Raw genomic sequence first — 141622 nt, 5'->3', positions numbered from 1 at the left:
CATTTATTAATATCACTGACCATATTCCACCAAGCAGAAGACTTTTCTTACTGAAATTGTCCCGCAAAGTGGCATTTCATAAACAGAAAAGCACCTGGAATAAAAGGGAAATGGAGGCACATCCCAAACTTCTCCAAAACTCTTCCTGAGGGACCTCCCAGCGTGGCACCATTTTTCCATTTATGCAGCACATGGAGGGCTCCCCTGACTCAGAGGGATTTCAGGAGGATTATTTGGAATCCAATTCCCTGGGACATCCAGCCAGCCAGGAATGGGGCAGAGCTCTGTGGAGGCCCCTCACTGCACCTGGAAAAAGTGGCAAAACCAAAGCTCATTCTGCCCGGGCATCAATTTCCTCTTTGTTCTCTTCCTAGACATTTCTCCTGTCAAATAAAGAATATTCTGTGCATTCATCTCACAGGTGATTTAGGACATTTTTGGGAGCATCATTTTCTCCGCGCTACAATTTGGTGTTTCTTTGTTATCTTTTCTTCCATGTCAGATAATTTTGTTTGTGTTTTGTGCATCTTTTATGTGGCTGGGGAGGTGTTGGAGGAGCTTCTCTGCTGAGGAAGGGCTGAGGGAGCTGGGGCTGCCCCCTGAGAGGGGCAGCAGTGATGGGCACAAATCCTCTCAGTGGTGTCCAGCGACAGCACCAGGGGCACGAACTGAAACATGGCATGTTCCAGCTGAAAATGAGGAAAAATCCCTTTATTTAGAGGTAGCCTTGGAAGGAGCGGAGCCACCTCAGAGCCCTCGTGCTGCAGGAAGGGATGGACTGGGACCAGGGGATTCCAGCCCCATCCAGTCTGGAATTCTGTGCCATGTGCACATTTCACACTCCATTCTCACTGATGCTGTCATTAGTGCTGTTATTTGACAGATATTTTCTTCTTCTTTAACCCTTTTGCCCTGAACATGGACTATAAAAAGAAGCTTTGTCATTTTCCCTGTCCTTTTTTTTTCCATGTAAAGTTGTTCTGAGAAGCAAAATCATTGTTATTATGACTAAATGTCCTTGCTCTTTTTGTGTTAAAAAAAATAAAATCTTTAACAATAGCAGGGAGGGTGGAAAGAGGGCAAAATTACATTACTCGGCAAAGTGGCTTTGGTATTTTAACACACTGATTTTCCAGGAGAAAAGCTTTGGGGATCATATCAAATGAATTTTGCCATCAGAGTAAGAGATTTGTCTTCAGATGGGGAAAATAAATTTTAATTTGACAGAGGGCTTCAAGGGACTGTGACAGAACCACAGAACTCATTTTGCTGGCAGGGATGATCAGGAATTGCAGAAAAACACATTTCTGCACAAGAACACTGCTGTTCCTAGCCAGGAGTCGGTGAAGTGACATTTTCCCGCTGGTGAAGCTCTGGATCATTATTCCTGGTTGGAATGCCCTGTTCAAACATGGGGAGCAGTAACAGGAGAGTCCTTTTACACAGGAATGAATATTAGAAGGCACCAAAACTTTTTGGCACCACCAAGAAGTGGTTTGGAGGTGGTTTGCGTTTGCCCCCGCCCCCAGGGGTGGGTTTGGAGGTGGGCAGAGGAGAAGGGAGTCTCCCCCTTTCCCAGGGTCTTGCTGGAAATGAAGGACACTTCTCTGGGCTGCTGCTGCCCTGGGGACAGGGACAGGTCCCCTCCCTGTTTCAGTAAGTGCTGACAGTTCCAGAAACCTGGGATGGAAATTCCCCTTCCCGCTGGGTCCATCCCTCTCTAGAACTGATGTTTTCTTTGCTGCTTTCCCCCAGTTTCAGTTTTCCCCATCTCTCCCTTTTCCCTGCATTTTTGAGTGCTTTGAAGCTGACTGAGTTCATTTTGTGCTTCTGCTCCCAACTCATTTGGAGAGGGAATGAGAAGAGCGTGGGTTCATTTGCTGAATCTTTTTAACAAAGTTCTCTTTGCTTTGAGGAGTTGGGAGTGATAAATCACAGCCTCCATCATTGTGGGTTCTGACAGCAACATGGAAATATTTTTAAACAAAGGAATCAAAAATTATATCTTTATCTAATGAATAAATCACCCTTGGTGCAGAAATAGTCCAGACAGGGCTGCAGCATGGCAATGCAGGCATATTTACAGTACCTGGGCCAGAGAACCGCAGCCTGATTCCTAAATCCTTAAGCCACAGCTGGATCCCTGAATCCTTAAATCACAGCCTGATCAGTGAATCTTTGAATCACAGCCTGGTCCTTAAATCCTTAATTTCCAACCTGATCACCAAATCCTTAAATCACAGCCTGATCCATGAATCCTTAAACTCTAACTTGATTACCAAAGCCTTAAATCACAGTCTCATCCTTAAATCTCAGCCTGATCAGTGAATCTTTCAATCACAGCCCGATCACCAAATTCTGAAATCCCAGCCTGATCCCTGAATTTGTAAATCCCAACCTGATCCCTGAATGCTCATCTCTAGCACCCCAGAGCAGGGATGAAAGAACAGCAAATATTTCACACTCAGCAGCATCGCTGGGACTTCCTGGGCTTTGCTGCATCTGGGCTGGGCCAGTTTGGGACTATGGAGATCTCTGACACTTCCAGTTGAAACTTCCAGGATGAAGTTGGCTCCAGGGTTGGGAGGGCCATCCTATCCCATCCCATCCCATCCCATCCCATCCCATCCCATCCTATCCCATCCCATCCCATCCCATCCCATCCCATCCCATCCCATCCCATCCCATCCCATCCCATCCCATCCCATCCCATCCCATCCCATCCCATCCCATCCCATCCCATCCCTCCCTGCTGATGCCTTGAGAGGCTGCCTAGAACAGAGGCTAGACGTTATCAAAGGAATAAAGTAGGGATTTATTGAAAGGCCTTCAAAGGACACTCCTTGGGCAGTACAAGAGCTTGGCTGAGGCTACACCCAAGATGGACAGTGGGTCACAAGTTTTCACACTTCTGTAAGTTTTGGTTCATTTCCATATTGGGGTTTATTGTCCAGTTACTGTCCCATCCTCCCAGTTTGGTCTCCTCAATTCACTGTTGTTTGCACTTTTTGGGCCTGAAGCTGCTGGGTCTCAGGCTGGAAAAGGATTGTTTTGTCTGACCTAAACTGTGAAGGGAACTTGCTAACACTTTATATGAAGTTCAGAGTTATATACTAATGCAGAGCAGAGTCTGGGAAATATGAAAGCTAAAATGGAAGGCATCACAGGGTGTCCTAGGGTGACGTTATGGTGTTTGCATCCCCAGTCGTGTGTTCTGTGTGTGTTTGATATTCTGTTCTGTGCTTTCAGAACCGACTCAGAAAGTGAAGGTTTGTTTTGTCTTGTTATCAGCCGGCTCACCTCCCCCATGGTCTGTTGTCTAGAAGAGGCTGGTGCTGCCTGGCTTGCTTTGCTTTGCTTTGCTTTGCTTGCTTGCTCTTGCTTCTGCTTTTGCCTTTGCTTCTGCTTGTTAGTTAGTTTAGCTCAGCAGTCCAATTCTTTCCCTGGACTGTTTCTTTTCCCTTTCCCTTTCCTGAATACCATCCAACCTGCTCTGGACAGGACCTGGGAACCCTGAGGAGCACCCAGAGCCTGCGCTCTGTGATCTGCAGCAGCCATCCCCAGTGCCCAGAGCAATCCCCAGCGCCCAGACCCGGCGGCCACTCCCAGGAAAGACTTTCTGGATTTGTCATCTCTGCAGAGTGGTGAAAGAGTTTTGTTGTCATCTGGTGTTGTTCATTGCTGGGGAGTGCTTTGTTTGTTAAATAAACAGGTTCTTTTCCACTTCTCTCTGATAAAATTCTTCCCAAACCAGGTGGGAGGGGAGGGGGCGTGGGGGTTTGTTTTCTGGGGGCTCCTTCCAGAAATTTTCTCCCAAATTTGCCCTAAACTAGGACACAGGGACACCTCCCACTATCCCAGTTCAGCCTGGCCTTGGGCACTGCCAGGGATCCAGGGGCAGCCCCAGCTGCTCTGGGAATTCCAGCCCAGCCCCTGCCCACCCTGCCAGGGAACAATTCCCAATTCCCAATCTCCCACCCAGCCCTGCCCTCTGGCAGTGGGAGCCATTCCCTGGGTCCTGTCCCTCCAAGCCTTGTCCATGATTCCCACCAGCTCAGCCCAGCCTGGGAGCAGCAGGGGCTCGTCCCAGGGGAGGAGGAATTCCCCATTCCTGAGGAATGGGAAGAGCCAGGAGGAGCTGCTGTGATCTGCTCCATGGGGAGGTGCAGCCCCAGGGAGAGGAGCCACCGTGGTCCCGTTCCACGCTCGCCAGGAGCGAAGCAGGTGGAGAACAGGGATGGCCAGGGCTGAGGGAGAGCTGAGAGCAGAGGGAGAGGCACCAGCCCTGCTCTGGGGAGATCATCCAGAGCCTGGTGTCTCCTCAGCCAGGGTGAAAGGGACAGCTCTGGATCAGTGTGTGCCCCATTATCCCATTGAATTCCTGTGTGGAAACCTGTGGAACATGAAGTGAGAGTTCAGGAGACCTGACAAGCCTCCAGAATGTATGCTGGGCAATAATTAGCTAATTAACAGTCTCCTGCTTGGCTGCAGGGGAATGTGCTATCCATTCCCAGCAGAGTGGGGAGTACTGAGCTGGTAATGGATCCCAAACTCTTCCCCCCACTGTCAGGCACAGGTGAGTGAGGGGAGCTGGCTGAGAGCTGAGAGCTTGTCTTGGACCCTAGAGGCAACCTGAGAGCTCTTCTCAAGCCAGAAAGAGTCTGTGATTCTCTGAATGAGGCTGTCAGGCAGCATTAAAGGGCTTTTTTGTCCATGTCCAAGCATCTGGGGCTAGGTTGGACGGGTCTTGGAGCAGCCTGGGACAGTGGAAGGTGTCCCTGGCCTGGGTGTGCTTGAGGGTCCCTTCCAACCCAAACCATCTTGGGATTCCCTGATTCCCTGGCAGCAGCCAAGATCCTTTGGATGTGATTATCTGTGTGCATTGTGGGGTCTGTAACCACTGATCAGTGTTCCCCTATAAATCAGAAAACCATGGATCATCCCAGAACTGCCCCCTGCAGTATCAATGACAGTGAATTGGTGCCCCCATCCCTCCCCTCACGTTCGTCACTGCTCTGGCACAGTGACACTGGTGACAAAGCCATCAGTCACTACTGCTGCTCCCCACCTCCCCCGGGCCTTCCAGCAATGCCTCAGGAATGATTAATTAAAGAGAAAAACAAAAGACAGTAACTTAATTCAGAGACACAAAGCTTTAGCAATGGAGCCTTGTTATTTGTCTATTTTTTAATGTAGTTCTTGCATAAACTCTTCATTTTCATACGAATGCAGCAGGGAAACATCCCCGTGTGTGCCACTGGGACTGGGATAATTAATGGATCTAATGCAAAAGTTTAAGGTTCATTAGGTTTGGAATTCCAGCAGGTTTTTAATCAAGCATGTTCCAGCAAATCATTAAAAGCTAAACACAATTTGTAAAATCCTGTAGTGCTGGGAGCTGGCTGCGGGCAGGCACGGTGGCACCTCTGCCACCTGTCACATCAGGCAGGACAGCGACAGGTGACACAACCCGATGTGTCCTTGGCCCGGAGCAGAGGGATCGGGGAAGGGCCGGGTTCTGATAATGGTGACAATTAAGGGACAGCCAAGTCAAAGTCAGTGGTGGCAGGGTGATGTCCCCTCCCTGCCACTAGCATGTCACTCATCACGAGGTGTTAATTATGGTACAACGGCCTGTGGCAGCTCTGCCGTGCTGGGAGATTCCCGGAATTCCCGGTCCCAGCAGGATGGAGAGGCTGAGCAGGGACTGCTGTCCCCAGCCACACCCTGGGAATGAGGCACCGAGGGTCCCCAGTGACCCCTCGGACACAGCACGGTGCCACCGGCGAGGCCAGCATGTCCCAGGCTGAAGGCTTTGGGCCATTCCTCATTTATACATGCCTGGGATTATGGTGTTATGTGTAGTAAATATAATTCACACCATTTCTAGTATGATACACGTGATATTGAATATTTGTTGGAGTATACATGTTTGTCTCCGGACATTGAATTGTTCTACCTCCTCACCAAGAAAAGAAATCTCATCAAACTATGGGACTCTGAATAGAAGGAAGGACTGATTGCCAAAAATCCTGGCCTCAGGCAGAATTCTCCCTATAAAAACAATTTGTACCAGAATGGTGGTGTGTGGGCACAGAGGAAAACCTCTGCTGAGGCTGACTTCTCTGTTGCACACCTAGCGCTGACCCCAGGCTTGGATCTGTTCTTTCCTTGTGGCTGGCTAGATAGAATTTGAATTGCAAAATAAATATTTTATTTTTTCATTTTAATTTGGCTTTTATTTATTTATTTATTTTTTCATTTATAACATGGGTGTTCTCGGTTCAGTCAGAGAGAAAAGAGAGTTTCTAACCAGGTTAGGGCCTGGGAAAGAGTTGCAAAGGAATGTAAATAATTCTCTATCTCTCTTCTTGTTCACATTTTTTATAGATATGTTCTGCCACAGTGCGTCATTCACTGCACACCAATGGTGTGCGATGTTTTTACTTTGAGACCTATGAAATTAGTCTGCATGATGCTCTCTGTAAAAGAGTGATGTATTTGAAATAAAGTAGCTAGTGTTCACATCATCTAGCCTTCTGAACTGGAGTTCTTTCGTACCCTGCTGCCTCAACAGCGTCATCGGATCCCAAAGAAAACGGCTCTGGGAGCAGCTGTGCCAGCCCCATGTGGCACTGAGGAGGACTCTGAAGGGGGTTAGGGACAGGATGCAAACCCACAGCTCCTAAAGGATCCTAAAGACACAAACAGTGAGGAATTCTGTCTCCCAAAAAAACCCACAGGCATGTGGGAAACCTTCAGCACAGCCCTGATGAACCAGACTCCCACTCCCCTCACAATTTCAGTTACCCCTCCCTGTGTTCTCTGCACTGTATTCCTTAAGCTTCCTTTAAGATTGCTAGGTTTTCTTCTCAGTTTTATTGTCCTTTTTGTCTTTTTTTTAAATGAAGAGATGCTTGGCCAGTGTCGGATTAGGCCTGTCAGGAAAATTAATCCACAAACACCAGAGCTTTATGTCCAAGAGGAGACAGAGGAGTCCTTTTACTTTATTTGAATCAAGGCAGAGGCCATGGGGCAATCCCCTGGGGTCTCTCCAGTTTTCAGAGGATGCAGCTTCTCTTTTATCCCAGTTTCCAGGACGCATTTTCCTTCTACCTTCCCTATTGCCTGAGGCACTTGAGAGGTTCAGACTTCCTGGAACACCTGATACCAAAGATTTCCCTCTAATGTATAATTCTCCTTTTTAATTTTTAATTCTTATGGAATTTAGGGTTTTCCCCATTATTTCTTTCATCTTTCAATATCCAGTTTCATTTACCAGCCAGCCTACAGTTTGTTTGTAAAGGCAAATATCTTTTTCCATTCATCAATCAGTGGAATCCCCCACATTGTTTCTCTTATCTCTCAGTGCTGGTTTTATCTACCAGCAGACCCACAGCTTGTTTGTAAAGAAAAATATGCCATTCCTCTCAGGCCCTTTTCTGACCTAGAGATGGGGCAACTGTGAGGTGCCATATTTCTCTAAAAGCAATCCTTTAAAACTTATTTCTAGTTCTATTGCTCTCTCAACAATATCTGTCCTATTCCATAACATTTCTAAATCAATATTTCTTATCTCAAAATTTATATACAAATACATAGTATACAAACCTTCTATCAAACTGAAAAAATTCTCTACAAATCTATTTTCCCAAGGCAGCAGGAATTCCCAAGTTCCAGCAGCTCCAGCTGCATTCCAGGTAATGATCGAGGACACAGCATGGCTGAGAGCTCAGCTGGGCAAGAACCCAAGCCATGGACACTGTGAGAGTCAATCAGTTCTGGGGTCATTAATGAACTCCCAGCTCCCCATTCCCAGAGCAAGAGGCAGCTCCAGCCCTCAGCCTTGGTTTGAACAGCCAGGTGTCTGCTGAGGAGGACAGGAGCCTCCCCTGACATGGGAAATGCAAACCCTCTCCCTCTGAATTATTGTAATTCTGAAATTAAGGGGCTCTCAAGCAAAGATATGGGAATAGGAATAACAGTTCTTTACTAGGAAAATTAAAAATACCAATGCAATGGTACAACCAAAGCTGTGTCAGGGTCAGAGCAGCCCTGTCCCCTGTGGGTCAGGGAGTGGCTCAGCCCCATCCCAGGGGGGCTCAGCCCTCCTGCAGTGCCAGCTGTGCTTCTGCTGGAGCAGGATCTGCACAAGGGGGGAGTTTTCCTTGGAGCTCCAGGGCTGGGGGAGATGGGCCTGGGCTCCTCTGGGAATGCAGGGGAAGGAAGCTGCTCCTCTGGGAATGCAGGGGGAAGAAAGCTGCTCCTCTGGGAATGCAGGGGGAAGGAAGCTGCTCCTCTGGGAATGCAGGGGAAGAAAGCTGCTCCTCTGGGAATGCAGGGGGCAGAGGCTGCTGTGCTGTTCCCAGGTCAGATTGGATCCAGGTAGGAATGCTTGGCTCCTCCCCTGGGCGCAGCATCTCCCCATGGATGATGGAATTTTCTCAGCCATGCAGGGACACTCAGTGGCCATGGACAGCAGAGATCTCCTGGAGGGAGGATTGGCTGTGGGAGAGAGAAAGAAAAGTGCCCCAAGAGCAGCAGAGCCCTGCCCCAGCTCTGACAGGTGGGGTAGAACTCACACTTATCTTACAACCCAGGACACCTCAGACACTGCTCTATGTGTTTTGGGATCCCAAATGCTGGAAAGGAGGCTGTCCTTCCTGTCAGAAGGGAAGTGCTGCAGGAGATTGGTTTGGGGCCTCTAGGATTTAAAGGAGAGGCAAAGGCAGAGATGCTGTCCTGGGAGGGAGCCCTGAGCTGGCCCTGGATCCTTGGAAACGCCCAAAGCCAGGCTGGCACCGCCTGGGGTAGTGGGAGGTGTGCCATGGCAGGGGGAATGGGGTGAGTTTGAATTTCCCTTTCTTCCTTCAGCAAGCTGTGAGGATTCACCTGGTGCCCTCCAGAGCTGGCTTTTATCCTGCACCCTCCCAGTCCCAGCCCTGCTGGGATCCCTCAGGCAGCCCTGGCTGTCAGGTGTCTACTTGCACTCAGAGAAGTTTGGCAACAACATCTGATCTTTATTTTATCAATTTGCTTTGTTCTTCCCTGTCTCCTGCGGATGTTGTCATCCATCTGCTGGAACCTGGGGCCAGAGCTCAAGTGCAATCCCAAATCTGATTGCTCCAGTCCCTTCTGGTGTTGAACTTTCTGGAACAATTCACCCGGCATGACAGAAAACCTCTTCCTGTGCCAAACTAATGCTGCACAGCAATATTTGGGTTTGTAAACCAGGAATTATAAGAGGTGGGGGATGCTCAACAGCAATATTTGGGTTTATATCAGCTGGATAGCAACAGGGTGTCTTCATTGCCCACGTCGAGCATTTCATCTGCCCACGGAAGAAGAAAAAAAGAGATTAAAAAGGAACTTTTTTGCAAGCTCTGCTTAGAAGGAAAAGGCTTTTTTCCTCATTGCTCCCCTGCTTCTAAACCTATCCCTCTCTAAAGCTCTGTGTGGCCCTGACACCCTCCTGGAGGAGCCTTTTAAATTGTGTTTCTTTCATGTCCCACTCTGAACCAAATATCTCTGGCCTTGTTTCTGAATTCTGTTGAGAATTCCCAAGGATTTATTGTGTCAGGTGATCACCCAGATGACACTGAGTTTATTACTGCTTTGAAGACCTTTTATTTATTAATTTCAAGTTCAAAACATCACAAAATGGGTTGAATCCCTATTCTAGAAGGGCCTGAACAAATCCCACTCTGCTTTTTGGGTTTGCAACTCTCCATGGAAGGCCCTGCCTCTGGTTCCTCCTGACTGCAAAGTGAGGATGCTTTGGATGGCTCTGTGTTTTCCAGGAGCCAGGGATTTGCTCCACCACTTGTTGGAAATGGGGCAGGGCACAGTGACTTTTAAGGGCTGTGACTTTTCCAGTCATGCTCATTCCATCACTGTGATTATTCCACAGTGTTTGGAGTGTTAAAACCCAACTTTACACATTTTTGGAGCTTCTGAAAATGGTCTGGAATCCAAATCTGTAATAAAAGTAGATCTTCTGCCCCAGAAGGTCATGGCCCCAGCCATTTTCACAGCTCCTTCTTTATTTTCCCTTGGTTTAGGTCGCACTCAAGTCTCAGCTTTGTCCCGAGTGCCATCACAAATATCATTAAAGTCCCCTCCCTGAGTCACATTCCACATCCACCCTCCTCCTCTCCACAGCACCTTCTCAAAATGTGAATATCAGCAGTGATTTCGGGGTACTTTCACTGTTTCTGACACTGTGTTGAGCATCTGCTCTTTGATGTGCTCTTCAGCACCGGGGAAATTTAACTTTAACAGTCTCTGTAGCATTTCCAATTACTTTTGATTATGAAATAGGGGGAAATTCAGTGAACTTTGACAATCTGCTTTTGATGGGTTTCATGACTTTTATATTTCTGTACGATGGGAGATTTGTGGGAGGAAAAGATCTGATTCTTGATGGGGCACGGCTCAGGCAGCAGGAATTACGCATTTTGTCCTGACACGATGGTTGTTCCCCCTCTAATTGCATAGAATCAACCTCACTAATGATAAAACACTTTCTTCTCCTCTGACACGGAGCACACACAACCCCGGAAGTTTTGCTGTCATCTCAAAAACAGAGATGAAAACTCACAGTGTCGGGAGCAGGGAAGGGAAAGATTCATCAGTCTGAGGGTTATTCCTCTGCTGTCCTGCAGGTCAAGGGGAAAAATCAGAATTAGGCAGAATAAAGCCCTAAAGGAGCCCCATTAAAAGTGTCTGACCAAGGAGCTCCTGGGCATGTGGGGCTGTTTGTGCCCTGGGAATGTGGCTGGAGCTGCTCTGCTGGGGCAGTGAGGGGACAGATGCCAGCCACGGGGACAGGAACAGTCCCCAAGCCAGGACCAGCCAGGGGCACACAGGGAGCTCATTTTGGCACAAATGGGCCTTCCCTCAGTGACTGCTTACAGTCATTTTCCATTTCTCTTTCTCCCAGAGGGAGAACGGGACCACAGAGCTCTTCCAGAGGCCCCAAGGGGGATGTGCTATGTCAGGATGCCTTGAAATCATCCCATGGCCAGGACAGGGATTCAAATGTGCTGCTCTGACTGTCAGGACAGGCTGAAGTCACCCCACAGTCAGGATAGAGCTCTAAGTGTGCTCTTCTGACTGTAGGATGGGCTGAAAAGACACCACAGCCAGGATAGAGATCAAAATGTGCTGGGTGCTCTGGCTGTCAGGACAGACTGAAACCCCCCCACAGCCAGGCCAGACCTTGAAGGGAGTTGGCCCTACACAGACAGGGATGTTCCAGCACCCCCAAACTCCTGCAGGAGCTCCTTGTGCCCAGCAGTCCAGCCCAAAAAGCAGGATAATCTAGGGAAAGCAACAGGAATCCCTCGCTCCTGGCCTGTCAGGGCACCACGGTGTGCACAGAGCAAACCCCAGAGCAAAGGCCCATGGAAGAACCCCCCTGGGACGTGTGAGAAGCCACGGAGCTCCTGGCCCCAGCAGCAAATCCTTCATTGCAGAGGTCACTCCCTGAGAGGCTGGACCTGCTCCCAGGTGTGACTGCAGCTGGATGCAGTGTCTCTGTCACCTGCTGGACACGGAGGCTTACACCCATTTCCCAGGTCTAGGTTTGAATCTAAAGCTCTCCAGATTCTGGAGGAAGGAAGATTGGGAAGGAAGATCCTGGCTCCCTTCACAATTCACCCCCAAACTCCATATCTCACTCCCTTTAGGGTCCTTCAGTTGGCTCCCCTACTTAAACAAACACAGACTGAGCATTGTTGTCCTGCAGAGGTCTGGAGCTGCTGTGTAAAATAGGAATTGTCATGTGCAATGGCACATGTCTGATGCAATTCAAATGCTTTTCACCCTCCTGGGCATAATTACTGGGAAGAATGAAAAAAATGTTCCTTGGAACTGTGGCACAATTCACACCCCAAGCCCCTCCTGGTGCAAATGAAAGTAATTTCATTACTGTTCCAGCGCTGATCAGCACGGAGCAATCAAATATCCATCAGCCAAAGCTTGGGTGATCCAGGAGATGACTCCAGAGTGACACTGCCTCAGTAATGAGTCCCTGTGTGGCACGAAGGAGTTGGAGTTATTGAATGCCAGGAACTGGCAGTTTGTACCCTCTCAAAGGCACTGCAGTCCCGTGTCCTGTGTCACCGAGTGCCACTGGCTGGCACAGGAGCCGGGCTCAGCTCAGTTTGTTCCTGGTTCTGTCAGGTCCCTGGGGGCCTATGGGCTCAGGATGTGCCAGGCAGGAGCTGCAGTGATTTACTGCAGCCTGGCCAGGACCCTGGCTGGGGACAGGGCCCGTGGTGTCACATTAATGCTGCCACTGTGGAGCTGTGAGCCCAGGCGCTGCCAGGGCTGGTCCCAGCTGGGGCAGAGATGTCCTTTCATGTGCATCACAGGCACCGGCTGATTTCCTCAGGGGCTGGCAGCTCTAAGGGGTGGTTTGATGGTCAAAGGACCAATCTGACACCAAATCAGGAAACATCTGCCCACAGGCGTTTGCTGCTCGTTATTTTCTCAGCAGCTCGGCCAGTTAGCTGCTCTGAGTCACTCGGGTGAGGGAGGGTAAAACCGAAGGCTGCTGGAAAAGATCTGATCAGTGACACCAAGATTGCAGCCTGAGGACACAAAACGTGCCCCAGGGCAGGCTGGGACCTGGTGTCACTCTCATTTGGCCCTTTGCGCCACCTCACCCCCTGTCCTGTGCTGCTCAGAGACATCCCCTTCATCCCTGAGCCCTTCCCAGGTGGCCCTGAATCCTCCAGGTGACTCCCCAGGGTGAATCCCCAGTGAATCCACAGGGTCAATCCCCAGGGTGAATACAGGGTCAATCCCCAGGTGAATCCCCAGGGTCAATCCCCAGGTGAATCCCCAGGGTCAATCCCAGGGTGAATCCCCAGGGTCAATCCCCAGGTGAATCCCCAGGGTCAATCCCAGGGTCAATCCCCAGGTGAATCCTCAGGGTCAATCCCAAGGTCAATCCCAGGGTGAATCTCCAGGGTCAATGCCCAGGGTCAGTCCCAGGGTGAGTCCCCAGTGTTTTGGTGCCCTCCCCTCGGGGTCTGAGGGGCTCTGCAGGGCCAGCAGAGTGGGGTACAGGCAGCCAAGGAGCAGCTTCTGCCACCACTGCATTGCCAAAAGGGGGATTTTGTCACTCACAACAATTCCCTGTTCATATTCCCACTCGCATTTGTTTGTTCAGTTCCTCCTGTACCTGTTCTGTTGGTTATTCTGATGTGATTTTTCCTACTTTTCCTTCCAGAAGTCCTGGGAGCTGCTGTGTGTCCCACAGAGCTGTCACCTGCTGTCCCTGGCAGCTCAGTGTCCAGGCAGTGACACCTGAGCTCAGCCTCATCGCCTCCTCCCGGCACCCCCGGTGCAGATCCAGGCATGAATCACTTGGGAATGCCTGAGCTCCCAGCTGCCCATGAGTGTGAGAATCAGAAAAACAGAAACCTAACTGAAAACTTTAATCTACAGCCTTAGAAGAAACTTAGATTGATGTAAAAAATAAAATACACAGGCATTAAACAAAAAAATCCTAAACTTATATTTCTATTGTTATAATAATATACCTCTAGTAAGTGAGAAACTGTGTTGGAAAGATGGTGAAGGGTTTAGAGTAATGTAATAATATAAAAAAAGCTCAGAGTTTAAAAGTTATAGCAAAGGCATACATGTGCCTGTGAGACAGAAGCTTATCAGGCAAAAGTATCCACAGTTCAGCAAAAATAAGTAAAACTACTAAGTTAGAAAAACAAAATAAACCTTGTAACATCTATTCATTGAGTTAAAAAGTTATATATTACCTTATAATGAAGAGACCTGTAACTACTTTGTAGTATAACCAACTACCTACTCCTCTAAAATCCCACAAGCTCTAAGACTAATATTTGCCTGAACAATAAATAATTCTTAAACTGACAATAATCCTATCCCTTCATTAAAAACAACACCAGTGATGCATGAGGGCAGCTGATGCACACGTGGAGCTGGCAGCACACGGCTGGAGTGGCCCAGGGAAGGGATGAACATTTATGGAAGTGCTGCCATTGTTCTGATCCTTGTCTTGTCTCCGTGTGGTGTCACTGATAACCCATCCTAGCAGGATGCTCCAGGTGTGCTTGGACACAACATTAAATGTAAGATCCTCAGGTCTCTCCAAATTCTGTCACCCCAAAGGGCTGAGGAACTTCATTGAACAACCTGTCCTTAATACCAGTGGTTTATTTCTCACTCACTTCCCTCCTTGCTCTTAAAAATCTCTTTAGTGATTTAAAACTCAGGACCATTTTTCTCTTCTTATCAGGATTTTCACTTTAACCTCTCTGCTGTTCCCCTCTGAAGCAGATCAGAGCTTATCAAAGCTTGGATCTCCTCTCTGCGAGGCTGGGTCTGTATTTACAACCAATGGGCCCAAACTGACAGCTGAAAATGCTGTTTTTTCTGAGCTCATAAACCAGTCCTGAGAGCTGCTGGGGGGAATTCAGAATCCTGGGTGTCCCAGCACACCCAGGGGACACAGAGGAACACAGGGAGAGGTGGCCCAGCACAGGTTTTTTTGTGCTATCCCAGAGCACCCATTGCAAACTCTGTTTTTAGAGTAGGACTGGAGCAGAAATCCCAGAAACTTCCACTGGGATTTATCTCCCTGTGTTTTCTATTTAGAAACTTGAGGTGAAGCTTTACTTGAGTTGCAGGATTTTGACAAAATTCCCAGTGGGGGCAGTTTCACATCATTTCTGTGAGGTGTTGCCACAGCTGAGGGGTCAGTCCTGGATAACTGGGAAAGGGAAAACCCCAGGTGTGGAACACCTGAAACCCTCAGCAAGGCAGAGTGAGGGCAATTCTCAGTGCACAAAAGGGCCTTGGCTGCCCCAGAGCAAAGCCAGCCCAGGAAATGCTGTGCCCAGCACGAGTGAAGGACTCGGGGTGCAGTCCCCTTCTGCACATCCACGATTTCTGCAGGAATTGCTGCTGCTCCCTCACTGCCCCAGAGCCTGCAGCTCCCAGCACTCCCAGGCTGCCCCAGAGCCCAGCTGGGATGTGCCGGGATGCTGCTGGCTGGGGTTGTCTCCACCTGGCAGCTCCCACCTGGGCTGGCCCACTTGCTGTTGTTTCAGCTCCACTTGGCAGCTTTGCTCCTCTTCCAGGGGTCCTCAGCTCTGGAGCTCCCAACGCGGATGGAAATGAGGAAGATTTACATCATTCCAGGCCTACAATCAATTTTCAGAGGTGATTTGTGGTTCCCCCATAGCTGCACCTGTCTGACAAATCTGGGGTTAACTACATCTCTTTCCAGGCTCACATCCTTCTCCTGGTGCAGAGGGCTCTGCCGGCCTCTGGTTCACAGCACAAATCATTATTTTCGGCTGCTTTGTCATTTTTTAGCTTGATGTCTAAAGAGTTTTGATAGCCCCTGCAAAGTTGCCATTACAGCAGGCTGCCCATGAATCCATTCACCAGCTCTGTGCATCCAGGGAATTTTGCTGACATCTTTGGATGATTGGCACTGCAGAGCTGCCTTTGGAAATGAGACAAGTGAAGCTGATTTTCAGGCTCGGCTGGAAAATCTACATCCTGAGTAGGAATTTTTTATTTTTTTTTTGCTTGTTTCAGTGTTTTAACATCTCACAATTAACATGGAAAATTTATTTTGAAGAGCTTTTGTCTGGGAGACAGATCAAACAGGAGCAGACACCTCCTAAGCACTGCAGGAGCAGCCTCTGTGGAGGATTCAAGGATGAAGAGTAAGAAAAGGTCAGGTTTACGCTGGGCTGCAATCAGTGCAAGTGTTCCCTTGAAGACTGGATTTTTAAAGGTCCTTTGGCATCTAATGATGTCAAATTATTTCACAGAGGCCTGTGCTGTGTTTGAAGGCATGTCCAGCCTGTTACAAACCAAATGGCTCAGAAATGTGCCCTTGTGAGCAGCTCCAGCAGCTCAGGGAGGCTGCCCCAGGCAGCTGCTGATGCTCAGGAATCCTGGGCCAGGACAGGTCCAGCTCCCTGAGCAGAGTGGTGCTGATGGATTCCTCCTTTTCCTCCTGTAATGTGGGAGCTTTGCTTCCAAACTGCAGTGTGTGAGCACAGCCAGGCTCCCGCACAGGGACAGAGCACAGGGGTTCCAGAGCTGAATGATCCCACCTGGATTCGCCTCCCAAACTGGCAGCTCCTCCCATCAGTCCTGAGGCTTTGTTCCCCACTTTTACCCCTTCCAGCCTCTCCTTTTCAATCTCTGGGCTTTGCCCTGTGGCTGGTATAGGAGGAACTGCCTGGATCTTCACATAATAAATAATTTTCAGAGATGAGGAGCTCAGATTTGATTGCATTTGAGGCACACCAGCCTGAAAATGGGTATAAAATCCCACTCTGGTTAGGGTGGGAGGGAGCTTAAAGCTCATCCATTCCACCCCTGCCATGGGCAGGGACACCCTCTACTGTCCCGGAGTTCTCCAAGCCCCATCCAGCCTGGCCTAGGACACTGCCAGGAATGGGCAAACTGGGCAAATTGGTGTGCCAAGGCTGGCAGGAACACCTGCAGGCCACACCCTGCCCAAAGACAGGGCATGCTCACTTTTGGAAGGTTGAGAACAAAGCACTAAAATCCAGTCAAATAAAAGGATCCATGCAGAAATAAATCCCTCCTGACACCCAACCTGACCCTCCCCTGGCCCGGCTTGAGGCCGGCTCCCTTGTCCTGTCCCTGATTTCCTGGGAATAGAGGCCAAGCCCCACTTGGCTAAGACACCTTGGGGTGGTCGGGTTCCTGTTCCTGAGAGCCACGTCCAGCCCGTGTCACTGTCCCTGAGCCCAGCCCCATGGCAGCAGTTACACAAAGGAGCTGTGCTCTCATTCTCTCCTTCCAGGGTGATCCATGGCAGGATCAAAGCTGACAGGCTTCCTCTGTGTCCTGCCAGGCTCAGCTCCCCTGCACGAGCAGGGCTTGTGCCGTGATTAGAGATGAAAGGTGATTGTTTCACCTCCTCCCACCTCAGCTCCCTCCCTGCTCACAGAATTCATCTCTCTGCATCTTTTCCCATGACCAGGTATTTTCTCCCAAGGAGGAATCCCCATCTCTCCTCAAGAACCAGAACCTTTTAAGAGCAAAAAGAGGTGAAGTTCTCCCCAAACCCCCATTATCCCTTGGTTTGGGTGTCACCATCACCCCAGCCTGGACTGGGGCCGATTCCTCTGATTTTGCTCCAGGGCTGAGTGGAGTTGTGGGGAAGAGCAAACCAAATGTGATAAACTGTGTTCTTAATTAATTTACATCCAATTAGCAGTAATTAACTGCTGCCTACAGTATCACCCCATGTAATTATGTATCACAATAAATAATTCCAGGCTGCTGGGGGAAGGCAGGGCAGGGAAAATACTCCAGTTCTAGTGGGATGGTCCTCAAAACATCCTAAGAACAGCTTCCAGTGTGGATCCAACCCCTCCCTGTGCCTCTTTTCCCCAGAAAGGAATGTTTGCACCCAATCCTTCCTCATGCTGACATCCTCAGGTTGGGATTGCAGCACTGGGGAGAGTCAGGGTGACCACCAGCCCCTGTGAGGACTCCCAGTTTGGGATTCCTGTTTTTCTCTGCTCTTTTGAGAAGCGTGGAGCTTTTTCCCACTGCAGGTCAAGACAAGCTGAGGTGGAGAACTGAAGACAGAAGAATTAATACTTTAAAGTATATTTTTTAATGTGGCAGCAAAGGTGTACTGCAATTTTCCATGCTGGAGATGCACAATGGACAGGAGGTCCAAGGTGAGGTCAGGGGGTTCCAGTCCGGGGGGGTGTTAGGACAATACAAACATGACAAAAAAAACCCACAAATAAGAGGGGGAAAGGCTCTTTTTAGGAGCAGGAGAGAAGGAAAGCAAACAGAGTCTGAGGCTGGCTCCCCACCAAGCTCCATCCCTTTGCTGTGGTTGCTCCTCCCTGTTCCACTGAGCAGATTCAGTGTGACACTCAGAGGCTGCTCGTGGAAAATGGGCAGATTTTTGTCAGGTTGTATAAATGGATTAGCCCAAGTGACACCATGTGGGAGGCAGAACCATCTGAAGAGGAACAAAATCACCTCTCCCTTACAAGGTCTGGATTTCACCTTCCATCCCAATGCCAATTGGAAGTGGCACTGCGGGTAATGGACTTGGTGAGATGTTAAATGGAAAAGCACAGGCGAGATAAATAATCTGTGAGTGCTGCTGGTGTCAGTGCAGCAGGACAAGCCAAGGGCTGGGGGAGGCTGCACGACTGCTCTGTGTGCAGAGGTTAAAAAAAGTGCTTGTAAATAACCCCAAAATGCGAGATGGAGTCGTACTTCAAGTGCCAGCTGAAGGTGTTTTAGTGTTGGAAAGGTAAAACCGGGCAGATTTGGCCACAGAATTCCTCTGTGGCTGCTGAACTGATGCTGAAAGGCTGGGATCTGATCCCAAGTCGGATGGAGTGGGACACAGGAGGAACCAGGGGGAGCTTTATTCCCACAGAGCCCATTCCTCATGCCCTTTCAGGCCACGATGCACTCCTGCTTCTCTGGAGAAAGTGAGACCAAATCCCATGGGCCTCTGAGCCCCTGTGGCCTGCCTGGGATGGGAATTTGGGATGGCCCTTGCCAGGAGCAGACAGCTCCCACCACGTGTGATGATGATATCCAGGATTTTCCTGCTGTCTCCAAGCCACATCTCCAGGGTCAGGGAGCTCAGGCAATGCACAGGGTGGGATTCCTGTGCAAAGCCAGGAGTTGGGCTCAGTGATCCTTGTGGATCCCTTCCAGCTCAGGATATGCCACAATTCTGGGAGTTTTCCACTCCCAGCCCCAGCAATTCCCAGTTATCCCAGTTCACCAAGAGGTGAAGGAGACAGCCTCAGTCTGGCCATGCCCTGTGACCCTCTGCCTTTGGGGACAGGGCAGGGACTCCACCAGCAGCTCCAGGCGTTTGCCCAGCAGAGCTTCCCTCCACAGGAATAATGTCATTATTCAGAATAATTCTTACTCCAAATGCTCAGCCTGTCCTTTCTGTGAACACCCCTCGGAAAGGGGGAAATGCTCTTTATGATGTTTTTATATCCCAGTGTCCTGAAGAGGAAAGTGTTCATAGCCCAGGGTCTGCTGCAGTGAGGGCTCTGCCTCACCCAGCTCTCCTGGCCAGCCCCTCTCCCTGCCAGCATCGAGTGCTTCCCTAATTTGTGTTCAGTCAGAAATGTGGGAAATGTGGGAAATGTGGGAAATATGGCCTTGAGTGTCCCATTTTCTGTCTGTGTGAACCACAGCTCTCAAATAGCTTTAATTTCCTTTTTAAAGTAAAGCCCTCAGGAAGGAAAGGAGAGGGAGAGGGAGAGGGAGAGGGAGAGGGAGAGGGAGAGGGAGAGGGAGAGGGAGAGGGAGAGGGAGAGGGAGAGGGAGAGGGAGAGGGAGAGGGAGAGGGAGAGGGAGAGGGAGAGGGAGAGGAGAGGAGAGGAGAGGAGATCCAGAGCAGGGGCAGCAGCTGGGTTACCCACGAGTGGTGCCTGCGGTTTCTATCGAGCTCAGCCGCCTCCCCAGCCCTGCTCAGCTCCATCTCCCCTCCCCTTGCCTGGGTTATGCTCTGCCTGCTCCTTCCCTCAGCGTCCCTGCCTGCTCGGAGTGCTCAGAATTCCCTTTTCCCCGGGATTTGCCTCTCCAGGCAGGAATTCCGGAGCAGTCCTGGCAGGAGCAGTTTCCCAGGAGTGCAGGCAAAGCTGACTGCTGCCACCCCAAGGCTGCAGACATTCCCGGTCCCAGGGATTCTCTCATCCTGGCAAGTGAAGGGATGCAAAAGCACCTCCCAGCCCTCATCTCCACAGCAGGACAAGGCCACAGAACATTCCTTCCAAAATCCAGGGGCAGCTCCTGCTGAGGCCTGTCCCAGCTCCTGGAATGCCCGTCCTGTTACAGGATCTTTAGGGGTTGATTCCTTCACCACTCATCTTTTGACTCCACAGAGGAGCTCAGTGCCAGGCCTGAGGTGGGAATTCAGTGCCCCAAATGCTTTGGGAAATGTGGCCCTGAATATCCCATTTCCTGCCTGTATGAGCTACGGTTCTCAAATACCTTTAATTTCCTTTTTAAAATGTTTGTTTCTACAGCAGCAGACACTCCTTTTCCTCATTAGCTCCTTCCCATGGCTTTAGATCATGGGGGATTATCACCAGGGTGCCATGTCTGGGAATATCCTGCCCCTCCAGGCTCCAGGGGAGGTTTTCCTGTGGCAACAAGGGGCTGGTAACCCCATCCAGGCTGCAGAGAGGGGCCAGATCCCCTCAGGAATAAATCACTGGAGCTCTGGGAGCTCAGCAGAGCTCCACCACCACCACCAAGGGCCAGGGGATCAGCCCAGCACTGCAGGAGCTGCAGGCAAACCCAGATGTGGGATTTGCTCTTCCCCAGCTCCTGAGCTCTGCAGTGCCCGTGCTCCCTGGAGCCAAGGGGAGGCTTTAAATCCATAATCCTTTGTGTAAAGCCTCTGCTGGAGAGACATTTGTCCTCTAACAGCATCATCAGCTGCTCAGGAGACAGAGCCAAAGCTTTCTCACCTCGTGGTGACTGTTAGCACTGGTGGGAGTTGTTCATCTTGCCTGGCTCTCTGGCAGGTGTGAAATGAGAACGTGTGCAGGGTCCTTTTCCCGAGGTGAATTACCCCCATCCTTCAACAAAAATAACCAGAAAGGACCTTCTGAACCAGTGCCTGGCAATCACAGGAACAGGGAGCTAAAAATTCCCCTCCAGCTCAGCCTCACATCATTGCTGCCCTGAATGAAGACGAATTCTCCTGGTGTCCCAAGGCCAGGAGCTGCTCAGACTCCGGTGGGCCGTGCAGGAGGGCAGGGGAGCCTGGCTGCACTTCCCAGCTTTGCTGGGCACTGTGGAAGGACAGGATGCAGCCCCACAAAGGCTGGACCAGGGCTCTGTGCAGGGTGAATTTTCCTGCTCCCTTCCCTGGAGCCATTCCCCGGGGATGCTCCACGCCGCGGCCGCCCTCCTTCCCTGCTGGCAGGGACGGCTTCCAGAAGGGCAGGAACTGCCTGGGAGCCTGGGATTCCTGCTCCTGGCTGCCCCCGAGGATCTCCTGGCTGCAGGGGAAGGGCAGGAATGCACAGACAAGGCTGACATTTCCCCTTGGCACATCCCTGGGCCCTGTGTCATTCCTCAGGCTGGAGAGGCAGTGCTTGCTCTGCCTTCACAGCCCCAGCCCAGCAGCAGGCCCAGCGTGGGTGGCAGTGAAGGAAAGGAGTTTATTTCCCTTCTCAACCCAGAAATTCCTCCATATCCTAGGAAAGAGAGGAATCCCTGCTTGTAATGCACCAGGAATCCTTCCTGAGCAGGTTATCTGTGCCAAGCCTGGGGTCCAACACCAGCAGCACAAAACATCCTCAAGGGGAACTTCCCCCAAATTTCCTACAGCCAGCTGCTGCTGCTGATCTAAAAGGAGCAATTCCTGCCCTTCCAGCAAAGGCTGCAAACCTGTTTGCCCAAATTCCACAACACTTACTGAGGCATCTCTGTTCCTTTCTCACAAAGAAAAATCTTTGTTTTCCTCTGAAAACCTGTCACACAAAAAGAGCTGTAGCCATTGTCCAAAGAGCTCCTGATTCCTGCTTGAAGCTCCCCGGGTGATGCTGGGCAGATCCTGCAGTCCCAGTTTGGCAGAACACAAAATCCTTGCTCCTGTCCTGGAGAGTTTTGTGTTGGGGTCAAGCACAGCCCCTCTGCTGCAGTTCCCCCCTCACAGCACAGGGACAGTGGTGCCACCTCCCTGCTCCAGGAATCCTCAGCACTTCCAGATCAACCCTTCCCTAAGGATAAAGCATTCCTGCCAGCCTGGCTCCGGCTGGGATTACTTCAAATGGAAAGGTGGAACTGCAGAAATATTCCTGCCTGTCCTGGCAGCCCGATTCCAGTCCCAGGCAGAGATCAGAGGAGGTGCCTTCAAAGCTCTGGGAGCAGCGAAAACCCCAAAACACTGTGCACAGGCTTGGTCCCATTAGTGCTGGTCAAGAGTCCATTAGCCAAAATCCCAGCTGTCCTCAGGAAGGGGAGAACACGGAGCCAGCATTCCTGGAAATCAATGGGAACCACCAAACTGCTCCAGACAGATCTGGATTTGAGATTTGGGCTTGGAGCTGCCTTTGGGATTTGGGCTTGGGTGTGTCACAGCTCTGCCAGGAGCAAACCCAGCTCTGGGGAGGGGTGGCACGCTGGCCAGGCTGGGCAGATCCCTGCAGGAGCACATTCCTCTTTTCACAGGATTTGGGCTGAAGAGGGGAATGGGTCCCAGGGAACAGGGCCAGGACAAGGGGAAATGGCCTCAGGCTGGGCCAGGGCAGGCTCAGGGTGGGCAGCAGCAGGAATTTCCCCATGGAAAGGGGGTCAGGCCTTGGAACTGCCCAGGGGGGTTTGGAGTGCCCATCCCTGGAGGTGTCCAAGGAATTCCTGGATGTAGCACTCAGACCTCTGGGCTGGATCGGTCCCAGCTTGGACTTGATGATCCTGGAGCTCTTTCCCAGCTTAAATAATTTCATAATAACAAATGATTCAATAAATTATTCTGTGCCTTCCATCTCCCTCTGTTACCCAAACACCCCTGGGTGTCTCTTTGGATTTTTATCTTGTTTTCCAAACTTCCTGAACAAGGCATGGATCTGTTCCTCCAGCCCACACAGAGTTAACCTGAGCCTCCCCACACATCCCATCCCGCAGCATATGGAGAGACAATTCCAGGCCATCTGGATCATCAGCAGCCATCAGGAGCTGTGCCTGTTACACCTGTTAGGAAGCAGGATAATTAAAGGGGGGGGTGGGATTGCACTCCCAGCTTTGCTGCATTTTATCAATCCCAGCTTGTCCCTTTTGGCTGCAGGACCAAAGCCCCGCTTTGCAATTTGCGAAACAAAATCCATTTGCATCAGGCAGAAATAAAAACGGGTGAACCTTCGTAGCCTGAGCAGATGTTTTTCATTAGAAAATAATTTGTCAAAAGGTAGAGAGACTCCTACTCATAATTTTCAGAGCGTCTTCTCTCACTTTGGAGGGTAACGAGACTCAATTTAATTGCAAATCGGCTGCACGGCCATGAGAACAAGGGGAGGGAAAGCAGGGAGAACATGTGCTGGGCTTTTAATCAAAATCTGTCCCCAGATAAAGAACCTGGGTTTTGCTCTCCCTGGGACCAGAGCTGGTTTCTGATTCAACGTCAGAACTGCTGGGTACCCCCCTTAGGAGAGGGAGTGCAGAGACAGGTCAGGAGAATTTTACTGCACCCATGAGTCCATGACTGAAAAGTGGCTCTTAATACCTGAGAATCCCAGAATCCTGAATATCCTGAGTGGGAGGATCAGGAATCCAACCCCCGGCCCTGCCCAGACACCCCAACAACCCCACCCTGTGCCTGGGGTGCTGTCCAAGTCAGGTGTCTCAGGCTGGAAATGGGGGAGTGTGTTCTGTCCCATCTGTCAGAGCTGGGGCAGGGCTCTGCTGCTCTTTGGGCACTTTTCTTTCTCTCTCCCACAGCCAATCCTCCCTCCAGGAGATCTCTGCTGTCCATGGCCACTGAGTGTCCCTGCATGGCTGAGAAAATTCCATCATCCATGGGGAGATGCTGCGCCCAGGGGAGGAGCCAAGCATTCCTACCTGGATCCAATCTGACCTGGGAACAGCACAGCAGCCTTTGCCCCCTGCATTCCCAGAGGAGCAGCTTCCTTCCCCCTGCATTCCCAGAGGAGCAGCTTCCTTCCCCCTGCATTCCCAGAGGAGCAGCTTCCTTCCCCTGCATTCCCAGAGGAGCAGCTTCCTTCCCCTGCATTCCCAGAGGAGCAGCTTCCTTCCCCTGCATTCCCAGAGGAGCAGCTTCCTTCCCCTGCATTCCCAGAGGAGCAGCTTCCTTCCCCCTGCATTCCCAGAGGAGCAGCTTCCTTCCCCCTGCATTCCCAGAGGAGCAGCTTCCTTCCCCTGCATTCCCAGAGGAGCAGCTTTCTTCCCCATGCATTCCCAGAGGAGCAGCTTCCTTCCCCCTGCATTCCCAGAGGAGCCCAGGCCCATCTCCCCCAGCCCTGGAGCTCCAAGGAAAACTCCCCCCTTGTGCAGATCCTGCTCCAGCAGAAGCACAGCTGGCACTGCAGGAGGGCTGAGCCCCCCTGGGATGGGGCTGAGCCACTCCCTGACCCACAGGGGACAGGGCTGCTCTGACCCTGGCACGGCTTTGGTTGTACTATTGCATTTGTATTTTTAATTTTCCTACTAAAGAACTGTTATTTCTATTCCCATATCTTGGCCTGAGAGCTCATTAATTTCAAAATTACAATAATTCAGAGGGAGGGTGTTTGCATTTTCCATTTTTGGGGTGGCTTCTGCCTTCCTCAGCAGACACCTGGCTGTTCAAACCAAGACACCAGGCCGGGCTTTTCCCTCCTTCTGCAGCTCCTTAGCAATCAAATTCCACCAAAAGGAGCCCAAATTATGGAGCACCAGGAGGGGAGCCCAAGGGATGAGGTGGTGATGGGAAGGGCTAAGGAGCTGCTGGAGATCTCAGTGCTCCCAGAGCCTCTTGGGGTTTCTTATTTCCTGCAGCCCAAACTCTGTGAGCTGCCCTTTACAGGAGCATCAAAATAAAGAGCATTAAAATCCCCACCAATTCCTGGCTTGAGCTCTCAAAACCTCACTCTGCAGATTTTAAGGGGTGATTCTTCCTTTCCTATTCCTAAAATCAGGAGATTTCCTGTGGGGAATTCCTGGAGGGAATGCCAAGCCTCCCACAGATTTCCAGGAGACAGGATTCCTCTCCAGAGCAGGACATTTTCACAATGCAAACCAAGCACAGCCCTCATTCCAATAGGGACAGTGATTTCAGCCCCATCATAAGAAAATCCTTTGCTGTTCCCATGGAAAATTAGGGTAGTGTCATGTAAAAACCAGGCAGGTATATCTGGGAGATCCTTTCTGACCAAGGAAATGCTGAATTTATGAAGGCAAAGACACTGCTTAGACTTTCAGGGAATAATTCAATTTTCCATGAAACTTTACATGGTAATAAATTGCCCTGGCTGCTTATTGTTCAATATTTGTGTGCAATTCCTTAAATTTTCAAAGGATTTTCTTACAATTTCAGGCTTTTTTCTGCTTTCTTATATTATTTTCGGCACATGGAGATGCAGTTCAGGATATTCTGGGTATTTATTTAAGATGTGAGCTCTATTTCCAGAGCATCTGATTTGTAAATTAAAATGTCTGTTAAAGAAGAGAGACCTGAATTTTCTAAAGAAACAGATAATGGTGGCAAATAGGGGAAAATGCAGTTTTGTGCATTTCCTGAGTCTCCCCAGGTCTGTAATGATGCAAACCAATGTTTGGCTGCCTAATCAACCCAGGGAGACTTTGCAGGTCTGTAAAAATGGGGCAGAAATCCCAAGGGGAAATGATTCCTTATTGACATTCCTGAGCCTGGTTTGATGAGAGAACAGAGCTGCTTAAAGAGAAGAAATGACAAGGGGAAAAAAAAGAAAATATACCCAAACATTTCCCAGCACTGCTGAAGTTTCACTTAAATCTCTGCCCAGATGGAAATTCCAAACTTCCTGAAAATCGGAGCTATTTAAATCACCTCATTCGATATTTAACTCTTCTCCACAGGTGAGAAAATCAGCCAAAGCCTATCTGGAACAAATTGGGGCCTTCTTGGGAAGGAACATGAAGCACCAGGAGCTCATCAGGAGTCTCATGTCAGCTCTGGGAATTTGAAGAACTCCTTCCTGCAGCCTGAGCAGGCAGCTCTTCCCTCTCCAGGAAGGCTCCTGAGCCTAATTAGGGAGAGAAAGGAGTTTTGGGAGGAGAGGGGGATCCTGGCTGGGCCCCCAAGTGTCACAGCTGGGCCACTTCAGCCCCCCCACTGCATCCGTCCAGACCTCTGTCACCTCCATAACCCAGGGATTGCCCAGGTTTTCCATAAACACAGAAATAACCCCATCCAGGAGCACTGCAGGTCCTGGACAGTATTTACTGAAATCATTTCCCACCTGTTTTCCCTGGTTTTTAAATTTACCTTCTCTGCTTCCCCTTTGCTTCCTTTTCCTGTGATGCTTTCCTGCCCCTATCCTGCACAACCTCCTCCCTCCGTCTCACCAGCTGCTCTTTTTTGGAGGGGTTACTGAACATTACTGATGAATTAAAAGCAATTAATTTGCGAGACAAATGGTTTTAAGGAGCTCAAAGCACCGAGCTCTTCTCTCCTCTGGGGCATGCAGAGTGCTGCGTGCGTGTCGGGTACTGCAGGATTTTAGGCACTTTGGGTTTTTTTAAAGAATCTACAGCCAAGCACCCAGATCCCACTGGAATTCCATGGATTTGGGTTCCTGAGGCTGAGGCAATGTCAGAGCCTGGGAGTGAGGGAGCTGAGGCTCAGCCTGAGCAGCAGTGGCACACCCAGAGCAGTGTCCCCAGCCAGGGGTGATTCCTGCACATCCCCATCCCTCCCACACTCCTGCAATCCTCCCCCAGCCCCTCCTGGCCTGCCCACCCTGGCACTGAATCTCACACTCGCTGCCAGTGACATTGCTTATTGATTTTTAAAAAGCTTCTGCTTCCCCACACTCTGGCACTTTCATAGTCCAGCCCTGCAACTTCTTCATCCAGTACCAGCTTTTTATTTTATTATTTTTAGTTTTTTGGCCAGGCTCCTCATCATGCACATCCTTCTAATTTATAAGTTTGTCCTGCAAAAAAATAAAATCAGAATGAAACGGGAAGCATTTGTGGCTGGAGCTGTGGGTGTTTCTGCCTCACAACTGGCAGCACCCCCTTGAAGTTGCTGTTCAATGGGTGGGGTCTCTTTGGAGATGTGCAATAAAATTTCAGTTTTAATCAGGTTGGAACTGCAAAAGCATCTGAAGAGAGGCCTGGCCAGAGACCCCAGAGAAGTATTTTTGTTGTGGTCACACCATAATCACCCATCAGACTGGGTGGGAATGGCACTGTTTAACGGGGCGATGGAGCTTTGCTTTGCTTTGCTTTATTTCTGTGTTTATGTGAGAAGGAAAGGCTCCTTGTGTCCCTTGCAGGGACACGGGGTGAGGCAGGCCAGGGATTTGGGGCTGGGCTGGGCTTGGGTCAGTTCTGGAAGAGCTGGACCTGATCTGCCCCTTCCCACAGGGAGTGGAGACCTCAGCTGGCACCAGGGGATGGGAAACGCCCAGCCCTGCCCCTGTGGGTTCCAAATGCCCCCATCCCAGCCCTGCCCCTGTGGGTTCCAAATGCCCCCATCCCATCCCATCCCAGCCCTGCCCCTGTGGGTTACAAATGCCCCCATCCCAGCCCTGCCCCTGTGGGTTCCAATCCCCCATCCCAGCCCTGCCCCTGTGGGTTCCAAATGCCCCCATCCCAGCCCTACCCCTGTGGGTTCCAATCCCCCATCCCATCTCAGCCCTGCCCCTGTGGGTTCCAATCCCCCATCCCAGCCCTGCCCCTGTGGATTCCAATCCCCCATCCCATCCCAGCCCTGCCCCTGTGGGTTCCAATCCCCCATCCCATCCCAGCCCTGCCCCTGTGGGTTCCAATCCCCCATCACAGCCCTGCCCTGCCCCTGTGGGTTCCAATCCCCCATCCCAGCCCTGCCCCTGTGGGTTCCAATTCCCCATCCCAGCCCTGTCCCTGTGGGTGAGGAGGGCACAGGCTTGGAATTAAACTCCACATCCATGTTCAGATCAGTTCCAGGACTGGTCCTTAAGCCCAATTCCTGAATATTCAATTTGTCTGTTCTCCCTCCTTGGATTTTCTCCATGGCCACAGCCAAATTCCAAATTAAGCTAGAGTTCAGTGCCTGACGCCCAGTATGGAATGGACAAACTCCTGGCACTGCTGAGACTCTGGAGAAAGTGTCCTTTGTCCCCATGGCAAGGTTGGAACTGGAGGGGCTTTAAAATCCCAGCCCAGACTGGGATCCTGTGATTTTGTGAGGCTCTGAAATAAAAAGCTGAAATTACAATTTATCAGACAATCCAGGCTCAGAGTTCTGTTTGGCCAGACTGGCTCTGGAGTCCAGAAATCCCTCTAGTGCATCTTTCCCTAAAATTCCTGCTGGACACTCCTGAATTTATTGAACAAACAGGACAGATTCCTCTACCCAAGGAGAGAGCAGGTTCCACAGGCCCCAGGGCACTTTGGGGACACCTCCTTCAACTCCTGACTCTTCCCTTCCAACTCCAAACTTTCCTAAGCTGCTTTTCCCTCAGCAGCGAGGAAAAAGGGATTAGGATCATCTGGAGCAAGGAATGAATGCTCCCAAGGTTTTGTGGAGCAGCAGTGGCAGCAAAGCTGGATTAAAAAATTCTGGCAATTTGGATTTCAGCTCCTTTTAGATGAAGAGAACGAAATAAAAAGCAGCATCACAACAAAAGGGAGTTTCTGAGGCTGTCCTGCGGCTGCATGCTGGGAATTGGCTCATGGAAGAGCTGCCCTAAGACACTTGTGCTGTTACAATGAGCATTAATTACCGAGGGCAAAGCTGACAGGGATAGCCAGTGACAGATCCCTGCTTCCAGAGGCATCCATGTGCAGATCCACAGGGAAAGTGCCAGGCACGTGGGCAGCCAGCTGTGCTTGGGGGTGTCTCAGGTTTAGCCGACCATCAATCACAGTGTTTGAACGAAGATCAAGACACCAACCATAGACTAGCCGGCCCCTCTGTGAGGGGGGAATGAACATTTTATCTTTCTGTGTTTCTGGAAACAGATTGTTGAGGAGTTAGACTGCCTGTGTTACAAGCAGACTAACAAGGTTTTGTTACTATACTAGGGTTGGTGACTGATTTCTTAGAATTAATAATTGAGTTTATAAAGGGAATGTAATGGTAGAGAATTTATAGTATGAGATCTCGACTGTTCTGAGCCAATACCTGATTGAGGTTTTGACTGACAGCAGATAAACCCCTGAGCTGTGTTTGTTCTCCTCCCTGCAGGAGGGAAACAAATGCTGCCTCCTCCTTAAAAAAAAATGGGGAATTGTGGAAAATGTCAGTTCAGTCAGAGAGAGAAGAGAGATTTCTCCCAGGCCTAGCCTGGGAAAGTTAGGTAAAAGAATGAAAACAATTATTATCTCTCTTTCTGTTCATGTTGTTTATAGATATATTCTACCACAGTGTGCTATTCATAGCACACCAATGGTGTGAAGGGTTTTTGAGACCAATCATATTTCACCTTAGCAAGTCCCATTATAAAAGAGACACGCTACTTTGATTAGAAGTTCTTTTTCACCTTCTGTGACTGGGAGTCTTTTCATCCATCCCTGACTCAACAGTGACAGGGTGTGTGCTCTGTCCCACCTGTCAGAGCTGGGGCAGGGCTCTGCTGCTCTTGGGGCACTTTTCTTTCTCTCTCCCACAGCCAATCCTCCCTCCAGGAGATCTCTGCTGTCCATGGCCACTGAGTGTCCCTGCATGGCTGAGAAAATTCCATCATCCATGGGGAGATGCTGCGCCCAGGGGAGGAGCCAAGCATTCCTACCTGGATCCACTCTGACCTGGGAACAGCACAACAGCCTCTGCCCCCTGCATTCCCAGAGGAGCAGCTTCCTTCCCCCTGCATTCCCAGAGGAGCAGCTTCCTTCCCCTGCATTCCCAGAGGAGCAGCTTCCTTCCCCCTGCATTCCCAGAGGAGCAGCTTCCTTCCCCCTGCATTCCCAGAGGAGCCCAGGCCCATCTCCCCCAGCCCTGGAGCTCCAAGGAAAACTCCCCCCTTGTGCAGATCCTGCTCCAGCAGAAGCACAGCTGGCACTGCAGGAGGGCTGAGCCCCCCTGGGATGGGGCTGAGCCACTCCCTGACCCACAGGGGACAGGGCTGCTCGGACCCTGCCACGGCTTTGGTTGCACCATTGCATTGGTATTTTTAATTTTCCTACTAAAGAACTGTTATTTCTATTCCCATATATTTACTTGAGAGCCCCTTAATTTCAAAATTACAATAATTCAGAGTGAGGGGATTTATATTTTCCATTTTAAGGGAAGCTCCTGCCTTCCTCAGCAGACACCTGTCTGTTCAAACCAAGACAGAGGCTTTATCCATGTGCGATGGAAAGGAGATGGGATGGAGCAATCCAGGTAATCCTCCTGGCCTGGAGTATCCAGAGCCCTCAAGTCTTACTGGAGCACAAAGCTATTTTTGTGGTCATCTTGCAGCAGCTCTAAGTCCACATAGAATATACACCACTGCAACACTCATAGCACATTTCAAAAGAATACAATGATGACAAAATAGTGCCCTAAGTTTCTGTTCACTGGCAAATGGGTCAAGTGTTGCCAAATTGAACTTTAAAAAATACTTTGATGATATTATATTAAAGAGGTACTTTAAATGAAGAGAATATTGGGTCCTATCTGATTTGTTACACTGATTTGCTTTATGATAGTGGCAAAAGTCACTTAAAAGTGCATTTCCTTATTAACATGTTGGGGATAATATTACATGCTTGCAAAGGCAAATATAAGACTCTTGGATGTGACACTTTGAAAAGCAGTAAAAATGGATCGCAAATAACTTAGCAGCAGCTTAGGATGTTAAGCCACAAGATAAAGGTACCAGATGTGCTTCATCTCTTCCTTTTCTCAGCACCTAGTAACACCTGCTCCTCCTTTCCCAGCCCTTTTATGCCTTTTCCACAGGGGTTTGATGGGTTTCACTTGAATTTTCCTTGCTGCAGGCTTTGCCTGGATTTTCTGCCCACAGCAGAGGTGCAGAAGGCACATTCCCATTCCTCCACCCTCCTTTGGGGCGTTGCTGCTGTCATCCCTTCCTCTTCTCCTCCCGAAGTTACACAAACCCATTATTCCTGCTCTGCAGAGCTCTGATCCTGCCCCCAGCCCTCCTCTGCACTGTCCCTCCCCTCACTGTTCTCCTCCACTCCTGGAGATCATTCAGTGCCCCAGGCCGAACCCTGACAGAGCTGGGGTCTCCCAGAGCTGACCCCGAACCTCTTGGGTACATCCAAGTTAGACTGGACCAAAACTCTGAAATCTGGGTTAGACTGCAGTAGAGCTCTTGGGCTGTGCTAGCAGCCACTGCTCAGCTCCAAACCCAGTCTTGGAGAGCCAGAACCGTCCAGGACTGGGACCAGAGCAGAATTGCTGATAAGAGTTTGATAAGAGGCCTCCCACAAGCTGTGGCTGCTCTGCATCAGATCCTGTCCAACACCTCTGGGAAATTCTCCTTTCCCAGGCTAATCTGGTGCTTCAAACAGAGAATCTCTGGGTTGGGATGGGAATTTTGGGATTTCTCTGCTTATGGAAGCACAGCCAGAGTTCACCCAACCTCCTGGGGTCACCATTTCCCTTTTCCAGGGAAAACCCACAAATCTGGATGGAAACACCTGAGGGATTTGGCCATGCGTCAGACTGCCCTGATCAAGTATTTAGGTAAGGAATAAAGGAAAACCTGAGCTGGTTTAAATGAGCTGCAGGGACCCCTGGCACTGCTGGAAGCTCTGGGTGCTGCTGCTCTGCCCAGATTGACACAGCTGGTTCATCATTCCCAAAAAGAAAAGGAGCTCTTCAGAGATTTCAGTTCCCAAAATCTGCAAAGGAAATGTGCCCTGGAGGTGTTTGGAGCACTCAGAGAAGTGAGGAAAAGACTGGGAGAGGATGGGTTGAGTTAATGAAGGGTTTTTCCTGTTTTCACTCATCTCTGACCCCCTGATAAAAATAAAGGGCAAAGAAACAACAAACTCACAGCCCTGATTTGTTCAAATAATGGCTCTGCTTAGTATTCCAGCCCTGGCTGAGGGAGACTGTTTATTTTATTCTGGAGTTTAATTGAATCCCCACAAGGCTCTCCCTGGGCAAAATCATTGGAGAGCAGGGCTCTAAAAATAGGAAGTATGGAGACACGTTTGGGACAAGCGTAGAGAGAAGGTGACTTTTCAGAGCCACAAACCCTCCCTCGCAGCCACCCGAGCTCCAGCCTCTGCCAGTCCCCGTGAGTCAGAGCAGGATCCTCTCCGCAGTGCCGGGCAGGAGCCGGGGCCGGAGCCAGCTCCCATGGGCTGCCCTGGCTCACCAGCCCGGGCTTGGCAGCGCCGGGCCTGGGCTGAACGAGAGGAAAGCGAATTGTTCCCCACAGAGCTGGTCAGGATCAGGATCATTCTGGGGGGAAATTGTTATCATGGGGTCATAATCACTGTCATAATGTCATAACCATTGCCGTGATTATTCCACGTGAGGGAATCATTATCATGATCTCATAATCGTTATCATGGCCACATAATCATGATCTCATAACCATTGTTGTGATTATTCTATTTGAGGGAATCATTATCATAATATCATTATCATTATATCATAATCAGTATTACTCCATATGGAGAAATCAGTGCCATGATGTCATAATTGTTGTCATTATGTCAATAATCTTAGCATGATTATTCCATGTGAGGGAATCATTATCATGATGTCATAATCATTACCATGATGCCATAATCATCATGATTATTGCATGTGAGGGAATCATTGTCCAATCATATTCGTTATCAATATGTCATAATTATTATATCATAATCCTGATTATTCCATATGAAGGAATCATTGCCATGATGTCATAATTGTTGTCATGAGTCATAATCATTATCATGACATCATAATTATTATCATGATATCATAATTATTATAATGATTATCCCATGTGAGGGAATCATTGCCATGATATCATGATCATTGCCATGATTACTCCACATGGAAGATTCATTATCATGATGACACAATCATGATTGTTCCATAGGGAGGAATCATTGCAATTATTTAATAATTGTTATCATGATGTCATAGTTATTATCAGGATGTCATAACTGTTACCATGATTATTCCATGCGAGGGAATCATTATCACAATATCATAATCATTACCATGATGCCTTAATCGTTCTGATGATGATTCATTTTAATGATTATTCCATGTGAAGGAATAATTATCAAGATATCAAAACCATTGTCATGATCTCGTAATCATTATCATGACATCATAATAATTATCAAGATTTTTCCATGTGAGGGAATCATTATCATGATTTCATCATCATTATCACTATATCAAAATAATTACCATGATTATGCCATCTGGAGAATCATTATCATGACATCATAATCATTATTACACAATCACAATCCATATAATAATTATTCAATGTAGAGGAATTGTTATTATTATTACATAATAATAGTAACAATAATTAATAGATATTACTCATATCATATCAATAATTATGATATATTTATAATATTATGTTAGAATAAATATTTTATTATAATTCTAATATGTTCTCTAGTATTATAACATTAATATAATATACCTTACGAGTACTATCATGTTCATTATAATCTTATTCCCTGTGGGAGAATCATTATCACAACATCACAATCCTTATCATGGTGGGATTTCCCGTGCAGAGATCTCTCAGGGCTGGGATTTTTCCGTGGCTGTTCCCGAAATGAGCCCCTCCGTCACGGCCCTCTGCCTGCTGGAGGTGACACATTTCACACCCCCATTGGTTTGGAAGGGAATCATTCACAATTACCTGGATTCTCTCCGTTATGCAGCTGTTATTGGCAGCTGTGCATTAAAATTGGAGATTTCAATTAATAGTTCCTCACCAGTCCAGCTCTTCCAGCAGCCAGATTTCCCCCAGAGCTGACTGCTAATGCCCCTTTATCCTCCAGCTGCACGGGGGTTTAACCTCCCACAGAACCAGGGGTTTCTCTTATAAAACCCAGAAAAGCAGCAGAAAATTCAAATGCCGCTGTCCCAGCCCAGCTCCCTGGCCAGAGCTGATGGAAACCTCTGGATTCTTCTTTCCTCCACACCCGATGGAAACCTCTGAATTCTTCTTTCCTCCACACCCACAAAGTGCTGGTGTGGCTTTCCCAGAGCCTCATGCAGCTAATTCTGATTTTTGCTACCTGAATTTTCAGGCTTTACTGATCCAGTTCCCGTTCCTGGGGACATTATTTCAGGCTGCAGCCCAGGCATGACTCAGGTGAAACACCCGGTGGCCCTGGGGTGTGACACCAATGCTCACAGGTTGTTTAGGTGGGGAAAAAAAAGTCCTAAAATACTTGAGGAAACCTTGGTAATAATCCCTAGGCTGGTTCTGGACACTGGCATGGGCAGAGCCAGACCCAAACTGGCTTTGGAGGATTTTTCCCCTAATGTAGGTTTGATCCACAGCCAAGGCTGCTTTCTCCTGGGTCTCCTGCTGTGACCATCCCGGTTCATCGCGGGCTCTGAGGGGCACGAGGCTCTCCAGACCCTGAATAAAGGGAGCTCCAGCCCCACCAACGCTGCAGCCAAAGCGCTCAGGGCACCCAAAGCTCAGCTCAGCACTTGGGTCAGCCCCTGGCACTCCAGGCTGGGCTTTCCCGGGACAACAGAGGGGTCTGGGGGTTCACAGGCAGCATCTCAGCCCCAGAATGCCCAAGGGCAGGTGCCAGGCACAGGGAGGGTTTGGAACAGGCGCAGAAACAGAGGGAGAGTCACTGGTTTAGTTGGGGTGAGTTTGGTGGGATTTGAGGAGAGGGGTTTGTTTGGTTTGGCCCAGCCAAGATGGGCTGGGTTGGTTTTGTTGTCTCTTTTTAGGTTGGAAGGAAAAAGAGGAAGTTTTTGGGTGTTTTTTGCCTTTAACCTGTGTTTTTTCACAGATGTATTTCTAGTTTTTTAGTGGTTGGAAGCTTTGTATTACCTCCTTAAATGTTTCTTATGTAAAACTATGGTATTTTACTCTTCACCTCTGTGAAATACATGTTCTCTCGTGTCTCCTCAGTGCTGAGCATCTGAGGGGTTTTCCATTCCCAGTGGGAGTTCTTGCTGACACAAAGAGTGGGAAGAAAGGCTCTGTCCACCTTTCCCTTGAGGCCACCTCTGACTCCAGCCTGCAGCCCTGACGGGGCAGTGCCCGTGGTCTCCCTGCCCGCAGAGGGTGACTCGGGGCTGAGCTCAAATGTCCTGCCGAGGGTGACCCCCCCAGTGAACTGGATTGATGCCAGGGACCCCAGATGTCCCTGCGTGCCCAGCACAGGTGTCCCAGGAGCAAGAGGAGGGATGTGGGGACCCCAGACACCCCTGGGAGCAGAGCACGAGGTGACACGGGTGTCCCAGGAGCGAGAGGAGGGATGTGGGGACCCCAGACACCCCTGGGAGCAGAGCACGAGGTGACACGGGTGTCCCAGGAGTGAGGCTGAGAGGAGGGAGCTGTGCAGGACCCACTCTCGGGCAGGGTCTGAGTGGTCACAGCCACACCCGCCCAGGGCCACCAACCCCAGGGGCTGCTGTGCCCTGGGAGTGCTGTGGCCTGCTGCCATCCGGGGCTGTGCCACCACCCTCGGCTCTGCTGCCACCCAGGGCTGTGCCACCACCCTGGGCTGTGCCACCATCCAGGGCTGTGCCACCACCCAGGGCTGTGCCACCACCCGGGGCTGTGCCACCACCCAGGGCTGTGCCACCACCCGGGGCTGTGCCACCACCCTGGGCTGTGCCACCACCCAGGGCTCTGCTGCCACTCGGAGCTGTGCCACCACCGTGGGCTGTGCCACCACCATGGGCTGTGCCACCTCCAGGGCTGTGCCACCTCCAGGGCTGTGCCACCCTCAGGGCTCTGCAGAGCTGCCAGCACTCTCCATCCTCCTCCGGGAAGCTGCCAGACACAAGTGAAAAGGCAATAAATTAAACCGCTGCCCATTTCAGTCTCCTCTAATTGCTCTCCCTCGGCTGAGGTGGCGGGTGGTGATTCATCTCCCTGGCAGCAGAGCCGGGCTGCGGGAGGGATGCTGCGGATGCAGGAGGAGTATTTGGGGTGAGTGATGGCTGCTGGGGCCGTGCTGCTCCTGCCCCCGGCCGTGGGGGCTCCTGCAGCAGCACAGGGATGTCCAGCCTGAGCATCTCCAGCTCACGGGCTCGGGTCAGCGCTGGGCTGTCCCCGGGGGCTGCTGCACAGCCACCTCCAGACTGTGGGCTCAGGATTCAGCCACATTCCATCTCCTGTGCTGTACCAGGGTTAGAATTGACATGACACGAGGACCCAGCCAGGATCAAAGCTGCCCTGTGCCAGATTCTCTCTGCATTTATACCCTGGGCCTGAATAATCCCCACCTGGAGGGTGGAGAGGACAGTGGGATCTTAAAGAGGACATTCCTGTGTACAAAGCACCTGTGAGGAGCGTGGCTGGAATTAAAAATGGAGAGGAAGGAGCATGTCAGTCCATTGGGGAAAAACTGAAAGTTCTCCAGGCTGAATGGAAATGGAATAAGGGCCAGGGCAGAGAGAGACCTGGGAAGTGCTCAGGATAATCTCAGTGACTTCGTGAAGGGAGCTGCAGCCCCAGTTCAGAGAGGAACAGGCTTGGGGAAAGAGGCATCATCCACCTGCTGTGCTCTCCAAGGATCCTGCCAAGGCCTCCTGGAAAACACTCCCGGGGAAACTCAGTGGGACAAAAATACAGGTCATGGATACCTGGCTAAAGATGGGATGAGGGCTCTGCTCCTGCCCTGGGGAGCTCCTACAGCCCCCAGAGGGTTCACTGCCTTCCTGGTGTTCAGGAATCACCCTGAGCCAGGAGATCCTGCTGTCCCACCAGGCTGGCCAGGGCTGTGTCACAGCTGTGTCACACCTCTGGGCACAGCTGTGTCAAATCTCTGGCCAGGGCTGTGTCACACCTCTGGCCAGGGCTGTGTCACTCCAGGATGGGCAGGGCTGTGTCACACCTCTGGGCAGGGCTGTGTCACACCTCTGGGCACAGCTGTGTCACACCTCTGGGCAGGGCTGTGTCACATCTCTGGGCAGGGCTGTGTCAAACCTCTGGGCACAGCTGTGTCACACCTCTGGGCAGGGCTGTGTCACAGCTCTGGGCAGGGCTGTGTCACACCTCTGGGCAGGGCTGTGTCACACCTCTGGGCAGGGCTGTGTCACAGCTCTGGGCAGGACTGTGTCACTCCAGGATGGGCAGGACTGTGTCACAGCTCTGGGCAGGACTGTGTCACACCTCTGGCCAGGGCTGTGTCACACCTCTGGGCAGGGCTGTGTCACAGCTCTGGGCAGGACTGTGTCACTCCAGGATGGGCAGGACTGTGTCACAGCTCTGGGCAGGGCTGTGTCACATCTCTGGGCAGGGCTGTGTCACACCTCTGGGCAGGGCTGTGTCACAGCTCTGGGCAGGACTGTGTCACTCCAGGATGGGCAGGACTGTGTCACAGCTCTGGGCAGGACTGTGTCACACCTCTGGGCAGGACTGTGTCACTCCAGGATGGGCAGGGCTGTGTCACAGCTCTGGGCACAGCTGTGTCACACCTCTGGGCAGGGCTGTGTCACACCTCTGGGCAGGACTGTGTCACACCTCTGGGCAGGGCTGTGTCACACCTCTGGGCAGGGCTGTGTCACTCCAGGATGGGCAGGACTGTGTCACACCTCTGGGCAGGACTGTGTCACATCTCTGGGCAGGACTGTCACACCTCTGGGCACAGCTGTGTCACACCTCTGGGCAGGGCTGTGTCACAGCTCTGGGCAGGGCTGTGTCACACCTCTGGGCAGGACTGTGTCACACCTCTGGGCAGGACTGTGTCACAGCTCTGGGCAGGGCCGTGTCACACCTCTGGGCAGGGCTGTGTCACTCCAGGCTCCACTGAAGGTGACATTTATGCCCAGACAATGCCAGCCAAGCCCTGTCAGAGTGAGAACTTTCCTGATTGTGGTTGGAAGCAGCAGCACTTCCTCATCTGTCTGGGGATTGTCCTGTCCTGGCAGTGCCAGGGGAGATCCCCCTTTCCCATATGGAGAAGTGTCCCTGGAAGCTGCAGGGAGGCCCCATCATCCCCATCCTGCAGCTCGGAGCAGATGGGGAGCTCCTGCCCCCGCGCAGGGCTGCAGAGCACTGTGATAATCCAGGCCAAGGGATCGGGATAAGGGAAGAGGAGCCCCTGCTCCCTTTCCTTCTGCATCCCACAGGAAGGTGAAGGCCTGGCAAAGGATGGGGCTGGGAGCAGTGCCTGCTGCCTGCTGGAAGGGCTGGGACTGTCCATGGATGTTATTCCAGCCCCCCACATCCCTGCAGCTCAGATTCTGAGGAACTCAGGCTCAGAGTCGGTTCAGCCGAGCACAGATTGACTGGGATGCACCAGTTCCTGAACTCCATTAGTGGCTAATTACATCAGCTCCCCGCTGCAGCCTCGGGGTGACAGCGCTGGGGATGTGCAGGACAGGGAGGAGAAAGCAGGAAAGGGCCGAGGGGAAGGCTTTAATTAGCTTTATTTGTGGTGCAGCACCTGCCCCAGCCTCCAGCCTGCGCTCCCCTGGCCCGGGGCTGGGCTTGTCTGGGAGTAAATTCAGGATTTAGTGATGACCTGGGCGCTGCTGTGATGCTGATGGGGAGCACCCGGAGCACCTCCCTTCCCTGGGCATCTCCCAACAGCTCTGTGTGACCGTGTCACTCACTGCCAGGCTGTGACAGTCCCTGCCAGAGCCTCCCCTCAGTCCCATCCCTCCCTCCCATCCCTCAGTCCCCTGTCCCAGGGCTCCCAGAGTGAGAAGGGGGGAGCTCCCCGGCTGGGGATGACAGGGATTTGTTCTTCATTAGCGTGATCCTCTTACTTGGAAAATGGGTTTGTGTATTTCATCCTCGTTTCAATTAAAAAAAAAAAAAAAAAAGAAAACCAACAAGTTCTGGAAGGCTGGTTTGCAGTGAAAGAGGCAGCAGTGAATCTTGGAAATTATTCTGGAGGAGCTGCAGCCCTCCCTGGCCAGGAGGTTCCAGTGCCCCCAGCTAGCAGGGATTCACGTTCCTTGCCTGCTGGTTTTTGATCTGATAATAGCACTTCGAGGCACCCAGAAAAGCTAAAAGATTTGCTAAATTTTTTGGGGAAAAGCTGAAATACCCTTGCACTCCAGTGCCAGCCAGCAGCAGTGGAGGGAACATTCCCGAAGTGCTCCCGAGCTGGAGCTGTCCCGGTTCTGATGTTGCCTCAGGCTGGGTGGGAGCTCTGGATTTGGGATCCCGGGGAAGGAAGACACAACCCTGCTGTGCAGAGGTGCTGGGCAAGCATGGAAATGTCACCAAAAATGTCCCTCCGAGCTCGTAAGACTCCTCCAGCCCAGTGGCTTTGTGTAGCCCAGCTCATCCTCTCTGGGCTGGTTCCAAGCCCGTGTCCCCAAGCAGCACACAGCACTGAGGGTTTTGCCCAGAGGAAAACCAAAATGTGTAACTGAGTTTCTGCCTCTTGGGAACTCTGCCGAGTGGTTTTTGGCTGGGTTTCATGAACACTTTTTCCTCCAGGGCTACAAAGCCCCCCAGGGTGATGTTTGTGGCTGGAGGCTGTGGTGGGATCCTCTGGTCCCTGCCCTGCCCTGCCCTGGCAGCACCAAGAACAGCCACATCTGGCAGAGCCACGAGTGCAGCAGAGCCCTGGTTCCAGCAGCAGTTAAAAAGGGGGAGAAGAAAGGGAAAAAGCCAATTACATGTAATTGGATTCAGTAAACTGAATTATCTCCCCATTAAAGCCGGGCTTGTTTTTAGATAGTGGGACATTCAAACTATCAAAGGCATTAATTGATTCACCCCCCTTTTCAAGTGCTTTCTCAACAGTGCCTCTATTCAGGAGCTGCAACCTTTTGTTCCCGGGGGGAATGGGAATTATCCAGCCCGTGTTTATATCTTGGGAGCTCTATTCACTCCGGCTTTTTTGTCCTGGTGCTGTTTTAACTCAAAAAACCCAGCCGAGACTTCTGCATAACATAATGGAAGGTTTATTTCTCCTTTTGTGCTGCCTTCAGTGATGCTAGAAGTGTGATTTAACCGGGGAGACAGGCAGAGGGGTGTTTGGAGGCTGGTTTGGAGGCAGGCAGATCCCAGACGTGGGATGGGAGGGAAGCCAAGGAGCACCAGGAGCTCCTGGTGGTGCTGGCTTGGGCTGGAGGCTCTCCACAGCTCCAGGCTGCACCGAGGCACTTCCTCAATTCCTGTGCCCTCTGCAGCTGCAGGAAACACTGAATAAAGGCTGTTCCATGCCCAGAGAGCATCCAAAAGGATTCCTGGGCCGCTGCTGACCCCAAGGTTGTGCAGCTCGTGCAGTGCCATAAATAAACATTTCTACACTGTTGTGAGGGCATTTCCAAAACCAGGGTGCCCAGGAATTGTCCTGTGCCTCTGTCCCTGTGCAGGACTGAGGATGAGGCCCCTCACGTCCTCGTGCCTGCCAAAGTGGCTGCTGGGTGCTGGGAGAGCCTCGGGAATCAGTCAGCTCCCAGGAGTTATTTAGGCAAATTGAAAGCATTATGTCAAATTGATGGGCAGTGTTTCAGGCCCGAATGGTCCTATTGGCATTTCCCTCCTTTGTAATCAATAACTCCTAAAGGATTACAATTTAATTTTTAAAGGGTAATTCAATCAAGAATTTGAAAACAGAGGACATTCTTAAAATTAAACTTTAATCCAATTTAGTTCTTTATAAAAATTGTACTTGCAAAAGAAAGGAGAGCAATTTCCAAACTACCCCTCACCTTGGACTGAAAGGGGAAACAACTTCTGTATTCCTGGTAGGAATCTGTCCTTTTTCTTACCTTGAATTGCTCTTGCCTTTAATTCTTCAAGGAATTAATGTTTCCATTAATTCATTGAAGAAACATCTTCCCAAAATCCCAAAGACCTGGCTGAGTTTGGCACTGGTGACACCACCAGCATCCACTGATCCCTGTGAGTCTCCCCAGAGCAGAGGCTGACAGGGAAAAGCTGATTTTTTCCATGAAAATATTTCTGCTCTTTTCCATCTCCTGTTGCCTCTTTGGGCCAGTCCCAGGCAGCTCTGAAGAGGTTGAAGGAATGGATGGCACAGAAATGACACAGAAATGGCAAAGAGCAATTCTGAGATTTCCCCAATATACTTACTCAGCATTTCTCCAACAGAAATTTTCATTGTTTCTTCTCCTATTTTTCATCCCTGGTTTACCAGGCCCCAATCCTGCTGCCCTTTGGGATGAGGAACCTCTGTCCAGTCAGTGACAGCAAATCCCAAATCAAACCATGGGTGACCACAGCAGATCCCATTCTGCAGCACCACGGTGGAACTGCAGAAAGCAGAGGGTGAAAAACAATGACAAAGGGTAACAGAGGGTGACAAAGCTGCTGCAGCCCAGGAGAGCAGAAGGGGTGATCCAAACCCCACAATTCCTTTGGATTTCCTTAGGAAAACCCATTAAGGAAAGTTTCCCCTAAATAATTGTGTCTGTCAAGGATGCTCCAGGTGGAGCAGGTGACACCTGGCCCAGGCCACCAAGAATGAGAGCATGATGATGATGAAGATGAGGCTCCTGTCGTGTGTGCTCAGAGCTTCCCAAACCTGTTCCAGCAGAGCTGTCTCCATGAGAAGTTCTCCCCCTCCAGAACATCAATCTGAAAACATTTCCTCCTCAGTATTGAAGACAATGGTTTTCTGTAGAGCACTGGCTTCTCACACCATCTGGGTGTCTTGATTTGAACAGCCAGGTGTCTGCTGAGGAGGACAGGAGCCTCCCCTGAAACGGAAAATGCAAACCCCCCTCCCTGTGAATTATTATAATTCTGAAATGAAGGGGCTCTCAGGCAAAGATATGGGAGCAGGAATAGCAGTTCTTAAGTAGGAAAATTAAAAATACCAATGCAATGGTACAACCAAAGCCGTGCCAGGGTCCGAGCAGCCCTGTCCCCTGTGGGTCAGGGAGTGGCTCAGCCCCATCCCAGGGGGGCTCAGCCCTCCTGCAGTGCCAGCTGTGCTTCTGCTGGAGCAGGATCTGCACAAGGGGGGAGTTTTCCTTGGAGCTCCAGGGCTGGGGGAGATGGGCCTGGGCTCCTCTGGGAATGCAGGGGGAAGGAAGCTGCTCCTCTGGGAATGCAGGGGGAAGAAAGCTGCTCCTCTGGGAATGCAGGGGGAAGGAAGCTGCTCCTCTGGGAATGCAGGGGAAGGAAGCTGCTCCTCTGGGAATGCAGGGGGAAGAAAGCTGCTCCTCTGGGAATGCAGGGGAAGGAAGCTGCTCCTCTGGGAATGCAGGGGGCAGAGGCTGCTGTGCTGTTCCCAGGTCAGATTGGATCCAGGTAGGAATGCTTGGCTCCTCCCCTGGGTGCAGCATCTCCCCATGGATGATGGAATTTTCTCAGCCATGCAGGGACACTCAGTGGCCATGAACAGCAGAGATCTCCTGGAGGGAGGATTGGCTGTGGGAGAGAGAAAGAAAAGTGCCCAAAGAGCAGCAGAGCCCTGCCCCAGCTCTGACAGGTGGGACAGAGCACACAGCCCCGTTTCCAACCTCAGACATTGGGCCATTGGAGGGTCTGAGGGAATTTTGAGGGGAAATGCACAAGAATCCCCAAAGAGCTTGGAGGGAATGGGTCAGTGAGGGGTTTGTGGAGGTGATATCTCAGGCCTGATGAATTAATTGCTGTAATGAACCACAGAGGGAATCAAACACAAGGACCCTGCAGAAATTTTGTGAAGGATCCGAAGCTTGTGCAGCCTGAATTAAAGCAGAGCACGAGAAATGGAGGGGAGGGAGTTCTGCTCCACCAAGGGGTGAGAGGGGTCAAGAGAGGGTTTTCCATAATGAAGAAATGTAAGGAAATATCATCATATCCATAGGGGCAATAAAGCCTTGAAGCAAAATCCAAGGAGAGAGGCACAAGTTCAGGTGGAAACAGTCTGGGACAGTGAGCAGGTGATGCCCATCCCTCAGTCCTTCATTCCTGAGTATTTCCTTGCTCTCCCCTGAGCTGAGAGCTCTTCAGTAGAAGGGGTTTTGGGTGTCTGCACCTCCTCATGTGAATATATCCAGAATGGCTGTTTTAAATGTAAAAATTATTAACTAAATCATTAATTAATTAAAAATTTTGTATATATAATTATGGGAGAGGGGGTAGAGAGAGATGGGTTTGTGTTTTTTTAAAACTGTAAAGAAATGAATTTTTGTAGTTCCCTTTTTGCTTTATGTGCCTAACTCTTTTCATCTAACAAAAACACCCCCCAAACCCAGAAAAACTACTTAAATTTTTTATACATTTCTCTGTCTTGCTGATTATCTGAGTGTGCTGTCAGTTCCTGGCTGCAAACACAGTTTTGTCATAATCCCTTCAGAATAAAAACCACCAAAAAACCCCCAGGAAAGCACAATATGAATTCCAATGATTTCTCTTTTACAATTCATGGCTCAAACAAGCATTTGATTTACAGTCATGGAGACACTTGCTGCAGGCTAATTAAAACCAATGTATTGTTGGCAGATCATTTATTGAGGGAAAACAAATTGACAAAGGATAAATTAAGTTGCCACGCAATTAACTGGGAAAAAAAAATAAAAATATGCCCAGCTGAAATAGGAAATGAATCCAAACATTTATCAATATTTCAGCCAAGGCTGAATGAAGAAGTTTCAAGTTCCCTGGAGAGAAAGGGAAGAAGATGGGGATGAAATAATCTTGGAAGAATTCTGGGACTTGAAATTTGCAGGGAGGGTGGTAAAGGAAGCCAGAGGAGGGTGAGGTTCCATGAATTTGGCAGTCCAGGGATTTTGTTGGTCCAAGGACAAGAAGGAATTCCTGCCTGAGACGGGGGGAGGGGCTGGGCTGGAATTCCCAGAGCAGCTGTGGTGCCCCTGGATCCCTGGCAGTGCCCAGGCCAGGCGGAATGGGGCTTGGAGCAGGATGGGACAGTGGAGGTGTCCCTGGGGATGGCACTGGATGGGCTTTGAGGTCCCTCCCAACCCATGATCTGTGTGATCCCAAGCCATTAAAATCACAGGATAATTGACCAGGGAACCTGTCCCAGGCTCTAAATTGTCCTGGATTTGGCGCCCTTGGGTGGAGCAATTTCACTCTTGGACACCTTCCCACCAAAAATCCTCCATGTAGGATTGCTCTGGGCTGGAGAAGGAGGAGATGCCCAGGCAGGAACTCCTGTGGAACACAGGAAATCCCTTCACATGGAAGGGATTCACCTTGGACCCTCAGTGAGGTTCCCACCCTTCAGATAATCAATACTCAGTCCATCAAGGCAGAGAGGAGTCTCTCCTGTGCCACAGACCCCCAAGACACAGAGCTGTGACCTCTGGTGTTTCCATGTCACACACAGAGAGAATCTGCCATGGTGACAACTCTCCATGCACAGTGCACTCACCACCGTGCATGGACAGACCACTCATAGGGTTTCTTTTCAAGGATGCTTTGCCAAGGACCAAAGAAAAACAACAGTTCAGTTTCTCCTTTTTGGGACGACAGTCCCCCCCATTTCCCCCTGGGGCCGAGGGTCCAAGAACAGAGATCTTCTCTTCTTCTTCTCTGAAGACAGAGGGCATCACCACAAACCTCCTCAACCTTTTCTCTGCTCACACCACTCTGGTAACTCTCAGCTGCTGAAGCAGGACTCTTGGCTCACCACTGCATCCCCCTAAAATGCAGCTTCTGTTGCAGGAGAATTCGGTTCAGTCTATGGCTAACAAGAAAAGTCCAGCCAACAGCCACTCCATCATCTCCTCCCACCTAGAATGTCTCTTTCTAACATCTCAGGTCCCAGACTCTCTCCTCCTTCAAACCTAGGAGGAGTAATATTTTACAAAGCTTCCATTTCCCAAGGATGGGTTAAAAGTCCTGACTCCCCGGATGGCTGAAATCTCGGCCCAGACTTCAGCTCCCACACTGGGTACCTTCCCCCCCATACCCCCTTTCTCCTTCTCCTCAGCTGGAGAATTTCCAGGTGTCTTCAGGCACTCTGTCTCTTTCCCTCTGTGTCGGGGGGGAAGCAAAGACATCTCAGCCTTCCTCCACCCTTCCATCCGCAGGAGCCGGCCCGGTTCCAGTCCTTCACCCTGGCCTACCTCCCCAGGCCGCATGGCTTCCCGTCCCCAGCCATTCCGTGGCCGGGCAGGGGAGGTCTGCTCTGCACTCTGACCGGAGCCAAAGAGAGCGAGTTCTCCTGGGAGCTCTGCTTTTAACCCTCTGTGTTCTCAGGCGTGTCCAGCCTTCACCGGCCACTCCCGGTGCCAATATCCAAGCCTGACCACCGACTGGTTTGACTACCAGCTTCCTGAGAAAATTCTCTTCCGTGTCAAACCACAACACTGGTGAAACCTCTCGTCCCTTTGGAGGTTTGAGCTCAGCTGGTGGGATTTCCTGGGAATGGCAGCCCCGTTTTCCCTTCCAATCCTGCAGCCCTGGGAGGAATTTGTGTTCAACACCTGCTGGGAAGAGCTGCTGGTGCTCAATGAACAACCTGGATTTTCCTGGCTCCAAAAGAAGAAAATGTTCTCTGCACAAGGAGGGGACCAGCACTGGGGTTTGTCTGGGATGCACTGGTTTGGGGTGGGATGCACTGGTTTTGGGTGGGATATACTGATTTTGGGTGGGATGCACTGGTTTTGGGTGGGATGCACTGGTTTTGGGTGGGATGCACTGGTTTTGGATGGGATGCATTGGTTTTAGGTGAGTTACACTGGTTTTGGGTGGGATGCACTGGTTTTGGGTGGGTTACACTGGTTTTGGGTGGGATGCACTGGTTTTAGGTGGGTTACACTGGTTTTGGGTGGGATGCACTGGTTTGGGTGGAATATTCTCCCACCTTTCCCAGAGAGCAGAAGCTGAGCTGTGACCACCAAATCCAACCTTTCCTGCCTCGCTGAGCTGCTCTTCCCTGCTCTGCTGCTTTCCAAGGTGTGACCACGAACAAAATAACAAAACCAGCACCAGGATCCCACTGCAGCTGCAGCCACACTGCCATTCTGTGCGTAATTCTGGATCATTTGGGAAAAAAACTTCAAAAAAGGAAGAAGAAAATAAAAATAGTTTGTTTCATTAACCAGGAAAATGAGAATGTCTGAATGAGAGTGGCTTCCAAACATGGAAACACCTCGGGAAGCCACCTGGGGATGTTCTGTGCTGACCTCAGCCCTGCAGCTGGCAGAGCTTTGTCCCTGAACTCGGTGGGAATGGGAATGATGTTCCAAATGGCGGAATCACAGCCAGCAGAGCCCCTCTGCATCAGCAGCCCAGCTCTGGAATCATTTGGGTGGGAATTCGAGGAGTTCCATGGGAGCACCAAACCCATTCCTGCTTTCAGCTGCAAATGGGAAGAAAATTCAGGGAAACAGTAAAAATATGTGAGTGCAAGGAGAGTGTGAAGGGAGATGGAGTTCTCTGAGATTCTGTCTAAAAATTCATCCAGGAGCTGACCTGAGAGCAAAGCCCTGAGCCCCCCTCGCACGTTCAAGGGGAGGTTTGGAGTTTTCTCCCCACCTGGGACATGATACCCCCAAATCTCAGCACCCCCATGGGATCTGCACATGGAGAGCGTGGAGTTTGCTCTGCCTCTGTTCCTCATGTATTTTTTTTGAGGATGAAATAATTTTGAATTATTCTTTCCCTTCTGCTTTTGATCTTTGGAGGTCTTGGTGGAGCTGTTTGCTCAGGCTGGGAGGGCTCACCAGGGGCTGGGTGTTGCAATGATCTGGAGGAGGAGAAGTGGTTGAATATTGCAAAAACCCCGAGTCTGAAGAATTTTTTAACAAGAAGAGACCTGGTTTTAATGGATTCAACAAAAAAAAATACCTGATTCTGCAAGTCTGACATCATTTTTTACATCAGAACTCCTCCACCATCTCCACTGAACTGTATCTGCACGTGAGAGGAAAATTAAACCCCAAATTACCTAAGAAACAGAACATGAGCCCACAAGTGAGATATTCCCCAGGTGGGTTTTCTTGGTTACGTGAATTTCTCTATTTGTGCCTTCAGCCTCTCTTGAAAACTGCAAACAGAATTTGGGGCAGAAAGGTTTGGGTTTATAAGAGGGAAAAAATGGATTTTTCTGTTTCAAAGAGCTCTTCTACTAAAAAAGGAAAAAAAAATGTTTTGAGTAGTGAAAGAAAAGTTTTTTGGTTTGTTTTTTTCAGGACTAAGGGTGCTTCAGAAAAATGGCTGTTCTGCATGAAAATGCAATTCTTATCAAAATAAAGAGATTCCATAAAGAATGGCAAAAAGAGATTCAATAAAGAATTAAAACCAGAGATTCAATAAAGAATTAAAACCAGAGATTCAAGGGGGTCCCTTTTTGCCCTGATCCTGGCAAGGGGTGACAGACCCAGGGTTTGCTTCCCTCTACTCCCACACCTCTGCAGCTGGAGTTTCCTTCTGACCATGCCAATCTGCAGGTTGAGAAAAACTGAAAATCAGACAGTTCAAACCAGATCTGAGCCTTGCAGTTCTGATCTAATAATACCAGGAGTCCCTGGGAATTTAAATCATCTTTATTCCCTCCCTGTGACTCATTCCTGGGCCTGACTCAGCGTCCTCATTAGGATTTTTCTCCTGTGGAAAACCCAGCCTGGTTTGATCCAGAGCTCTGCCTTCCGTTTGATTTAAGGTCACTCTCAGGGTTTTTCTGCAGCTGTTCTGGCAGCTGTCCCTGCCCTGGCACAGCTGTGCCACTGCCCTGCCCTGGGCACAGCTGGAGCCAAATGTCACCAAGCCCTGCACTGGTGTCCCCAGGCTCTTCCCGAGCCCTGCCAGCATTCCTGCAGCTCCTGCCACTCAGAGCCTTCATCCCACACCCAGAGGGACATTTGGGAGCAGAGGAAGGAGCGGGGAGAGCCCAGCCAGGGCTGCAAGGGGACAGCAGAGCCCGGGCTGCTCCTGTGCCCTGGGGGCGACACATCGGTGGCCACAGGCTGGGCAGGGCTGGACATTGGGCTGGGATCCACCTGGGGATGGACCAGAGGGGTCATCCCAGGTTCCTGGACACTGTGCTGGGATCAGACTGACCAGAGGGGTCATCCCACAGCCTTGGACGCTGTGCTGATATCCAACTGACCAGAGGGGTCATTCCAGGGCTCTGGACACTGTGCTGATATCCAGCTGACCAGAGGGGTCATTCCAGGGCTCTGGACACTGTGCTGATATCCAGCTGACCAGAGGGGTCATCCCAGGGCTCTGGACACTGTGCTGATATCCAACTGACCACAGGGGTCATCCCAGGGCTCTGGACACTGTGCTGATATCCAGCTGACCAGAGGGGTCATCCCACAGCCTTGGACACTGTGCTGATATCCAACTGACCACAGGGGTCATCCCAGGGCTCTGGACACTGTGCTGATATCCAGCTGACCAGAGGGGTCATTCCAGGGCTCTGGACACTGTGCTGATATCCAGCTGACCAGAGAGGCTCCCACGGCCAGGGCCCAGGTGGGCTCTGAGGCCATCAGGAAAAGGAAAGGATCAGCTGCTGTCCTGTCAATTAAATCCCACTCGGGCTGGAAATGCCTCTGAGATCAGGGAGTGCAACCACCCCCAGCACTGCCAGGGCCACCTCTGGCCACGTCCCCAGAGCCAGGGATGGGGACTCCAACTGCCCTGAGCAGCTGTGCCAGGGCTGGATCAACCTTTCAGTGAAGGAATCTTCCCCAGTATCCAACCCGAGCCTCCTTTTCTCTAGGATAAGCCTCTTTCCCAGCTCCCTGAGGAGCTCTCCAGCCCCGCTGCTGAAGGAAAAGTGGGAATGAATCCCCTGAGCCCAAAAATTCAACAGTTCTGCTGCTCCGAGGTGAGTGTGGCATCCCTGCGTGGCACAGGTGGGCGAGGCTGAGCCACACCCAGGCTCACCTGCAGGAAACCTCCCCCAGGGATTTCAGACCTCTGGGATGGGACTGGCAGATCAGGGAAACTCAGCGACCCACCACCGATGGAAACACCTGCTGGCTGTGGTACTGGTAATATTTATTCCTTATTTCATCCTGGAAAACTTCACTCCTGGAGTATTTCTGGGGGAGAAAACAGCTCGTGGCTGTGAGCGGAGCGCCATGTGCATCAGGACAGTGTTTCATTAGCATGGTGATCAGATGTGAACCCCGATAAAACCGAGCAGAGAACAACTCCAAATGAAATCCCCGCAGCAGTTCTGGAGTGCGAGCATTTGAGGAGAGCAAGCAGCTCGAGGCAGCACAGGCCCGGCTCTGATGAATTTAATCAGCAGTGGGAACTTTGTGTGAGACAGAAGGAACTGCCCAGAGCTAGTTGCTGGAGCATATTGTGCTGGAACATATTTTATTTATTACCGAGTGCTGTATCAGAAAGAATTTTCATCAGATCCTCCCTTTGCTCCTTGTTTTTATTTTGTTTCTCTCATCTGTTCATCTCTCCTCAATGTTTGATGCATTTTTCATCCTCTGCCTTCACTGGGCTTTGCCTCTCTCACTCTTTCCCAAAGTTTTCCTGTGTGGGTGTGGTCCCAGGAATTTGGGGTTCTCACGGGGGCTTTTCTTGGGAAGATTCCTCATCAGGAATTCCTCCCACAGCAAACCAATAGGACTCTGGGGGTGCACCTTGAGCTGCATTTACATGAGAGACCAGCTCCACCCAGCCCAGAGCTCCATGGAAACTCCAGACACTGGTTCCATGAAGACGAAGAAGCAGTGAAGACACGAGGGGAGCTCAGCTGCAGCAGAACTCAAGCCAGGTCCAGCCATTCCTCCCCAGGATCCCCAGGACGGCAGAGGAAACATTTGGGCTTTAGGATGGGTCCTTTTAGAGTGAGTTCTGTGGCTGTGTTGGGAAACCCCCAGAAATTGTGGTTATTTCCCTTCACTCCAGGCACTTTTAGGGAGCACAGGCACCTGCTGAGCCCTGTTTGTATTTTATCCCGAGGCTGTGGAGGCCTCTTGATCCCTGGGTTTTGGAGCAGCATCTCCAGTTCAGGCTGGGTTGGCCATGGAGAGCTGAGCACCCTGGAGTTGTTTTTTCTTCTGCCATGGATAGCCAGAGATTTGGAGATGTTAAAATACCACAACAATTCAACACAAACAAAAAAATCTTCATGATGAAGCAGCCAAAGTCTTTATCCAAGTTACTCCAGAGTCTGTGAGAGAGTCTGGACATGCCAGGAGAAATCCACCTGGATCATCTGGGGATGGTCTGGGACTGAATTTATTGTGCTCAGGTTTGGAAAAGTCCAGCCTGGATCTCCTGGGGATGGTCTGGGACTGAATTTCTTGTGTTCAGTTCGGGAAAGTCCAGCCTGGATCTCCTGGGGATGGTCTGGGACTGAATTTCTTGTGTTCAGTTTGGGAAAGTCCAGCCTGGATCTCCTGGGGATGGTCTGGGTCTTTCCTTCCTGTGCTGAGCCTGGCAGGAATGCACAAGCAGCACCTTTGAGTGGCCTCGCTCTGCCCTGCCCAAGCTCCTTCCCGGGGCTCCCCAGCCTGAGCCAGCTCCAGAGCAGGTCTGGGAAGGAGCAGAGGCTGAACTATCTGGGGGCTGAGTGGTTTGTTAACAATTAACACTGTTAATGAGTGTGACCAGCTGATGGCCTCCCTCCGTCCCCAGGGTTTTCCCTGCAGAGGAGCCTCAGACTGCTGGACCAGGCACCCCTGGAGGGTTTCCATGGATCCTCTGGAGCAGGAGGTGCTCAGGCCCGTGGCTGTTCCTGATCCAGCTGCAGCATTCCCAGAATTGGCAGGGAAGCAGAGGAGGCTGCAGCACTCCCAGGACTGAGAGGGAAGCAGAGGAGCCCAGCACCAAGCCCAGCCCCAGAGGTCACCCAGGGCCTGGGTCCAGCCCCTGGGGCTGACTCGGGCACACAGAACAAACCCTGGGACGCTGGGGACTCGTGACCTGAACCCTCCTGCACAGGGCAGCCCCTGGGGAGAGGAAGAAAGAACGGATGGGATTTATTCTTCTTTGGAAAGCATGTATTCCAAAGGCACGGCCGGCCTGCTGAGCTGTTCCTGCCGGAGGATGTAAACGGGGCAGTGCCCGAGGCGTCGGGAGCCCAGCGCTGCTCCTCAGCTCCTGACAGGATTCAACACTGCTGGCTCTTCCTCCTCAGGCACAGAGATGAGGTGACTCTGCCTCGCTTTATTCCTGTTTCTTTCTTATTTCTGTGTTCAGACATCAGCTCTGCATCCACAGGGGTCTGGCTCTAGTTGTTAAATCTTGTTTTTGGTACAGGGCTGGTCCTGCATCCCCTCAAGAGTTCTTCTGTTTGGATTTCTTCAGTCAAGTGCTTTCTCATCCCAAATTTCCATCCCAATCCCTGCTTTCCCTCAGCTGGGGGGGAATGAAGGTCATTTGGGTGGATTGCAAAACCTTGGCATGATGGGGGGAGAAATGACTGGCAGGAAATCAGCTCTGAAAGCTCAGAGTGGTTTATATGAGCAAACCTTGCTCTCATTAGGAAAATCCAGATTTGTTGTGGCACTGTCAGGCTGAGCCGAGATGCACACAATATTTCCTTGGGATATCTGGCAGCTGGATCAGTGTTTAATATATCCATTAAATGCTACATCGAGATGTAAGAGCAGCCAATAAAACTTGTTTATTTACCTCTGAAACCTCTGGCAGAGCAGAGCCCATCACTCCCTGGATATATTTCCCCGTTCCTATCTCCCAGCTATTGGGAATGACAGCAATAAAAGGAAGAGCCATAGATTTTCTCTCCTAGCCTGCATTTACCATGGACAAAACAAATCCTATCAAAATGCATTTATTTATTTCTCTCTCCCTGGAACGCACCCAGAGTGCAACTCCTGATGTGTTTCTACAATTGCCTGGAATATCCAGGGGGACCAATCACCCCCATCCTCACCGAGTCCTTCCCTGGGATCTATCTCCAGGAAAAACGGAGCGTTTTGTCTTTATTGACGTTTATGGCCGTGTTTATTGTCCCCGTGCTGGGACAGCCAAGGGTTTCCTTGGCTGGCACGTGCACAGCCCCCCACCTCCAGCACCTCCCAACTATCAATTCCCCAAAATTGCCTCCAATTCTGAACCTGTAACATTTCAAACAGGAGTGGGGAAATAAAACCGAGCACTAAAGCAGGCTGGTGGGTTCAGACAAGTGCACAGCTAGCAGGAAAATCTGGAATAAAAATATTTCACTGCTTTACCACTTTGTGAAGGTAACAGACTGCCAGTGCCTTATTTTCATAACTTTAACATTTTTTGATATTTTCCCAGTGCTGTCCCAGGCTCTGGACGCAGGGAATGGGCTGTGGGTGAGGAGCAGCAAAGGGCAGCTCGACCTTGGTGTTAAATCACCAAATCCCCACAGTTTGGAGGGAGCTGGATGCTGCAGGGGGCTGGCAGTGGGAATGCGGGCAGGGCCTCCTTGAGATTCCCTCCATCTCTCCCAAAAACTGAAGGAACACAGGGACAAGAGGATATTTTGTCATTTTTTTCCACAGCAGAGAGGACAGAGCTGTGATCTTCCCTGGATGATGCCGCTGATCCAGAGCCGAGCTGAGCTGGGCTCATTCTGATCTGAACCATGGGAAAAAAATGATTTTATGAAGACCTGAAACTTTCTCCTTTGTTTTTTTTGCTCCTGTTTGTTTGTGTGGTTTTACAGGGTCACTGCTCACCCAGGGAAGGAAGGGGACAGAGCAAGGTGCTGATCACCCTCCGGTGTCTCTCCATCTAATTAGACAGGCGTTAATTACCAGCTCAGGGCTTGGACCTGCTAAATGTGCTCACGAAAATGAGGACAGGGCAAACCCACAATGCCTTTGCAGGGAGTTCTGTCAGAGGGAGGGAGGGGGATTTGGGTGGGATTCAGGGAAATGTGGTTTCTGTGTTTTCCCTGGGGAGCTCAGCAGGGTGTTCCCAGTGTGGGAACATTTTCCATCCTCACAGCTCCTGCCATTGCAGGGTCAATACCTGGGCAGCATTTGGCAAAGCACTGGGATGGTTCCTGCTCTGGAATTTCCTGATGGGAATGGTGATGGAGACAAAGGCATGGTGGGGGTGAGGCTGAGGGGACACTGAGAGGAACAATCTCAGTGTGTTCTGAAGGTTTGTCCATAACCAGGCCAGGACAGAGCAAGGGATGAGCCAATAAAACCCCTGGACAGGAGAACTGGAGACATTCCCTGCATGAGCATCCATTGTTCAGCTCCACATTTGTCAGGAACGGGGAATACATTCCACCAGCCCCAGTTATTCCAGTGGTTATTCCAGGAGTCTCGATCCTGCTGGAGCTGCACATCTGGACAGGGTTTGTCCCTGTGGGAGCCCTCGGATCCCGCTGAGCCCCTGGAAAATCCAGCTGCTGATTCTGCTGCAGAAATAGCAATTCTGGGATGGTGCTGTTTGAAGGAGAAGGACGTTCCTGACTCCCGGGCCTCACAGTGGATTTATCACCTCTCCACATCCCCTGTGGGGCCACATCCATGAGGGAGAATCCCTGTGAACAATTATCCCATCCTCGTGGGTTGACGAGGAAGGAAGTTTTCTCGGAAGTTATAGCCAAACCAATCAATGGTCAGATTTGAATATTGACACCTGGTGTGACCACTGAGGACATGGACACGGCTCTGAGATCACAGGGGCTAAAAGCAGAGAACTCCCAGGGGAATTCTCTCTTTAGTTCCACTCAGTGGAGAGTTCGGAGCTGCCCTGCCCAGCCCGGGCTGGGTTGGGGAGGGGAAGCCATGAGGCCTGGAGAGGTAGACCGGGGTGAAGGACTGAACCAGGCGGGTCCCTGCAGGACAGAAGGTGGAGAAAACAGAGATGTCTTTGTTCCCCCTCCCAGAGGGGAGAGAGACAGAGAGCCTGGGCCACCTGGCAATTTGAGAGCATGTGCAGGCAGTGTGCTGGCAGAGAAAGAGGGGGTCGGGAAGGTGCAGGCTGCTGTGAGACCTCAGCCACCCTGAGGGCAGCAGAGCCCCACACTTTAACCCCTTCTTGGACAAAGAAAGCCTTGGGAAACACTAATCCTCCTTGATCTGAAAGAGAAGAGAGACAGCCTGGGGCCTGAGAGGTGTCAGAAGAAGATGAGAAAGAATCCTAGGTGGGAGGAGATGATGGAGTGGCTTTTGGATGGACTTTACTTGTGTATCCACAGACTGAACCAATTCTCCTGTAACAGAGACTGCATTTAGTGACTGCCAGGGCCGGAGTGAGAGTGACCTGCTGCAGTGACACCACGTGCAGGAGTGAACAGAGAAAGCTGTGGTGGTGCCCTTGTCTTCAGGGAAGAAGAAGATCTCTGTTCTCAAGACCCTCGACCCCAGAGGATGAGAAAATGGGGGGAATTGTTGTCCCAAAATGAGAAGCTGTTGTTCTTTGGTCCTTGGCAAAGCATCCTTAAAGGAGCCCTACGAGAAGTCTGTCCGTGCACGGTGGTGAGAGCACTGTACATGGAAGGAGGATGTCACCATGGCAGATTTTCTCTGGGCAGTGCCATGTGTGACATGGAAACACAAGAGGTGGCAGCTATGGTGCAAGGGAGACTCCTCTCTCCCCTGATGGACTGAGAATTGATTATCTGAGGGGTGGTAACTTGATTGAGAATCCAAGGTTTTGTCTCACTGTGTTTTGTGGAAATTGGGTGGGGGGAGGAGGAATGTTTTGGAAGTTATTAATTCTGTGTTCCTTTTATTACAGTGTAGGATAATAAAGTTTTTTCCTTTATTTCTAAGCTTGAGCCTGCTCTGCTCTGTCTCTGGTCACATTTCACAGCAGTCATTTGAGGAAAATACATTTTCATGGGTGCCCTGGCCCTGCGCCAGTGCCAACCCATGACACCCACACAAACTGTGCTTCCCTTCCCTTGTTCCCAGCTCACCTGGGGCTCCTTTTCCATGTAAAACATCCCCGGTGCTTGTCACAGGGACATCCTTCTTTCTTTCAGGATTTTTCATAGAGCAGCACAGAGGAAAGAAAGAGAAAACAATTTCTATTTCTGCTCCTCGTTTTTCCCATGTGGAATGTGTCTGGAGAATTGTTTCCCTGGGGTGAGTGCTGGGTTGGATTCTGGTGAGGATTGTTTGAGCCTGGTGGCCAATCCAACCCACCTGGGGCTGGGCTCTCAGAGTCACGAGTTGGGAGTTAGATACAGTAGTGAGGAAAAGTAGGTATGTAGTTTTAGTATCTCCTTTAAATAGCATATTAATGTATTATAGCATATTTATAATAAAGAAATCATTCAGCCTTCAGAACTGGAGTCAGACATCATCATTTCTTTGCACTGGGTTTGCCTGCATTTACAATAGGTGGTGACAAGGCTCCTGTCACTGGGTGAGGTGGAAAACGACCCCTGCCAGCAGCAGGGAATCATCAGAGGGATGAAAAATGAGCCATGGAGAGCAGGGCCTGGCCAGGGCTGTGCTAATTGCTGTGCTAATTACAGCCAGGGGCACGTGGAGATGAATTCCTGGTGGGAAGGGGGGTGCTCTGGGAGTTCCTCACTGCAGGGAGGGGAGGGATGAGCTCTGGCTGCTCTCCTGGAGCAGCGAGATGAATGAACAGGCAGAGGAATCACCTGTGACACTTCAACCATCGCCTTTCACTGTGCCAGGAGCTCAAGCAGCTGAGAGGGGCAAACTGGGAGGAAAACTCTCCTTTTGAACCACCCTGTGTCCGTCCTGCTGCTGTTCCAAGGCTCAGAATTCCGTGTGGCTCTGAGCCCTTCCTGGAATCTGGGGGAGATGGAGGATCAGGGGCAGCTCTGCTCTTTCTATTCCTGGCCAGGTTATAAATAGCTATTTATGAGTCTGAGGTTTCCAAGCAGAAAGGAGAGAAAGAGGCAAAGAGAGACAATAACACATAGAAATGTGAAAAGTCCCTTTCTGCCCTGGCAAAATGAGTGCTTGGCCTTGGCATGGTGCAAGGAAGTTTGGCTTTGATAGTGACCTAAATTTAACTTCTCTAAAGGTTCAAAGAAACCTCAACCCTGAACTGATTCCTCTCAGTTTAAACCTGGAGTTCTCTGTGATCTCCCAGCTGGGTCTTGATGCTTTTCTCATCCTGGGAGGGGAGCACCAAACCTGGAATTCTCAAACCTGGAATTCCAGGGGTGCTTTGGGTGAGGGGAGGATTCCTCAGGGCTGACCAAGGAGCCAAACCCTCGATTACTGTCACTTTTTCCAAGTGAGGCTGGCATTCATTGAACCTCCAGGGAGACTCCCAGGTTCTGCCTGGCTCCCACCACCTCAAATAAAAAATTAACCATTAATGCCCTTCAGAGAGTTCTCGTGAGAATGAAAACAAGAGACGGGAATTGTTTTCCCTGGGGATATTGAGTGGAGTCACCCCTCACTGAGGGGGGAAGGGCTGAGTGCACATCCAATAACAAATACCCCAAAACCCCTGAATTTGACCTCAAGACTGATTTTCTAGGGAGTGATAACAGCAAAGCAGGAGAAGAGGGAAATGGCATCAATGAGAGCTGGGGCAGGTTTCCCTTCAGCTCCAGGGAACCAGACCTTCCCTCAGAGGTGCATCCTCTGGGGTGTTCGCCTGGAAACACCTCCCACCTCTGGAGAACAGGACCATCCCTTCCTCTTCTTCCCCTGGGATGCAGGAATGTGGCTCTGGAAGCAGCACGAGGGTCTGATGGATGAGAATCTCAACTTCCACAAAAAAAAAAAAAAACCACACCCCAACCTTGCCTCATTGCACGCCCGAGCAGCTCCGGGAACACAGCAAAAACTCTTCATGGATATTCCGGCAAGTGGCAGAAGAGCGAGATTGGCCTGGCTGCTCATCAGCCAAGTAATTAACGGGGGCACGGCGCTAATTGGGATCAAATCCTGAGCACGGAGCAGAGAGGGGAGGGACAGGTCCCCTCCTGCCCCAAACTCAGCTGTCTGAGGTGTTCTCTGCGGGCTGGAGCCAGGGCCAGGGTGCTGAGGGGTGGATGAGCCCCCTTCACCCAGCTGTGCCCACAGAGCTCCAGTCCCGTCCCCAGGTGTGGAATGAAGTCAAAGCTCAGCAGGACTTCCCTGCAGACACCTTGGTGAACCCCAGCCAGGGATCTGCAGGAATATTTGCAATTAAAGGAAGCAGAGGTGGCCAACTGACGATCCCCCCCCTGCACAGCCCCCCAAAATATCCTGGGCTAGCTCAGAGGTATGCAGGCTGTGAGGGGAGGAATATCAGGAGATGGCAAAGATTCCCAAAAGAGGCTCTTACCCCAGATATGTTGGTTCAACTCTCTTTATTCTGTGGTGTCCAGGGGAGAGCAGGACAAAGAGAGATAGAACAGGAAATGTCAGGGGTCTGTGCAGACTTTGGGCAGGGTGGGCTTCCCTGGCTCTCCCCAACCCCGTTGGGGCAGGAAGGAGGGTCCAGGGTTATCTGATCACAGTCACAGGGTCCCGGGGAAGGGGGCACAGAGTGCCCATGAGCTCACTGTGACAGCCAAGCCCCTCAGGGATGGAGCAGAGGGGCAGGACAGGGTTTCCAGGCAGCTTTTGGGGTCCCAGTGTATGTGGGGTGACCCTGAAGCTCTGCAGGGTTTGGATCTGAGCCATGGAACAAAGGGGCAGAGGGCAGCACTTCGGGGCAGTTTGCACTTTTTGTTCTTTTTCTCTTCTTTTTCTTTCCTGCAAACATTTCGGCCTGGTTCTAAAATTGAACCAGGAGATAAATGTGAAAATCTTGAGGTGAGTTGATGTCAGACTCTTCCAGGTTGCTCCACCCTGGCCTTGAACACTCCCAGGGATGGGATGGAATGGAATCCCATGGAATCCCCTCTGCCAAGGCCTCCCCACCCTCACAGGGAACAGTTTTTCCTAAAAATCATCCAGCTTTTCCTATAAATCCACTTCCTGTCAGTTTAAAACCATCCCCCTCATCCTGCCACGCCATCCACTGTAAGCAGATCAATTTTTAGCAGTTTCCAATAAAAATATGGCACATCTGGAGGTTGTTGGTCAAACATCTGCTGGGTACCCATTTTTTTGCCCCAAATCAAAGCTCAGAGCTCTCTCCAAGCCTGGAGTGTTAATAAATATTTGTGCTTTACAAGGCAGGGCCATGCCCTCACCCTGCTGCTCCCAAAAATCCCCCAAACCCCCCAGAACCTCCCAAATCCCTGCAAAAGCCACTGTTCTACAGGCAGAGTCACAAACCCCACATTTATAACTATACATTTCCCATTTTCCTCCCTTTCTCCCCATTTCTCACTTTTTCCTTAATTTTTCCTCTTCTCCCCCTGTTTTTCCTTTCCCTCACAAGTTCTCCTCTCTTTTCTCCCCATTTTCCTGCTTCAGTTCAGTCTAGCAGGGAACTCCCAAGGGGTGCAAAAAGGAAATTCTGAGTGATTTTGGAGACAGGAGCACCTAAAAAAGGGAATGGAGCTGTTCCCCCAGCCCAGGAAAACCTAAAAAAGGGAATGGAGCTGTTCCCCCAGCCCAGAAAAGCCTAAAAAAGGAAATGGAGCTGTTCCCCCAGCCCAAAAAAAACCTAAAAAAGGGAATGGAGCTGTTCCCCCAGCCCAAAAAAAAACTAAAAAAGGGAATGGAGCTGTTCTCCCAGCCCAAAAAAAACCTAAAAAAGGGAATGGAGCTGTTCTCCCAGCCCAAAAAAACCTAAAAAAGGGAATGGAGCTGTTCTCCCAGCCCAGGAAAACCTAAAAAAGGGAATGGAGCTGTTCCCCCAGCCCTGCTCCTCCCTCTGGGCTGTCCCTCGTGTCCTTGTGTCCTGTGCCACCACAGCTGCCAGGTGACAAAGCCTCCAGACTGACTCTATTTGCTCCTCAAAGACAGGTTTTTTTTTTACTTTTAGCCTCGGATTTGAATTTTTTTTTCATTTTGTTTTGGTTTGGTTGGGGTTTTTTTGGGTTTTTTGTTGGAGCTGCAGCAAATCCCAGGAGAAGTGGAGTCGATGTGAAGGTCTGGGGGTTCCAGCAGCCCTGGTGGGCCGTGCCCCTCTGAAGGAATCCCAAAATGCTGCACCTGGATTGAAATGTCAGCCCCATGGTGGGGAGAGGCTTGGCACCATTTTTGTTTAACAATTTTGCAAGTGTGTTAGGTTGGCAATCACCCCGTTCTGGGTTTAAATTCCAATTTCACTCTTGTTTTTTTCCCTCTTTCCCTGCCGTCTGCTGGATGCAATATTCATGTACTGTTAAATCAAACACTCCATTAGCAGCGGCAGAGATAAATATTGAATTAATGGAATTATTCAGGTTGATGGGAGATTGATGGGATCGTGCTGGAGAGTGCTGGGTGTGAGCTCTGCCAGCAGCTGAATCCCTGCCCCTGGCTGGGCTCTGCCACAAAAACAGCCCCAGGAGCCGAGACCTAACAGGGAGAGATTTCAGCATTCACTGGGAGTACGTTGGAGGGCGTGGATGTGAGCAGATGAAGCCAGGACAAGCCCTGAGCACTGAATATTCTAGGCTGTCCCATCCTTCTGAGGAGGAGCAGAATCCACTGGATCCTGCTGTGGAACAAATTCCCATTTTCCAGCCTCAGCTCCGCCGGCTCCTCCAGTCCTTGGCCCTGCCTGGGGCTGGGCAGGGACAGGGGCAGGGACCCTGGGCAGGCAGAGCCCGCCCCAAAGGAGTGGGAAGGGCAACAACAATCCTGGAATTGTTGGGGTTGGAGAGGAATTTAAATTCCAGTTCCATGGCAGGGACCCCTCCCACTGTCCCAGGAGCTCCCAGTGTCCAGCCTGGCCTTGGGCACTGCCAGGGATCCAGGGGCAGCCACAGCTGCTCTGGGAATTCCAGCCCAGCCCCTGCCCACCCTGCCAGGGAACAATTCCCAATTCCCAATCTCCCACCCAGCCCTGCCCTCTGGCAGTAGGAGCCATTCCCTGGGTCCTGTCCCTCCATCCTTGTCCCCAGTCCCTCTCCAGCTCTCCTGGAGCCCCTCCAGGCCCTGCAGGGGCTCTGAGCTCTCCCTGGAGCTTCTCCTCTCCAGGGAGCACCCCCAGCCCTCCCAGCCTTGCCCAGGACACCTTTATGAACCATCCCTGCCCCTGTGTCCCTAATTCTGTGTTTTGACAACACTCTCCAGTCACTTTCCATATTTTTATGCCTCACTTCATGAATATTCTGAGCTGGAAACTCATCCTGAAATTGTTTCCTTTTTGTCTTCTCTTCTAGGAAATGTTTGTGTGCAAAGTCTCCCTAATTTATGTAAATAGGAAGGCGGTAGAGTTTTCACTTCACTGTTCCAAATTAAAAGTTCCCCAACATTTCCAATTAGCTGGAGAGAAAAGCACCTCTAAAAACATCCCAAAGCCAGCGAGGCTGGAGCAAAGGGAGCATTCCCATTCAGGGAAGCCAAAGGGTGGCTGAAAACTTGTGAAAAAGGGCAAGGAAACTTCTGTCAGGGTTAAACCCAGCTCAGCATTGCCCCTTGTCAAATCTTGGAGTGTCCTGAGTGGGAAGGGACCCACAGGGATGATCAATCCCAAATCCAAACCCTGCCCAGACCCCCACCAGCCCCACCCTGGGCATCCCTGGGGCTCTGGCAGCCTCGGGGCCGTGCCCATTCCCTGGGCAGCCTGGGCAGTGCCAGCACCTCTGGGGGAAGAACCTTTCCCTGAGCTCCAGCCTGCCCTGCCCTGGCCCATTTTCGAGGTTGTCTCAGGGTCCTTTTCCATTCCCTGGCTGCAGAGAGCAGCGAGTGCAGCGTGTGCAGCCACCCAGGGGCAGCAGAACTCTTCTGACAGGGATGATTTTATTGCCTTCACACCCCAGAGCTCGGCCCTCTCCTCCCCAGGGCCAGATAAGAGCTCGGTGTTGCTGTTTAAGAAAAAAAAATCCCATTTTGGCACTGTGGCTGGCGGAAATATTGAGAGCTTCATTCCTCCCCCCTCCCTCCCTCTCTCCCTCCTCTTGTAATCTTTGATAAAGAAAAAAGTGTTCTCCCAGAAAGGGATGCTAATTAACAATTAATTCTTTTATCTTCCAGCGCCGAGTCTGGGAGACCTGAAGAAGATGTAGAATAAAATTAGTGGTAATTAGCTTTTTAGAGCATTAAATAAACAGCGACATGAACGATGGAGAATTAATGTTATGCATTTATTTTTAACAATATTTATCCAGGCGGTTTTTGAACAAGGCCCTGTGGCATTGGCTCCCTCTAACACAGGCAGCACCGAGGAATAATCACATTTAGGCTGCGTTCAGACAGCACCATGCAAATGAAAGAATAATGAAGAGGAACCTCTTAATAGGGGCTTGGTGGCTCTGTGCTGGAATATCATATCAGGGCTCTGCATTCCTGTGGAGAGCTCGGGAATTGCCACCCTCCATCATTCCCAGCCACAGGCACTGCCCGGGAATCCGCAGCCCTGGGATGAGGTGGAGCTGCCAGCACAGGAGTCTGCAGGGGTGGGGACACCCTGGGGACACCCTGGGGACACCCTGGGGACACCCTGGGGACATCCTGGGGACACCCTGGGGACACCCTGGGGACATCCTGGGGACATCCTGGGGACATCCTGGGGACATCCTGGAGACACCCTGGGGACATCCTGGGGACACCCTGGGGACATCCTGGGGACATCCTGGGGACACCCTGGGGACACCCTGGGGACACCCTGGGGACATCCTGGGGACATCCTGGGGACATCCTGGGGACACCCTGGGGACATCCTGGGGACACCCTGGGGACACCCTGGGGACATCCTGGGGACATCCTGGGGACACCCTGGAGACACCCTGGGGACATCCTGGGGACATCCTGGGGACACCCTGGGGATATCCTGGGGACATCCTGGGGACATCCTGGGGACACCCTGGGGACATCCTGGGGACATCCTGGGGACCCAGCTAGCGAAGGACACAGAGTCTCTCCCCACTGGGGCAGACATCATGGAATAGCAGAATATTCCAGGCTGGAAGGGACCCATGGGGATCGTGGAATCCAGCTTCTGGCCCTGCACAGGAGGGCAAAGGTCACAGGATATCAGAATATTCCAGGCTGGAAAAGGACCCACAGGGATAATCCTGTCCAGCTCCTGGCCCTGCACAGTGGGGTGGATTATCCCAGAATATCAGAATATCCCGAACTGGATTTACAGGGATCATGGAATCTAATCCCTGGCCCTGCACACAGGACAGGGACAACCTTGGGGACTGTGGCTGGGAGTGACACACACAGGTCACAGGATATCAGAATATTCCAGGCTGGGAAAGGACTCACCAGGACCTTCCAGTCCAACCCCTGGCTCTGCACGGTGGGGTGGAGTATCCCAGAATATCAGAATATCCCAAGCTAGACCTACAGGGATCATAGAATCCAGCTCCTGGCCCTGCACAGGGGGGCAAAGGTCACAGGATATTCAGATATCAGAATATTCCAGGCTGGAAAAGGACCCACAGGGATCATGGAATCCATCCCCTGGCCCTGCAGAGCCAGACAGGGATCACAGAGTCACAGAATATCCTGAGATAGAAAGGGATCCACAGGCATCCTGAGATGGAAAAGGACCCACAGGGATCATGGAATCCAGCTCCTGGCCCTGCACAGGCACCCCTAAATTCCACCCTGTCCCTGGGAGCATTTTCCAAGCCTAATTCCATGTTCCTGTCTCAAATCCCTGCTGGAACACCCAAATGTGCCCTGATTCCAGCGGGGTCCTGGCTGTCCCCTGGAGGTGAAGAGTGCAGAGACCACAGATTTCAGCCCCAGCACGTCCATCTCTCTGACTGACTGCATTTCTTCTTTTCTCTGCTGCTCTGGGCTTTTGGGCTCCCTCTGGAAAGGCTTTTCCTCGTGGTTCTGTGCCCAGCAGATGTCAGGGTCGCTGGCACCCATGGAATGTCCCCATCCACACGCTGGGGACACTCAGGCAGGAAGGACTGCCCCAAAATTTGGCTCCTGTTCAGCTGAACACGCCTGGGCCCGTCCCTGTCCCGTTCTGGCCGCAGCCAGGCTGGGAGGGGTGGGAGATGTCACACCCCGTCTGTGGGACAGCGTTACTGCTCAGGACTGTGCTAATTGGGACAGGAGCCTCAGCAGATGGACCTTGGACACCATGCTTAATTAAGACTCTCCGCCAAGTCAGAATCAGAGGGGACAGAGGGGACAGGGCAGGGTCCCCCAGCCCCGCAGGGACCCGGAGCCTCCCGCTCCACATCCTGCCTTAATTAAGGGAAACCTCATCACTGACAGCTTCAATCAGGCACTTAATGAGGAGCTGAGGGGTGTTAAATGCAGTCAGCCGCTTGTCACCGCTGAGGTGACAGCGGAAGGGTGGCAGTGGCCCTGATTCCCTCCCAGGGTCCCGCCGGGAGTGGGAAACATTCCGCTGGGATTTGGGACAGCACCCCTGCCCTGGGGCAGCGTGAACACAGGGGAGGGCAGGGCTGGGCCTGGGGGGACAGGGGACAGGGGACAGGGGACAGGGGCAGGGACAGGGACAGGGACAGGGACAGGGACAGGGGACAAGGGGACAGGGGACAGGGACAGGGACAGGGACAGGGACAGGGACGGGGATCAGGGACAGGGACAGGGACAGGGGACAGGGGACAGGGGACAGGGGACAGGGACAGGGGACAGGGACAGGGACAGGGACAGGGGACAGGGGACAGGGACAGGGGACAGGGGACAGGGGACAGGGACAGGGACAGGGATCAGGGACAGGGACAGGGACAGGGACAGGGACAGGGACAGGGGACAGGGGACAGGGACAGGGACAGGGACAGGGGACAGGGGACAGGGGACAGGGACAGGGACAGGGACAGGGGACAGGGACAGGGACAGGGGCAGGGGCAGGGACAGGGGACAGGGACAGGGACAGGGGACAGGGACAGGGACACAGGGACAGGGGACAGGGACAGGGACAGGGACAGGGACAGGGACAGGACAGGGACATGGGACATGGGACAGGGACAGGGACAGGGACAGGGACAGGGACAGGGACAGGGGACAGGGGACAGGGGACAGCCCTGGGGACTGCGGGTGACACACACAGGGTCAGGGATAGCTCTGGGGACTGTGGCCACTCTGGGACAGGGACGTTGTGGCTGGGGGTAACCCATGCAGGGCAGGGACAACCTTGGGGACTGCGGCAGTGGGTGACACACACAGGGACGTCCCTCTGCCCTGTGGCAGTGGGTGACACACACAGGGACGTCCCTCTGCCCTGTGGCTTTTGGTGACCCTGATGGGACAGCTCTGAGGGACTGTGGCTGCAGGTGACCCACACAGGACAGGGACAGCCCCGAAGTTTCTCCTGCCAGGTCACCACAGAGAAAGCCCTGGGAGACAGTGGCACCTCCACGTGCTTTCCATGGATTTTCCAGTTTTAGACAAAACTTCACCCCAGCCATGGACTGAGCCCATGGCAGAGCCAGGAGGAGTTTGGTTGCTGCAGAAACTCAGAAAAGATTTCAACATTTGGGTCTTTTTTTCCTGTTTTGGGCAGCAGGGAGGGGCATTTGGCTGGCTCAGTAGTGAGTTATTTGTTTTATGGCGTTGATTTTTTCCAGTGAGAGAGCAGAAATTTGGAAATTCTGTCTGGGAAGAGGCATGGATAATATCATAGGCTATTAATCCTGCAGGAGTTAATTGGCTGGGGATAAATGATGGACAGAGCAGGAGGCAGGGGAGGGCCGTGTTCCCCTCACAATATTAACCCCAACACAATTGTCATGGTTTGACACTGGCACAATGCCAGGGTCCCATGAAAATGTGATCCCTCCCTTGAATGCTGTTAAGTGGAATCTAGAACAGAGCAAAGCAGGCCCAAGCTTAATAACAGAAAAAAACTTTATTAAGCTACTACTACAAAAGGAAAAAAAGAAAGGGAAAAAAAAAGGAAAAAAAACCCACAAAGATCAAATGAAAACCTTGCAAAACATTCCTCCCCCCACCACCCAACTCCAACAAACCACAGTGAGACACAATCTGGACCCCAATCAGGTTTCCACCCTTCAAACAACCGATACTCAGTCCATCGAGGGAACAGAGTCTCTCCTGTGTCACAGACCCCCCGAGAAACACAGCTCCATATCCTGTGTTTCCATGTCACACATGGCACCGCCCGGAGAAAAAGTTTGCCATGGTGACCCTTCTCCTTTCCATGCACAGTGCTCTCACCACCAATGCATGGATGGACAGACTGCTTTTAGGATTTTTCCTTTCAAGGATGCCCTGCCAAGAGGGGAGAAAACAACAGTTCAGTTTTTCATTGTTTGGGACCACAGTCCCCCCCATTTTCCCCTGGGGCCGAGGGCTCAAGAACAGAGATCTTCTTCTCTTCGCTTTCCTTTCCAGGACAAGGGGGTGCCACCACAAACCCCCTAACCTTTTCTCTGTTCACTCCACTTTTGTCTTTTTCCCAGCTGAAGCAGGTCTCTTGACTCACTGGCATCCTCCCAAAACACAGTCCCTCTTGAAGGAGAAGATTTGGTTCAGGTTGTGGCTAACATGGAAAAGTCCAGCCAAAAGCCACTCCTTGTCCCCCTCCCATCCAGAATTCCTCCTTCCAACATCCCAGGGTCCAAGGTGTCCCTCTTCCTCTCTTTCAAACCGAGGAGGGGAAAGGAAAATTCACAAAGCTTTCATTTCTCAAGGAAGGGTTAAAAGTCCAATCTCCCCAGGGATGGCTCGATGCCCGGACATCCAGCAACTCCCACACAGCTGGGCACCTTGGAGCTCCCCCCGCTTCTCCTTCCTTGCGGCTTTCTCTCTCCCTCTCGGGAGAGGAACTCTGGGGGGGAAATGGAGACATCCCAGATTTCTTCTACCCTTCCATCTGCAGGGGCCAGCCCGGTTCCAGTCCTTCCACCACCCTTGGGGCTTTCGGCCTACCTTTCTCAGGCCATGGGGCTTCCCCTCCCCACCCAGCTCGTTGCTGGGCAGGGGAGAGCACAGCACTGCACGCTGACCGGAGCCAAAGAGAGCGAGCTCCCCTGGGAATTCTGCTTTCAACCCCTCTGTGTTCTCAGAGGCGTGTCCACCTTCAATTGGTCAATATCTAAATTGACCTCTTCCTTCCAGAAAAAATTCTCTTTCCGTGTCAAACCACGACAACAATTAAAACAATTTTTATCTGATTCATGTCCTGGCTCTCTCCAAGGACAAGTGAGGTGAGGAGAATTGGCTGTGTCTGCTCTCAAACTCGAGTATTCCCATCAAATTTACAATTCCTTCCTGTCCTGATGAAGAGAGGGCAAAGCGTTTCCACTCGCACCTGAACCCAGCCATGGGTGGCCAGAGGAGCTGGAATCCGCTGTGGAATCGGGGCTTCGTGAAATGTAACTAAAATAATTTTTCTTAGGTAACATGTTGTTATCAAAGCACAGGAAATCGGTTAAAAAAAACGTGCTAAATTTTATAGAACATAAATTTAAAACATAAAGGGGTAAATGGAGGGGGGAAAAAAAAGGGAAAAAGGCTGTTGGAAACAATCAAGCCAAATTAAGGAATGCAGGTGAATAAAGGAGTGTTGGTGCTGTTTTACATCCTGAGCCAGCACTGAAATGTGAAATAACCTGCAGAGAAATGAGCCCTCCCTGACTGCCCCAGCTCAGACAGGTCTGGGACATGAAAGCCATGATTCAGTTTGAAACAAGCTGGAAAATCGGACAGGAAAGACCAAAAGGATGGCGGGGGAACCAAAAAGCCACCAAAGACAGAAATGTGTCATCGGGGGTGAACCATCCCTATAATGGGGCCAAGAGGGAAGGGGGATCCCTGAATTGGAAAATGAGAGGCTGGTCAGGATTCCCAGAGGAATCTGTGGCTGCTGGAGCAGTGGAGGGGGCGAGGGACCACCAGGGATGCAGTGCACATGGCAGTCTTTTCTCCTGATGCTGATTTTGGGAGAGAAATCGGGGACAAATTGCTGCAAATTCAGCTGAGACAGCTGGGAAAGGGCTGGAGCCCCAGGAGGGGCTGAGGGGGCTGGGAAGGGGCTGGAGAATCCCTGAGGGAGCTGGGAAGGGGCTCAGCCTGGAGCAAAGGAGGCTCAGGGGGACCTTGTGGCTCTGCACAGCTCCTGACAGGAGGGGACAGCCGGGGGGTCGGGCTCTGCTCCAGGAACAGGGACAGGAGGAGAGATGTCCTCAATCTGCTCCAGGGGAGGCTCTGGTTGGATTTTAGGGTAAATTTCTGCACTGAAAGGTTGGTTAAGCCTTGGAAGAGGCTGCCATGGGCAGTGGTGGAGTCACAATCCCTGGGAGGGCTTAATTAATTAATTAATCCCATGACTGTGAAATGTGGCAGCCCCAGTGTGGCAATGCCTCCCTCCAGGAGCTGCTCCTCCAGTTTGTGTCCTGTGAAGGGAATTTCCCCTTTGCTCATAGACACAGAGCAGTGGCTTCCCTCTGAGGATGTCTGGGCTGATGTCAACCCCTCTCTGCCCTGCGACATTCCAGAGTGCTGATCCTGGAAAATGTATCGGGAGTGGGAGCAGGGATCCAGCTCCATCTGGCTGAGCCATCACGATTTCCAAAGGAGGAGAGCGAGGGAATGTGAGTCATTCCAGAGGGAATCGGGAGCTCTACACTGTCTTGGTTTGAACAGCCAGGTGTCTGCTAAGGAAGGCAGGAGCCTCCCCTGAAATGGAAAATGCAAACCCCCTCCCTCTGAATTATTGTAATTCTGAAATGAAGGGGCTCTCAGGCAAAGATTTGGGAGCAGGAATGGCAGTTCTTTAGTAGGAAAACTAAAAATACCAATGCAATAGTACAACCAAAGCAGTGTCAGGGTCAGAGCAGCCCTGTCCCCTGTGGGTCAGGGAGGTGGCTCAGCCCCATCCCAGGGGGGCTCAGCCCTCCTGCAGTGCCAGCTGTGCTTCTGCTGGAGCAGGATCTGCACAAGGGGGGAGTTTTCCTTGGAGCTCCAGGGCTGGGGGAGATGGGCCTGGGCTCCTCTGGGAATGCAGGGGGAAGGAAGCTGCTCCTCTGGGAATGCAGGGGGCAGGAAGCTGCTCCTCTGGGAATGCAGGGGGAAGGAAGCTGCTCCTCTGGGAATGCAGGGGAAGGAAGCTGCTCCTCTGGGAATGCAGGGGGAAGGAAGCTGCTCCTCTGGGAATGCAGGGGGAAGGAAGCTGCTCCTCTGGGAATGCAGGGGAAGGAAGCTGCTCCTCTGGGAATGCAGGGGGAAGGAAGCTGCTCCTCTGGGAATGCAGGGGGAAGGAAGCTGCTCCTCTGGGAATGCAGGGGGCAGAGGCTGCTGTGCTGTTCCCAGGTCAGATTGGATCCAGGTAGGAATGCTTGGCTCCTCCCCTGGGCGCAGCATCTCCCCATGGATGATGGAATTTTCTCAGCCATGCAGGGACACTCAGTGGCCATGGACAGCAGAGATCTCCTGGAGGGAGGATTGGCTGTGGGAGAGAGAAAGAAAAGTGCCCAAAGAGCAGCAGAGCCCTGCCCCAGCTCTGACATGGTAACAGAACACACTCCCACCATGGGAACGGCCCCTGCCGGCCTCAGCTTCTCTCTCCACTGCTCCAATCCTTCTCCCGTTTCTGTCCTTCAGCTCTGGGTGCTCCCAGCTGCTCATTTCCCCCCAGTGACACCAATTGCTCTGACAGGAGCTGTTCCCTCTCCAGGTAAACCCCTTCCCCATGGAATTCTCAGACCAGCGCTCCGAGTTCCCCTGCAGTGCCTCCATCTCATCCGTCCTCCTCCAGGAGAATTCCAGCCTCTGCCAGGACTCCCTGGGGCTCCTCCTGGTTGTGCCACGCCGGGGATCATTCCCTGCCACGTTCCCATCCAGCAGCTCCTCAGAGGGGTCAGGGTCAGTGTAGGACCTTTTTTACAGCACCTCATGAAAGAGTTTGCAGTCTCTCAGGCCTCACCTGCAGTCTCCACCTTTCCCTCTCTCCCCACTCCTTCCCCCACTGGTCTTCACAAGGCCCCCGGGGTGAGGAGCAGCAGCAGATTCTCTGTCAAGGACCCAAGTGCAGCACAATTTCTTTGGTTTTGTGTTTTCTTTCAGCTCTCTCCACCCAGGAATGAGCTTTGAGCCTGGAGATCCAAGCTCCAACCACAGCCCCAGGAGCTGCTCCAGCAAATCCAAACCCTCCTGCCTGGGCTCATTTGTTCCACTTCCCTCCGAAGGCAGCAATCAGAGAACTCCATCTTCCTCTAAATTGAAACTCGAGGGGAGATTGAAAAGGAGATGCTTGTACCACATAACCACCGACCTTCCCGAGGAACTTTAATGCCTGAAACATCCTTGGATTTGTTTTGGCTCAATTCAATCTCACCTCAGCACAGGGCAATCTCTGCACCTGCAGAAGCTGCTGGGAGGAACGAGCTGCTCTGAGGCAGCCTGGCAGAGGGGCAGGCTTGATTCCACTTCTGCCTAATGGGATTGATTAAAAGCTTTGCTGTTTTACCCCTGACACGGGGGCACTTTTATCCAGGGGATGTGCTGGGCTTTATCCCCCTGGGGCTGCAGGTTCATCACTTGTGCTGCTGCTGCTGCTGGGAATCCCAGGCCCTGGCTGGCACCAGAGAGCTCCACAAATCCTTTTACCCTCGAGCCCAGCTGCAAATGGCTCTGTCCTCAATAACAGAGTGGATGTGGTGCCTCAGCCTGAGGAGTCTGGAAGGATGCTGGAGGGAATCGTGCCACGGAGCCCTGGGGGGGTTTAGGGTGAGTCTGGCCCTTTGCACTGCAGATTAGAAGTGCTCAAACCCACTTTCCATGACCCCTTCTCCTTCTTGCCCTTCAGAATGATTTGAGCAGTCCCTGGTGCAGGTCTGGGGCTCGCCAGCACCTCCAGCTCTGAGGAGCAGCAGGACCTCAACTCCTGCTCTTTGTCCCCTCCCAGGATCCTGGGTGCTCCTGTGTCTGTTCCTGCTGCTCCCTGCAGTGCAGAAATCCCCATCCTGATCCCTGGATCGCCTCCCAGCTGCCTCCTTTCTGAGGGGATGAATTTCCTCCCTGGCAGGCCAGGGAGAAGCTGCTGCTCTGCAGCTGAGCCTGCTGGCTTGTCAAAGGAATCTCAAGAGAAAAAGGAAAAAAGTGGGGAAAAAAGTAAAAAAGGGTGGGAATGATGAGGGATGGCAGCCTGGGAGCAGTGTGCTGAGCAGTTCTCACACCTGTGGAATGAGCTCAGGGTCTGGGGTCACCGAGGGGTTGTGGGGGACACTGTCCCCAGTGTCATCTCCAGGGTCACTGGGGAGCCAGCGCAGTGCAGGCTGAGGAATCCCCTGGGTCAAACCCATCTCCATCTCGGTGCTGATGATTTTGGGTGGTGCCAAAGCCGCCCGGTCACTCCTCCTGCCTTGCTGCACCTGCCACCCTTGGCTGTGACCAGGACCTTTCAGACTGGTCCTTACTGGTGCCAGCTACACCGCACGAGGAGTTCCTGGTGCTCTGAGCTCCTGGGAACGGCTGATCCCTGCCCCAGCTCTGAGAGCAGCATCGCTGCCGTGATCCTCATTTTATCCATTCCCTGGCAGGGAGCTGCGGCTGCTTTCCCAGCGCTGCCAGGGAGCATTAGGAGAGTTTGATTGCTGACCTTGCCCCTGCCCGCCCGATTTGCTCTTCCCTTGTACTCCCTGAGCGCTGCCTCTTCTCCAGCCTGCTCCGCCCGGGGCTGCGCGGTGCCCGCGGGCAGCTCCGCTTCGGTGGGAGCGCGGGCGGCTCCGGCATCGCTGATGCTCCGGCAGCTCAGCTCCTCTTCCCCTGTCCCGCTCATGGATCATCCCTGCGGGCAGCCGGGCAGAGCTCTGCAGGAGCTGCCGGAGCCCTGGCATTGCCAAATTGAGTCCTGGTCCTGGGCTGCTCCTCCAACAGATTGCGGAGCGAGGGGAGCGGTGCCCGGCGCTGCCCGGCCTCTCCGGGGTGCGGGATGGCGGTGGCTGCGGAAGGGAGGGGGAATTTCATCAAGAAAAGCCGCGATTTTGCCTCCCCCGCTCTCCTCCCTCATGCCTGGCGTTTGAAAGGCAGGATTGAGAGCTGGCAGCTCGGGGGCTGCTGCAGATGTGGAGCGGGGCCGCTCCCCGGGAGTGCTTCCAGCAGCAGAATTCCGATGGGAGGAAATGGGCCGGCGACACCCCCAGACAATGCTCCATTGCAAGTCTCCTCTGCAGATGTGCTTCCTCCTCATCAGCACTCGCGATCCGCATTGAGGCTCCTTCCCTCCTGCCCCGCGCTCTAAAGGGGCTGAGATTTCATCTTGGGTTTCTTCCCAGAAGGATGAAAGAAAGGAGTGAAAGGGAAGAAAGGGAAAGCAGCCGCTCTGGGTGGGACCGGCTCCCGATGAATGGGAATTCTGGGTCACACCGGTTCCACTGAAGATTTGCCAGGCAACTTCTGGAGCGTGGATGGAGCTGGGGTGGGTCTGGGCTGGATTTTGCGCTCCCAATAAAAGGATGGAGCATTTTTTTCCTTCAGAATTTCCTGTGAGTTGGTTTTCATTGCTCCTCCATGGTGACAGTAGCTTCGAGATCCCAGGATTACTGAGGTGGGGAAAAACCGGGAGCATCGAGTCCGAGCTGTGCCCGATGCCCACCTTGTCCCCAGCCCAGAGCTCTGAGTGCCACATCCAGGAATTTCTGGGACACCTGCAGGGATGAGGACTCCAAACCTCCCTGGGCAGCCCCTGCCAAGGCCTGGCTGAAAGGAAATATCCTCCAATCCTCCTTTATCTGGAGAAGAGGAGGCTCAGGGGGACCTTGTGGCTCTGCACAGCTCCTGCCAGGAGGGGACAGCTGGGGGGTCGGGCTCTGCTCCAGGAACAGGGACAGGAGGAGAAGGAACGGGCTCAGGCTGGGCCAGGGCAGGCTCAGGGTGGCAGCAGCAGGAATTTCCCCATGGAAAGGGGGTCAGGCCTTGGAACTCCCAGGGAGGTTTGGAGTGCCCATCCCTGGAGGTGTCCAAGGAACAGCTCAGGCAGTGGCACTCAGAGCTGGGATTTGAAGATCTCAGAGATCCTGGGATTCCATGATCCCATTAAAGGGATGGTGCCGTGGGTTGGCATCTCCAGCACTTTGGGACCTGCAGCAGAGCAGGGCTGGAGGCAGAGCTGGTGCCAGTGGGGATGGAGCTGCACTGGAACGGGGCTGGAATGAGGAGAGAGGATGGAAACCAGCAATTCCCAGGTCCTGCCACAGAGACCTTAAGGGAGTAGAAATTCCCATTCCTGGTGCTGATCTTTGTAGGGTGAGAAGGTCTGGATCTGTGGAAGACAGAGCCCCAGAGTCCATCCCAGAGCTTCCCAAGGAAATGAGGCAGGAAAACCTCTGGCTGGGTGAGCTCCAGGTGAGGGGAATATTTTGTTAACCTACAGCACCTTTTTAAAGGGTGAGGAACAGGGAAAACCAAACACAATGAAATCCTTTGGCTCTTCCAACACTTCGAATGGTGCTGGTTGTTTGTTTTCACCCAAATCTGTGCGTTTTGATTTTTTGTTTGAAGCAAAAGCGGTTTTTAATGTCTCTGTCTGTGCCCATCTTTCCCATTGTCTGGAAACCCAGCTTCTTTTTCCCAAGTAACATTTTTTCAGTCCCCAAATCCCAACCAAAACATGCTACATTAATTTGAATTCTGAGTTATTTTCTGATTGTTCTTTCTGGAAAGTGTTTTATTTTTTTGTCTCTTTTGTATTGGAGTTCAAATATTTTCAGAGCAAAACAGTGGCTAAACATTTTTAATAGGGAGCTCTTTTGTCCAAATCCTTCAATGAGGAAACAGCTCTGGTGTGGTTTTATTTCCCTGCATGTAATTTAATGTATTAAACCTTCTGAGCACCGGCTTTCATTTAAATGACCTTTTTTCTTTATTTGATTCGGGGAGGGTGAGTGGGGGGAAAGAAAATCTGATTCTTTTCTGATGAAACAACTGCAGGAAAAGGCTTCTGTCTTGAGCAGAATGAAAATGAGGATCTGAATGCTCTCTTGCACACTGGGACTTGTGGAGGAGCTTTAAAAACCACAAAACCAAAATAAAACAAAAATAACCCAGACGACCTCAAACAGTTGTTTCTGTTAGAAATGGTTTGGTTTGTTCTTCCCTGAAACAATTCCGAGCCTCTGGATGCCCAGGCTGTTGGGGAAATCATGGAGTTAGAGAGCAGTTATGGCTGGAAAAACCTCCAAGAGCATCAAGGCCAAACTTTGACTTAATCCCACTGAACCGAATCTCCAAGTGCCACATCTGCACATTTTTTGGGCACTTCCAGGGATGTGACTCCAGCACTGCCCTGGGCAGTCCCTTCCTGTGACTAACTCCTCTTTCCATGACCAAATTCCTGCTGATGTCCAGCCTGGACCTCCCCAGGCACAACCTGAGCCTGTTCTCCTCATCCCGCCCTTGCCTTTGCAGCACACCAGGGCTGGCTCTGACTTTTGGGAGCTCCATGGATCCAGGAAGGCCTTGGGATGCTCCATAACGTTATCCAAGTGGCCCTGAAGGGATACAGTTATTCCAGCTCCAGGGGCTGGATGGGGACATCCCTTGGGTGCCACCATCACATGGACACCACATTTCCTTGGATTTTGTGTTCCCTTGGGTGCCGCCACTATTGGACACCACATTTCCTTGGATATTGTGTTCCCTTGGATACCTTGATCTCTTGGACTCCACAGTCCCTTGGATTTTGTGTTTCCTTGGATGCCATGATCCCTTGGACACCACATTCTCTTGGATATCATGTTTCCTTGGATCCCACACTTCTTGCGGGGCAGGGGCTGGGCTTTAGACAGACCCCAGGCTCTGGTTCTGCAGCCCCAGCCTTTCCCAAGGGATTTTTCCTGGTTAGAGCAGATCCCTGCAGGAGCACAAGGTCACTCGTGTCACAGGATGTCATCCCAGGATGAACCACCTGGGATCCTTGACGTGGGCAGAGAATGGAAGGAAAAGAGGATTTGCTTTCCCAGCCTTTGTCCTCCTCCCGAGTGGAGGTTTCCAGGCAGGATCAAGCAGATGATCCCTGGGATCTGCGCTCCAGCCTCATCCTGGTGATCCCAGCACACAGGGGTGACCCGGAGCTGACTGCTCTCATCCCACCCTGCTCAGGAGCTCTCCTTGGATCCATGTTTTCCTCTTTCTCCTGCTGCTCTGGACAAAACAAAACAACAAAAAAAAGAGCAGACAGCTTCATTTTACAGTCTCCAGAGATGCCGGGGCAGAGGCAGCCACGGAATGAAGATCTCACATTCCCAGGAAATAAATCAGATGTTGATTGGCAAGTGAAATCCTGCCCAGCCTGCCTGGAATCCCAGATGAGCCCACCTGCAGCATGGCTGGGGCCATTCCCGCTCTCCAAACACATTTTTCAATCTCTCCTCTGAGCCTGCAGCACCAATCCCACTTCCCAATTCTCCGCTTGGGCAGAAGCACTGAGCACAAGCTCCCCTTGGCCCCCTGGCTTCGTGTCTGGGATTTCTGCGCCGATCTGAAGGCTCCGGGTGTTACCAAAACTGCTGGCTGCTCTTACAGCAGCGTGGAGTTCTATTTTTATTTTTTCCCCTCTGATGGCTGTGGAACATTTTCCATGTCATGCAATTCCTGGACATTTTATGGGAGCAGCCTTGTCACACAGCCCAAGCACTTCCATGTGTTGCTATTGGGCAAGAATGAGTGCACGGAATCTTGGTAAGTTCAAAAGACAAAGAGACACAGTTTTATTCAAACATCTGGTATTTATAGAATTCCAAAGGTGACCGTGGATTGGAGGATGGAATTACCACCTCTCCAACCACACTGGTCCAAAGACCAATCAATCATTTGTCTCCACCCACAGAGAAATATGTAAACTATTTTATTTGTACATGAAATTGTGTGGGAACTCTGACTTCCAAATATGTAAACATTATCAGAAAGCTAAAGAAGTTTTATGAGAACTTTAAAACTTTCAAAAGAACTGTAAAAGAAAACTTAACATTTTTAAAAATCAGGGCAACATCTGTGAGCTCTCTTTGGAGGGAGGAGGAAGCAAAATGTGCCCTGGGGACATTGAGTGTGGCAAAATCAGGCACTGGAGAGGGAAAAACCTGGAGCCCTGAGCCCAAGGATCAGCAAGCCTAAAGACCAGCAACCCCAAGGAGGGCAGGACAGGGGGATATCTCCCATGGGATCATCCTCATTTTACCAGGAAAACTTAAATCCCAGCCTGGAGAAATGAGAGCAGCAGCCCCAGCAGAGAAATGGGGAGGGCAAAGCCTGAAGATTGATCAGCTCCACTCACAATCTCCACTGCCCTCTCCTCAAGGAAATAAGGCCGCTTTAATGAGCTGGGAATTAATAATATCCCATTGCTGGACCCTGAACATGGAAATCTCCAACCAGCCAAAACGGATCCCCTGAACCCTGGAATTGTCACACCCGGGAAAAGCTGGACCTCTGAGCTCTGGAGTTCTCCCATCCAGCCCTCACCTGTGCCCAGTTCATGCAGCTGGGTCCCTCTCCCTCCATCCCTCCCAGCCTGTCCCTCTGCCATCCTTGTTCCCTGCCCCCAGGGCAGTCCCTATCCCTGGGGAATTCACATATCTTCCTTCCCCACACCCGGAGCTGCCTGGCCTGCCCTGACCACCTCGGGATTCCTGAGTGCTCCAGGCACGGGCAGGGCCGTGGGTTATCACAGGATCATGGAATCAGCTGGGCCAGAAAAGATCTTTGGGATCATGGAGTCCCACCTGAGACCAAACACCCCCTTGTCACTAGCTCATGGCACCGAGTGCCCCATCCAGGCTTTCCTCAAACACCTCCAGGCACGGGGACTCCACACCTCCCACTCACTGCCCAGTGTTCCCATCCCAGTGCCCAACGTTCCCATTCCAATGCCCAGTGCTCCCATCCCAGTGCCCAACCTTCCCATCCCAGTGCCCAACGTTCCCATTCCAATGCCCAGTGCTCCCATTGCAATGCCCAATGTTCCCATCCCAGTTCCCTGTGTTCCCATTCCAGTGCCCAATGTTCCCATCCCAGTGCCCAACGTTCCCATTCCAATGCCCAGTGTTCCCATTGCAATGCCCAATGTTCCCATTCCAGTGCCCAATGTTCCCATTCCAATGGCCAGTGTTCCCATTCCAGTTACCATCCCAGTTCCCAATATTCCCATCCCAGTTCCCAATGTTCCCATCCCAATGTTCCTGATGTTCCCATTCCAGTGCCCAATGTTCCCATCCCAGTTCCCCAGTTCCCATTCCAATGCCCAATGTTCGCATTCCCGTGCCCAGTGTTGCCATGCCATGCCATGCCATGCCATGCCATGCCATGCCATGCCATGCCATGCCATGCCATCCCATCCCATCCCATCCCATCCCGTTCGGCTCGTTCCGGGGAGGAACCAGTGCCATTTCCAGACGCACGGGCAGGGCAGAGGAGGCAGCCCAGGGCAGGACTCCCGGGCCCGGCGGTGCCCGGAGGATGGACCGGGAGCATCAGCCGGGATCCCGGGAGCGGCTCCAGCCTCCCGCAGCCTCCTGGCGCCGCACGCCCCGCGGAGCTGCTTATTTCCGTATTTATTTATTTCGTTATTTATTTATTTATCTATCCATTCCACTTCGTTTGCTGCGGAGGTTAAACAAATCAAAGCTCGCCGCTGCGGTGCCGCCGAGGAGCGGCTAATTGGTGCTGTCATTAATTAGCGCCAGTGTCAAGGACAGGAGCCGGGCGCGGGCTCTGGGGGACGCCAGCCGTGATTTGTGTTCGCGTGGGGACATCTAGTGACAACGGTGACAAGCGCAGGCATCCCGGCGATGGGAAGCCTGGATCCCAGCCGCTCTGGCCTCCTGCATTCCCGCTCTGGAATTCCTGCTGCTCCCCCTGCCCGCCATCCCGCGGGCCGTGTCCCCAAATGGATTTTGTCGCGGGGTTTTGGGTGTCTCGTCCCCCTCACCTCCGGGTAAATCCCAACCACCGGTAGAGTCAGCCTGGCTCTGTTCCTGTGGGCCTCCCTCAGGGCTGGTTCCATCCTGGGCACGGCCTGGGCTGTGCTGTCACCTGGAGCCGGGTGTCACCTGGAGCCGGGTGTCACCTGGAGTCGGGTGCCACCTGGAGCTGGGTGTCACCTGGAGCCAGTGTCACCTGGAGCTGAGTGTCACCTGGAGCTGGGTGTCAACTGTAACTGAGTGTTATCTGGAGCCGGGTGTCACCTGGAGCCAGGGTCACCTGGAGCTGAGTGCCACCTGGAGCTGAGTGTCACCTGGAGCTGGGTGTCACCTGGAGCTGGGTGTCACCTGGAGCTGAGTGTAACCTGTAACTGAGTGTTATCTGGAGCCGGGTGTCACCTGGAGCCAGGGTCACCTGGAGCTGAGTGCCACCTGGAGCTGGCTGTCACCTGGAGCCAGTGTCACCTGGAGCCAGTGTCACCTGGAGCTGAGTGTCACCTGGAGCTGAATGTCACCTGGAGCTGGGTGTCACCTGGAGCCGAGTGTCCCTGGAGCTGAGTGTCCCCTGGAGCCAGGTGTCACCTGGAGCTGGGTGTCACCTGGAGCCGAGTGTCCCTGGAGCTGAGTGTCCCCTGGAGCCAGGTGTCACCTGGAGCTGAGTGTCACCTGGAGCTGAATGTCACCTGGAGCTGGGTGTCACCTGGAGCTGGGTGTCACCTGGAGCTGAGTGTCACCTGGAGCTGAGTGTCCCTGGAACCCGGTGTTCTGTGGGCACCTCTGACCCTGCAGCTGCTGCTGGGGGGGCTCCCCCCGTCCTTGCTGTCCCAAATGTCCCCTGCTCACATGGACTCACCTGCAGAGGACACGCCCAGCTCTTGTTTCATTTTTTGCTGCTCCAGGGCTGGAATTTTCCCCCCTGGATCTGTCACTGTCCCTGTCACAGCCCCAGCTCTCTGTGCTCTGGGCATCTCCTGCTATCCCAGAAAGGTTTGGGTGGGAAGGGACTAAAATCCCACCCAGTGCCACCCTGCCCTGGCAGGGACCCCTCCCACTGTCCCAGGAGCTCCCAGTGTCCAGCCTGGCCTTGGGCACTGCCAGGGATCCAGGGGCAGCCACAGCTGCTCTGGGCACTTGTGCCAGGACCAGAGAAACAGAGCAAAATGTGCCAGGGTAAAAAAATTCTTATCCCTTATAAGAAATAAGTTTATGGCTCTTTCCAGAGCAGGTGTATGGACAAACTGGAGGGTTTGGTGAAATGAATGCCCCACATGGCCCCACAGAGTGAGAGGTGGGACCAGGGCTGCCCTCCAAGCCCCAGTGCCCATCTGGAGCAGCACCTGGGGCTGTGACAAACCATTGTCCCTGTCACTCTCCCTCCCTCTGGGAGCTCTCACTTCACTCCCCATTTCCAGCAGGAAAGGCTCAGTGGGGCTGAGGATTTTCCATCTCTGCCCCAAGGGCTGCACTGAGCTCCAAAACCACTTCCACGTTTACCACTTTATCTCCCTGCCCCAATTTACATCCACCTTAAATTTTTTGCTTCCACCTGCTGCTATCAACATCTCCTCCACAGAGGTCTGAAATTAATCCTTTATTTCCCAAAGCAGACCTTGCTATCAGTAATTAACTTTTTTTCCAATTAGCTGCTGAGACACAGTGGCTAATTTATGGACACAGTGATAAAATCCCAAATCCAGGTGATTGCACTGGAGGTGCAGGGAAGGGCAGGAAGTGATTTTCCATGGGAATTTTAATTTTGTGCTGTTTTGGAAGGTCCAACAACAGAATGCCTGAGATTCCAGGGAGCCCTGGCCCAGGATCCAGGTGGAAGCACTGGGATTCCCCAGCGTCCTGGGCCAGGAGCTCCCTGTGCCACCTGAGCCCTGCCAGGCTGTGCTGAGGTGCCAAATTCCCTGTTCCCAATTCATGAGGAGTCTGGAGTTCCCAGTTTACAGCCCTGGCACCACCTGGGTCTGGGGCTTCTTCCCTGGAAGGCAGGAACAGCTTTTATCCTGCTTTTCCCTCTCTCCAAATGAGAACTGCTTCACCAGGGTAAGGTCACACCAGGGGCCCTGCATGGGCGGGGGGGCACAGGGAGGGGGACATCCCTGCTGTGACCCCAGGGACATCCCAGGTGTGACCCTAGGGACATCCCAGGTGTGACCTCAGGGACATCCCAGGTGTGACCCCAGGGACATCCCAGCTGTGACCTCAGGGACATCCCAGCTGTGACCTCAGGGACATCCCTGCTGTGACCCCAGGGACATCCCAGGTGTGACCCTAGGGACATCCCAGCTGTGACCTCAGGGACATCCCTGCTGTGACCTCAGGGACATCCCAGGTGTGACCCCAGGGACATCCCAGGTGTGACCCTAGGGACATCCCAGGTGTGACCTCAGGGACATCCCAGGTGTGACCACAGGGACACCCTGCTGTACCCCAGGGACATCCCTGCTGTGACCTGAGGGACATCCCAGGTGTGACCCCAGGGACATCCCAGCTGTGACCTCAGGGAAACCCTGCTGTGACCCCAGGGACATCCCTGCCACCACAGGCCATGCCAAGAGCTGCCCCCAGCATCATGGTCAGGTCCCAGGGTGGAGAACCACCGGGGATGAAGGTGCTCAGGACCTGACTCAGGACAGCCCTTGGTCTCCAGGGCAGGAATTCCCCCTTCCTTCCCATCCCCACAGCCCTTTGAGGATGCTCCCAGCACTTCCCCACACGCTCTGAATTCTTGGGATTCATTTCCTCCAGCCAGGATGGGGGAAACCAACGTGATCCTCCCCAGGAAGCCCTGGGGGCAGGGAAGTGCTCTGGTTATTGGGATCCCAGCCTGATCCATGAAGGATGGTGGGAGCAGCCAAACACCACAACCAGTGCAAACCCCACAGAACAGCTCCTGCCCTGAGCAATGATTAAAACATCAATAAATCCCAAAGACTGCTTGCAATACAGAGACACTTCCAATTTCTGGCCAGAGCAATGATCCTCAGGAGGTTCCTCACTGAAGGAATTCCAGGGGAGTGTTCTTGGCTCTGGTGAAGCTTCTCCCTGAGTCTAAGTGAGAAATAATAATTTGCAAACATGTCTTGGGTTGGAAACACAAGATGAGGCTGGGCTGTATGTTCTGTCCCATCTGTCAGAGCTGGGGCAGGGCTCTGCTGCTCTTGGGGCACTTTTCTTTCTCTCTCCCACAGCCAATCCTCCCTCCAGGAGATCTCTGCTGTCCATGGCCACTGAGTGTCCCTGCATGGCTGAGAAAATTCCATCATCCATGGGGAGATGCTGCGCCAGGGGAGGAGCCAAGCATTCCTACCTGGATCCAATCTGACCTGGGAACAGCACAGCAGCCTTTGCCCCCTGCATTCCCAGAGGAGCAGCTTCCTTCCCCTGCATTCCCAGAGGAGCAGCTTCCTTCCCCCTGCATTCCCAGAGGAGCAGCTTCCTTCCCCCTGTATTCCCAGAGGAGCAGCTTCCTTCCCCCTGCATTCCCAGAGGAGCAGCTTCCTTCCCCTGCATTCCCAGGGGAGCAGCTTCCTTCCCCTGCATTCCCAGAGGAGCAGCTTCCTTCCCCTGCATTCCCAGAGGAGCCCAGGCCCATCTCCCCCAGCCCTGGAGCTCCAAGGAAAACTCCCCCCTTGTGCAGATCCTGCTCCAGCAGAAGCACAGCTGGCACTGCAGGAGGGCTGAGCCCCCCTGGGATGGGGCTGAGCCACTCCCTGACCCACAGGGGACAGGGCTGCTCTGACCCTGGCACGGCTTTGGTTGTACCATTGCATTGGTATTTTTAGTTTTCCTACTAAAGAACTGTTATTTCTATTCCCATATCTTTGCCTGAGAGCCCCTTAATTTCAGAATTACAATAATTCAGAGAGAGGGGGTTTGCATTTTCCATTTCAAGGGAGGCTCCTGCCCTCCTCAGCAGACACCTGGCTGTTCAAACCAAGACAGCACAATATAAATCCAGAACACCTTTAGCTGCCTGATCACTGAATTACCTCAGAAGAAGGAGGAAAGGAACTTCACTGCTGTTCCCAAAGAACAGGAAATTCCTCCAGCCTCAGACAGATTCCAGGCCCTGGAGAAAAATCTGGATGCTCCCAGCACTTCCTGATGCTCTGAATTCTTAGGATTCACTTCCTCCACCCAGGAAAGTGGAAAACCAATGTGTTCCTCCTGCGGAACCTGCGAGGGCAGGGAACTGCTCCCGTTTCTTGGGATCCCAGCCTGCTTCCAGGGCCTGGAGGAAAACCACAGCAGTGCCTGGTGCTCCCTGCCCGTTCATTAGCAGCAATTACGGGGTCTGAGTGTTACAAATTGCCTCTGAAAGATGTCAGCGAGCTCCCAGCCCTGGGCTTAATTGAAAACACTTTTTAATTTGATTACTAATGTCCCTGTGTTATGATATCCGTGCCCTGCAGGAGAAAACAGCTTCCTCAGAGGGAAAAGAGCTTCCCTCTGCCTTGGCAAGCTTCAGGCTTCCCGTGGCTTCAGCACCAACGAGAGTCAAGGGAAAAGTTCCGTTTTTCCATGCCCAAAGAACAATAAGTTATAAATTATTTTACCTGAAGACCTAAAGGAACTAGGGACAACTAGTTTAGGAACTTGAAGCCTCAAAGGAAATGGGACAATATTTTATAAATCATTTGGCCAGGAGATGTAAAGGAACTTGGGATTTTGGGGATGACATTTTATAAATCATTTGGTCTGAAAATCTAAAGGAACTTGGACATGGTGGAAAAAGTGAGAAGAAGGAGAGGGGCATGTGAAAGATCATGAAGTTATGGAATGGTTTGGATTGGAAAGTGCCTTTAAAGGTCATCTGGGCAGTGAGCAGGGACCTCCTCAAGGAGATCAGTTTGCTTCCAACGCCATCCAAAACGGCCTGGAATATTTCCAGGCATGTGGCACCAGCACCTCTCTGGAAAAATCTCCTTTAGGGATGAGGGAAGGGAAGGGAAGGGAAGGGAAGGGAAGGGAAGGGAAGGGAAGGGAAGGGAAGGGAAGGGAAGGGAAGGGAAGGGAAGGGAAGGGAAGGGAAGGGAAGGGAAGGGAAGGGAAGGGAAGGGAAGGGAAGGGAAGGGAAGGGAAGGGAAGGGAAGGGAAGGGAAGGGAAGGGAAGGGAGCTCCCTGTGTGTACCGAGATCATCTCAGCCTCCTGCACCCAGACCTCTCCCAGCCCATCCCTGTGGGATTTGGGATGTAACATACATATTATAATATTGGCTGTTCGCAAATACTAAAATGGATTTTTTACGTGTGGTATTAAATAGCTTTGTTATAAAGATAGTTTTCATTGCTGTTGTTAATTAAGCTCAGTGCAATAGCTGCTCTCAGTGTGCTTGTGTTAAAATGCCTGCTGGGCTGGGATAACACCCGATGGACACAGGATGAGCACACCTGGGCACATCTGCCCCCATCAGCACTCACCTCTGAAGGCAGTGTGGGCCCGGGCCAAACTGGGGGTGATAAAAAGGACAAAAAGCACAGCCCAGGAATGGGCACGCTCTGAAAGGTGGAACCGAGGAGGAGCCAGGCTAAACAACTCTTGGAGCATGTAAACTAGCTTGGGGAAAAGTTTACTATGCATAATTATTTATGAATTTGTAACAGGCTGATGCAATAGAAATGGTAAATAAAGGGTGTTTCCAAAATAGCACAGGGACTCTTGGCTGTAATCCTTGCTTTATTGTCTTTGTCTCCTACTGTCCTTTATTAAACTTTTAAACTTTTAAATTTTCTTTTACTTAGTTTAGTTTTAACTTAAAAACTTTAAAAACTTTTAAACTTTAAATTTTTCAAATTTTCACAGCACAGTGAACATATTTTTCACAGGGATATCAGAGCTGTGTTTGGCTGTGCAGCAGCCTTTGTTTCCCAGGTCAGCTGCACTGAGCTGAGGGATTTTCCTCTGCATCCGGATGCCCTGGGCAATCCATTAATGAAGCTAATTAGGACATCAGAACCTGGGGACTAATTGACTTCGGGGCTGGCTTTTGTTGTTTTAAGGGAAAGGGAGAAGGGAGGAAGAAGGATTGCTAATTAGTTTAGTTCTGCTTTATCTGAACCACAGCCTCGAATATTCCTCACAGAAACTATTCTGGGCCTGACAATGGATTTTGGTCCTGGAGCACTGGGAGGAAAAATTCCTTTTGTTTTGTTTTTTTTTATGGCCAATTCTGAAGCTGGGCTCCTTGAGGGGGATTTTCCTGGGTGAGGGGTGATCCAGAGTTTAGCTGGGATTGGGGTTTAAATGAGTAATAACCAGAGAAATCTGGAGATTGCTCCTTGATTGATGGAGGGGATGGATGGACAGAGAAACTCTGGGAAAAATGCAGAGCAAAACATGGATGTGATGGACTTCTCTCTGTAAAAAACCACAGGGAAGGAGATCTGCTGTGTCTGCACTCCTGAAACAAGGAACTCCAGGACTGAGGGAGGATCCAACCCCCCAGGTCCTCCTGGAGGTGCCGTGAAGGAACAATGTTTGGATCAGCCCTCCCCATCCCGAGGACGGGGATTGGAATCCCTGCCCCAGGAATGGCCCTGCCTGGCTCAGCCTCCCCAGAAAGGCCTGGAATTGTTTTCTTTCCCCAAAAAACAAGTTTAATGGAAGTTGTTGGGTTCAAAGTGGGCTGAGTGCTGAGGCAACGATCCAGCCAGGAATTTTTCCCATTTCCTGAAAAAAACAGGGAAATAACTTCAACTGCAGGATGGCAACAGTGAAACCCTCTAATGTGAGCACTTCCATGGTGCCATGGCAGGAACTAAAATCAAATCCATCTTCCAGATCCTGAGGCCATTACATTTTTACTTTTAAGGCATTTAAAGAATAAATAAATAAGCACATAAAGAAATTACCCATGAGAGCTTATTTCATGATGGGCAAAGGGATTATAGCTGGAAATAAAATAAAATTAATCAATAATTACCCTTATCAGATGGGGATGAATTCTGATCAGCTGATTGAAGGGAGGGGAAAATGGAAGAGGAGAAAAACAGAGTGAAGGGTAGGAAAAAAGCTGAGAGCCAGAACATGCAGAAACAACTTCTACTTTCCTGCAGGGGTTTTTTTGCTCCCTTTTTAAATATATTTGGAAAGTGATTCCACATGAGGCAAAGGATTCCTTGGGTGGCAGCAGGGGTGACTTGCCTCCCTTGGAGAGGGGTTCAGGAGGCACCTGCACATCTGAATTTGTTCTAATTTATAAAGAGAAGTGGCTCAGGGGCTCTCAAAGGTGCACTTGGAATAATCCCACAAATTATTGTAACAGGGTCTGCTCCTGTCGAGACAAATATGAAACATCTGCAACTTATGTGGAAAAATAGACAGGAGCTCATCCCAGAAAGTTCGGGAGCTGGAGGGGTTTCCCTGGATCTGGGATATTCAGGATTTGCCTTTGAGGATGAGGTTTGGCCATCAAGAGCTGCCTGCAGCCCTTGATTCAGGGCTCAACTCATCCCCACGTCTCCAGGAATGAAAGAAATTATTTTTATTGTAAAAGAGGCTCTGTTTGGAGAGAAGGGTCTGCCTTTCTCTCTGGACCCATTTCTTCCCTTTCACAGAGATACGAGGATGTGACATGAGGTGATTTCCTCCCACTAAGGAGCCTTTGGAGAGGTGCTGTTGTCAGGCAACCTCCTCAGCACTCACACAAAGGATGACGCTTGGCTTCCCAGATTTCCAGCAAAATTTTAATATTCCCCCAAAACCAAAACATATCTGCTCTGGTGACACTTCTGAACAGGCCAAGTCACCCCGAGAAGCTTTTCTCATGTAGTCACAAGTATAAATATTTTGATACAAAAAAATAAAACCCCGTAAGAAACCCATAAACGCCATGAAGCTCCCCCGGGCGCTCCGAGGCGCCGTGGGGATCCATGGCCAGGTACAGCTGCAGGGACAGGCAGCCCGAGGTGCTCCCAGCCCACATTCCCAGGGAATCCGGGAGCAGCAGTCGGCAGGGTCTGAGGTGTGGGGTGAGCCTCTGATCCCAGGGCAGCTCCAGCAGCATTCCCGGGGCGGGGCGTGGATTTGGAGCTGCAGCTGAGGGTGTGGGGACACAGCAGGGCACGTCTGGCTGGTGGCAGAGCCACAGAGGGTCCCTGAACTTTGCCAGGATCACCCGGGACAGAGCACATCTCCAGGCTGGTGGCACTCGGGGCCACAGGCCTGGCACAAGGGCAGGGTCACCCAGAGCAGGGGATGTCCCCTGGCTGGTGGCACCCAGGGCCCCTGAGTCACCCAGAGCAGCTCAGCCCAGCGCTGGGACACTGCCACCATTCCCTCTGGGAAAGCTGCTCCCGTTCTAGTCCCACAGCTCGGGATGAACCCGGCAGGAGAGCCTGGCCCAGCCTGCAGAGCACGCTCAGGATCAGGACTAAACCTCACCTAATTACTGACAACAGCCCGGAGCTCAGCTTTGGCCTTTGCACCCAGCAGCTGAGGGTGATTCTAAGTCACTCCGATTTTAAATTAAATTATCTCATGCATAGAAACAAAAGCTGCAGCAGAGGATTCACAGAACTCATAATCAAGTACTCAGTAACACAGTGTATATATATTAAGCTTTAAATAAAAAAATCTTTCAAGGTTTTTTTTGTTTTGGTTTTTTTTTTTTTGAATATATGCACTCTATAGGATGCAGGAAACTTGAGCCTGGTCTAACTGTCAGTCACACCCTGTGCTCTGCCCTTTATACAAAGTCTGCTCTACTGTAATAATTCTTCCTTTTAAACAAATGCAGGTAGCCTAGACCTTAATAAAATCTGCCCAGAGCCCTGGGGCTGAGCTGCTCTCCCTGAAAAATGGAGCAGTTCTGGTTCTGTTACTTTGGAAGGAGGTGAAAAACTGCTGGGGTGGGGTTTTAGATGATCTTGTTCTCCAGGGCCTCGATTCTTTTGGCCACAGCTTCCAGTGAGGAGGAGTTAAGGAGGAAAAATGGCATTTTTTTCTGGGAATGTTGGGAGAGAGACTTTTTGTGCGGGCACAGAGTGATGGGCCAAGGTTTTAACTAAAGGAGAAGAGATTAGGTGAGGAGGGGCTGGGCTGGAATTCCCAGAGCAGCTGTGGCTGCCCCTGGATCCCTGGCAGTGCCCAAGGCCAGGCTGGACACTGGGGCTGGAGCTCCTGGGACAGTGGGAGGGGTCCCTGCCATGGCAGGGTGGGATGGGAGGAATTTTAAAGCCCCTCCCACCCAAACCACTCAATAATTCCCCGATCCCAGGTAAGGAGGGAGCAGGGGGATCTGTGCCCATCCCCTCTGGCGCTCCCAGAGCTGCTGGGCTGCTGGAGCTCCCCGCAGGAAGGAGCTGTCTGTGCTCACACATCCTCCCACTGCCACGGGCTCACTCCCAGAGGAGGAGGGAAAGGAGGGGCTGACAGAGCCTCTGACCCTGAGGAGAGCAGCAAGAGCTTTTCTTGGCGTTCCAGAGGAATTTTCTGCTCTTCTCACTAACTGCTGTTGGTGGTGTGCCTGGGAGAGGTCGCCCACCGGGTGGGAGCTGTGACTTCCCGTCACCTCTGCACCACACAGGTCACGGATCTCACCCAGCTTGGCTCCGGGAGGAGGAACAGAAATGTGCCACAGCAGGGCCCAGAAATGTGTGAAGAAGTCAGAATGTGGCTTTTAAAATTAGATCCTCTCCTGATCCTCAGTGGTGAGACATCTCCCCTGCCCCTGTGAGCCACCCCGAGGCTCCATGAATTCCTTTTTTCAGAAGAAGTTTTAATCCTACTCACAATTTTTTGGTGGATTTTTATCTCTTTCTACCACTTAATGAAAGGCCCAGCAGAGCAGAACTCAGTCCCACCAGGTGGGTTCTGATGGGATCCAACTCACCTGGCTGGAGATGCTTCCAGGGAACAGTTCCATGAGGATTTATCTCCCAGTGCTGAGTTTCAGCCGGCTGGGAGAACCTGGGATGGGTGGATGTGTCCTTCTGGACTATCCACACCACCCACCTACAGTCTGAGGTGTTCTGATGTCCCTCTGTCCCTGCAGTCCATGACGGAGTTCGGGCAGTGGTGGATGTTCGCTCTGAAGGAGTTCCCTGCCTCCCATTCCAGCTGCCTCAGGACCTGCAGCCCCATCTCCCCACAGTCCCAGAATCCCAGAGCTTGGAGAAGCCCTCCAGGAACATCAAGTCCAACTTTTGACCAACCCCCACCTTGTCACCAGCCCAGAGTCCCCCAGGTGCCTCATTCCCACCTTCCTGAGCCCATCCCACCTCCTTCCCCCAGGAGCAGACCTTCCCCATGGTCCCTCTGGACCCAAACTTCCCAAACTTCCAAAGGATATGTTTCTGCTGCAAGGAATTGATGAGGTCTTCTACTTTGGTCTGGAACTTCACGATGGATTTGCACTCACATGGATCTTCCTCTGTGGGTCACAACAGCAAGAGGATGAGTGGCACCAAAAATTGACTTAATCAAAATCCTTGAGCCCAGTGAAACAGAACAATTCTTATTTTCTATGTCAGAAATAGGAAGGAAATCAAATATAATTATTTCTAATTATCTGATTGATCTCTTCTGGCTTTAACCTCAGATGAACAGAGAATGTCACATTTTTCTGTTATTTCAGCCATAAGAAGTCTTTCCTGGGTTCCCATCTCTCTGGAAACCCACTAAGCTCTGCTCCTGGTGCTTCAAGTTTGCCCTAAAATTAGAGTCTGACCAAATAAAACCAACCTCTGTCTCCCCAACAAGATCCAATAAAAATTGGAGACACTGCTGCTATCAAGACTGGTTTGAGCTTTGCTTCAGTAGCTCCAGTCCTTGAGGGGACTCCAGTCCATGAGCGTTAATCACTTTGCTAATTTATGTCACTAATTTACATCTGTTCTTCAAGGAAAATTAACTTAGACTGGAACAGGAGGAAAAAGATGGCTGGGAAGGAAAGGGAGGGGTTACAAGGCCACTCTGAGCTGAGCAAAAGAAGGAGTCAATAAAAGACAGAATTTTTAAAGGACATTAATCACTTGCACCAAAACACAACAGGTTTAAACCAGCCAGGTGTAACCTAAAGCTGGAGATTAACAGAAGATTTCAAGGCAGCTGTTGAGAAATACAAGCTGGCACTGGGAATGAAAAAAAAAAAAAAAAAAGCAAATATCTCCTTGCCTTCCTTTTATTTTTAATAATCAAATGTAAACATATTTACCCAAATTGATATTTTAAAAAGACAGTTTTTATTACTTTTTTTTTTTTTTTTGGAAGGCTGAAGCTTAAATGTATTTGAATGACTTTAAAGTACAATTTGTTGGGGGTTTCATATAGATCCCATCCTCTTGTTTTTGGATTGATCCTAATTTTTTAATGAGACTTGTCAAAGAGTCTCTGCCTTGCAATCCTTGCTCTGCAGACACGGGTATTATCCCTCTCCAGCTTCTCCAGGAGAAAGGAAATCCCATCTTTAGAAACCTGGAGACAAATTCATCCTTTCTGGAGAAAAAGAAGGGCAGAAAGGCGGAGGGAAAAGGAAGGAGAAGGGGATTTGGGAGGTTGAGGTGTGGGGGTTGCTTCATCTCAGGTAACCACCCAAAATATTGATGTCTCCTGATGCTCCCGTGCATTCTGTCAGCTCCACACACTGAGAACTGGGAGATTTTTATCACAGTCACCTAAAAGGGCATTTTCATCTTTCTACTCCAGACTGCAAATGCTGTCACTGTGTGTGAGTCCAGGGCATCCCTCTGGCTGCCCTGGGACCCTGGCAGGGGTCAAGAACCCCCTGGACAGAGCCCCCAGAGACACTGGCTGTGATCTCTGTCCATGGAAAAGAGTTTTCAATCTTACAGGATCAATTACAAGCTCTGAGTGTTTGATAGAAGTAATAATTAAGTGTGGCATGGGTGCAAAAGTAAAATTTTAGGATTCTAGATGAGGGGTCCAAAGGACACAAGATGGAGGAAATTGGGTGTGCCTTGTCCTTTTTCTCCTTCTTCATGCCCTCCATGTCTCACTGTGGTGTTGGCATTTTTCTGTTGGTTCAGGCTGGGGACACACTGTCCAACGTAGGTGACAGATATTGGCACGTTCTTGTAAATCCAGCCCAGGGAGTTTCTGGTATTTAATGTTTGTCACATCCCACTGAGGGCAGAGCCCCACACGCTGCCCTGCAGGACAGAGCTGGGCAGGGCAGCAGAACATGTGAGAGATAAACAGAATAAACAACCTGGAAACCAGCACAGACCAATTATGGCTTCTGCTTTGGCAGCGGGGCTGAAGGACAGAGACTTTTACAATCTCAGAATCACCAGTACCTCAGATTCCGACATCACTGAACCCCTCCATCCTCAATCCCCCTCCCACCAGCACAGATCTTCACCTGCAGCTTCTCCAGGGCCGTTTTCACCCCTCCAGTCCAGCCTCAAACACTGACTGAAGCCCTCCATCCCAGCTGTGACCAATGAGTAATAAAATGGTTGACTCTCAGAATTAAAGGGCAAATATTATGTATAGGCTAAGAGAAGTTTTATGGATTGATAATTATGTCCTCCCCCTTTTTGCATCGTTCTCATGGGATAGCCGGGGAAGCTAGGACATTTGGGAGGGGGGCTCGTTACCATGGCAGCAGCTGACCCCCAGTCAGGATGTCAGAAGTGATCCCAGCCCTGGACAGCGAAGGAGGAGTCGATGGACAGAACTTTGGGAGGGGCCGAAGGGTTAAAAGGTGAAACCTGCACTGTGTGGTGAGCACATGGTGGGGAAACCCTCTGCTCCTGTGCTGTGATATTTTCTCTATTCAGTCTTCTGCTGTATTTTTGATCAGGTTTTAATAAACCTTTTTAATTCTTGGAAGTGAGTAGCATTTCTCACACCAGTCCTCTCACTAACACATATCGAGGATCTGCAGCTTCTCCAAGGGCATTTTCATCCCTTCTCTCCAGCCTTGACTGAACCCCTCCATCCCCAGTCCCCCTCTCACCAGCACAGATCTCCATCTACAGTTTCTCCAAGGGCATTTCCATCCCTCTTCTCCCTCCCAATCCCCTCTCACCAACACAGACTGGTGATCTGCAGCTTCTCCAAGGGCATTTTCCTCTCTCCACTCCAGCCTTCAAACACTGGGGCAAAACCCCTCCATCCCAATTCCCTCTCACCAACGCAGATCTTCACCTGGCAGTTTCTGGAGGGGCATTTTCACCCCTCTGCTCCACCCTTCAGAATTCACAGAGTCACTGGGTTGGCAGAGACCTTCCAGACCATCGAGTCCAGCCCAGCCCAGCCCCTCAACTCAGCCCTGGCACCCAGTGCCACATCCAGGCTTGTTTCAAACACACCCAGGGATGGTGACTGCACCACCTCCCCGGGCAGCCATTCCAGAACTTTGTCACTCTTGCCATGAAAAACTTTCTCCTGACACCCAGCCTGGATTTCCCTGGGGCAGCTGAGGCTGTGTCCTCTGGTTCTGTCAGCTCCTGGAGAAAGAGCCCAGCCCAGCTGGGCACAGGCACCTTTCAGGAGCTGCAGAGAGCGCTGAGGTCACCCTGAGTCTCCTTTTCTCCAGGCTGGGCACCCCCAGCTCCCTCAGCCGTTCCTCAGCTGTTCAGATTCTGTGGCTGAACCCCAGTCCCCTCTCACCAACACAGATCTTCATCTGCAGCTTCTTCCCGATCTTGCTGATGGTCCTGAAGTCGGCAGTGTAGAAATAATGCTCAGCCACGGGTTCTGAGGCGATCTCCCTCAGCTCGTCCTCCACGGCGTTGCCCACTCCCACGGCAAACATCCGAAATCCTGCCGGGAACGGGATCCTGTCAGCAGCACGGAGCTGGCACGGTGCCACCCCTGCCAGGCTGGGCACCCTCATCCACCCCCTGCACCCCAGGCCCCACACAGCTCCAGATCCTAGCTGACAATTACCCTTCACCCCCTCTATTCCAGACTCCTTTCAGCCAGGTCAAATAGGGTGAAAATAATTTTACAAGCAGAGATTTTATTAAAATTTACCAGACCGTGGGCACTGTGGCCACAAGAACAAGGTTTTGGAGATGCTCCTTTCAGCCAGGTCAAACAGGGACCAAAATATTTTTACAGGCAGAGTTTAAGCAGAATTTCCCAGGTAATGACAACAAGAACGAGGTTTTGGAGATGCAAGAAAGGACATGTGATGGAAACACCATCCCACTGATTTGGAAGTGATAATGTAGCCAAAGGAAACAGTGGGAGTTTCCAGAACAGGCTCAGCCACTGTTAATCAACCCCTGTTAACGAGCCCTGAGTGGCAAAGTCCCCTTGCAGTGGAGACCTGGGGTCAGCAGAACTGAGCTGAGTCTCTGTCTAAAATTGCAGCCTCCCCTGGGAGTTCAGAACTTGCCCAGGGATTGTCCTGCTCTATTGATTGATCTGCATTAAACCTGTTTCTGTTGAACTGAAATGCAATTTTCCCATTTTTGGTGGTATTAATTAGCCCTGATTAAAAATATTTGTCTCTACTTTGTCTCTACTGTCCATGCTCAGGCACTGGAAACATTTCCCTGCTCCCCTTTCTGCCTTTCTTTCTCTGGATATATCAAATATGTGCTGTTTTTCCAAGGCTCAGATCACTGAACAATTCTGCAGTCTCATTTTAAGCACTTGTTTATCCCACAGCAATAACTCATGGAGAGATAAGAGATTTCCTTGCAGGGACAAAAGAGGAGGGAGAGACAAGGCACAAAGTTTTATCACCAGGGAGGAATAAATTCTATAAATACACTTTATAAGAACCTTTTGTTTTATAAGAGCTGAACAGCCCTGTAAGATGTCAGAGTGCTTTGTAAACATTGTTTTTTCACCAGCTCCCTGACCTTTCTGGTTATGTGCTGGCCCCGAGTCCCATCTAGTGGTGGAGAGTGAAGTTAAAAGGAAGGGAAGGATTCAGCAATTCCTGAATGAATTCCCAGGGCTGGATCCATTTAACACAGGGGTGTCAGAGACTGGGAACGTGCTCAGCGGGTCAGCAAAGGGGCAGCTCTCAAGGCATTAATATTTCATGGGGCTCAGACACAGGAATTCATCAGCGAGTGGCCACTGAGCGCTTTTCCTACAACAGCAGCTGAGAAAAGTTCCTTATTAATGTGCCTGGGTTCCTCCTTAACCCATGTCTGTGCTTTGTTTGTTGTTTTATTGCTTTTTCTTTGCCTTCTCCAGGCCTTGAGGCTGATGCAGCCAAGCCATGCTTGGCCCTGCAAATCCTGGTGTTCGTTGTCTTTGCCCCCGTGTGCCGCTGCTGCTGGGCTGGGCTTCCTGAGCAACCCCGGCAAATCCCAGGCTGGCTGGGGTTAGGAGGGACATTAGAGCTCCTCCTGCTCCACCACCTTCCACCATCCCAGGTTGCTCCAAGCCCTGTCCAACATTAAAGGTGCTGGAACCTCCTAATTCTAAATTCCCTCTGCAGCTTCCTTCCATATTTGTGTGGAGCAACTAGACTTGGGTGCATCCCATTCCACAGGGTAAAACTCCACCCTGCCCATCCCATTTCACAGGGAAAAACTTCACCCTGTCCATCCCACTCCAGGAGATGGAACTCCATCCAGTCCAACCCATTCCACAGGGCAAAACTTCAGCCTGTCCATCCCATTCCACAGGGTAAAACTACACCCTGCCCATCCCATTTCACAGGGAAAAACTTCACCCTGTCCATCCCACTCCAGGAGATGGAACTCCATCCAGTCCAACCCATTCCACAGGGAAAAACTTCAGCCTGTCCATCCCATTCCACAGGGTAAAACTACACCCTGCCCATCCCATTTCACAGGGAAAAACTTCACCCTGTCCATCCCACTCCAGGAGATGGAACTCCATCCAGTCCATCCCATTCCACAGGGCAAAACTCCACCCTGTCCATCCCACTCCAGGAGATGGAACTCCACCCTGCCCATCCCATTCCAAAGGCATGGAACTCTATCCTGGCCAGCAGAAACTCCTCCAAAGACACAGAAGGGAATTAAAACCAGTTCCTGGCAAGCCAAGGTGCACCTGACACCAAGACTGAGGAGTTCCAAGTTCTCTCTGAGCGAGGATAGTCAGGGAATATCTCCCCAGAATTGCTCACTATGACCTGTTTATATCCTAAGGGACAGATCCAGGGAAGAAGTCCTGCCTGGGCCAAGGGAGAAAGAAGCCCCTGGGGATTCAGGAGCCCTACCTGAGTCCTTGGCTTTCTTGGCAGCATCTGAGATATAATCCTGTGAGCGTCCATCAGTGAAGACAATCCCCACCTTGGGGACCCCCGGCCGGGCTCCGTTGATGACGGAGAAGGAGCTGTCAACGAGGTACTTCAGAGCCTGGCCTGTCATGGTCCCCTTCTCCATGTAGGACATTTTCTTCACTGCTGCTTTGATGTCCTTCTTGCTCTTGAACTGCCCCAGGGGGAACTCCTGCCGGACGGAGCTGGAGTACTGCACCAGCCCGACCTGGGCCTGCTTGTCCGACACCTCCAGCGAATCCACGATTTGGTTGATGAATTTCTTCACCAGCTCGAAGTTCTCAGGCCTCACACTCTTGGAGCCATCGATGAGGAACACAAGATCCAGAGCAGAGCCCAAGCCACCATTGCAAGCTGAGGAAAAACACGAGAAGAGGGGAGAAGCAAACAGCAGCAAAGGCCTCAATAAATGACGTAGAAAAATAGAACCCTAATGCCATTTACTGTTGTGGGAATTAATTTGTTAATTAATATTGTTGTGGGGTTAATCAATTAAAACCCAACCGGAAGTGACAGCAATATTTTGAAAGTGATTCTGGCTGGTATGAGCAGGGCTTCCCTTTCTGCCTTCCCCAAGCAGAACATCCCAGTGCTGTCACCACCCTCCCCTCCGGGACACCTCACGTACCGGTGCAGGTCTTGCCATCACTGTTGAGGCTGAAACCATCCCTGCAGGCACACCTGTAGGCCCCCGGGGTGCTGACACACACCTGCTCGCAGTCGTGGTCCCCCGTGGCACACAGGTCAGACACCACTGCAAGGAGAGGATGGGGGGCTTCAAGCAGGGCCAGCCCGAGGACTCCCCACCCACAGCCAGCTCTGCACAGCCCCACATTAACCCCAAAATTAAATCTGCTTTGTAGTGGGACACAGCTCATTGGTCCTGAACAGTGGCTGAGGAAATGTCTCAGGTTGGAAATGGGGGAGTATGTTCTGTCCCATCTGTGAGAGCTGGGACAGGGCTCTGCTGCTCTTTGGGCACTTTTCTTTCTCTCTCCCACAGCCAATCCTCCCTCCAGGAGATCTCTGCTGTCCATGGCCACTGAGTGTCCCTGCATGGCTGAGAAAATTCCATCATCCATGGGGAGATGCTGCGCCCAGGGGAGGAGCCAAGCATTCCTACCTGGATCCAATCTGACCTGGGAACAGCACAGCAGCCTTTGCCCCCTGCATTCCCAGAGGAGCAGCTTCCTTCCCCTGCATTCCCAGAGGAGCAGCTTTCTTCCCCTGCATTCCCAGAGGAGCAGCTTTCTTCCCCTGCATTCCCAGAGGAGCAGCTTCCTTCCCCTGCATTCCCAGAGGAGCAGCTTTATCCCCCTGCATTCCCAGAGGAGCCCAGGCCCATCTCCCCCAGCCCTGGAGCTCCAAGGAAAACTCCCCCCTTGTGCAGATCCTGCTCCAGCAGAAGCACAGCTGGCACTGCAGGAGGGCTGAGCCCCCCTGGGATGGGGCTGAGCCACTCCCTGACCCACAGGGGACAGGGCTGCTCTGACTCTGGCACGGCTTTGGTTGTACCATTGCATTGGTATTTTTAATTTTCCTAGTAAAGAACTGTTATTGCAATTTCCATATCTCTGCCTGAGAGCCCCTTAATTTCAAAATTATAATAATTCAGAGGAAGGGGCTTTACATTTCCCATTTCTGGGGAGGCTCCTGCCTTCCTTAGCAGACACCTGGCTGTTCAAACCAGGACAGGCATAAAGACAAGTAAGAAATCCCCTCAAGTCTCCCTGCTCCACGGCACAGCCAGGACTGGAAATCCTCCCCATCCTGAGGGCAAACCCTGCTGGGTGGGGGGCAAATCACAGCACACCTCACTCTGAAAGTCTCTGTGTGAGGTGTGGGTCCCAGCTGCAGCTGGGTCCCACTTTTGCAGCTCTGCAGTACAGTTCTGAGCAGGGAGCTCAGCTGCCCGTCCTGGACAGCACTCCTGTGTGAACACACCTGGAATTCGCCTCAGAGCTCTCCCTGCGTGTGCAGCTCTCAGATTTCTGCTCTCCAAACATTCCTGCTGCCCTCCTGCCCTGGCGGTGGCTCCGGGGATGCTGAGCAAACAGCGTTTGCTGAGTGGCAGCAGCAGGAGCCAGCGGCGCTGGGGGTGCCAGCGCTGTCACAGCCACCAGAGCGGTGAACAAACTGCAGAGCAAACAGGGCTGGGGAGGCAAATTCAGTGCCAAATGCCAGGGAAAAATGTGCAGAAATCCAGGCACTGGGCTGGAGCAAACAAATGGAAAGTGGAGCAGAGTCTTTCCGAGTTGAGGTTTGTTATTTTGAGCTATTTGTGTTCTGCTCTACTCAGATTTTGTACGGTTTTTGGCTTTTCCACTTCCCGTGGCTGTGCCAGCACTGGTAGGTTCTTCCAGCCCAGAGCCTTGGGAATGTTCCTGCCCCTGGAGCTGCCTGTAGTTCAGCTCTGGCTAATCTCACTCCTGGCTGGAGCACCAAGGGTTTCCTGTTTCCCCATGAGTTTGCTGAGCGCTGTGGGAAGCACAATCCCTGCTGCCAATCCCACAAATCCTGTGCTGTGCCCGAGCAGGGGCTTTGGGCTCATCTCTGGGGTGGTTTAGGGCAGCTGCACATGAAGAACATGGTAGCAGGGGCTTGGGATTCCCCCAGGGCTGTCCTCTGCTCCCTGCAGCAATCTGAGTGCTCCCCTCATTCTGCCAGGCCTTTGCATGGGAAGAGCTTTGCCATCTGCACAGGGAGGCACAGAAAGGATTTCCCCCACAGCTTCAAACCACATGGTGACACCTTGGCACCACTGCTGCCTCCTGATTCCAGGGCAGCCAATTCAAACTCCACAAATATTCATGGCCTGGATTCCACTCCTCAAATTCCGTCTCTCTCCCTCCTTTTGGCTGAAGTGTTTATTCCCTCTCCCAGAAGCTGCTGCTGCAGTGACACCTGATAACACCTGACTCATTCTGTGTTATCACCTGAAGATAATCCACTATCCAAAATTTCCCTCTTTTCCACAGAGGAGCCAATCTTCCATGACAAAAAGCTGCTCCCCTTCATCACTTTCAGCCTGGGAGCTGGACCAGGAGATTTTACACCTCTCAGAAACTGGGAGTTCTTCAGGCCCAGCCGTGTCTGTTTGGGGTTCCAGGTGGATCACACCTTTCAGGAAGTGTTGCCACACGTTTTGGCTTCCAGGGAGTGGCAGGGAGAAGCCCCTGGGCCTCTCTTGCTGACAGGAAAAGGGGATTTATGGCCATTCCTGCTACCTTGGGGCACATTTGGAAGCAATAAAACACATCCAGTCCTTCAGTGGGTCCTGTAGGAGCAAAGCTGCATTTGTAGGATGCTGTTTTGTAGGATACTCTTTTTGTAGGATGGGTTTTGGAGGATTGGGTTTGGAGCATGGTGGCTTTATTGGATGCTGTTTGTAGAATGGTGTTTGGAGGATGCTGTTTTTATAGGATGGTGTTTATAGGGTGGTGTTTATAGAATGGTGTTGATAGGGTGGTGTTTGTAGGATGGTGTTTATAGGGTGGTGTTTGTAGGATGGTGTTTTAGGATGCTCGGGCTCCTTTGATATGCAGAGAGGAATTAGATCCTGCTCCAGCCAGGAGATATTCCTGCCCCATGAGGTTCCCAACCCCAAAAGCAGCATCAGGCAAAGGCAGCTCAGCCTCTGGCAGGAACTGGGACCATCCCAGCTGAACTGGGAATTCTGGAGACAACGCTGGTGGGGGGAATTACAAAACAAATTCTCTCAACTGCCCCAAAAAGGGTGTGATTTCAGCTGTGCTAAAATCCTCTTTTCCAGGTTGTTTTTCAGTGCCTTCAGTGGATCGTGTTTACAAACTTTCCGGTCCTGGTGAAATCTGGAGATTTCTTTAAAAAAAAGCTGAAATTCCCTGGACAAAACCCTGCAGTTCTGGAAAGGCAACTTCAAAGAACCCCTGATTTCCACGGGGATGAAGGGTGGTCATAGGTACAACTTCCATAGGAAAGGCTGGAGGAGGACTTTGGAAAAGGGTCTGGAGGGACAGGACCCAGGGAATGGTTCCCACTGCCAGAGGGCAGGGCTGGATGGGAGATTGGGAATTGGGAATTGTTCCCTGGCAGGGTGGGCAGGGGCTGGACTGGAATTCCCAGAGCAGCTGTGGCTGCCCCTGGATCCCTGGCAGTGCCCAAAGCCAGGCTGGACACTGGGGCTGGAGCACCTGGGACAGTGGGAGGGGTCCCTGCCCATGGAAAGTGTCCCTGCCATGGCAGGGGTGGGATGGGATGAGCTTTCCAATCCCTTCCCCCCCAAAGCATTCCAGGATTCTCTGCAAAGCTTTAAGGTCCCACCCACCCAAACCATTCCCCACTCCTGGCTGCAGACCCGCAGCTCTGGGCTGGGCACGCCAGGACTCACCGCAGAAAGCCTCCTGGAACTTGTGGGTCAGCTTCTCGATGACGCTGTAGCTCTCCACGTAGTCCACGTGCTCGTCCAGGGGCTCGCTGGCCATCTGCCTCAGCGTGCCCATGTCCACCCTGCCCACGCCGATGGCGAAGATCTCGATGCCCGCGGCCCTGGCGCGGGCGGACACGTCCTGCACCCCGTCCTGGGGCCGGCCGTCGGTCACCACGATGGCCACCTGCAGGGGAGGGACGGGCTGCTGGGCACTGCTGTCCATGTTCATATTTCCACAGTGCCGGTGGAACTGGCCAGGGTGGGGTTTGCATTTCTAAAATGAAGGGAAAAGGGAATCCCACCAGCTTTTCCCATACTTTGGAGATCACACCAATGTCTTTTTTTGAGGTGGAATTAGTTTCTTTCTGAGCTGGAAAAGTTAAACTGCCAGGGATTGATTGTTTCACCAAGGGACAGCTGCTGCATCCCCCTCTAAGGAAACGAAATTAAAATGTATGTTTTAATTTAAACAAACTTGAGCTCAAGCCAAACTAAAGATCTTCAGGGACACTCAGGACAAGCCCAGCTGAGTGTGGGACTTCACAGCATCTCAGGAAATGCCATGGAAATGTGAGATGAAGGCTTCATCCCATTTATAGGTGAAGGAGCTGAAGGATGGAACTGAAGCCATCTCCATGGGGAGAGAGGAGAAGAGGCCTGAGATCACGCTGCGTGTCAGGGCCTGCCAGGATTTGTGATTCTCTGTTCCAAAATAAACAGCAGGGATTAAACCCCACCCCTGCTAACCCCAGCATTAAAGTGGCATCTGGTTTAAATGGGCATTGGATTTCAGCTTGGATTAAACGGTGCCCTGAACCAGTTAAAAGCCTCTCAGAGTCCTGCTCCTTGTTTGTCCCTTTTCCTCTTTATTTTTCTTCTGAAGGAGACTATGTCACAAGACCTGAATTCTTGCTCTTTGCCAATTCTTCTGCCCCTGCCACTTTTCCTTACAACTGATTTATAGTGACACCACTGCCAACTCCAAAGGGATGGCTTGGGCTGGAATACAGAATGGGGAAAGAGCTTCCCCTCTGGAAAAACCAGGAGGAACAGGGAAAATGTGGGGCTTTACAATCTCATTTCAGCTGTTTATCTGCACTTCCTAAAGGATGCACAATTAAAAGTTCCCAGGAGCATCATAATTCCGTAACTGGTTCTTCCACGGGGGAAAATATAAATAAATTCAGTCCTTGCTCTTCTAGCGTGGCAAAAGAAAGGCAAAGGCAGCTGTGGCAGCTGTGGGGGGAATGGGTGTGCCCGAGGAGCCCCGGGGTTTTCCTGGGGCGGGAGCGGATCCATCCGTGCAGTGGAGCCTTTTGCCAGGAGAGAGAGCCCTCGGCTCAGCCTCGGCTCCAGCTGCGGCTCCAGCTGCGGCTCCAGCTGCGGCTCCAGCTGCGAGGGGACGAGGAGAGCCCGCAAAGCCCGGCTGGCAGAACGAGGGAGTCATCAAATGGGGGATCCGGGGAGTCATCAAATCAGGGACAAGAGGAGTCATCAAATCAGGGAATGAGAGGAGTCATCAAATCAGGGATCAGAGGCGTTATCAAATCAGGGAATGAGGGGAGTAATCAAATCGGAGATCAGGGGAGTCATCAAATCGGGGAACGAGGGAGTCATCAAATCAGGGAATGAGAGGAGCCACCAAATCAGGGACAAGAGGAGCCATCAAATCAGGGAATGAGGGAGTCATCAAATCGGGGATCAGGGGAGTCATCAAATCAGGGACAAGAGGAGCCATCAAATCAGGGACCAGAGGCGTTATCAAATCAGGGAACAAGGGGAGTTATCAAATCAGGGACCAGAGGAGTTACCAAATCACAGAATGAGAGGAGTTATCAAATCAGGGATCAGAGGTGTTATCAAATCAGAGACCAAACCCTGCCAGCAGATCCTGGCAGCAGCCGTATGTCCTTCTGCAATTCTCTTCCTAAATCAAGAAATTCTCCAGGTTTTATCAGCTCCTCTCCATCTTCAGCTAAACCCGAGTCCAGCTAAACCCAAGCCCAGATAAGCCCGAGCCCAGATAAACCCCAAATAGGATGGGGCTGCAGTGTCCACACCTGGTTGTGGTGGAAAGATCCTCATAATGCCTCTGTGTGGAAATCTGCCATAAAAGACTCAAAATTTACATTGCTTCCTACTCTGCTCTTGGAGAAAAACAAAATTTCTGGATACGGAGTCAGGATTAGGAATTAATCAGAGAACCCATGGGGAAAATGAATGTAACAGTGAGAGGAAGCTCGGGGTCCTCTCTCTGACAGCCTGACAGAAAGAGTGCAAAAATATCTGTTAATATCACATTTGGTTAACCCAATCATCAGGAAATACTGTTTTGTTCCTAGGATTCCTGCCATAGATATTTCCCCTACATCCAGCCTGAGTCAATGTGAAAAAATTATTTTCAAGCCGACCTCCAAATTATTTGCAGTCTGAGGATCTCTGTAATTCCCTGCCAGTGGAAAAGCTGAGTCCTGGTGTGGGCCTGGTTTGGGAAAGGCTTGGAGGGAAGGAGCAGCCTCTGGATCCTGGGGAGGCTGGCACTGCTCAGCCTTGTGAGGGGAATTATGAAAAGGTGAACCTTCTGCTGCCTCCAACAGCTGAATTTTGCCCCGATCCTCAATTTTACCCTGATAAAATTCAGAAACTTTGCTTTTCAAGGTCAAACCTTTTGCTCATTTAACCAGCAGCTTTCCCTGTCAATTCCTGACATTCTGGATCCTCATCCTTCTGTCAGACAGAAATCCCACGTGGTCTGATACAATTTATTCCTGGTTAATTCAGATTCCTGAGCATTCCTTGGCATTCCCAGGTACTCCCAGCCCGGGCAGGCGTTTCCCGGCGATCCCACAGCTAATGAGGGAGTGATGGCTCATTATGCCCTGGGAACGTGATGTTCCAGCAGCGCTCCAAGGAGCATCAGGCAGGAAGCTGCATAAAGCCCTGGATTTGCTCAGCAATTTGCCAATTTATTTGTTCTTCCCTAAAAAAATAAGGTGAAAGTAATTGGGCTCCCTGTGGGTTTTGAGGAAGGTGGGAGCAGGTTTTTCTCGGAGCTCCTCCAGAAACAAATGGTGCTTTTCCCTGCAGGTGACATTTACTGCATTTCCGGGGGTGACATTTACTGCACAAAGCAAGAGCAAAGCACCATGTGATGTTTTGGGATGTTGACAACCAGATTTGCACGAGGATTTGTTGGATTTCTGCTGTGGGAAGGAGAAAGGACCGTGTCCGGTGTTTCTGGGAGCTTCACCTCCCTAAATCCCTGTATGAACTGTTCCTCCTCCCAGGCAAGGGATGGGATCACCCTGAGCAGAAGGGAGAAGCTGGGTGGACTTCAGGGCAGGGCAAAGAGAGAAAAAACAACCAGGGAACCAAGAGCACGAAGGGTTGTGGAGTTTTCCACCTTGCAGACATTGAAAAGCCACCTGGGCATGGTCCTGGGCAGCCCCTCTGGAGCTCAGGGTCAGCTCCAGAGACCCCTCCCAACCTCCTTCTGTGATTCTGCCTCTTGGATCAGCTCCGGAGTGGAAGGCGAGAGGGAAAACGAGTGATTTCCCTTTTTTTTCCCCTTTTCTTTAATGCCTTAGATAAATCACCCCAAAGCTCACTGCTCCCAGCTCTTCCAGCTGTCCAGGAAAGGAGGTGTCAAGGAGACACTGGAAATCCAGGACAGTTTGTTCCACACACCAGAGGTGACAGGGAGCAGCAAGGCTTGGGGAGCTGTCTGGCAGGAAAGGAGTGCATGGGGAGAGGGATGGTGAATGGGGTGGAAGAGATTCCCGAGATGAGGATCCAGCGCTGTCATGGACAGCTCAGTGGAAATGTCTCTCCAGTCTGCAGGGGTGGCCAATGTTGTGTGTAACTGTCAGACTGCATTTAGAACAAAAACTGAGACTAAGACTGAACACGTTACAATGAGTTTTGTGTTTTCTTTCACTAAGCCCCAAAGATGAGCTTCTTTTTCAAGAAGAATTGAGAGGCTTGAACCTCCCAGAGATTTTTCAGGAACTGAGAGATTTGAAGCTCCCAGAAGTTTTCAAGAATTGAGAGGTTGGAACTTCCCAGAGGATTCCAAGAAAAGTTGAGAGGTGGTTTGAATCTCCCAGAGGATTCCAAGCAGAGTTGAGAGGTTTGAACCGCTCAGGACTTCAAGAAGAGTTGAGAGGTTTGAACCTCTTGGAGGTTTCCAAGAATTTAGAGGTTTGACCCTCCCAGAGGTTTCCAAGAAGAGTGGAGATATTTGAACCTCCCAGAGATCTTCAAGAATTGAGAGGTTTGAACCTCTCGGTGGCTTCCAAGAACTGAGGGGTTTGTACCTCCCAGAGGTTTCCAAGAAGGATTGAGAGGCGTGAACTTCCTGGAGGTTTCCAAACCTCTGGTTTGCACCTCCCAGAGTTTCTCCACCTGCAACAATCAACCCCCAGGTGTCTACAGACAACCAAAGCCCGGAAAGAAAATCCTCTTTCTGCTTTTCCCAACCACTCCCACGATGAGTCTCAAGCAAGGAGCTGGAGGAACCAGACCCTTTTTACCTTTCTGAAGTTGGGCGCGCTGGCCCTGCCGCCCTCGGCGGCGCTGAAGGCGCGGCTGATGGCAAACTGGATGGCCAGGCCGGTCATGGTGCCCGTGGAGAGGGGCTGGATCCTGCGCACGGCCTGCAGCAGGGCCGCCTTGCTCTGGGGACCCTGCAGGGGCAGCTCGCTGCGCACGGCGCTGCCGTAGTTGATGACGCCCACGCGGGTGGCGTTGGGGCCCACGTCCAGCGCCTCGATCACGCGCGACACGAACACCTTGATCTTCTCAAACTCGTGCGGCCGCACGCTGCGCGAGCTGTCGATGATGAACACCAGGTCCGTGGGCTTGGTCCTGCACAGGGTGCCTGGGGGCCGCAGGGACAGCGGAAATCAAAGGGAAAGAAGGAAAAGTGTCAGAGTGTCCTGGGAGGGAGAGGTCGGTGCTGGTAAAGCGGAGAGGAGCTGTGGGTTTGTCCTTTCTCTGTTTCACAGCTTGAGCTGGATATTTAAAACGTTCTTTGTGCTTTTCTAGGGAAGCACCTTTAGGAAAGCAGAGTTCCCGGGGAGTGACACGGACTTGTGGAGAGCAGGGTGTCCCGTGTCACCCCAGGGTGCCTCTGAGGGCTGCAGGAAACTTCATCTGCCTGGGGCAGGGAGGGAGGGATAAATGTGCGGAATGACAGCACGGAGAGAGGGAAGGAGGGAAAGACAGAGGAAAGGAGGGAGGGAAAAAGCTGTGAAAGAAGGAAAGGAGGGAGGGAGGGAGGGAGGGAGGGAGGGAGGGAGGGAGGGAGGAAGGAAGGAAGGAAGGAAGGAAGGAAGGAAGGAAGGAAGGAAGGAAGGAAGGAAGGAAGGAAGGAAGGAAGGAAGGAAGGGAGTTGAATGGCCGCACTGAGGGAAGGAGGGAAGGGAAGAAAGGGAAGGAGGGATAAAGCTGTGGACTGAAACCTGTGCTGCATTTCTGCACCCAAAAAAGGCTGGAAAGGGATTACTGCACCTCAGAGCTGGATAAACAATCCCCACAGATATCTGTTAATGGGAATGGGCCCAGAACCAAGCACAACACTCAGAAATCAGCCGGGATTGGGAACAACATTCCCAGGTTAAGGGTTAACATTCCCAGCACAGCAGGAGCCAGACCCCTGTTCCCCAGTGATGGCACCAATAACAAACCCCAGTAACAGCACAGAGCTGGTTCACATCCGTCACGGGGAAACAGCAGAGAAATCTGGAACCCATAACTGATAGTTAATAATAGATAATTAATCTCTACAGCCCCATGAATACCCACAGTGTAAAGGAGAGGCTATAAACAGGAGGCATCAGCAATGCAACAAACGGAATGATTGTTATTATTATTATTATTTTAATTTCTCGCTTTCATGACATTTTCCATCTTCATTTTCAGCTGTGGCAAGACATAAAAAAAAGGCCTGGTGTTTTTTTATGATTTCCTAAATGAATGTCCCCATTTCCCCCAGAAGATCTATGCCATGCTGTTATTTTAAATTTTTTTCTCCTCATTTAGCCTGTCTCTGTCAAGTGCTCTGTTAATATTTGATTTCTGCAGGGCTCAGGGAGTTCCTGTCATAAAGGAGATTTCTGTGGACAGATTTTTAAGTGTGAGCTTTTGGGCCAACAAATCTGCACCAAATGATGACATAAATATTACAGCTGGTCCTCAGTGTGAGATCTAATGGGGCTTTCAGTCTTTGAGGCAGATAAAAATAAATACTCAGTGATGGATTCACAGAAGAAATAATCAGGTTTGTTTCCTGAGAGACATCGAGGAAGGTCTGGGAAGGTGGGAGCAAAGCAGGCAATGGTCACTTTGTCAGGAGCTCTAATTCCCGCTAAAATCCAATTTAACATTTTCCCATATGGAAGAATTTAATTTTCCCCCCATAATTCACTGCAGAGGAGGAAAGCTCCCAGGGAGATCCATCTGCAGCACTGGAAATCCCTCTTCCAGAGGTTGCCTGTGCCCAGTTTACAGGTGAGAAATGAAGGTCAAGGGAAAGGCTCAATTAATTCCTCCAGAAATAAAACACAAATCCCCCTTTGTGCTGATGAATCATCCCTGGATTTAGTGACAAACTAAGCAGGAAAAGTTATTTTATTTCCCTAAGAACAGCTGGAGCCAATAGAAAATTTTTAAGTCAATCTATTTTATTTATTTCTGCTCTGTGATTTGGCCCTAAATAACATTTTTAAGCTCTTTTTATGAGAGTGGAGTTTATTTTAGAGAAGGAAAGAGTAAAGAAGGGATACCAGGTGGGAGTTTTTTGGGATTTCAGCCACAGTCAGGGTCTGCAGGACAGGCCCATTCTCTCCAGGAGGTGACAGTCACTTGCTCTGATTGACACCTTGACTCAGCATAGTTTAGTTAAAACTGGGATTAAACTAGAAATAAAATCTTCCTCTATATTTTCAATATCCACACTAGAAATTACTCAGGAATAGCTTAATTAATGCTGACTTCAGCAGAAAATTCCTCTCAGGCCATCTTTGCCATATCCATTAAACCCTGGGAGAACAGTGCAGTAGCCCAGGACTAAAAAGGGTTTATTTTAGAGAGCTGACTGCTCACAGCAAGGCTGAGCTCAGTCACTGCTCTGTCTCCCAGCTTTGCACAGCAAAGAGAACCCTCCTTTCCCAAATTCCCGAGGAGAAAGGGCTCAGTTTATCTGAATCCCCCCTCCCTCAGCCCCAGATACCTCTGCAGTCACTCACACCTGCACAGCTCAGGCTGCCCATGGCTGTGGCCGGGCCATCATCATCATCACCCTGTCCAAACATTTTCAATTCCCACAAGTCTGGCCTTGCAGCTGAATTTGCCTCTCCTGCAATGATTTCTGGGGAAATCCAAAAATTCCTGGGCTGCCTGGAGCCCGGGGAAGAACAGAGATGCTCTTGAGGACCAGACCCTCCCTTCCCTGCATGTCCATCCCTGCCCCAGGTGTCCATCCCTGCCCTGGGTGTCCATCCCTGCCCCAGGTGTCCATCCCTTCCTGGGTGTCCATCCCTGTCCCGGGTGTCCATCCCTGTCCCGGGTGTCCATCCCTGTCCTGAGTGTCCATCCCTGTCCCGGGTGTCCATCCCTTCCTGGGTGTCCATCCCTGTCCTGGGTGTCCATCCCTGTCCCGGGTGTCCATCCCTTCCTGGGTGTCCATCCCTGTCCCGGGTGTCCATCCCTGTCCCGGGTGTCCATCCCTGTCCTGAGTGTCCATCCCTGTCCCGGGTGTCCATCCCTTCCTGGGTGTCCATCCCTGTCCTGGGTGTCCATCCCTGTCCTGGGTGTCCATCCCTGCCCCAGGTGTCCATCCTTCCCTGGGTGTCCGTCTTTCCCTGGGTGTCTGTCCCTGCCGTGCATGTCCATCCTTTCCTGGGTGTCCGGCCCCTGCTGCACTCATTCCAGGATGGAGTTTGGAGCCCATGCAAGCTGCAGAGCAGGCAGCTCACCTGCTCCTGGCTGCCCTACTGCCCACCTGGGAAGCCAAGCAGAGCAGGAATTCGCTCAGGAACAGACGAAGGAAACCCCAGGAAAGTCCCGTTCCCAGCAACCCGACCCAGACCTCCTGCTCGGGAGGTGGCCCTGGGTGCCGGGCCAGGTCCTGCTCCAGCCCCTCTGGAGCTGGAGAGGGGAGGGAAGGCAGAGCCCTTGTCCCACCTGGGCCTCCTCCAGCCCCACGGGGTGACCCGGGGCCAGCCGGGCTGTCCCACAGGAGCCACCCCAGCCCCAGGTCCCGCTGCCTTGGGCACACGCTGGACACAGCTCCTGCACTGGCCCGGCTCTTGCTGGGCATTGCCTCCCCCGTGCCCAGCGCCCGGCCGGAGGCACAGAGGGACCCCCGAACCGCAGCCCCCCAGCCCGGTCCCCACTCACCGCGGGGCTGCGGAGGGGCCCCGCCGGCGCCCGGGCCGTGCAGGAGCAGCAGCAGCGAGAGCAGCAGGGCACAGCAAATCCTGGCCATGGCGGAGCCGGGCTGGGAGTGCGGGGCAGAGCGCTGGCCCCGGGTATTAACCTGCCCTTCTGCGGAGGCTCCGAGCCAGCCCCTGACACGGCGGGGCCGGGGGGGCAGCGAGGCGAGAGGGGCAGGAAGAAGGAGCAGGAAGAGATGCTGCTCCGGGGTGGGGAGGGGGCGATGCCCAGCCCTGCCCTGCCCCCGGGGCCCCCACAATGGCCCCATTGCTGCTGAGGGCACCGGGAGCTCCGCCGGAGCGGGGGAAGGTGGGGAGCGCGGCGCGGAACAGTGGCAGCACTGAGAGCAGCCGGGGTGGGGCCGCCGGAGCTGCGCGGGGCCGGGGGACAGCCAGGGGACAGCGGCACACGGCTCCCCGCGCTGTCCCCGCTGTGCCAAGGGCGGACGGCGTCCTGGGGATCCGGGGCTTGGCTCAGAGCAGCGGCGGAGACAGGCGCAGGAAAGCAAAGGGGGTCCCGGCTCGCGTCCTTCCCCCGCCAGAGCCCGGAGAAAGGCGACAGCGACACGCGGGTCCCCTCCCGCTCCCCGCTGTGCCAAGGGCAGGGCTGGGGATCACTTTGGGATCCCTGCCGTGGGGGAAGGCTCAGAGCAGCGGCGCAGACAGGCAGAGGGATGGGGTGGCAGGCGTGTGTCCCTCCTGCAGAGCCCAGGGAGGGACGGCGGCACACGGGTCCCCTCTCGGTCCCCGCTGTGCCAAGGGCAGCATCCCGTGGGATCCGGGGCTTTGCTCAGAGCAGCAGCGGCGGACAGAGGCTCAGGAGAGCAGGGGAGGGTTCGGGAGCACGGGTGACGATCCGGGATGCAGAAGAATTTTCCTGCAGGAACAGGCGCTCCTCGGTGTGGCTGAGCCCCTGTGAGCAGAGCGGGCTCCAGAGCCCAGAGCAGACAGACAGGAGAGGCTGGGCACGGACAGACAGACGGACAGACAGACGGACAGACAGCTGGGGGGTTGTCTGAGCTGGCAGTGCAGCGCTCAGCTCCGCACACACGAGGGAGATGCAGCTCCTGCCAGAAAACCCGACAGCCTCAACCGGCCACCAAGGCTGAGGGTGCTGCAAATGAGGCGAAATCGATGCGTCCTTTGTGGAGGAGCAGCAGGGCGATTTGGTAGCAGGGAAAGAGAGATTTAATGATGGCTTTGCCACAAAGCACTGCATCTTTTTCTGTTTTTTTTTTTTCTTTTTTAACGACTGTTTTACACTGCTGTCACTTGATTAAAGCCCTGCTCCTCGCATGGATTAGGTTCTGCTCACCTTTTCCTGCAGCCCATCCTTGGATCCCTTATCCATTTAATCTGCATTGTGTGAGTGCAGGGCCATGCAAAGTACCTTTAACTCAAAGCACACTTTCTCTTCCCTTATCCAGACTCTCTCTTTCCTCCAAAAGCTCTTCAGCAGCCTGGGAGCTCCTGGGGAGAAAGGCTCTTTGATGAGGGCAAAGAAGGCCCTGTCCTCACTGAAGCTCCCAGGCTCCTCTTAACTCTTTAACATTAAAAATGTTAATTAAAATATCAAAATCTGGCAATGTTCTCATGCAAAATCAGCACGGATTTGTCCCACTGTCTCCCACAGCATCAGTCCTAGGATTTCAGCCAGCTCTGGAGCTGACAAATCTGGGGATTTTCAGTCAGGAGGAGGAAATGCTCCACGGAGCATCTGTGCCATGAGGAAAGGATGGCAGGATTGGGATTGCTCAGCCTGGAGAGGAGAAGGTTTGGGCTGACCTCACTGAGACCTTCTGGTGCCTGAAGGAGCTGCAGGAAAGTTGGAGAAAGACTTTGGGCAAGGGATGGAGGGACAGGGAATGGCTTCAAACTGAAAAAGAGTAGGATTAGGTGGGATATTGTGATGGAATATCTTCCTTGTGAGGTGACGAGGGGCTGGGCTGGAATTCCCAGAGCAGCTGTGGCTGCCCCTGGATCCCTGGCAGTGCCCAGGGCCAGGCTGGACACTGGGGCTGGAGCACCTGGGACAGTGGGAGGGGTCCCTGCCATGGCAGGGGTGGCACTGGGTGGGGTTTAAGGCCCCTTCCACCCCCTTCCCTTCCTCTGTGGATGCTTTCATGGATATATTTATAAAATCACAGATTTAGGGCAGTGCAAACACAACATTCCCCTCCCATGTTCACACACACAGAGTTTGCTCCCCAAATACATAAAACTGCCACCATCCATTTATGACTGTCAGGGCCCAGAGTGAAATAAAATCCTGAAATTTGGGAGATTTTGCCCTGGACCTGTCTGGCCTGGGGTTTCTCCTGTTTTCCTGCCCTGCATACAAGGATCTCTTGGTGCAGACAGCACTTGCTCCCCATGAATGGGGATCATTCAGAGCCCTCCGTAAATGAAGCCTCTATGGCTGTTCTTGCGGGGAAAATATAAAGTTGCTCTGTGTCATTCTGCTGTTAATTAGCAAAGATAAATACATTTCAGGTGGATTTTTTCACCAGCAGAGCTTGTGGCACACAAGCAGCATTAAAGCTTTGAAAAGAGGGCGAGAGGCAAAGGTGTGCTGGGAGCTCTGGGGCTGCATTGATGCCTCTGGAAAAGCAGTGTTTATTTTTAAAATATGAAACATCATTTCTCCCCAGGCCCCTGAGAAGGAGAACACTGGAGTCAATATTTCAGGAGGAAAATATGCATTTCGAGCTCTTCCCCAGCCTGCCTGCAAGGTAAACACACGAACTGTGAATGGCTCGTGCTGGCCCCAGCATGGCCCTGCTGCTCTTGTGGCCTTCACATGTCCTGGCACGGGGAGGCTTTGCCTCTCCTCCAACACCCTCAAATCCATGGCTCCTGACTCCAAAAGTGATGCTCTAAAACACCAAATACTCCCTTTCCTTCTACTGGTGGAGAACCAGAAAATTTTGGTCCCACCTTGCTCCTGCTGAAGGCAAAAGGTTCAGAGCTGGGCATTCATGCGGTCACACCTCAAATTTTGGGGGCAATTTTGGAAAAGAAGAACTTGGAGGGGCTGGAGCATGTCCAGGGAAGGGAACAGAGCTGGGAAGGGGCTGGAGCCCCAGGAGGGGCTGAGGGAGCTGGGAAAGGGCTGGAGAATCCCTGAGGGAGCTGGGAAGGGGCTGGAGAATCCCTGAGGGAGCTGGGAAGGGGCTCAGCCTGGAGAAAAGGAGGCTCAGGGGGACCTTGTGGCTCTGCACAGCTCCTGACAGGAGGGGACAGCCGGGGGGTCGGGCTCTGCTCCAGGAACAGGGACAGGAGGAGAGGGAACGGCCTCAGGCTGGGCCAGGGCAGGCTCAGGGTATTTGGGAACATTTTCTCAGGGAAGGGTTGTGAAGCATTGGCTCGGGTGGAATCAAGGAGTGGTGGAGTTCCCATCCCTGGTACGTCCTAGGAGGGCTTGGAGGTGGCCCTTGGGGACACGCTCAGTGGTGGCCCTGGTGTGCTGGGGGACAGAAGGACTTGGTGGTCCCAGAGGTCCTTTCCAGCCCAAGGAATTCTGTGATTCCAAGACTCCAACGTGAGCTCAGGAGCTGCAGTTTGTCCTCCCCAGCACAGGGAATTATCACCTGCACCAGGCAGGAGAGAGCTGTGGGTTTCCCTCACTTTGAAAGCTCTGCAAGATTCCCCAAATTCCTCATGGTTTCCTCATGGTTCTTGTTGTCCTTCAGTTCCTCTGTTGTTTTCCAGACGAATTTCCTGAATTGCAAATCCCTGGTTTGCCAGTTCCCAGTGACAGAATTCCACTCTGCTGGACCCCTTCACCTTTAAAGTGCCAAATCTGCCAGTCTTGGGGCAGGGAAAGTAAAGCCCAGCTTAAGGATAAGTCCTGAAAGTACTACAATAAAAACATTAAGGCAAAATTAAAGCTGGGAGAGGTGGCAGCTCCTCATTTGTCATCACACAAATAACTCCGATGGAATAAACGATGTAAATGAAGATCTTCCACCATCACAGCCCTTCCCAGGAATGCTGATCAGCTGAGAAGAGCCAGGAAAAACAGCACTGGATTTTCCATGGGACTGACAATTCTTGTTTAGAAGCAGCATTGCACTCATGCCATTAGTTCTGCTCAAATTTTAGTTCAAAACTGCACTTTAGCTTTGTATTTCCCTATTTCCAATAGACACCCCCTGATTGCATTTAATATCTCGCTGTGAATTTCACCCTGGAGTGAGCCCAAGTGTTAAAATCAAAATGCAGCAGCAGTCCCTGAGGACATGGAAATGACCCAGAAAAATTAGAAGGTTTTCTGAGGTGGGGGGAAAAGGGAAATCAGGGATCTCAAGATGTTCCCAAACTTCCAGTGGAGTTCCAGCAGAAGGCAGGATAAGGAAATCACCTGAGGTTGGGCTGGGAGAGGTTTTGAATGGATATTAATAAAAAAATTCATCATGGAAAGGGTGGTCAGGAATTGGCACAGTCTGCCCAGGGCAGTGGTGGAGTCAAATCCCTGGAACTGCTCAAAAAAATCTGTGGATTGGTCACTTTAGGGTGTGGTTTAGTGGTGACTGTGGCTGGACATGAGGGTCTTAAAGGCTTTTTCCAACCTTAAAAATGCCATGAGTTAAATACTAGATTTTTTTTTTTTTTTTTTTTTTTTTTTTTTTTTTAATTTAGCCCTGGACAAGAAATTCTTCTCCAAAGGGATCTGGAGGGTGCCCAAGTCCCACAGATGAGGCAGAATGAAAAGGCTGGGAAGGGAGCAGCAGCCAAACTCTGAGTTGTTTGCTGCTGGTTTTTCTTTCATCCCAAACAAACCCAGGAGTTGTAGTAAACACAGTTCTGCTGCCCTCCAACCTCCAGAAAGCTCCAAGGTTTTACAAAATGCTCCCTAATTTCTGCCTATTCCTGGCTTTCTTTGATGTTCCGGGTGAATGTTCTGAGCTGGATTTCCAGCTCCACTTTTCACCTGTGGAGAAATGATGACAAAAGCTCCAATTCTTGTGGTCTACCCTCATAATGTTTCTGTTTTGGTTTGAGGGATGGAGGGACCCCTCCCAACCTCCTGCATCCCCATTTCCCACCCTGGCAATGTGGAATTTTAGCAGTGGGGGCAGAGCAAAGCATCCAACAAATGATGCAAAGGAAAGGCTGGGGAGGCAGGAGTGGCTTTGAAAATAACCCCTGCACCGAGTCAGGATCAAAGGAATTTCTGTTTATCCTTCCAGCTGCAAAGAGCTGGCAAATATCCCTGGGGCTGCTGCTGGAAATAGCAAACACTGTTTATGGCTGGGCCTTGTTTGTGTGTTTTATGGGTCACACTTATTTCACAGGGATCATTTTTGTTTGTTCCCCGTGCCCACAGCTTCCCCTGGGACTGAGCTGCCTCCTGGGCACGGCTCCTGCCTCTCCTGCTGGCCACCTGCAGGGCTCTGCTCCTCCATCCACACCTGGAGCTCTCCACCTGCGCCACTCCTCAGTTCCGGCCTGGACCAGGAGGCCCTGAGGTTGTTTCTGTGCTAGAAACGGCTGGGATGGCACCAGAACTTTGTGCAGTTTTGGGTGTCACAATAGAAAAAAGGTCTAAAGGTGTTGGAGAGTGTCGCTGTCAAGGCAGGACGGAAATGAAGAGAACTCTGATTCAGAAGGCTGTGAGAGTAAAATTCCAGTTTATTCAAATACCCCTCTCTTTTTTACAGAGCTACTCAAGGACCAAATCCATTGGACCTGAAGTGAAAACAACCCACAGCACTGGTGCAGAGTGCTTGACGCACAGTGATAGAACTTAGCTATAAACAATGTGAACAACAAGAGAGATAAAGAATTATTTACATTCTTTCCCGGCACTTTCCCAGGCCTCTGCCTGGCTAGAAACTCTCTGTTTCTTTCTTTGACTGAACCTGAGACCCACAAGAGAGCAGCCAAGAAGGGACATGGAGATGGGGAAGGGTTTGGAGCAGCTGAGGGCACTTAGAGTGTCCAGATGGAGCAAAGAGCTCAGGGACCTGCAGTTCCTCCCGAGGGGCAGCTCCTGGGCCAGGGACAGCACCAGGGCACGGCTGGAGCTGGGCCAGGGCAGGGCAGGCTGGAGCTCAGGGAAAGGTTCTTCCCCCAGAGGTGCTGGCACTGCCCAGGCTGCCCAGGGAATGGGCACGGCCCCGAGGCTGCCAGAGCCCCAGGGATGCCCAGGAGGGGTTGCTGGGGGTCTGGGCAGGGCCAGGGTTGGATCCATGGTCTCTGTAGATCCTTCCAGCTGAGGATGTTCCACGATTTGATGATTCTGTGAAAGAACAGCAGGATAAGATTTACCAGTTGCAAATGTGGTCACTGTGTAGGCAGCTCCTTTTCTCCAAGGGGATTGACCCAAAACATCTGATGGATCAAGGAAAGGCACACAAAAATCCCAGGAATCAGAGAATCCCAGAATCCTGGGGTAGTTTGGGCTGGAAGGGATCTTAAAGCCCATCCAGAGCCACCTCCTGCCATGGGCAGGGTCATCTTCCACTCTCCCAGGTTGCTCCAAGCCCATCCAAAATCGCTGTAAAATACTTCCATTGGCAGGAATGTTCCACAAAATCCCCTTTTCTGCTGGAGCTTTTGTTGGGTGGAAAAAGCCACAGGCAGCCAGGGAATTTAATTTGGTCATCCCTGGAGATGACCAAACTCCAGATGTTGTTGGCTCAGTCAAGACCATCTCATTTATCTGTGCTGCCAGTGCTGAGATCCTCAGCTCAATCATCAGCTCAATCTTACCCTGCTCCAGAGAACTGCTGCTCATTTCTCCTCTGCCCTGACCAAAATCCAGCTTGGAGCAGCGCTGAGATCTTTGCATGAGCTGGGTCTCAGCCTGGGCTGGGGGCACATCCATAAATCAGTTTGGAGAAGCCAAAGCAGAATAACAGGGGTATTTAAAAGTGTCTTTTCTCAGTATCAAGCCCAACCCTGATGGGGCTTGGGAGCAGCCTGGGCCAGGCTGGGCTCAGTTTGTGTTGGCTGAGCCCTGTGGCATTTCAGAAACCCAAGCCCACGTCCTGTCTCGAGCCCTGGCCTGGCTGGGAACTGACAATAAATCCATGCATTTTATCAGGTTTGGGGGCTCGGAGGCTCTCACAGGAACTGGAATACTGGAATGCTGAGCTCTGGAGAGAAAGCTCGGCCCTGGGCAGGAGATGGCCCGGCTCAGTGAGACCAGGTGTGAACCCACACTGAAACTGCGCCCAGCTCTGCCAGACACGTCCTGGCCATATTTTAGCTACTGCAGCTCTATTATCAAAGCCAGTTAAAGCAAGAGGCCCAGGGGCTGATTTACCCTGCTGCAGCCACTCACCAGCCAGGAGCATCCCCCATTATGAACAGGAATTTAATTAGAGGGGGAATCTGAACCACTGAAAGAGGTGGAGGAGAGGTTTTAACAGGATTTAGTAGGGTCACATTGGGGAGCCCTCCTCTGGTTTGGAAACCAAGAGAATTGCCAACATTTCACGTTTGGGCAGCGCCAGTTAATGGGGTTTTGGTGGGAGGAGCCTGGCTGGATGTCCCCGAGCTGTCCCACACCACCCCAGGCTCTGATTATCGCTGGCTGGGGGTCTGTGTACAAGTCACAGATGGGATGGGACTGCTGAGGAACACGTCTCGAGCTGTTTACTTTTTAGCATCAGTCTCATTACAGGGTTATGACAATGGGAAGATGCCAGCAGCTCACATCCCAGGCAGCAGACCAAGAACTTAATGTTACAACTTACTTTATAAACTCTTTGACCAGTCACACAGAGCAAAAGTATATTGACAGTAGTTTTATACAACCACTATAACCACACGTACCTTTGGTTAAAACAATGCTCGCTTATTTTGAACACAATACTTGCTTGTAAACCTTAAGGTACAATGCACTGAGCACCGTCATTAAGTTTAAAAATTCCTAATATCTCACCAGATACACTTTTCTGCAGCTTAGGGAGTTATTCTACCCAAATGTTGATACACAGACCATTGTTCTATTTGTCCTTTCTTTCTACTTGTATTATTTTTCTGCTGATGAATCTTATAGCTACTGCTTAGCTCTAATCACCATCCTGCCGTCTCTGAGGCCTGCCTTTTGCAACGTGCCCAAAACCCTCTGATTTTAAGGATTCCCACAATACCGTCTCTTGGTTCAACTAAAAAGAAACTTCCATAACTTTGTTGTTTATTATCTACTTTTTAATTCATAGCTTTTCTATAATATATCTGCTTATTACTTGTTTAAAGCATCATTTTTGCTTGTATTAAGCATAGTTATATTACAATACAGCAATGTTAATGTTGTGAAGGTCTAGTCAATTTAAAGTGCATAAGTCATAATTCATAGCAATTATAAGTCATTGTTTTAAAAAGTCTCATTGTTTTTAAGGTCTTAATTTAAAACCTTCTTCTGTCTCTATACCTTCATCTACTATCTCAGTAAGATTTTGAGAACTCTCTGTGAATTTATTTCTGTCTCTAAAACTTACCTTTTACAACATACCCAAAACCTTCTAATTTAAAAAACACTGTTGAGGAATGTTTAGGGCAGGCTGTGCTTTTCCAAAGGGAATCTCCACCCTGGCAGCCCATCCCCAGGCCCCCTCCAGGCCTGGCTTGGAGCAGCCGAGGAGGGAAATGAGAACAGCTCCAGCACCCAGCCTGGTCCTTGCTGGGACCCGAGATGTGTGGAGGGCTCAGTAATCAATTAATAATCCAAAGATCACATGCAATCTTTCCACAGAATAAAGCAGGAGACTGGGATGGGCCTTGCTGCAACAATCTGGGCTCTCCTGCAAAGTTTTCTGGTTGAATTTTGAGTTGCTCTCTCACTCTTTGGGTGCAGTTAAACAACTGGCAGACATAGGGGCAGAAAACTGATTTTCTGCTGGGAGGACTGGACAGGTTTGAGCATTTTGGGGTGATTTCTGAGCATGTTTAAAAGCACTGGAGCCACTGAGATGTCATTTGGGGAACCCTTCCAGACTCCAGGTCTGCTGAGGAGTCTCCTGGGGCCCAGAACAAGGTGATGGAGCACAGAAAAATGGATTTATCCCCCCTTAATGAGAAAATCACCTGGAAAATACACAACCAACATCATCCTCTTCATCCCCATTACAGAAATGCACATCGAGTGCAGAGAGCAGCGGCAGCAGCACATTTCTTATTCATCCTCTGCAAGCATTCCACTGAAGTTTGCTGTTAAATATTCCATTGAAGCCTGGTTTGTGGTGGTTCAGAGTGGAGCAGCCCCCGGGCTGTGGTCCAAGCTCTGGATGAGGCTGGAATGGAGACTTTATTTAAGACGGAGAAAACCCCACTTTTTTCCCACTGGGATGTTTGAAAAGAGCAGGAAATGATCCCCAGAGGGGAGCAGGTGTGGAATTCCAGGGACATAGCAGCACCATCAGCAGCATCTGCAGGGCCTGAGCTGAGCAGAGTCAGGCCACGGATCCTTATCCCTGCTGATAAGGCAGAGAGGCAGGTTTTGAGAGGAAATCAAAACAGAAATATCAGCTTTTCCTTTGCCAGCAGCACAATCATGAGAAAGATCAGGCCAAGGTCAAAGCACCATTTTTTGCTCACTAATATTTTTTAAAAATCAAATTATTTCTTCCTTCACTCAGCAATCAGATACCCTCAGAAACCAGACTCACAGTTTGTAAGCCATTAACATTTTTATTTTAATTGGAACTCGTTTTCCAAGTGATATAAAAGCACAGAAAAATGCATGCAGTCAGGTATGAAAAGGCAGAGCTGGATATTCTGGGTGGCTGTCAATCACCACAAGCAGACAGGGTGAGGGCTGCAATTCCCAGGGATTTTTGGCTGCTCCCTTTGCTGTAGGAATTCTGCAGCTTGAGCTGCAGGGCTGGGTTATCCCAGAGAAAATTCCTTCCCTGTGCATCCCTGTCATAGTTTGACATGGGATTTCCATGTCCCATGGAGCATTTCCATTTTCCATTTTCACCAGAGGGACTGATAAGAGACTGATAAGAGACTGATAAGGGACTGAGTGAGCTGAACTACAGCCCACAGAGAGACTTTCTGGGTTTTCATCCTTTTTTGGAGTGGCAAGAGGTTTTATTGTTTAATATTGTTCATTTTTTTGTGCTGATGAATGCTTTGCCTATTAAATAAGCAGTTTTTTCCACTTTTCTCCAAGAAAATGTTTTTCTTTAGCCAGTTAGGGGAGGAACCACTTGAATTTGGTTTTCTAGAAGAAACCCTTTTAGAAGCTTTTCTCCCAGGATTGCCCTACACCAGGACAATCCCTTAATCCCACTTCCTAAAGGTCAGACTGAGCCAGAGGAGATCCACCATCCTCGTGGCACAGAGCAAAGCTGGCAGGGCTCAGGCCAGCCCTGCACCCACGGCAGCCAAATCCCAGATTCCAGGGACGGCAACCAGAGCCAGGGTCAGGAACCTGGGGTGCCAGGGTCAGGAAATGAAGGTGCCAGGGTCAGGAATTTGGGGTGCCAGGGTCAGGAATTTGGGGTGCCAGGGTCAGGAAATGAAGGTGCCAGGGTCAGGAACTTGGGATGCCAGGGTCAGGAACTTGGGATGCCAGGGTCAGGAACCTGGGGTGCCAGGGTCAGGACTTTGGGGTGCCAGGGTCAGGAAATGGAGGTGCCAGGGTCAGGAACTTGGGGTGCCAGGGTCAGGAACCTGGGGTGCCAGGGTCAGGAAATGAAGGTGCCAGGGTCAGGAAATGGAGGTGCCAGGGTCAATAAACTGAGGTGCCAGGGTCAGGAACTTGGGGTGCCAGGGTCAGGAAATGAAGGTGCCAGGGTCAGGAAATGGAGGTGCCAGGGTCAGGAACTTGGGGTGCCAGGGTCAGGAACCTGGGGTGCCAGGGTCAGGAATTTGGGGTGCCAGGGTCAGGAAATGGAGGTGCCAGGGTCAGGAACTTGGGGTGCCAGGGTCAGGAAATGGAGGTGCCAGGGTCAGGAACTTGGGGTGCCAGGTACAGGAAATGGAGGTGACAGGGTCAATAAACTGAGGTGCCAGGGTCAGGAACTTGGGGTGCCAGGGTCAGGAAGTTTTGGGGGACAAGGCCCCGCAGTTCCCTGGCAGGACGTGGCTGGATAAAGCTGGGAGCGGCTCTGGGTGAGCTCTGGGCTCCGCGGGGAGGGGCAGCAGCAGTGCCTGGTGCAGCTCTCCCCCAGGCCGGGCTCAGATGGTCACGTAGGGAGGGGGACAGTCCTTGGAAGGCAGTTCCAGGGCTTCCTCATAGGACGGCAGCACGGCCTGCAAGAGACCAAAGGTCATGGCATCACAGGGATTTCATCCTGGGGGGCTGAGACAGAGAGTTAGAAATCCAACTTGAAGGAGAAACTAATTCAGATTTAGCTCAAGAGTGCTGTTTTAACTTGTTTTGTCTATAGCTTGCTAAGCTTATTTCATGTACTAACTTACTGTGCTCACAGAAAACCTACAGAACAAACAAAAAAAATTAAAGTTACTTATAAAACCCACAAGTTTCTAAATTAAAGAGAGATAAGGAGGGGCCCCACCAGCCTTAAAAAGAAAACTAAAGCTAAGTTGGAGACACAGCAATGTTACAACGACGTTACTAGAGAACTGCACAGGCTCATAAAAACTGATGAGACAGTTTTAATATGAAACGGGGCTAGGAAATAAATATGCATGAACCTGTCGTGAAACTTTATGCATATGCAAGAGGTTAGGGGATAAAATAGACTCAAGAATTTCAGAGGTGCACTGTCCTTTGGGGGAGCGATCCCGCATGTGTCCAACACTGAAATAAATCAGACCAACTTCACAACTTGGACAAGTGTAGAGTTGTTTTCTTCCACACACCAGGGCTCCTCTGCCTGGTTCCAAGCAGGGACAGGGAACCGCTTGGGATCTGGGGCACGAGGGGCAGAAATCCAGCAGAGCTGGGGCCTGCGGGGCTTGGATCCCCCGTGTGCCAGTGCTGCCCCCGTTCCCGGCACAATGGATGGCTCAAGGCTCCTGACTGTGCGGAACCCCAGCCTCATTCCCGGGGGAAGCTGAGGAATTGTGCAGAGGGGCACAGATTTCCCAATCCCTCAGCATTCCACATCCCTCAGCATTCCCAATCCCTCAGCATTCCCCATCCCTCAGCATTCCACATCCCTCAGAATTCCCAATCCCTCAGCATTCCCAATCCCTCAGCATTCCCAATCCCTCAGCATTCCCAATCCCTCAGCATTCCCCATCCCTCAGCATTCCCCATCCCTCAGCTTTCCCTATCCCTCAGCATTCCACATCCCTCAGAATTCCATCCCCTCAGCATTCCCAATCTCTCAGCATTCCCAATCCCTCAGTATTCCCAATCCCTCAGCATTCCCCATCCCTCAGCATTCCACATCCCTCAGAATTCCCAATCCCTCAGCATTCCATACCCTCAGCATTCCCAATCCCCTCAGCATTCCCAATCCCTCAGCATTCCATACCCTCAGCATTCCCAATCCCTCAGCATTCCATCCCCTCAGCATTCCATCCCCTCAGCATTCCATCTCCTCAGCATTCCCAATCCCTCAGCATTCCCAACCCCTCAGCATTCCGTGTCCCTCCCTCTTTCCTTCCCACCCATCCTTCCAACACTGAAAATCCCAAACTCTCTGACGGAAAAAATGAAGAAAAAGCTGTTTTTAAACACTTTTAGCAATGGAAACCAAAGTCCCGCTGGAATTAACCCCAAATTCCTGGATCAGGAATTTATCTGCCATGCCTGTCTTTCACCTTCTTGCACATTGACTTTAAAGGTTTTATGCAGAAGTAAAATTAAATTAATATATTGTGATTAAAAGCTGATTATTGCCACTTGCTACTGGGGATTTGAAGGGTTGGAAATTCTATCAGATCCCAAAAAAAGGAGAGATAAGGATCACCAGTCTAAAGGATTCCTGTTCATGGAATAAATAAACTTTTCCTCATCTTTCCCACTGCTTTTGAGCCCATTTTCAGGAATAAATTCATTTTTACACCCCTTTTCCACTTCTTGTGGAAATGGTAGTGCAATTCCTGGGGGATTTTTGGCTGATCCCTTTGCTGTAGGAATTCTGCTGGTGGAGCTGCAGGGCTGAGTTATTCCAGAGAAAATTCACTTTTCCACTGCTTGTGACTCCACTTCCAGGAACAAATTCACCTTTTCCTCACCTTTTCCACTGTGCGTGGCTCCACTTTCGGGGTAAATTCACTTTTCCTCACCTTTTCCAGTGTTTTGGCTCCATTTTCGGGGTAAATTCACTTTTCCTCACCTTTTCCAGTGTTTTGGCTCCACTTTCGGGGTAAATTCACTTTTCCTCACCTTTTCCACTGTGTGTGGCTCCACTTTCTCCTCATCCCTCCTGCTGGCCTTGATGAACTTAAAGCAGCTCAGGACACACTTGAACATGTAGGCCTGGAAAAGAGGGAAAAGGGAAGGAAAAGGACATTTTCCCATGGCACTGCAGGGCAGAAAGGGAATTTCCCCTTTTGCCACCAGCCCGGGATTCTCCTGCTCTTTTCTCTGGATGGAGAAATTTGGGACCACGATCCCAGGGCCTTAAATCAGTGTCTACACCTTTCCCTGGGAATGTGATGGGACTGGGATCAATAATTTAGTAAATATGAAGTGATTAATCACAAATTAAACACAGCACGGAGAGCTCTGAGAGCACAATATCCTGGGCAGGAAAGGAAACTGTGGCCTTGATGTCATTTTCCAGAGCAGGTCTGGATTCCATGAATTCAGAACAACGCTGGGATGGGACTGGGATCAGTAATCCAGTAAATATCAAATGATTAAAGATAAAATCCATTCAAACACAACACTGAGAGCTCTGAGATCACAATATCCGCAGGTAGGAAAGGAAATCATGGCCTTGATGTCATTTTTCGGAGCAGGTTGCAAAGTCTGGAGCCCATGAATTCAGAATGGGATGGGACTGGGATCAGTAATTCAGTAAATATCAAATGGTTAAACATAAAATCCATTAAAACACAACACTGAGAGCTCTGAGATCACAATATCCACAGGTAGGAAAGGAAATAGTGGATTTGATATCATTTTTCAGAGCACATTATAATTTCTGGATTCCATTAATTCAAAACACTGAGGTGGGACTGAAAATCCAGTAAACATAAAATAATCTCATCACAACTCTGGGGTGGAACTGGGATCAATAATCCAGGAAATATAAAATGATTAAACATAAAATCCATTGAGACCTCTGAGATCACAATATCCCGAGGTAGGAAAGGAAATCATGGCCTTGATGTCGTTTTTCAGAGCAGGTTACAAAGTCTGGCTGCCTCAGGAAAGCACCAGAGGCTCCACAGAGATACAAGGACTGCCCCAAAAATCCCTTCATTCAGCAAAATCCCATTTTCACACTTCCCTGACAGGACCTTCTGGCACCCCATGGATTTATCCATGCAATAAATGGATATTTATCCATTTTCTGAGGAAAAAGGGTTGATTGAGGGGTTGTGGCCCAGGGAAATAAGCGGGGTCTGTGGGGCTGGCCCTGTTAAATCAATATTTTCCCTGCTCCGAGCAGCACGAGTCGTGTGCCTGGTGTTTGTGTTGGCCTGGGAAGGTGCTCGGGAGCAGTTGGGATTTTCAGGGAACACAGGGAGCCACAGATCCCAAACCTGGGCTGTGCAGCTAAGCATGCCCAGGACAATGGGGGCTGTCTGTGCTGCCGCCAAGCCAAGAGAAAGAGAAAAAAATGAATGAAATATCTGAGCTGAAAAAAATCAATCTCAGCATTCCAGAGATCGGAGGTAAATCCAAACTTTGAGCATCTTTTGGGAATGTTGCAAAACCCTTCCTGCTTCCAAAGCCTCCTCATCCAGAGAGCAAATCTGGAGCTGTCATAGAAACTGGGTAAAAACCTCCACTTATGCATGAAAAAAATCCTAGAAATATAAAAAGTCTTTAAAAAAATAAATCTAAGAAATAAATAAAATCCACACAGAAAAGGAATGCACTCCCTGAGTTTAGTTTCGATATTAAATCATACAAACTACTTCATTCCCTGATTTTGGTTTTGAAATAAAATCATACAACAAAGGAATGCATTCCTCAATTTTGGTTTGGAAATAAATAAAAATCACTCAACAAAGGACTGCATTCCTTGATTTTTGTTTTGAAATACCTCAAAATCATGCAACAAAGGAATGCATTCCCCCATTTTGATTTTGAAATAAATTTAAATAGTACAAAAAGGAATGCACTTCCCGATTTTGGTTTTGAAATAAATCAAAATCACAGGGGATGTTTTATTCCCCTTAATTTCTGCTTTCTTATCCCTGTGGTACTGGAGGCCTTTGTCATTCCAAAGGGAAATAAATTGGAATACTTGCCCACCTGCCATCCCTGGAAGTGTCCAAGGCCAGGCTGGAGCCCCTGGCACAGTGGAAGTGAGAAGAACCTAAAGGTGCCTCCAACCCCCTCAGCCCATGGATTTAGGATCACTCACGGATGCAGAGTGGAATTGCCCTAATGGTGCAATGGCAGCATCACCCTGCCCTTGGAATATTTTTCCATGGAATTCTGAACTGATTCTGCCGCCACAGGTAAAGCAGAGCCAGCCCTCTGCTGCCCTGAGCTGGGAGGCTGCAGGGAGAGAATTCCATGGGATTTTACCCATGGAAGAGGAGAGGGATTGGCACTGGGATTAAAGGATGGGAGTCCTGGTGGCTTTTTGGGGTTTTATTTTCACACCCCACCCCTCCTCTTACAACCCCAACACAAAAACCCACTGCAAGTCCAGCATTTTGTGGGTAAAGCTGTGGAAAATTCCAATTAATCCATTTGCCAGGGCAGGGAGATTCCTGCCAGCTGGGGCTCCGGGTTATCTTTGTTCCGGCTGCACATTCCGTGCAAATGTTAAAAGAGATTTTAAAGCCATGCCTGGAGTGCATCCATACAAAACTCTCCACTCCCCACTGGCTTATCTGGCCCACCTGGAGGGCTCAGAGGAGAAAATGGTTTCCAGCTCACGAGCAGCACTTTCTGCCCAAGTACCTGCAAGACTCTGGTTTTCTTCGTGGGCCTGAAGGTGAAAAATCAGTTCTCTGAGGCACTGAAGCAACAGAAGAATAAGACCCGTCTCTAGTGGAGCTTCCTGAGGCACCAGCAGGGCTTAGCTCCTGGCTTTAATGAACTTTGGGAGTATCAGGGTGCAGAACCCTGCTCCCATCAGAGAGGGCACAGCCACTCACCCACTGAAGGATCTCACCTGCTGCTCAATAATCTCATTTATTTGGGCACTTTACAGCAGGGGACTTTGCTGTGGTTTTTTCGACCTTTTTCTCCTCCTTGACAGGAATGGACAGTGATGATTTGGGGATGTAAGAGGGATTTTGCTTCGTAACTCACACAGAAGAGTAAAGACAGAGATTTGGATAAACCGTATGGAGGCACAGCTCCCACTGTGCCCAAGTGTTGGATTAAGCTTTTTCTGACCCAGAGGTGGGGTAACTGAGAGGTGTTTTAAAAACTTTTATTCCATTTTCAGTCTCATGAGAAGGGTGAGACAATACAATGTTAAAATTCACACTATCACAATCAAAAGCCAACTATTAGAAGCATTTCTTGGCCTATCAGCTTTAGCCACACCGTGCTGTAAATGCCTTCAAGCCAATCACCTAAAATTATCCCTCCTGGGCCCTACTGCACTGCATCTTTCATAGTTCTGCCTCTCCAAAGCATCTAGTTTTATTTGCAAGGCTGTCTTTTGAAACTTGTTTCTAGCTCCACTTCTCTCTCAACAAAGTCTATTCTATGGCATTTCTAAGTCAGCATTTCTTATCTCAAAGTTTCCCACACCTGAGGAGAGCCCAGTGTCATGGGGTGACGTTATGGTGTTTGTATCCCCAGTCGTGTGTTCTGTGTGTGTTTGATAATTCTGTTCTGTGCTTTCAGAACCGACTCAGAAAGTGAAGGTTTGTTTTGTCTTGTTATCAGCCGGCTCACCTCCCTCATGGTCTGTTGTCTAGAAGAGGCTGGTGCTGGCTTTGCTTTGCTTTGCTTTGCTTGCTCTTGCTGCTGTTTTTGCCTTTGCTTTTGCTTGTTAGTTTAGCTCAGCAGTCCAATTCTTTCCCTGGACTGTTTCTTTTCCCTTTCCCTTTCCTGAATACCATCCAACCTGCTCCAGACAGGACCTGGGAACCCCGAGGAGCACCCAGAGCCTGCGCTCTGTGATCTGCAGCAGCCATCCCCAGTGCCCAGAGCAATCCCCAGCGCCCAGACCCGGCGGCCACTCCCAGGAAAGACTTTCTGGATTTGTTCATCTCTGCAGAGTGGTGAAAGGGTTTTTTTGTCATCTGGTGTTGTTCATTGCTGGGGAGTGCTTTGTTTGTTAAATAAACAGGTTCTTTTCCACTTCTCTCAGAGAAAATTTTTCCCAAACCAGGTGAGTCAGGAGGGACTGTGGGGGTTTGTTTTCTGGGGGCTCCTTCCAGAGGTTTTCTCCCAAATTTCCTCTAATCTAGGACACCCAGCAAGGCAGATTTGGGAGAGAATTAAAGCTGAATTTTCCTGGAGAAGCCCCACTTCAGAGGAGGAAGTCCTTACCTTGAGGATGAGCACAGCCACGAAGGCGATGGTGAAGGTGATCATCACTTTGGCATACTCCTCTGCTGGCAGCTTCTCCAGGGCTGGCAAAGAGCCCTGGGGGAAAAGGGAGAAGGTCTCAGCCCAAAACACTCAGGTGTCAGCCCAAAACACTCATTCCCTCTGCCAGGGGCACCCACAGAGAGGGGTCCAAGGTTCAGACAGAACAAGGAATGAGGAATTTTCACTGGCAGCAGCGTCACAGGGGTATTGTTTTCTTCTTGCTGCTTCCACTCCTTGGGCAAAGCACTGTTTAAATTAACTTTTAAAAATTTAATTTCCACTTTTGCCACCAGACTGGGATTTTCCTGCTCTTTTCTCTGGAGGGGGAAACTTGGGACTGTGATACCAGGGCCTTAAATCAGTGTCTCCATCCTTCCCTAGGAATGAGATGATTCCATCTGTTGAAAACAACACTGAGGTAGGACTTATTAAATAAGATTGTTTAATAAAGATGAAATTTGAGGCATTTTCCATGCAGGCAGCTCCACAATTTGCATCCATCAGACCCCTATAAGGAGAAACAAGGTTTATTTTTAAGGAACACAGGAGCTGTCAGTCAGGAGCAGTGCTGGGGAGAACATGGAAAACGATCTTTGTTGTCAAACTGAGCAGCTTGGGGTGCTCCAGAGAAGCTGCACAGCCATGGAATGGGAATTTATAGGAGTTCCCAGTGTGGGAAATGAGCAGAGCTGGCTCCAGACCTACCCCACTGTCCACAGGCTTGAGGCTGAGGTAGGTGGGCACCTCCATGTAGGAGCTGCACAGGGTGAGGATGCTCAGGCAGAAATCCAGCAGCTGCAGCGCCAGCAGGGGAGTCCTGGCGTGGCCCTGCTGAGGGGACAGGAACTGGGTTACAATCACAGGATTGGGTCACTTCTGCAGATTATTCACACTTTACACAGAGCCTGTATTTGCTTCACATGGAGTCTAAGCCACTAAATTCCCTTAAACTCAACCCAAACCTTCCCTTCTGCTGGCCCAAAGAGTGACCAAACTGTTTCTGGGGCTTCATCTGAGCTCCACAGAAGCCCCTGGCCAGAGCAGTGACAATCTCAGTTTATCTCCAGCAAACCCCTCCTGTCGGGGGCACACCCAGAGCCACCTCCCTCAAAGCCAGGAGAAAATCAACATTTCAAGACAGGGGAAGATAAACATCCCAGCTGCCACTGGTTTCCTTCTGCCTCCAAGGATTGCATCCTGTCTAGCCAGGAGAAACCACCTCACATCTGGATTCAGGATCCTAAGTCTTTTCCAAATGAAAGGATTTCATGACAAACCACAGCCCAAGGTTATGATCCTTCATTCCAACCTTCCAGGATCCTAAAGGCCTTTTCTATACTGAATGATTCCATGAAGAATTGCAGCTCAAGATATTGATCCTTTACTCCAACCTAAAGGATTCCATGAAGAACCACAGTCTAAGGTAGCCATCCTTTATTCCAACCTTCCAGGACCCTAAGTGCATTTTCCAACCTAAAGGATTCCATAACAAACCACAATGATCCTTTACTCCAACCTTCCAGGATCCTAAAGGTGTTTTGCACCCTGAATGATTCCGTGAAGAATTGCAGCCTATGATAATGATCCTTTATTCCAAACGAAAGGATTCCATGTAGAACCACAGCCCAAGGTAACAATCCTTTATTCCAACCTTCCAGATCCTACAAGTCTTTTTCATCCTAAAGGATCCCATGAAGAACCACGGCCCAGGGTAAAGATCCTTCATTCCACCCTTCCAGGACCCTAAATGAATTTTCCAACCTAAAGGATTCCATGACAAACCACAGCCCAGGGTAAAGATCCTTCATTCCAACCTAGATGATTCCATGAAGAACCACCCCAAAGGAATGATCCTCCATTCCATGCATTCCTCATCTCAGGAAAGCCAAGAGCCCTTGGGAGGTGCAGAATCTTTGCTTCTTTTCTGCCAGGGTCAGGCTTAAATCGTGAGATGTTATTTCTCATTTGGACTCAGGTGTTTGTTAGTTCTTATCTCTGTCACAGTCCCACAAACCCTGAGTTCTGCAGCACTTCACTCTGACACACTGGAAATGGAGCTGTGCCTCTCTTTCTACAAGGCCTTTTAAGGAGAAACTGTCCAACCAAGAAATGACACCTAAATTACTTTCACTTTTAACCCAATAACCAACCACCCGTGCCCACATGAGGACTTTTTTATCCAATGGCAGAAAACTGCCCAAACCCATGGAGGAGAAGAAGGAGAAGGAGAAGGAGAAGAAGGAGAAGGAGAAGGAGAAGGAGAAGGAGAAGGAGAAGGAGAAGGAGAAGGAGAAGGAGAAGGAGAAGGAGAAGGAGAAGGAGAAGGAGAAGGAGAAGGAGAAGGAGAAGGAGAAGGAGAAGGAGAAGGAGAAGGAGAAGGAGAAGGAGAAGGAGAAGGAGAAGGAGAAGGAGAAGGAGAAGGAGAAGGAGAAGGAGAAGGAGAAGGAGAAGGAGAAGGAGAAGGAGAAGGAAGACCAGCCTCCACCCCACAACCTCTATTTTGCTTCATATAAATATTACCACATTCTAAACCCTCAAACTCTGAGTTTCCCACCCTGTGATATCACACACTACTGTTCAAACTCCATCCCCACAATCCCAGTTCTGCCATTCCATTTTGGAAGCCTCTCCACGGCCTCAGGTCAGTGCAGAGTTCTCCTGGGGGTCAGTGCCTGGCAGCACAGAGTCTGAATTTCTCAGTGAGGGTTCCAACAAGGAGGAGGAGCTGTCACCCACCGTGTGGCCCAGGGAGGACACCGAGATGATCGCTGGCACCTGGATGTAGGAGCTGAACATGGTCAGGAGGCTCAGGAGGAAATCGATGACTTGCAGAGCCAAGAAGGGGATCAGGAACCGCTCCCTCTTCTGAGAAGGAAAAGCAGTGATGGTTATTTATTATATAACCATTGTATTTCGTCACCCTGTACTTTTAAAAGTTTTAAAGTTATTTTAAAAGCCTTCTGATGTTTACATATTTCTACTGGAGTTCTCACACACTGTTCATGTAAATAATGATTGTTTTGCATTCTTCTGTGTGGGAGAAGAGAATTGATAGACTGTTGGTTTGACCAGTGTGGTTGGAGAAGTGGCAATTTCTTCTTCCAATCCACTGTCACTTTTATAATTCTATGTATTATGAAATCAGAAATAAAAGTTACTTCCATTTACTCTTTTGATCTTAGAGAGGGTGTGTGAGTTATTTCGTGTCGTAGTGCGACAATATTTAATGGTTATTTCCATTCCAAGTGGGAAATGAGACCAGCTGGCAACACCTGGAATGGAGCGCCTTCGATGGTGCTCCAAGAATTAACACTTCCCTGGAATTTCTGATTTCAATGACCACTGATCCAGAGAAAACAGGGCATCAATGCTGACTTTTTTCACCCCTTTGGAAAATTTCTGTGAATTCTCACTCTGTGACATTAGCACTTCCTATCAGAGGTGACATCCAGCTGTCCCTGAAATTCACCTCTGCAGAGGGAGAACTGGGTTATTTGGGTGGGGTTTAATGCTTAGAGCTCTGCCATCAGATTCCTGGGGTCTCCAGCCCCAGGCCTGGTCATTCCTCCTCCTGCACTGGGAGATGAGTCCCAGCTGCAGCACGGCAGTGACAGTTCTCTCATGGGACCTGAGTTGCAACAGGGCAAGGAAATGAGGCAAGAAAACCTTTCTAAATCATAAAATCTCCTTTATTTAGCAGCTTCAAATGCAACTCCGATGGAAATTATGCCCAGATTTGGTAAATCTGGGTGTTTGAAGCTTTTCACAGGAACCTGAGGCTTCAAACCAGTCCCTCTCTCCCTCTGGGACCAGGAGACATTTTTAATTTGCCTTTTTTCCTGTGTGATTCTGTGGTTCTGTGATTTTTATCTGCCTTTTTTCCTGTGTGATTCTGGGTGGTTTTCCTGCTTTTTTTGACCACCATTCCAGTGAGCACCATCCAGACCCTGAGGGTCATTTGTGGGAAACATACCTTGAGCACCCCGAGCAGGAGGTGGAAGCTGATGACGAACAACATGAGGATCAGCATGAAACTGGTGGTGATATCAGCTGAAAAGGATAAAAAAAATAAAAGGAATCACCACGTCACCAAAAGATGTCCCAGCTCCATCACACCCCTAAGAGAGGGTTCAACCTGGCACAAAGAATTGTGTCTGTGCAGGAATTACTGCCATGCAGCTGGAATTAACCCTCTTTTCTCTTTTTACACCCATTTTTCATCTCTCTTTGAAGTTCCTGTATCCACCAGGTGCTGTAGGTTGTGAGCTTGAGGGAACCAAGGCCTGAAATGTTTAATATCCCAGGCTACAAAATGAAGTATTAAAAAACCCAGAGGGCTTTTGGCTCTTAGCTCTGAGCCAAATTTCATATCAAAATTTCCCTGAGCTGGAAATTATTTAGAGGCTGGAAGGCAGATGAAGGAACAAGCAGTGAAATGCTGAAGGATCTTCAGAACCTCTCAGAGAAGAGCAGGAATTTTCACCCCAGGGAAGGTTGGGGGGGATCTCTTCCCCCACCCTGCAGCTGTGGGATGCAAGTGACACCTCAAAATGCCATGTGAGGGGGTTTAAGGTGATTTTTGGCAGCTGCTTTTGTTTTGAGGGTGATGTTTCATACCCACAGAGTTCCTGCTCTACCTTTGCCTGGAAGCAATTTTCCCTCCTGCAATCACAGCCTGCCCTGCTGCTGATTCACCTCTCCAGAGGCAAAACTCTGCTGCTTTTTTTTTATCAGTCTCTGCACAACCTTTCCCAGAGCTCCCTCCAGCTCCTTTCCTTCTGTTTCACCTGAGTTTAAATCAGCACTGGCCAGTTTGGGTTCTTCATTTTCTGAGTGCTTCAAGAAAGGGTTTAATTCTGCTAGAAAAAACCCAAAGTTTTAATTTTTCTGTCTTTTTTTTTAAACAGCTGATCCTTCCCATAGGTGCATAGCACTGATGGTCCTTGGGGTCCCTTCCAACTGAGGATATTCCATGCAACTATGAATAAATCCAGTGCCTAATTGTTTTATACACCACTCCCCCACTGTTTTCTCAAGAACTCTGGGAATCGTGCCTGTAGAATCCCAGTCACATTCCAGCTGCTCTGAAATCCTTAACTGCTCCATATCACCCTTTTTTCCCCAGGAAAATGCATCTCCATCTCCCCCAGCTCTGGGTGTTCACCTGGAGCTTTGGTGCCCCTTTGGTGAGGGAAGATTTCAGTGCTTGGGCAGACCCAAATCATTCTTTATTCCCTTTCTATAAGGGGATATTCTTTATTACAGTAAATATTTATTAATTAAATCTATTTTTTTGTTTTGCTTTTTGTTTGTTTTGGGATTTTTTGGCTTTTTGTTTTGTTTTTTCTTTGGTGGAGGGGGGAGTTGTTGCCAAAAGGATAAAATGATTCCTAAAGAAGTCAAGGCAGAGAAACCTGTCCCTGTTTTTCAGGCAGGTGACCCTGACAATGGTAACTTTATCAGAATTTGGACATTTGCTGTGTTTAGGGGGAAATGCAAAGATTCCCCCCAGGCTAAAGGGACACAAATCTACCCCCAGCTCCAGAAAGGACTAAAAATGTCACTGAGAAGCTCTGGAACAATTCCAGGTTTGTTGAAAACCTTCCTGAGCCACATCTGGGCAGGTGGCAGCAGCAGCACCGCCCCTCCCATCCTCCCTCTGCTGACAGAGTTCATTTAAATGCAATTTAAATTCATTTAAATTGATATAAAAGGGATTTTCAATTCCCCTGCTGTCTGTTCTTTAAATCTCCTCAGAAATGAGCTTTGCTGATGGGAAACTTTCAGTGTGCAAAGAAGCTCTGGCCAGAACTTCCTCTCCCCAGCACAAGGAGCCTCTTCCTTCCTCAGGCTTTGGGGAAAAACCCTCTGGGGAGGCTGCAACCCCCCAGGGAACCAAAAAAGCTGATTTTGAGGGGACTGGGGCCATCTGGAGGGGTGGGATACAGGGAATGATCTGAATTATCCACTCACCCTGTACCAGGAAAGGAGGGCTGTGATGGTGCAAAGCAAGGAATCAGCTTTTCTTCATAACCTGATAAAACCCCAGTGAGTTGAGAACAGCACTGAGGTGGGACTGGGATCAATAATTCAGTAAATATGAAGTGATTAAACACAAACCCCATTAAACACAGCACTGAGAGCTCTGAGAGCACAATATCCTGAGCAGGAAAGGAAACTGTGGCCTTGATGTCATTTTCCAGAGCAGGTCTGGATTCCATGAATTCAGAACAACACTGGGATGGGACTGGAATCAGTAATCCAGTAAATATCAAATTACTAAAGATAAAATCCATTCAAACACAACACTGAGAGCTCTGAGATCACAATATCCGCAGGTAGGAAAGGAAATCATGGATTTGATGACTGCTCTTTGATGGCTGCTCCTCCCCAGCCTGTGGGAATCGAGACCCAGAGGAGGAAGAAATCTCCATGAACAGTGAAGAGAGAGCCCCCAAACCCAGCAAACCCCGAGGGAGAGGGGGAAAAGGCATTTTCCTGGAGAAAATCAGGAGCACAAAAAGCAGCTCTGTGGCAGCTCCCTCCAAAGGCAGCCACTGCTGCTCCCACAGGTGTGGGAAAGAGCATTCCAATTGGAATTCCAAGGCAGAACAACAACCCCACCTTTGAGGAACAGGGGAGTAGAACCAAGGCTGGGATGTGGCACACGAAGAGCCAAAGATTAACAGGGAACAGCCTAAACCCAAAACAGATCTTAAAAAAGGAGCCAGACTCAGCCTTTGTGGGATCAGCCCTAAAGGAGCCAATCCCAATCCCATTAAAAACCAGGCTTCCAAAATCTTTTCCCTAAAGGAGCCAATCCCAATCCCATTAAAAACCAGACTCCCAAAGCCTTTTCCCTAAAGGAGCCAATCCCAATCCCATTAAATCCCAAATTCCCAAAGCCTTTTTCCTAAAGGAGCCAATTCCAATCCCACTAAAACCCAATCTCCCAAGGCCTTTTCCCCTGGGTTTTGTCCAGCACCAGCACTCAGGAATTTGCCCAGAGAGGGTTTCTCTCCTTATCCCAGGATTTTCTGAGGTCCAGCACAGACACATTTTCCTGCCTTTCTCTCTCCATGGGCTCCTGCTCCAGCTCTCTGGCAGGATCCCTAATTAATTGGGAAGCAGCCATTGCCAGCTAATTGCCCAGCTGGATTTTCCAAGCAGAACCTGGATCAAACCCCCCCTCAAACAAAATAACAAAGAAACAAAACTTCCACAACCCCGCAAACACAAAGCAATGGGAAGAAAAGAAAAACCAAGGGAAAACAACTTTCCATGGGCTGGCTGCCTCCCGTTTGTTCCCAGGAAACAGAGTCATCCTCCCTGCTGGCACCAGGGGTGTCTTGGTGCCATGGACAAAAACCCAAAAAAACACAACCAAAAAAAAATCCTCAATTCCAACCCCCCAAACAAACAAACAAACAAAAACCCCCAAACAAACAAAAACCAAAAAGCCAAACAAAAACACAAACAAAACCCCCAAGCAAACAAGAATCCAAACCAACAAACAAAAAACCAAACAAAACCCCAACAGAAAACCAAAATACACAAACAAACAAACAAAAAAAAAACCAAACAAAAACGATCAAACAAAACCAAAAAAACCAACCAAACAAACAAAACTCCCAAAACTACAAGCAAAAACAAAACAAACACCAAGCCAACCCAACCCAAAAACTGCCATGAAACAGCAAAACAAACAAACCCTGAAAGAGGAAGGAAACACTTGAGGTCACACGTGCATCATGTTCCTCAATTCCCATAAAAATTGGAAGTGGGAACACGTTTTACAGGGATGGATGGATGATGGATGATGGATGGATGGATGGATGGATGGATGGATGGATGGATGGATGGATGATGGATGGATGGATGGATGGATGGATGGATGGATGGATGGATGATGGATGGATGGATGGATGGATGGATGGATGGATGAATGAATGGATGGATGGATGGATGGATGATGGATGGATGGATGGATGGATGGATGGATGGATGATGGATGGATGGATGGATGGATGATGGATGATGGATGGATGGATGGATGGATGGATGGATGGATGATCGATGAATGATGAATGGATGATGGATGGATGGATGATGGATGGATGGATGGATGGATGGATGGATGGATGGATGGATGGATGATGGAGGGATGGATGATGGATGGATGATGGAGGGATGGATGATGGATGGATGGATGGATGGATGGATGGATGGATGGATGGATGATGGATGGATGGATGATGGATGGATGGATGGATGGATGGATGGATGGATGAATGATGGATGGATGGATGGATGGATGGATGATGGATGGATGGATGGATGGATGGATGGATGATGGATGGATGGATGGATGGATGGATGGATGGATGGATGATGGATGGATGGATGGATGGATGGATGGATGGATGGATGAATGATGGATGGATGGATGATGGATGAATGGATGGATGGATGGATGGATGCTCCCTGAATCCTTGTGCTGATCCCAGAGATGGCTCTGGAGCCTGCTGTGTTATTCCCTGCTGTGTTATTCCCTGCTGGATCATTTCCTGCTGTGTTATTTCCTTGGAAAGCTCTGCAGAAGGGGTTTGCACCTTGCACTGGGGGCTGAGCTGAGCACAGCAGCCTCCAACCCATCCACAGGAATATTTGGGAATATTGCTCCATGGGAAATGTGAGAAGCATTGCACTTCCCCTTGCTTGGGTTCCTCTCAGCAGGACTCACCTAAATTCCCGTTTTTTGCTCACTGATACCCTTCCCCTTGGAACTGGGTGATTAAAATCCCTTCCACTCTGAACATTCCATGATTCTCTTGGATGAACCAAACCTTTGAGTGCTGATGTCAAACACCCTGGGGATCCCAGTGCTGCCTCTTTCCTTGGAAAAACGTGAATCCAGCTTTTATTACTTCACCAGGCAGTGCCTATTGCTGGTGTGGTGCTTTTCCCTATTTCTGACTCCTGTCCTGGGGACAGGAGGGTTTGGAATGTGCAGGAACCCATACTCAGCCTCCTTTTCCTCCACATACAGGGAATTTTCAGCTCTGGAGAATCAGGGAATAGCAATTCCTGGCTGCCAGGGGTTGTGTTTTCTCTCCATGGGCATGGATGGGGCAGGGAGGGGGCCTGGGTTCCTTCTTTTGCTCCCAGCGTTCTCTCAGATCGTGGTTTTTCACGGGGAAAAAGAACTCAAGAAAGGAAAATCCACCTGAACATTTTTTTCCAAACAGTTCCGGCAGAACATCCTGGTTAGGCAATATTTGAGGGATTTGTTTTCTTAGATGGCAGCTCATGAGGCTGCTCCATGTCTTTGCAAGGATCTGAGCTGCTTCCTCCTGGAGGAATTAAATTCTTCAGGAACTGTCAGCTATGGGATAGCTTGGCTGCCTCTTCCAGCCACCAATGCTCTGGAAAAATACACCAGGGGCTGGGAAAATCTGGGAATGGGGGCCATGGGGAGGGAGGGGTGGTGTGAGTCTGTCCAGTTGAGAGGCAGGAGAGCCACAGGACTGGCTCCATGGGAATGGCTCCATGGGAATGGCTCCATGGAAATGGCCCCATGGGAATGGTCTCATGGGAATGGTTCCACAGGGATGGCTCCATGGGAATGCCTCCTTGGCAATGGCTCCATGGGAATGGCTCCATGGAAATGGCTCCATGGGAATGGCTCCATGGGAATGGCTGCATGGGAATGGCTCCATGAGAATGGCTCCATGGGAATGGTTCCTTGGAAATGGCTCCATGGGAATGGCTCTATGGAAATGGTCCCATGGAAATGGCTCCATGGAAATGGCTCCATGGAAATGGCTTCAAGGAAATGCCTCCATGGGAATGGCTTCATGGAAATGACTCCATGGAAATGGCTTCATGGAAATGCCTCCATGGGAATGGCTCCATGGAAATGGTCCCATGGGAATGGCTCCATGGGAATGGTTCCTTGGGAATGGTTCCTTGGGAATGGTTCCTTGGGAATGGCTCCATGGGAATGGCTCAATGGCAGTGGTTCCACGGGAATGGTTCCACAGAAATGGCTCCATGGCAATAGCTCCATGGAAATGGTCCCATGGAAATGGTCTCATGGGAATGGCTCCACATGAATGGCTCCATGGCAATGGTTCCAGAGGAATGGCTCCTTGGAAATGGCTCCATGGCAATGGCTCCATGGGAATGGCTCCATGGGAATGGCTCTATGGGAATGGTCCCATGGCAATGGCTTCATGGGAATGGTTCCATGGGAATGATTCCAGAGGAATGGCTCCATGGCAATGGCTCCATGGGAATGGTTCCACAGGGATGGCTCCATGGCAATGGCTCCATGGCATGGAGGGGTGTTGGTGTGTTGGTGGCAGTGTCCCACAGCCCACACATCCATGAGATCAGTGTGGGGTGGGAGTTGTCCTCTCTGTCCATTGAGGAATTCTGGGACACTTCAGTGTTTCCCTGGAAATGCCCAGAACGTGAAGGAGGTCAGGAGTATGTGTGAGGCTGGAATGATCCACAGCTGGGGAAAAGGGAGAGGAAGGGAAACCAGGATTGCCAGGGGAACCCACAGGAGATTCCAGGGGAGCTGAAGGACTCTGCAGGTGCTGCAGAGTTTGGGCTGCTCCTCTGAAATAAAAATTTCTCTGGGCTCCACATTGATCTCCAACACAGCCTCGGCCTAAAGCAAACCCTAAGAGAGCCTAAATTCCTTCCTGAGCTGTTGACCCAGAATTCCAAATTCCTTGATGGGAAAGGCAGAGAAAGCAATGCAAGACTGAGGGACCCTTCCCTGCCCCACAGCTGCTTCCCAATATTCCCAGGACCCACCAATTCTGTAGTAATTGTTGTCCAGGTCTTTGCAGAAGCCCTTCCCATTGGCCACCTCCAGGGAATACTCGATCAGCAGCAGGATGCTCATGACCTGGAGAACAAAGCAAAAAACACAATTCAGGGACCTTGGACCCAATTCCCAGCAGTCAATTTATTTCCAGGGAATGCTGGATGGATGCGTCTCCAAGTGAGCCGAACACAAAGCGTTTAAATCCCAGGAAATTCTGAGACAACAGCTATTAGTTTATTAATATTTTGGATATAACTGCCAGCAGAAGGAAGATGGAGAAATGACAAAGGCAGCGAGTTTTGTTTCAATGGTTTTTATCCTGGTTTCATGTTTTGAAATTGCCTTTTGCTCCAGAGTCTAGGAAAATGCAATACCAGTATTCCAAAGAGTAAAAAGAAACACAAAAAAGATGAAAGATCTCCCTGTAAGAGCAGCTGTGCCACTCCATTGACAAAACCATCATTTTCTTTCCCTTATTTGAGGAAAATCTCAAAATGTTCTTTTTCACATTGAACTGGAATGATTTTCCCCAGGTTTTCCAAGTGGACCATCAAACCTCAAGCCTCCAGGTCTCATTCTGTCTGGACCTTAATGAGCTGGGAGATGGAGGGAGGTCCAGAGCTGCAGGCTCAGTCCTGGCCCTGAACTTCTGCACTCACCCAGGGATGTCTGCATCCAGCTTAGGAGATTGCCATGGAATCAGGGAATCCCAGAAAGGATGGAACATGCTGGGTCATTCCCTGCTGGGTCATTCCCTGCTGCCGTCCTGGGAAATCTCTGCAGGAAGGGGTTTGCACCCTGCACTGGGGGCTGAGCTGAGCAGAGCAGCCTCCAACCCATCCACGGGAAATATTTGGGAATATTGCTCCATGGGAAATGTGGGAACCATTGCCCACATTTGGAAGGGATTTGCCCATGGGTAGGAAGGGATTGGAAAGCTCATCCCATCCCACTCCTGCCATGTGCAGGGACACCTCCCATTGTCCCAGGCTGCTCCAAGCCCCAAAGTCCAACCTGGCCTTGGGCACTGCCAGGGATTCAGGGGCAGCCACAGCTGCTCTGTCCATCCCTGAGGGTGTCCCTGGCTGTCCCTGTCATCCCTGAGGATGTCCCTGTCTGTCCCTGTGTGTCCCTGTTTGTCCCTGTCCATCCCTGAGGATGTCCCTGCGTGTCCCTGTCCGTCCTTGCCTGTCCCCATGTCCCCCTGTCTGTCCCTGGCTATCCCTGGCTGTCCCTGGCTGTCCCTGTCCATCCCTGAGGATGTCCCTGTCTGTCCCTGTGTGTCTCTGTGTGTCCCTGTCCATCCCTGAGGGTGTCCCTGTCCATCACTGAGGATGTCCCTGCGTGTCCCTGTCTGTCCCTGCCTGTCCCCATGTCCCCCTGTCTGTCCCTGGCTGTCCCTGGCTGTCCCTGTCCATCCCTGAGGATGTCCCTGTCTATCCCTGTCCGTCCCTGTGTGTCCCTGTCTGTCCCTGTCCATCCCTGTGTGTCCCTGTCCATCCCTGAGGATGTCCCTGTCCATCCCTGTCCATCCCTGTCTGTCCCTGTGTGTCCCTGTCTGTCCCTGTCCATCCCTGTCCATCCCTGTCTGTCCCTGTCTGTCCCTGTCCATCCCTGTCCATTCCTGTCCATCCCTGTCTGTCCCTGTGTGTCCCTGTCCATCCCTGAGGATGTCCCTGGCTGTCCCTGTCTATTCCTGAGGGTGTCCCTGTCCGTCCCTGTCTGTCCCTGTCCATCCCTGTCCGTCCCTGTGTGCAGGAGGGCAGAGCAGCCCCAGCTCTGCTCCAGGCCCAGCTCTGCCCCAGAGCCCCGGGCAGGGGCTGAGCCCAGGAGCTGCCCTGGGCAGTGCCAGCCCTGAGCAGAGCCCAGAGAGGGGCTGGAGTCTCCTCCCGGGGACATTCCAGAGCCACAGGGACACCCTGCTGTGCCCTGAGCTCTGGGATGGCCCTGCAGGAGCAGGGAGTGGCACCAGTGTCCCTGGGGTCCCTCCAGCTGCCCCTCTCCGTGACCCTGAGCCCTCTGGCCCTATCTGCCCCCCACATCAGCACCTGCTCAGGCAGAGCTGAAGCAACTTTTCCACCAGAGCTGCACCAACCTTTCACCTCAACCACAGCCCGAGCAGCGCCGCGGGCGAGGAGGAAGTGGCACTGCTGTGGTCTGGGCTTGCGTTTGCAAACTGGGGCTGCTGGAACAGCCCAGAGCCAGCTGCTGCACGGGCTGGGGCTGGGCAGAGGGTGGGTCTGGGTTTTCAGAGGGATCCAGACACGCTTTGGGCAGCGGGGATGCCCAGCCAGGGGAGCTGTGCTGCCCTTGCAAAGGAGCTATGGGAGGGAAGGCTCTGCCCTGTCCCAGAAAGGGGGAAGCGAGGCTGGGAGGTGACAGGAGCTGAGCACAGCCCCTCCCTCTGCCTCTGTGTCAGCCGCAGAAGACCTAGAAATAATTTCAAACCAAATTCACCAACTTTCTGAGCCCCCAGCTGCAGCATCCGCAACTGTGGCGCTCCCAGCCACGCTGGGCTGTGAGGGGGCTGCGAGCCCCGGCCCACCCCGTCCCTCTGAATTTAAAATTCTGTCCGGAGTCTGAGTGAGAAGGAAGGATGTATCAGGTTTTCCCTGGGCCTGTCTGATACCAGCTTGTTCAAGAGTCACTCTGCTGTCTTCCCTTTTTTTTCAATTAAGTAAATGAACTTTGCAATTTGCTCATGAGCTGGCAAGAAAAAGAGGAATATCCAGATCTCATTACACGAGGACACGACAAAGTTAACACGAGTTCAGCTTAATGGAACAGTATTTCAGCTCCCAGGGCAGCTCTGAACCCTGTCAAGGATGAAATTGCATCGATCTAAAGTGTCTTTACAGCTGCTGGCACCCCTTGGGAGGAGAGGGATCTCTTAATGAAGACGCATGGAGATCACACCTGACTGCAAGGTGGCTGAGAGGTTTCATGTTCAGGCTCCCAAACACTTTTTGCTGCCTTTATTTCTGCTGTTGGTCCAACCCCTCAATTGCCAGCTTGGGAAATACGGGCAGAAATTGATCTTTCAGGTTCCACTTAAAAGGAGGCCTGAGCAAAATGGATAAGCTGGGCCCTAAATATCAGTTTTATTCTGAAAGAGGAGTGGGTGAGAGCAGGACAGCAAACCCCAAACTCCCCCATCCCATCCAGCAGATCCAGAGGCTGAAGCTGAGCGTGAGGAACCCTCTCTGATGTCTGCAGAGAAAAACGAGGCCCTGGTTTCCTTGCTGGTGAGGAAATGAGCCACACAACCCAGACCAAGTGCAGTCACACAAGATAAGGACATGGCAGGAAACCCCAGCCCAGCCTCAGAGACTCGGGAGACTTTTAAGGCAGAAGTTGGTTTAAAGTTTTCCATCTTGTGTAGAAAGAAAGAAGCACTGAGCTGTGAGCCGCCAGCAGAGACCTCCAGGCCTTTCCCTTGGCATGGAGAGCCAGGCCAGCACAGGACACCCTCCAGCAGCTGGCTTTGGCACGCTGGGGAGCCTTCCTTATTCCTGCAGGGCATGCACATCCAAGGGGACAAACCCTCTGCAGAGGGGCCTTTTGGGAGGAAGAAATAGGAGGATGGATGTGGTGCCTGCCCTGCACTCCTTGCTCAGCTACTCCCTCTGCAGATCCACCCTCAGCTCCCACAGAAACCAAAACCTCATTTCACACAGAAAAATACCCAGTTCCCTTAAATCAGAGGATTTCACTTCCAGGTACTCAACTCCCCTGATCTCTGATCCCTGATCTCGTGGAGCTGGAACTTCTGGAGTAATCCCCATCTTCTTGCTGCCTGTCTGCAAAGGAAACTTCACAGTTCTTGGTAGAAGAAATCTGAATCCCCAGAAATGGACGGCTGGAGCTGGGCCAGGGCAGGGCAGGCTGGAGCTCAGGGAAAGGTTCTTCCCCCAGAGGTGCTGGCACTGCCCAGGCTGCCCAGGGAATGGGCACGGCCCCGAGGCTGCCAGAGCCCCAGGGATGCCCAGGGTGGGGCTGGTGGGGGTCTGGGCAGGGCCAGGGGCTGGACCTGAGAATCCTTGTGGATCCCTTCCAGCTCGAGACATTCCAGGATTCCATGATACAGAATATTATGAAATAATGTAGGACTGAGATAAATCCAGTCATTAAATCAAGGGAGATAAATTAGAGTGACTTGAAGGCAGAATCTGACACACAGAGCCCCCATTCCCTGGGGACAATCCTGCTGCAGCTGCAGAGGGGTTAAACTGCTCTTAGAGGCCATGTTTGGTTTGTTGTTTTTTTCCCTGAAATATTTGCAGCTTGACTGATCTCCAGGTGATTTATCTTTTTGCACGTGGCCCTGCTCCTCTTCTGTTTCACAGCAGGGGTTTCTGCAAGAGGATCTTGAAACCGTGGGGAACAGGAGCCACTGGGGACAGGGACAAGGGACAGGGGACAGGGACAGGGACAGGGATGGGGACGGGGACAGGGACAGGGATGGGGACAGGGACAGGGACAGGGACAGGGACAGGGGACAGGGACAGGGGACAGGGACAGGGACAGGGACAGGGACAAGGACAGGGACAGGGGACAGGGACAGGGACAGGGACAGGGACAGAGACAGGGACAGGGACAGGGGACAGGGACAGGGACAGGGACAGGGACAGGGACAGGGACAGGGATGGGGATGGGGACAGGGACAGGGACAGAGACAGGGACAGGGACAGGGACAGGGACAGGGATGGGGACAGGGACAGGGATGGGAACAGGGATGGGGACAGGGATGGGGACAGGGACAGGGTGCTCTGGGTGCTGGGCTGTTCTGGGGACACCAGCACAAAAAACACCGCCCAAAACCACTGCCCTGTCAGAGCTTCTCCTTTTCTCTCTTGAGTTTCCAAGTGGCTCTTGTGGCAGCCGGGGATGAAGTGAGGAGTGCTTTGAGTTCTCATTTGGTTTCCTTTCACAACATTTCATCTTCTCCTGCTGCCTCCTTGGTCGATTTGTTCCAGGAGAAGCAGCTCAGGCTCTGTGGGACCCCTGGGTCATCCCCAGCCTGGTGAGAGCTCAGTGAATGCCACTCTGAGCTCACCTGAGTTGTGTCCAGAGGTGAGGACAGGACCTGGGAGGGTTCCAGAGGGGAATTTCTGCTCTGTGAGTTACAGAGCTGCCAAAGAGAGGAGCTGGAGTGCAGCTGAGGCCAGACAAGGCTTCCCAAGGCTCCTCTGGCTCCAATCAAGGAGCAGCAGGAAGGGAATTCTGTTCCTGCACTGGAACAGGTTTCCAGCCCTGATCTTAAATCTCTCTGTCAAACACCTTGAGGCCTGAAGAGCAGCACAAACTCCCCAGTGCTGTCTTTGAAAGTCACCTGCAGGTCACCTCCTCACAGCCAGTGGAGTTTGCTGATCACACATCCCTGTCCCCTCCTCACTGCCCCCCTCCTCCCCGTCTGCTCCAGAACGCCCAGGATTTATTCCAGTTGTCTCTGAAGAGATCAGCAGCGAGGCAGAGCTGATTTGTGGGAGGGGAAGACCTTGCCACAGAGACTGAGAGCTCCTTGGTGGCACTGCTCTCACCCAGCACGGCTGGGATTCATCCCTGGCACCTGCAGCAGGAATTTATCCTGATCCAAAGCCCCAGCACTGATGGAACAAATTAGTGAAGGTATAAATCCCCTTTTCCCTTCCCCTCCCCCTGCCCAGCTGCAGCTGCACCATCAGAAAGGGAGAGAAGAGGAAGGGGGGAAAAATGATTGGTATTGTGTGATCGCTCTGAAACTAAGACAAGACTTATCCAAAAATTACCCCGGTTTCCAAGGGCAAGAGGGATGGTACAGTTCCTGCTGCTCCAGGGAAGAGGGGGGACCGTCCTGTGCCACAGCTGCCATTCCCATGGGATTTCTGCAGGCTGCAGGTCCCCAGCTCCCGCTCTGCTGTCCCAGGGACCTGTGAGAGCCCCGTTACCTCCCCAAGGGCTCCCAAATGCTGACTGTGCACACCCAGAGCAGCACAGGGATTATTTTAATAAAGCAGCCATGCAAGCAACCACATCCTCAGGGTGGCTGAAAGCACCTAAAGCCCCTCAGTGCAGCCAGGAGCGTGGGAGAGAGGGGTCTCCAGGCTCTCCTGCTCTGCCATCCCTGCCCTGAGCAGCTTCTAGACACAGCCATGATCCCAATGGAAACCAAAAGAGACCCAGAGGAGGCAGCTCTGCCCATCACCCTCTGCTCATCCAGCCCCCAAATCCCTCCAGTGCCCCATTCCCACACTCCCACTGCCAGTGCTGCCCTTTCCCACCCGGCAGGCTCTGGATTCTCTCAGGTAGGAGCCCTGCACTGAGCAGAAAATCAGGAAGCAGAGCGAGTTTCCCTGGGCTCCAATTGGCAGAGCCCGGAAAAAATCATTCAAACCCCCACAGTGCAGTGAATTTCACTTCTCCCTGTCCCCCACCACCTTTTGTTCATCCCTCTTAACTCACTGGGTTTTCCTCCTGGGAACAGAGAACATTCCAGTGGCAGGGAACCCTGTGACCAAACCCACAACAATGCACCTCCTGGAGAGGTCCCACCTCTTTTCCTGTCTCCCTGTTCCTGCCCCCTTGTAGGACTCACCATGTGGAAGATGCCCAGGGCCACTGTCGCTGTCTTGATGTTGAAGCAACAGCATCTGGGGGGCTCGGGTGGGGTTTGGGCAGTCATTTTCGGGTCCCTCTGAGCACTCCTGAGTTAATGAGGTTGGATTTGCAGCCACCCCACAGAAAGAGAAGTGAGAGCAGCTCGGCTTCCTTCCTGCTCTCTGAATGTGTGAAGTCATCTACAAAGTCACATGAGGCCTTTGGGTTTCTCAATCACAAAGAAAGCAAAACTGGGGGGCTTTCTGAGCACATCCAGCTGGGAAATCAGGGCCCCAGTGCTGTGTCCAGCACGGGGTGTCGGGAGAGGACCATCAGGAGCAGCACGGGGCTTTGTCCTGCAGAAATCCTCAGGAACAAAACAGAGGCCAGGAATTTCACCTCAAACTCACCCTGCTGTTTTTGCAATGAAGCCTCCAAGTTCCTCCCTTTGGAGCTGTTCCCTACCAGCAAAGGCATCATTCCCTGGAAGTGCTGCTGGAGCAGCCTTGGGCTCTGTGAGGAGGAGGAGGAGGGCAGAGGGTGTCAATGCCTTTTTGGAGCTACCTAAAACCACAGGCCAGACAGACTTAAGGGAATAAAAAGCAGTCATATTTATTGAAGGGCCTCCAGGTACATTTAGGGCAGATGAAGCTCCCCAGGGGCTACACCCAAAAATGGACCATGGGTCACAGGTTTGGGCCATTTGCATATTGGGGGTTAATCTTCCAATTACAGTTTCAGGTAATGAAGTTATTCACTCCAAATTTGCTCCCCCCAAACTCACTTTTGTTTCCATCTCTCAGGCCCTGAGGCAGTGATGTGTCCTTGATTGCCAGGCCTGGAGAGGAATTGTTGTGTCTGCCCAAAATGGGGAAGCAGCAGCTCACACTGCACGTGGAGTTTGGAGTTATACACTGCAGAACTGCAGGATTACAAATAGATGAAAAATATAACAGCTAAAATCCTAATGCATCAGTGTTGGCTGAGGGATCTGCAGCTCTGGTCCCAGCTCCTGGGGATGTGATTTGTGGCCTCATCTGCTGGGAATGAAACCAGTGGGATCTGAGCGTGGTGGCTTTGTCACTGTGCAGGACATCGGGGTGTTCCTCCTCCTGAACTAACCAA

At 51.1% G+C, this 141622-nt stretch overlaps 2 protein-coding genes across 3 annotated transcripts; both read right to left on the bottom strand.

Annotated features, from left to right (window-relative positions):
- Positions 1 to 84999: 84999 nt before the first annotated feature.
- Positions 85000 to 105571, bottom strand: MATN1 (matrilin 1). The gene is made up of 8 exons (XM_021528390.3): positions 105484 to 105571; positions 101616 to 101962; positions 97045 to 97267; positions 93304 to 93429; positions 92616 to 93029; positions 90071 to 90223; positions 86784 to 86864; positions 85000 to 85399 (listed from the first exon to the last, which is right to left on the bottom strand). Exons 1-8 carry the CDS (start codon positions 105569 to 105571, stop codon positions 85350 to 85352), a joined length of 1482 nt encoding a protein of 493 aa, XP_021384065.1. The 3' UTR covers positions 85000 to 85349.
- A 9569-nt stretch (positions 105572 to 115140) lies between these two features.
- LAPTM5 (lysosomal protein transmembrane 5) lies at positions 115141 to 140667 on the bottom strand. 2 transcript variants are annotated; one of them, XM_021528391.3, is made up of 8 exons: positions 140496 to 140667; positions 133909 to 134002; positions 127055 to 127131; positions 125818 to 125946; positions 123787 to 123912; positions 123040 to 123135; positions 118783 to 118875; positions 115141 to 116732 (listed from the first exon to the last, which is right to left on the bottom strand). In XM_021528391.3, exons 1-8 carry the CDS (start codon positions 140580 to 140582, stop codon positions 116658 to 116660), a joined length of 777 nt encoding a protein of 258 aa, XP_021384066.1. In that variant the 5' UTR covers positions 140583 to 140667; the 3' UTR covers positions 115141 to 116657. The 2 variants fall into 2 exon arrangements, with proteins under 2 accessions (XP_021384066.1, XP_021384067.1); XM_021528392.3 differs by having other exon boundaries at positions 123787 to 123909.
- Between the last annotated feature and the right edge of the window lie 955 nt (positions 140668 to 141622).

The sequence above is a fragment of the Lonchura striata genome, chromosome 26, assembly GCF_046129695.1.
Source record: "Lonchura striata isolate bLonStr1 chromosome 26, bLonStr1.mat, whole genome shotgun sequence".
Classification (NCBI taxonomy): Eukaryota; Metazoa; Chordata; class Aves; order Passeriformes; family Estrildidae; genus Lonchura; species Lonchura striata.
This window is presented reverse-complemented; position numbering and strand designations above follow the sequence as displayed.

Coding starts and splice junctions, on each gene's coding strand:
- MATN1 (XM_021528390.3), bottom strand. CDS start 105,571: ATGGCCAGGATTTGCTGTGCCCTGCTGCTCTCGCTGCTGCTGCTCCTG. Junction 97,268..101,615: donor GCGCGCCCAACTTCAGAAAG/GTAAAAAGGGTC, acceptor CCTCCCCTGCAG/GTGGCCATCGTGGTGACCGA. Junction 93,030..93,303: donor TGATGGCAAGACCTGCACCG/GTACGTGAGGTG, acceptor GTTTTTCCTCAG/CTTGCAATGGTGGCTTGGGC.
- LAPTM5 (XM_021528391.3), bottom strand. CDS start 140,582: ATGACTGCCCAAACCCCACCCGAGCCCCCCAGATGCTGTTGCTTCAAC. Junction 134,003..140,495: donor CCCTGGGCATCTTCCACATG/GTGAGTCCTACA, acceptor TTTGTTCTCCAG/GTCATGAGCATCCTGCTGCT. Junction 123,913..125,817: donor TGTCCTCCCTGGGCCACACG/GTGGGTGACAGC, acceptor CTGTCCCCTCAG/CAGGGCCACGCCAGGACTCC.